The sequence below is a fragment of the Paroedura picta genome, chromosome 5 (assembly GCF_049243985.1).
Source record: "Paroedura picta isolate Pp20150507F chromosome 5, Ppicta_v3.0, whole genome shotgun sequence".
Taxonomy (NCBI): Eukaryota; Metazoa; Chordata; class Lepidosauria; order Squamata; family Gekkonidae; genus Paroedura; species Paroedura picta.
This window is the reverse complement of record NC_135373.1, coordinates 123,536,973-123,661,987: the sequence shown is the minus strand read 5'-3', so window position 1 is coordinate 123,661,987 and position 125,015 is coordinate 123,536,973. Positions and strand designations below refer to the sequence as shown.

Here is a 125,015-nt window from a genome sequence, read left to right as displayed (position 1 = left end):
TTAATAACGCGGCATCTTTGTGTTGGTCTTGTATATAATTTAAGAATCTCCTGTGCTCCGGCTTGGATCCATGGGGCTTAGAATGAATGGCAACGGCTAGAGAGGACACTGGGACAGCCGTCAAGAACGATCATGGAATGCAACAAAACCAAGTAAAGGGGGAAGGAAAACAGGTTCAGGTCAGAAATTCAACCACCAAATACTCTGCACCCTCCTTGTCTGACTTTTCCCAGTTTTTCCTCAAAGGTGGTCAGGTTCTCTTCCTCCGGGGTGGCCACACGACAATCCTGCGAGGTAGGTTAGGCTGAGAGAACGTAGGGATCTCAAACAGCGGTGGATCTTGTGGGTCAGTGACTCACAAACACTGGAATTGTTGCAGCTCTTGATTGGTGCCAGAGCAAGTTACAAGTAGTACCAAGACAGAACTGAACCCACCCACCCCCTAAAAAACCCAACATATATACAGAACAAAGACAAAGGATCGCCCCGTGGCTACCCTGCATGATTGGTTGAAAACAATTGGATCCCTCAGCAGGGATCCTTGAAGCGCATTGGTGCAAACTCTGCTCACTTCAATCCTCCCTTGGACCCCAAGCTCGGTTCTCCGTAGGATCGTTAGGAGACCCGCATACAGAACATTGTTAACAAGTTGGACAACTTTGAATTGGCCCCCAGGGATCCGTTCTGCTAGCAGACGGACAGAACCTTCCTCCTGACGCAAAAGGGCTCTTCCAAAGGGATGGATCCAAGCGTATGATTCTTGCGGGGGAGAGGAACCTATGGTGGTTACAGGGGTATGGCTTTTTCGTGTGGACATGGCACTGAGTTTGCCAACGTGGTTGATCAGGGATCAGATTCCTACTTTTTGGATCAGGAGCAATAGATCACTGGCAGTCTTCAAGCAAAGGCTGGATACACACTTTTCTTGGATGCTTTAGGGTGTTTTGGGCTGATCCTGCGTTGACCAAGGGGTTGGACTAGATGGCCTGTATGGCCCCTTCCAACTCTATGATTCTATGATCAAACCCCCCCCATACCCCGCCTTTTCCCCAGTGGGGGCTCAACGTGACTTGTACAATTGCCCTGTTTTATCCCCATAATAACCCTGTGAGGTAGGTTAGATTGAGGGAGCATTGAATATCCCAAGGTCAGCCAGTGAGCATCTGTGGCCCAAGTGGGGATTTGAACCTGGGCCTACTCTGATGCTAGTCTGACGTTCTTTAACCACCGTGCCACACCGGCTCAACAGAGAGAATGAGGAGACTCTGAAGTGTTTAGATTACGTGGAAAAGAACAAACAGTTCCCATGGGGTATTTTGCAGATTGTCTGGGGCAATGGAAATTCACCCATTGAAAATGCGTTTGATTGACCTCCACCCGCTGTTCAGAACAGGACAATGTACCAGATGCCTGTCTTTTACCTGCCCTTTGATGGGGTGTTGCTGGGGGGGAACTATCTCTGGTGCTTCATTTAGCATGTAGGAACAAAGAGCAGGAGGGCCCTCCAAAGACCATCTAGCCCAACCCCCTGCTTTTTACTCTTGTGTGCTTCTTGAGGGACTCCTGAACCCGTATCTAGCACATGTCAGTTCAGTCCTGGCTCAAGAATCATTTTTTCCTATTTCGCAATACCGTTCTTCATGGGCAGGCACATCCTGTCCACCACAGCTATGCAATGTGGTGCTTTTTAGTGTCGTCGTCCCGACCCCCCTCCACCCCCCGCCTATTTGTTATGCACCGTTTTCCCTTTGGGGTTCTTCCAGCCAGTCGCTTTAACACCAGCGTTCAAGAGTTTCCCTCCGGGGAGCTTGTTTGGGGCTGCAGCCGTAAGCGGCCGCTCTTCGCCGTCTCCCTTCCTTCTAAATCCCGACGCCCAACGAGAACAGAAGTACCTCCCCAGGACTAAAACAGCATTCCGGGCGAAGGACATTCTGTTCCCGTCAAACTGACGGCTGTTACATCACGCTATGTGTTTGTTTTCCCTTTTCTCGTTCCCAGCCAGCGGAGCACACACAAAGAGGGTGGGTGGGTGGGTGGGTGGGTGGGTGGGAGGAGCGAGCGAACATGCGCAGCTCCCGAAGATGCTGTCCTTGTTTCAGAAGCCCGTGTCCTTTCCGCAAGGCGGCTGTGACTCCCGTCACCTCTCGCCTTTCGAAACTTTGCCAGCCTGGAAAAATTCACAGGAAGCGTCCTTTAAAAAGGTTGAACCCTTTAAAGGCCGTTGAATTTCCAAATCCCGAATAGACAGGGGTGTTCAGTTGAAAGGGCTCCCCAAGGAATTTCAGGAGCTGGTGTTGTAGTTAAGAACGGTGGTTTCTAACCTGGCGAGCCGCGTTTGATTCCCTGCTCCTCCAACTTGCAGCCAGCTAGGCTTGTCCCAGCACCCCAGGGTTTCACAACACGCTGGTTGGAAAGTCTGCTGTAAGTTTGCAACGCAAGAGACAATCAGAGGACGATTGCATGGTAGCCCTGGTATTCCTTGGAGGCTGAGAGAGCCCTGATATCACTGCCTGGTCAGAACAGTTTTATCAGTGCCGTGGCGAGCCCAAGGTCACCCAGCTGGCTGCATGTGGGGGAGCGAGGAATCGAACCTGGCATGCCAGATTAGAAGTCCGCACTCCTAACCAGTATAGCAAGCTGGCTGTCTTGGTCAGGGCTCATATTATATACATTCTACCCCAAAAGAGGACTTAACAACCCTCTCTTTTTATGGCATTTTAAACCTTGCATGTTCCTAAATACAAGTCCTTCACTGAGTCAGCAGATACCAAGGCGATAATAGCCAGAGCGCATCTGTTCCTTATTGCAGCCTTTCATTTGCTGGAATTAATTTCCCGGCTTTATTTATCTTACCCGTCATAACTTCCCTGCAAGGAATTCCATCAAGGGGACCTGAAATGGACTGTAATGAAAGTTAAACACGAGGAACGTGTCGGGAAGTCTGGGAGAGTAATTGCAATTTCATAACCAATCTCCCCGATGCTTACAGTAATTCCCGCCAGCATCTTTATAATTCCATCAAACATGCATAATGCCTGCTCTTTTTCTGTTTCTTCTCCCTGGGATGCTTTTGAGTGTGTGTGTGTGTTGGGGGGGGGGGGGGAGGTCTTTCAAGGACAAAACAGGGGATTTTCATTTTAAAACACACTGGCGCAAACAGAACGTGCCTGAATACTTTGAGATTACCTCCGAATGCTTTCTGCCTCTGAGCAACTCAGAAAAGAGGGGTGGCAGGCGGCAGGAGAGGATGTATTTCCCAGTTTATTACTTTAAATAACAAGAGATCAACAAGATTCCAGGAGGGGGATTAATTGCTATGCACGAACATGTACAGAGAGAGCAGGTTCAGATTTTCACTGTTCATGTTAATGCTAGAGAACTTGGTGGCTACGAGGTTTGGGGAGTTTTTCTGTATTGTCCACATAAGGATGTGGACAAAATGGAGAGGGTGCTGAGGAAAGCGAAGAGGATGATCTGGGGCCAGGGGACCAAGCCCTAGGAGGAAAGCCTGAGGGACTCGGGAATGTTCAGTCTGGAGAAGAGGAGGTTGAGTGGGGACAGGATGGCTCTCTTGAAGGATTTGGAAGGTTGTCACCTGGAGGAGGGCTGGTTGCCAGCAGAGGAGAGGACAGCAGTGGGTTTAAACCACATGTATAACTATGTCAGCTAGATATCATTTTAACCATCCGAGTAGTTCAGCAGAGAATGGGCTGCCCAAGAAGGTGGGGAGCTCCCCCTCACTGGCGGTCTTCAAGCAGCAGCTGGACAGATCCTTCTGGATGCTTTAGGCTGATCCTGCATTGAACAGGACTAGATGGCCTGCATGGCCCCTTCCCACTCTAGGATTCTAGGACTCTAGTTCAGCCGTGGAATGGGCTGCCTCAGGAGGTGGGGAGCCCCCCCTCACTGGCCGTCTTCAAGCAGCGGCTGGACAGATCCTTCTCCTGGGTGCTTGAGGCTGATCCTGCACTGAGCAGGGGGTGGGACTGGATGGCCTTTGTGGCCCCTTCCCACTCTAGGATTCCTAGAGTAGTTCAGCAGTGGGATGGGCTGCCTAAGGAGGTGGGGAGCTCCCCCTCACTGGCTGTCTTCAAGGAGCAGCTGGACAGATCCTTCTCCTGGATGCTTGAGGCCGATCCTGCATTGACCAGGGGTGGGACTGGATGGCCTTTTTGCTGCCTGAAATACGGGGTCAGTGTTAGCCCGACCCACTGTTAAGGTTTGTTCCAACAGGCACAAAGCATATTTGAGCTTCTGTTCCATTTGTAGCTTATTGTGCTAATTGGCAGCAGGTCTCCTCTTCCTATAGAAATTGCTGCAAATTGCTTAGAAGAAGAAGAAGAAGACTTGGTTCTTATATGCCGCTTTTCCCTACCCGAAGGAGGCTCAAAGCGGCTCACAGTCGCCTTCCCATTCCTCTCCCCACAACAGACACCCTGTGGGGTGGGTGAGGCTGAGAGAGCCCTGATATCACTACTCAGTCAGAACAGTTTTATCAGTGCCGTGGCGAGCCCAAGGTCACCCAGCTGGCTGCATGTGGGGGAGCGCAGAATCGAACCCCGCATGCCAGGTTAGAAGTCCGCACTCCTAACCACTACACCAAACTGGCTCTCAGACTTAGGACACAAACAGGCAGCATGGCCTAATGGAAAGCAAATTTAGGTCTCTGGTTCAGGTATTCCCTCCAGCAGGAAATTCACCGATCAGCTGGTCGATGGCCTAAGCTGAATTGTCTTTTGCTCAGTTGCCATCCTAATTTAATTTGCTAGGTGCCGTATATGGGCTTGGCATGAAGAATCTGGGTTGTTTCTAATGTTCTGTTTCTGAGGTGCAGGGGATTTTAGGTTGGAGGGGGGGGGTACTGGAAAGGGCTGCAGGATCTCACTCCCAGAATTCGTGGTTTTGTCTTTGCAAGGTTTTGCTGGAGGGAAGGGTCGAGGGGAGAAAGAATTTCTTTCAGATTGCTCTTCAGCGCCCCCACAATAAGTGGCCACAGGTGGTACTGCAGCTAACAATTTAACAGGAAACACACATGGGGAGGGGAGGGGTACAGTCAGATTATGCCTGGCTCTGTGAATCTTTCCAGAGAGCAACGCCTTGCCAAGGGACAATGTGAGCTGCTTTCTAACCGCATGGCCTGTTTCACTTGCTCACAGCCCTGGTAGGCTCCCTGCTTTCCCTCTGGATTAGCTACTTGGCCACCCTGCACCTAGCCGATTAGCTTCCTGGCCATCTTGCATTTCGTGGGTCAGCAACCTGGCCACCCCGAACCAGGAAGCGATCACCCCAAGTGTGTGAGGATAACAGGCAGTTCCTTTTTCAGGAGCTACAGCTGCTTCGGCCTTCCCGCTCTTTATGTATCTTTCCCTCAATGGGCTGGAACTTCTGAGCAGAACGTATGTTGTTATTCAGTGCTCTTTTTCAGGGGGCTTTCCCAAGAATGGCATTGCAGGCCCCCAGGGACAACCCCCCCCACACACACACACACTGTGTTGTGAGGTGTCAAATACCACTTGCAGGCTAAGTCCTTTCCCCCTTCCGAGCCAAAGTGCAGCATTCACCTGTTGCTTTCATAAGTTCCTTGCGTTCCCTCTCCTGCCTCCTCACTTGCATCGAGGACGGAGGCCAAGGAATGGTTCTCGTAAGCGTGGTGGGCAGGAACGTCACTGGCATCATTCGGAGTAAACGATCTTCCCTTTTAAATTGTTTTCAGGTGCAGATGTTCCCCTGGCGAGGATACCCAGTGCCAAAAGAAGCTGCAACTAAGCAGAGAGGTGTCATTTTCTCATGGAGGGAGTTTTCTTCAGTGGTTGGAGCGAAGGACAGAGCTGGGGATTCTGCGAGGAGAATGTAAAGACGAGGTGTGCAGATTACGAGTCTTCTACGAGAAACGCAACCGAGATCAGTTTGGAACGGGTGGCAAATCTCAGCATTTAGTGGTAAGTAAGCCCCAGGATTGTTGGCTTCGACACTGGGGTGTAGATTCTGCCACCGCAGCTTGCTGGAGTGCTGAAGGGGGATGAATTTGGGAACCATCTGCTGGAGAATTAGCTCTTCTCCCTTTGGCCGCGTGAGCCTTTGGCAAGAGCCGAAGAGCTACATCTGGAAGTGTAGCACCAAGTCAGCCGCAGGCTCAAGGCAGGGTCAGCGTCGGCATGTGCTGAGGGGGGCCCATGGCCACCAACCGCACATCTGCGCCACTTGCTTAAAGCACAGCAGTGCCCCTGCTCCCAGTTAAACGCCCAACATTGTCAGGGAAAAGCACGCAGGCAGTGCATGGCAGCCATGCTCCTGGCAGCTGTGGTGGCAGCATCTCCATTGACACATGCTGGCTGTTGCTATCAGGCAAATGGAGGGCAGGGGGTGTGACGGCTCTGAAGCAGGGGAGGGACACACCGGCAGATGTGGGGGCAGGGTGGGAAAGGGAGGTGCAACTGGGGGAGGGTTCAGGTGCCCCCAAAATCCCACTGGTGCTGGTACAATTGAATCATAGAATCACAGAATCATAGAGTTGGAAGGGGCCATACAGGCCATCTAGTCCAACCCCCTGCTCAACGCAGGATCAGCCCTAAGCATCCTAAAGCATCCAAGAAAAGTGTGTATCCAACCTTTGCTTGAAGACTGCCAGTGAGGGGGAGCTCACCACCTCCTTAGGCAGCCTATTCCACTGCTGAACTACTCTGACTGTGAAAACTTTTCCCCTGATATCTAGCCTATATTGTTGTACTTGTAGTTTAAACCCATTACAATTGTCTGCTTTCAGGATCTTTTCTGTGAGCCAGAATGAAGCTAACGCCCCATAAGGTCCACCCTGCAGTTCTCAAGTCCCACCAACCCCCGTGCCAGCCGGAAGAGGAAGGGATCGCGCTCATCCTGTTGGAATGCTTCAGGGATCCCGTCCAAGCAGCCGGTGGTTCAAATCCACTGTGATTAATCTCAGAGTCACCCCGTCAGAATGCGGTCAGTCACCAGCCTCATGAGACAAAAGGGCACGACAGATGACTTCTCCCTGAGGACCTCCAACCACAGGAATGTCCCTACCGGGAAGGGGCGGGAAATGCCCAGCTGTGAAGCGGAGACCTTGGCATTCCTCTCCCTCTTTGCAGGTTGGGGAGCTAGGAGGGAGATGAAGAAACAACGCTCTTTGCAACAAGAAGGAAAGCCAGGCGCTGCCCGGGGCTTCTTTCTCTGAAGAGACAGGCGAATCCAAGTGACAGAGGCACGCAGCTGATCGGTGGGCGTCCAGCTGAGGCTGAAGATCGAGGCTGTCTCCTCGGAGCGCAGAACCGAAAGGCAGAGCTGAACTATCTGCAGCGGAATTGATTAGAAATCGTAGAGACGGGAGACTGTGATCTAGAAAACTCAGGATACTGACATCCGGTGGAGTCCCCGCAGCTTCATGGGAGCTTTCGGGAGAGTCAGTGCTCCCTTCCGGCAGATGCAGATCAGAATGGAAACCTCACCGTACTCTTAGCTCAGTCGGAGAGCGAGAGGACGTTGCAGCGAAGAGCTCAGGTGCCCTCCGCCGTGTCAACTTTGACCTATACAAAGTTTTTCCCCCCATAAGGTTGATGGACTTCCACTGTTGAGAACGTCGTGGGCAAGGCGGAAGACCTCTGCCTGAGACCCTGGGAGGCCACTGTCTGTCGGAGAAGGCCACCTTTATGGTACTTCTACTCTGCAGAAGTGCTCCCTGTGTATTCCAGCCCTGTTGGGAAACAACAGGAAACGGATATTCCCATCATGCACGGCATGCAGATGTCTGCCTGGGAACCGGAAGAATGCCGAGCTGGAGAGACCAGCAAAGTGCTGATAGGCCTCATCTTCCTCCCAGCCTTTATGCCCCTCCCTCCCCTTCTCGACTCTCCGCGCAAAGAGTCCATGCGCTGCGGGCTTCTCAACCAGCAAGCAGAACCAGTGGATCATCCCTAACGTTTCACTTCTGGTCTCAGGTCTTTCGTCACTGGCGTCACGAGGGCAATGCTTTTTACAGGGATCTTACTTCCCCGTTCTTGAGGATCACAGCCGTGAGCAGAGTGCTAGACCTCTCTCTCTTTCTCTCCCCAGGTCAAGCCAAGGGCTTCTCCGCAGCCAGAGGAAGCCTGTCCAGAGCTCTCTCAGGAAGCTGGTTTCATGTGGTGGTTTAGATTTAAGTACCTGATGTCTAGCACCATTTGAAATCAGTGTTCTTGGGGGGAGAATGGCAGCTTTTCCCATCAGCACAGGAAACCAGAAGGAAGGAAGGGTTTTTCTGGGACATGGATGTTTTTTTATGACCATCACGTTAAAAACGGAGTCCGTGCAAAGCTGAATCACCATTCACCAGAAGCTGGTTGGGTCTGCTCATTTATGTAAGACAATTCCGTGTTGACCATGCGAGTTTGTGCTGAAGTGTGTTTTTATGAAGAGTCCTGAAAAGCTGAATTTCTTACTGCGGGGTGCTTTTCCCTGCTAAGTTTAATTTCTTACGTGACAACTTTCTTTGGTGCTAGAGCTGTTGGAAAACAGCATGTGGGGCCACATTTTTAGCCCATTTTAACCTGTTTAGCCTGAGCATTTTGGGTCTAAATAAATCTGAATAGATAGTTGCATCCTGGGACATACATCTGGAAGCATCTACATTATCCACATGAGTAAAATCTCCTCCTCCAGTGGCAAGTCAAAGGCCTGGTCAAAAGGGCAAGAGAGAGGCCATTCCCAGAATAATTCCAGAGGGTGGTCCATGGTGGGCCATTGTCACAAAGCACAAAAGAATTACTGTAGCGCTTTAAATACGAGCACAGCTTATTCCAGCGTGAAACTTTTGCAAGTCGAGTCTGACTTCCTCTCAACAAAACAGAATACTCCGCAGTGCTTCAAAGTGCGTGCAAAGGCAAGCGTGTGAAGGAGTTCTGCTACGGCTTTGTCAGTCTCATCAGCCCGTTAAGATGCAAAAGGTTTTGTTAGATGAGTATTTCGGAATGTTTGCCAGTCTGGTACCTAAGAGGAAGCCCTGTTATATCAGCCTCCAGGTCCAAATGGGTAGCCATGTTGGTCTGAAGTAGCACAATAAAATCTGAATCCAGTAGCACCTTTAAGACCAACAAAGATTTATTCAAGGCGGGAGCTTTCGAGTGCAAGCACTTGAAAGCTCACGCCTTGAATAAATCTTTGTTGGTCTTAAAAGTGCCCCTGGACTCTGATTTCATTTTGGCAGGTGTTCCTCCAACCGCCTTTATGGCATTTCAAACATACTATGGTCATCTCTCTCATTCAACATTCTGGAAATTCAAAGTATTATACGGAGCCAAACTGACCTGTCTCTTGTTTCACCATAACGCCACTCCGAAAACCCCACCCTCCTTTTCTTAATTGTGTTTACAAGTACAAAAGTACGTTCCTTTCCACAACGCTTCATCGGCAACTCCAAGGTCGTCTTGCAGAATGCAGGAAACTCACAGCTTCCTTGGCCCTGTTACATCCAGGGGTTTTGGCTTTTGCTATCAGGTCACTCCTGACTTGAGGCGCCCCCTGGTGGGCTTTTCCAGGCAAGAGACTTAATAGAGACGGTCTTAGCCCTGATGGTCTCCCATTCAGTCCTACTTTGCTTCTGGACTCTAAGATTGGGCTAAGCTGGACGGTCCTGGTGAGCGCAAAAGTGCTTCACCATATTCCAAATCGGTCCCTTCCTGCAAGGAGCACGGTGTCTGATTTGCAAGCCCGTCTCCTTTTAGCTCAGCTGAAAAACGAAGACTAGCAAATGCCGTCCTCACACAGTCTGCAGCGGAGCATCCCACACAGAACCCGGCCATCTCGGCGAGGTGCTAACCCAGAACTGTGGCCAGAACACCTCATAGAGAAGCACAACAGTGACAAAATACAAGGAGATTCTCCATTGGATGTCGCAAACTCGTCATCTCTCCACAACCCCCTTTAGAGGATGACTGATTTCTTCTGGTGTTCAGAGTCCATTCCTCTTTCTAGCACCATTTGAAATCGGTTATAGTGATGGGGGAAGATCGCCGGGCCAAAGTCTATGGAGCATCGTTACCAGGAAACAGCAAAAAAAAAGGGGGGGGGAAGGTCAAGGAGAATCCTCATTGGACAAAGGAACATCATGCTTCAAGCTGACAGTGTCTCTGATCTCACGCAGGCAAGGTAATAAATCAAACGTCGCATTCAGGCTGGTGCCTGATGGATTTACTCTGCCCGGGAGTTTCTGGGAAGCCCAGAGGCAATTACAAGTGGTAAAGTAATACAGCAGAATTAACTGATTGGTCCACAGCGGGTCTGGGAGTCAGGTGTTCTGTCCAAGGAAGCAGGAGAGGACTAGAGTTCAGGGTCCACAAGCAAGGCAGGTATCAGGAAAGACCCCTCTTTGCAAAATATACACAATTAAAGCAAAAAGGCACAGACAATATTCTGCTTTACTCGGAGCCATGGAGCAGGGGTAGTCAACCTGTGGTCCTCCAGATGTTCATGGACTACAATTCCCATGAGCCCCCTGCCAGCAATGCTGGCAGGGGGCTCATGGGAATTGTAGTCCATGAACATCTGGAGGACCACAGGTTGACTACCCCTGCCTTGGAGGGCAGAGGGGTGGTTTGCAAAACCTTGCTCCCACAAATGGCTCAGCCGCCTTTCCTGCTTTTAGTGCAATTACCGCATCCCAGGTGTTGTTCATTCCTTGAGTCAAGGTCAAACGGTGCTGTGCTATTAGCCTTGTGCTCTGCTATTAGCCTTGTGCCCCAGCACCTTCCTGAGCTGTAAACCTGTGACGCTCTGCTAGCTCATGAAATCCCGGCGATGAGAGACAAACTGATTCTGTCCTTTTTCCTGCCAGAAAGAACAACCTTCATCTCCTGAGGCTTCTTTTGCCAGTTCTCACTCTAAACCCAGCTGCTCAGACAGGCCTTCTCCTGGTGCAGCTGGTGAGTCCCCTGTTTCCCCAGAGGAAGAGGCAGCTGGCTGACTCTGGACGATCTATCGTAATAAAGGATAGGTGGGTGGTTAGAAGGCTGGAGAGGCCAACCCTGCTTTTCTCTGTTAGACAAAGGATGGACTGAAGCCATGCCATTCAGGAGTGGGTGACAGTCTACAGAGTTGTGACACCAAGGCAACAAAAAGTTACATAAATCAGCAGCATGTTTGCAATCACAGCATCCAGGAAGCTCTAAAGCAGGGTCACAAAACTTTGATAACCTAGTGGTAGTTTGCTTCTGAACGTGGAGGTTCCATTTAGTCCTCACAGGATTCTTCACTCATGAATGTCTCCTTTCAAAGCATTCCAGGGCAGTGGCATTGCCTCCTCTGGGTCTGTCTGGAGAGGAACTGAGCCAACGAGCCTTCCTTCTCCAAAGAATGTGCTTGTAAAATAGCCAGACTTGCCTGTAACCTTTCAGAAGGAGACCTTTATCTTTAAAGAGAATGCAGGCAGTAGGAGAGCCATTTTGGTGTAGTGCAGGGGTAGTCAAACTGCGGCCCTCCAGATGTCCATGGACTACAATTCCCAGAAGCCCCTGCCAGCGTTCGCTGGCAGGGGCTTCTGGGAATTGTGGTCCATGGACATCTGGAGGGCCGCAGTTTGACTACCCCTGGTGTAGTGGTTAGGAGTGTGGACTTCTAATCTGGCATGCTGGGTTCGATTGTGCACTTCCCCACATGCAGCCAGCTGGGTGACCTTGGGCTCGCCACGGCACTGATAAAACTGTTCTGACCGGGCAGTGATATCAGGGCTCTCTCAGACTCACCTACCCCACAGGGTGTCTGTTGTGGGGAGAGGAAAGGGAAAGTAATTGTAAGCCGCTTTGAGCCTCCTTCAGGTAGGGAAAAGCGGCATATAAGAACCAACTCTTCTTCTTCTGTGTTGGTGCTTGACTCTTGTGGCCATTTCTTGTGTGACCAGGTGTCAGAATCCCCAGGTATTTCTGCCATGATTTTATTCTATTTCATATTCTGATGCTTGTATGCCTCCTCACCGTCCTTTCACATTCCTTCTCTTTTCTTGTTCTAGAACCCTGTAGTTCCCAGACCTTCCTGTCCCTGATGGCCAAACGGTTCTCCCTCTGTTTTGACTTCTTTGAACTGTGCCTGGTTCGAGATCCCAAGGGAGGGGGATGAACCCCTATGTTGTAAGCCCTGTGCTTTGTACCTCAGTCCTGATTATGCCTTCAATGTAGATGCTTTCATTTTCTTAAAGAAACTATTTCCATGAGTTTACTTATTTAGAAATCAAGGTTTCTCACACCAGGGAAATGCCGATCATCACTTTTGGGTTCAGAGGCAAATTTCTTCCAGGCCTGAATGGACAGGGATTGTTTTTGTTTTTTTTTGGGGGGGGGAGCATCATTCTGGGCACGAAATAGGGGTCACTGTGGGCAGGTAGTTGTGGTTTTCCTGCATTCCGCAGGAGGCTGGACTAGATGACCCTGGATGTCTCTTCCGACTCTGACTCTAACTGCAATCCATTACATTGTGCAGTCCCAGGAGCCAGTAATGCACAATCATGAAAGACCTCCCCCAAACCTCTTAGCAGGGGTCACTCACCCCCACGAAAGGCAACGTTCTGCAATGCACACTTGCAGGGGAATGTCCCCAGAGCTTCTAACCAATGCATGTTTTAGAAGCCGGTTTGTAAAAATGGTGCTCCTGGCTGCCTTTTACTGAGGCTTGGAAGTAACAGAACCTTGCATGTCTCCTTCGGGCAGCCTCTCCTAGAGAGAAGAGGCTGTTTAAAAGTTCACTGATGTGCTCCAGTTTACCCAAACTCCCATGCCCAACCTGCCTGTAATACGTAAAGGTCCAGTCATATAGGTGTGTGATGTGCCATCAAGTCTCCTCTGACTTGTGGCCACCCTAGATAGGTTTTCAAGACGAGAGACATTCAGGGGTGGTTTGCCACTCACTACCTTCCTCTCTAGTTTTCCTTGGATCAACCCCATTCAGCGTTTGAGCTAAGATTGGGTTATACCTTGTCACTTTCCCTCCTGGTAGAACAGTGTAGGATATTGAATCCTTTGAGGATTTGCTGCCCTCTTGTGGTTATAGGCAAAATCTGCACAATGAGTTTCCCATTTACCTGTATTGTTTCATGTAAATTGCCCTGAGCCTTTGGGGAGGGCGGTATATAAATACAATAAAAAATTTATTTATTGCATTTTTACACCACCCTCACTTGTGGCTGTTCACAGCACAGTACATACTCCAGTATAATATGGGATACAATGCACTCCAAAAATTAAGCTCAGTAAATTGCATCAACATTACAGAACATTTAAATTTGCAACCATTGAATATATAGCCGTTACTTGACAAATTGGCTGGACTTAAGATCGCCTTGCGATTTAACCAGTGGGCATATCAGATGGAACGGGGTTCGGGGGGGGGAGGAATGCTAGTAGATGTCATCAGGCTAAGATGACAAAGAAATATACATGGGAAGATATGTGCAAGCAGGGGGGGGGGGAGTGTAACTCAATAAAGCCTGTATGTTTCTGGAAAATGTTTTTCAACTGGAGGTCAAAATTAAGCCGAGCGAGAAGAAAAGTCTCTTATAATCAAGCCCAACGAAGACTAGTATCCTAGGTATGAACTAGTTTCATTGGACTTCCTCAGTTGTGTGATAATTTTTGTAAATTACAAAGAACAATACATCATCCTGCTCCCTCTGGCGCAGAGGACATCTGACAAGCGGGCTTCCTCAGAGACTTCTCAGGAGGCAGGAGCTGATAGAAAACCCTGGTTGATTCCCTGTGGGGACTAGTTCAGAGGAAGCTCAATCTGTCTCCGTAGAGCCTCCTCTATGCAGGGAAGTAATCCCTTTAACGCAGACATCTGAGATGGGTTTTTTCAACCCCGCCTCTGGGAGGGAGGCGCTCAAAGAAAGGCACCGCCCCTTCTCTTCCTGACATGCACTGCAATCCTCCCCATCTTTCTCCTGCCTCTAGCCAGGTAAGGTAGCAGAGCAAGAGCTCTACTAAGTCTTTGTTGGCTCAATGAGAAGGTCCAATAGGTTTCAACCGGGTTCATCTTCCACTTTTAGAACCCGGATACCGCCAGGAAGGCAAAAGGCCTTATTGACAGTACAACCGGCAGTCCTTTCGAGGTTACAACAACAGGAAACCCAGTGAAGGAGACAAGCAAGATAAGAGAGCAGAAACAGCCAAAACAATGACTGCATGGCAGCACCAGAGAGAGGCAGATGAACCTTGTTCAAAGATTGGTGGACAGATAATCACAGGAGATTATCCCACAAAGGCTATATAATAGAATTTCAGTGTCTCCCACCAGACAAATTGGTGAAGTCTCCAACTTCAAAAGAGAAAGAGGGATACATCTGTAGGCCTATTTAGACAATTTTTAATCAGTGCCCCCTGTAGAAAGAGCACAGAAAGACACAACTCACAAAGAAAATATATCAGGAATTCAGTTTTGTGATGAAAGTAGAAGAGTACATTAGCGCCATGGCACAAGATGGATCATTTAGGTGTGTTGATAGCAATGAGGGATGAGAGGAGGTACTTATTAAATTTTCAGACAATACTAAACTGGGAGGGGTAGCAAACACAACCGAAGACCGAATCAGGATACAGGATGATCTTGATAGGCTCAAGAAGTGGGCTAAACTTAATAAAACGAAATTCAATAGGGACAAATATAAAGTCCTGCATTTCGGTAGGAAAAACCATATATGCCACTGGTTCCGACATTTTGCTCCCGGTTCAAGTGGCCCCTTTCATCATCTTATGGTTCCCCAAACTATTCTGAATGCCCTCCTTTGGTCAACTCTGGAAACAAGCACCTTACAGGGTGTACCGCTTGGTTCATCGTTTCACGATGTGCTCGTAACTACAGATGCTTCCCTCATGGGCTGGGGTGCTCACTGTATGGAAAGGACAATCTGAGCAGATACTCCATATTAACTTTTTGGAATTACATACAGTTTGCTTGGCCCTAACACATTTTTCAGATATGCTGAAGAAGCAAGAACCTTCAGACATGCAAGAACCTTTTAATACAGACCAAAAACACATCTTCTATGTTCTACCTCAACAAGCAAGGGGGAGTTTCTTCTTGGCCCGTCGGGAGGCACTGAGATTCTGGGACCTTGCAGTCAGTCTGAGGATAGATCTCAGGGCGATGCATATTGCAGGGGAGCCGAACCTACAAGCTGATGCTCTGAGCAGATCCTTCATTCCCGTCTCACAATTGGTCCCCGGGATACGAGTACCTGCTTCCAGTTTTCAACCTGTGGAGATTCCCCTTGGTGGATCTCTTTGCCACCCCTTCCTCAGCAAAAACCCATCACTGCTACTCCATGGTGGACATGGGTCTAGGCTTCCATGGGGGATGATGCTTTTCAGTTTACGAGCCCCTCTTCCCCAGAAGATACATGTAGAACACACTACTGGAATTTTAGTCGTCCCGGAACGACCTTGCCAGTGCTGATACCCAGCTCTCCTCGGCTTATCCCAAGGCAGGCGGATCCCTTTTCCAGAAAACCCCAATTTGATCTCCTTCCTCCGAAGACTGCACTTTATGGATTGGCTGATCAATTAAGACCTGATACAGGTTCTTGACACCTGTCGCCCCCACGCCCCCATTTGTCACCATGCCACCACAACCTCCCACGCAACACACACATTCAACCCCATGCCCTTACAGACTGGACAACCCCTCCCCTTCTTCCCATCACCAAGCTCCAGTGCCCGTTGTATTCCATGCGAAACTTGATTTTTCTTCCTTTGGTTTGAAAATGAAATAAATGCAATATGGACAGTCAAATTTAATCCCGCCCTTTCTTGTTCACCCCCTTGCCAGCAATGGACAAGCCATACAGTGGGAGCAGAATGGGGTTTATAGATGATAACCTCTTGTGTGGTTTGCTTACTTCGTTACTTGTCATGGAGTACAAGTTTCCACAAGTGGTGAAAAAAAAAAAGCACAATGTTTAATAAAAGCTGTAGTTCAAATAAAAACAGCTGTACGTATCATCAGATATGAACATTATCGGCTGGGAGCATAAATTGTACAGGCTTTCTTGAGGCTAAATACATTTGTTTGCTGGATATAAATCTGCTCTCTTCAGCACTTTATTCTAATTGGTATTCTTCAGCTGCAGAACTGTGCATGCTTTCAATGAGTTTTCTTCTGTTCCAAAAGTTCCTAAGAATCTGAAATGGCTAACAAAGCCGTGTGTTTCCCCGTAAGAGGATCCAGTGATGCTGTGCAAACAGCTCAGACGCCACTTTTGCTCAGAATGTTTAAAAACAAAAGTTCAATTTTTACAAACACCGTGTTACGAGGAGCCTAAAACTGTAAGCTGCAAACCGAATACAAAAATACCGTTTTTGTTAGAAATCACATTAAAAGAAGTACATAAGAAACCAATATCATATGTTCACATATCTATCCAGGCGCTGCCCGAGACCTTCAGCGTAGCCACACAGTGTTTAGCTGTGTCTGGTTTTTTATGCTTGTGTCCATTTTCAGAACTTCTCGAATGGCCATGGTGGCGTACGTCGATGGCGGGAGGGAGAACTCCATCTTCAGAGCAGTGTATTTTCCTTCTGTCACAAGGAAGCCAAAGATCCATTAGGAAACCATACAACTTTCTATATCTCTATAGATCTCTGTAGTCCTGTACTAATTGCCTTCCAAAAAATAGCACCAAGAACAACCAAGTTTTATCCGCTGTTTGCTGAGATGATGTTGATCTTCCTATTCATTTCCACGTGCCCCGCCTATTCATTTTCATGTCATCTCTCAGCTAGTTGGAAGGTTAGGAGGAGAAATCTCCAAAAATGCCTACAAGCTATTAAACAGAAGAGGCTGCAGAAAATACCCTCCTTTTGGTGTCCATTAAGTGAAGACGAACTCCTCCCCTCCAGCTAGGAGGATTTTGAGAGAGAGGTGCATAAGCCACACCACCCACTGGAATGCTGCAGGCCTGTGGTACAGGCTTTCCCCCAGGATGTGATTCGGATGACAATGCGCATCCCAGAACTGGGCTGTCTTATTGAAAAGGAAATGTGCAATTAAAAATGGTCTACCAACAAAGAAGCTTTCTCAATACACTCACACTGGCTCCCCCCCCCCCCCGCCCCTTATCCAAATCTACGTGTTAAACCCATCAATAGAAGATGCTTGCAGGAATAGTAAGAGTGAAGAGAGTGCATCTCAGTCTCACAGGTTCTCACCGCATTGCAGAATTTCGCTTCTGGAAAAGGCTTATTTTGAAAGATTTCAAACCCTCCCCCCCCCATCAGAACAGCTGCTTAAAGTGGAACTTCTAAACCATCAATCAATCCATTTACCAATGCTACCCATCATAATATGCCACATAAAGACTAGGAAACATTTTTATTCTCACCTGTTAGAAGGACTGCAGGTGGTTTTCCTTCCAGTTTATCTAAGTCCGTATTGAATAATGGGATTTTAGGGTCATCATAGGCAACCGTCTCCCTTTATTAAAATAGAAAGTCAGACTTAAGATAAGCTTGGGTATGGCAAGAAATTCTGTATGTGTATTCTACCCTATCAGATGTAATCAAGCAGAGCAGTAAACGGAAGATCCTCCAAAGCACTCGATCTTCAAAGATAACACACACATATAGAGCACTTTCCAAATTCTCAAACTCTTCAGAATTAAAGATCCCTCCACCCTGTACAATTTTTACATACCGATTCTAGTGGACATCTCTTAACTAATATCCCAACATGCTTTGCACACCCTTTCTACTCCAAGACGTGCCTAAAAAGCAGATGGACTGATGAGATTCCTTTCCATTAAAGTAGCCAGTCTAGGCTTGTGTGGTTCAGCCGCTTCGCTGGCCATTCACGCCCAAAGCCATGAACGGCCCCCAAAGCGGGCGAAGCACACAAGCCTAGTAGCCACCCGATGAGGCTGTAGGGGCAACCAAAATAGCGCCTGACTACTAGTGTGAGAAACACGAACAAGGATTTATATGCCACCTAAATATATGTAATATAGCCAAGAGAGCCAAAGACTGTCCAGCTGTCAGGCAAGAGACGTTCAGAGGTGGATTGCCACTGCCTTCCCCCCCCCCCCCCGTCAATAGCAGAGTCCCCCAATATTCTGCCATGATGTTTGTGATTGATCCATTAATTGCCCTGCCTCTGTCAGTCTGTGATACCTCCCAGTTCCTGAGCTGCAAGGACAAACATGGTTTCAGTTCCCACAGGTTCGCTCATCCTCCCCAGCCTCCCTATCCTGGCCACGCCTCTGTAGTTTTAGATTGCACCAAATGTTTGCGCTCCTTTGAAATGCAGGCCGTCACCTTCCCAAGGGAGGGGGGAACGAGGTGGGCTTGGGTTTATCAGGGGAGTCATTTCCAAGATCCGCCATTCCTGTCTTTGTAACGATGTCTACGTCTCTGAATAAAGGAGTTTGCTTTTAAAGAAGTTTTCCTGTTCAAGTTAACGAGCACTCTTAAAGCTAGACAGGAATTCCATGGAGGACTGGTATTACAGAGGTTGCCCTCCCAAGGGCTACCCAGGGCTGACCCTGGAGGAACCAGAGAAGTAATGGGTTTAAACTACAAGTACAACGATATAGGCTAGATATCAGGGGGGAAAATTCACAGTCAGAGTAGTTCAGCAGTGGAATAGGCTGCCTAAGGAGGTGGTGAGCTCCCCCTCATTGGCAGTCGTCAAGCAAAGGTTGGATACACACATTTCTTGGATGCTTGAGGATGCTTAGGGCTGATCCTGCGTTGAGCAGGGGGTTGGACTAGATGGCCTGTGTGGCCCCTTCCAACTCTATGATTCTATGGTTCTAGGATGGATTTCTGCCAACCCACTTCCCTCTCCATCTGAGGCCACTGGAAGGAGCAGACACAGAGCCAAATAGTCGAAGTTAGGTTGGGGCTATAGCATCCTTCAGAGGGGGATGTCATTGTTCTGCCTCTTAGCTGCTCTTAGCTCATCACGTTTGACCTGGGTGCAGAAATCATGTCTTTTGATGTTTGTCAAGTGCTGCTTTACTGATCTCCAGCACAGGCTTTGGTGGGGCCTGGCGTTTCCTAGATTAGGCGCACCAGAGGGCTTCATGCGGCCCTTGCTGGCAGCAATCCCATCCGTTTTAAAAAACAATCGGTACACGATTTGCCACTCCCAAGTCCTCCTCGGCACCCGCCCGAAGCCACTTGGCTCTCGGGATCCTGGTCGCTCTTGTGAACTTACCAGCTGACATTCTGAGGCCGAATGATAATCTTCCGGTATGCGCCAGACAACGAGTAGTCTCTAATTTTATGATTCATGTTGTTGATATCGAGATTGTCAGCGGCCAGTATTTCCCTGTAAGCTTCTCCAACTGCAATAAAGCATACGTATTGACACAGAGGGTAGAATTCAGCACAACCAGTTCCCCAGATCAGCCTTCGGTCTCTCCCTGCCCCCCCCCCCCCGAAGGGCTTCCGCCGGGCCTCAGCATCCCGCTTCCAGACTCTGCCCTCCTCCCACACATGGCAGCCATGGAGTGCAGTGGCGTTCACAGGCACACCCAGGCCGGTGGTTGGCCAGAGCCAGACCCCCAGTGCCTGGCCCACCACCTGTCGCTGCTGTGCCCCAACTGGGGCGTAGCCCCAATGGCTGTTTTGGGGCAGTGCCTGTTTGGGCATTGTGCTGTCCTGCTCAGGAGAAACAATGGCCTTCTGTAGTGCCCTAACCCCCTCTAATTGGCATTAAAACTAAGATTGATAGTATCAAAGCTGTATATGGACTCCAACTCAGCAGCTTCTCACTACCCCCCACTGGGAATCTTTAGTTTAAGTACTCTAACTTCTATGTTATCATGGAACATCCAGGGTGGAGAAAATGTCCCCTTGGGTTTCTAAGCTCCTTTTTATTTTTATTTTTTTGCTTTAATTTGATATGATAAGACTGCTGCCTTGCAACAAAGGAATATGCGTCATCCTCAGCAGTAAGTCTCCCTGTGTTACACTGCAAACCGATATAGACTTATTCAGTCTAACCTCATGGCTTAGACTGCAACTATTATGTACAGGATTGCATTGCAAGTCACTTTTCAGTTTTGCACTGTGATTTACCCTTTAATTTTGTATTTAAATTGGGTTAAAATGAGGTTTACCGTGACAGCGTCTTGTAACTTAACTCCAGGCTTTTATCACCAACTGTTTTAGGTTATTCATGTGCTTTGCCAGATGACCCAGCCACCAAAACATCTATTATTATTATTATTATTATTATTATTATTATTATTATTATTATTATTTATTACCCGCCATTCCCAAACAGCTTGTGGCGGGTAATAACAGCACACAACAGCTTGTGGCGGGTTACAGTTGTCCAATATAAAACCCAATAAAACCCCCCCGGACATAAAACATAACACAACCAGTCATAAAACAAAAAGATACGGCAGAAAAACTCTAACTCCACCCTTAACCCTCGTTCCCCCCAATATAAACTCCTGGAGGGGTGGGAAGAGGGCGCAGATGGAACCAGCAAACTGCCACTCCCTCTGCTCTATCCTGGAAGGGGCCCATATAGATCTTCCTCGCCACGCTGGCCTCAACCAGAACCAAGCCAAACCTGCCACATCAGCAAGGGACGGAAAAATGCTTACTTTTATGCTTTGGATAGACGACATCAAACCCAGGCAAGGGCATCACCACGTCATGGATGCTGTAACCGTCCACATCTGCTTCTTCAATATAAACAGCGGTACCTCCAAAATATATTTTTAAAAAGTCATTTTCTAGTAACATGGTTTTCCCTAAACAGTTATTCTTCCCCCCCTTAAACACTGCAGAAGCAACAGGATTCAACGGTATAAGCAACTATTCAAGAAGAGTTTTCACCATTAAATTTTGACTCCATTATCATTTAATTAAAATTTCAGACACAAATTCTTACGGCTTGTCTGAACAACAGCAGGATTCTAGGGCAGGGGTAGTCAACCTGTGGTCCTCCAGATGTCCATGGACTACAATTCCCATGAGCCCCTGCCAGCATTTGCTGGCAGGGGCTCATGGGAATTGTAGTCCATGGACATCTGGAGGACCACAGGTTGACTACCCCTGTTCTAGGAGATCTGTTCAAAAGGACTGGTCGGGATCCAAATGCTGCCTGGTGCTGCATTTTATTTTTAAATGCTCCTTGTCTTGCTGATTAATCTCATCATTGTCATCCAGGCTAATTAGAAGTCACACAAACTGAAAAACAATTAATATTCTGAAGGTTTTTTTTTTTAATTGGATTGAACCCGAACAACTATGAGCCAATTTGCAGAAGAGATTTGTGCTGCCTTCCCTTTCTTCCAACAGCCTCCTGCACGCCCCTTCCCTGCACATACATTTTTGAGGGCAGGGGGGCCTTGAGACTGGAGGGAAGCTGCCGTGGGAAAGGGGAAACACCTTTCCCCAAGGCTTGTGTGAATAAAGCACAGAAGGCAGGAATCAAGGGGATTTCTACCAATTTGCCTCCCCCCCTTCCATTTTCAAGGGTCCCACAACCTTTAAGAGAAGTTGGGGCAGCCACTTTCACAAGCAGCGCTCTGCTCTCGGAGGTAGCTCCCGGGACTTTTAAAATACGAGCCTATTTTGAAACTTCTGAACTTATTTTGGATTCATTTCCATTTTTCAATCAACTCTGCAATGAGAGTTTGCTCTTAGGAGTTTTAACCTGGCCTGTGTTCAGCGGGCTGTACCCAAATGCCTTACAGAGGGAGTGTCTGATGCATGTTGCTGACTGGAAACCGTGCTGAGACTTTACCTCCTTTCAGTACAAGATCCCCTGACACTGCTCGGAGTCCGTATTCTTCTATTCTCTTGCTCACCATATTATTCCACACATAACTCTGATAACTATGAATGTACATCAGACGGTTATTTCTTGGGATCTGTGCACAGGGGAAAAGAAAAGTGATTTAACCGTGGACAAGTGGGAGTTATATATTTGTAACTCAGGTAACAAGAAAGGAAGCGTCTGTATTCCAACCAGATGATTCTGAGTATCTGAAAAAACGCCTCTCCACCTACGCCCCCCCCCCAGAGCTTTTGTTGTTGTTATGTGCGAAGTCGTGTCCGACCCATCGCGACCCCATGGACAATGATCCTCCAGGCTTTCCTGTCCTCTACCATTCCCCGGAGTCCATTTAAGTTTGCACCCCAGAGCTTTACGCTCTTCTAACACCAATAAACTGACGGTCCTGGCCCCACAGGCAGGAGGTGATGGGAAAGACCTCTGCCTGAGACCCTGGAGAGCTGCAGGAAGGGCCTGTGGCTCAATGGGAGAGCCTCTGTTTGGCATGCAGAAGGTCCCTGGCTCAGTCCCCAACACCTCCAGGCAGAAGGCCCAGGCAGTAGGTGATGGGAAAGACCTCCGAGAGCGGAGCCCCTGGAGAGCTGCTGCCAGTCTAAGTAGACAGTCCTGCCCTTGATGGACCAAGGAGGATCTGAGCCAGTAGAAGACAGCTGTATGTTAGAGTCTCATTCTTGGCTCATTGGAAGAGCCTCTGCTTGACATGCAGAAAGCCCAGGTTCCATCCCCGGCATTTCCAGTTGATGGCTTCGCCTACAAAGCTACTCAGTCCCCCACTGAAGATCTTTTCTGCAAGTCATTTGCTGCTTGTTACTTTTATTCTGATTCAACATCACGAGGCCGCTGAGGAAAGCTGTGAAAATGTGTCTTTTCGCTGGTCCACAGTTTGGCTTTATGTACTGATCTGAATCTCAATTAAAGACTACTCTTCTACTTCGTTCTTCGTCGTGGCCAGTCGGCCAGCTTCTTCGCTTATCTGCTCTTACCAGTTTAAGGAATTACCTGTTCCAAAGGAATTCCTGGCGGTCCAACAAAGTCAAAAAGAAGAACAGGGTCCGACAAATTGCCGCACAATAAAGTCTGTTAAGAAAAGTCTATGTCTGTTTATTAGGCTTGATTAGCAGGGACAAACATCAAAACGAATTTCTGGATTAACCATTAAGTACATTTGTGTTTAGGTAACGCCACTGAGGAAGTGTTCGAAAATGAGCGGTTTGTTAATCCGGAAACTCGTTTTGGCATTTGTCCCTGCTTACCTGGAGTCTGGCAACTCCCATCTTGGGAAGTCCACAGGTGAATTATAAATGCAGTCATGCTGACTGACAAAAACACCTAAAGAAGCCCAGCTGGCCTCAACCAGGGCCAGAGCCTTCTCAGTCTTGGCCCCCACCTGGTGGAATGAGCTCCCAGAGGACATCAGGGCCCTGCCGGACCTAAAACAATTCCACAGGGCCTGCAAAAAGGAGCTCTTCCGCCAGGCAAACCTTTTAAAAAGATTTCTTAAAGTGTGTGTGTCGTGGGGGAGGAATTGATATCTGGCAAGACATCCCAGCAGGTTGCTTTCTGCTGCATCTAAGCTTGACTCCACCCGCTGAGTTGTTTTCCAGAGACTGTGAGGGCTCAGAGGGGATTCTCAAATAATCACCGCAAACCACACTTACTATGCCAAAAGCGGATATGATATTCTTCAGCCCGTACTTGGATAGTCCCCTGAGCAACTGGCCTTCCACACATCTCTTCACGGGCAGCTTTTTGAGGGCAGCCGCTGGGTCTTTGGTCTTGGCCCACTCCTCTCGACATTTAACCAGGTACCCCTTTTCAGCTGCAATGACAATTTGAAGTTTTAGCACATTTGCCTCGCACAAATGTTTGCAGTCTTAAAATAGTGCATCAGGAACGTCCAGACATAAGAGAATGGTAACGGATATATAATAATGTATATATAATATTATGTAATACATAATGTTGAAACTTAATTTCAGAACTTTGCACATTTAAATTAATCATCTGAAATACGGCAAATACGTTGTAAATGTACAAAAATATTTAGGCTAGTTTTGTTTAATTAAAACCAGTGTCTGTCTCTTATGAACCAACTGTTCTTTTGATTTACGTCTTTGCACAATACATTCAGGTATCTGATTTATTGCAAAGAAGATTGCCTGTCTTAGGCTTCTAACCCCTGGTATAAACCATAAATCTATGGGTTTATCCCTCCCCCCACACACAATTTCTTCCTGAGCTGACCTGGACAGGCAAAAATCTAGAATGGGACAGGAATCTTGACGGAGGGCAGAAATCTACTGAACAATGTGAATTATCTCTCTTTCCCAGGAACCCCCCACACACACACACACTCACCACACACACTATTTGTAATCATACCTTTAGCATAGGGCTGAACTTAATTTTAATAAGAATTGCATCCAATGACATTATTTTATTTAACTTTACGGCAGGGGTTTCCAACCCCCGGTCCGCGGCCCAGTACCAGGCCGCTAAGGCCATGGTACCGGGCTGCCAGTGGCTGCGCCTGCCTCCCCCCCCATAGCGAGGGGGGAAGACGCAGGCGGGCCGTTGGCACGCCAGCGATGCAAACACGCACGCGCGGAGCCGCCACGTGCGCGTGTTTGCGCCCCCTGCTGGCGAAAACGCGCACGTGCGGCTATTCTACGCATTAGCGCCACCTAGTGGAGAAAACGTGCATGTGCGGCAACTGCGCATGCGCGTTTACATGCAGCTGCTGTGGCCGGGCCGCCGGCTCTCTCCCACCCTCAGAGGCTGTCCCCGACTACAAGAAGGTTGGGGACCGCTACTTTAGGAGACGAAATTCTTTTATTTATGGATAACATTCTGAAATCAGTTAAGAATCACAGACAGATTTCAAAGACTAAAAGCCAGCATGCAGCTATGGCACACGTGTTATCACTCGTTTTCCTATGCAGGACTCAATGAAATCTGTGTAGGATTTAATGCTCACCTCCAGGACGTGGCTTTAGTATGAGATCCATTACTTCGTTCCAGTTATTCTGTAGAATAGCTCTGAAATTTAAAAGCCAACCAACCATTATTAATGTTCTGAAGTCAAAAGAAAAATATCTGCAGGAATTTCATAAATGTTTTGAATAAAGTCTCGGCAGAGAGCACACAGGTATGTAAAATGAAATTTTAATCTTTATAGACCAGCCTTGGCATATCAAGCTTGTGTTTCGTTTTTCTTATACAATCTCTTCCATAATTATATCCTAGCTGCTATTTCTAGATGAGCCTCTTGTGGCGCAGAGTGGTAAGGCAGCCGTCTGAAAGCTCCGCCCATGAGGCTGGGAGTTCAATCCCAGCAGCCGGCTCAAGGTTGACTCAGCCTTCCATCCTTCCGAGGTGGGTAAAATGAGTACCCAGCTTGCTGGGGGGTAAACGGTAAGGACTGGCGAAGGCACTGGCAAACTACCCCGTATTGAGTCTGCCATGAAAACGCTGGAGGGCGTCACCCCAAGGGTCAGACATGACCCGGTGCTTGCACAGGGGATACCTTTACCTTTTTAGCTGCTATTTCTAGTACAGACAAGGATTTAAGGCAGAGAAATAAGTTCACAGATTTGGCCAGACTTATGCAGCAAGGCAATTCTTTCCAATTCACCCTTCCCAGTTATACCTCAAGGGGGAGCATCCTCCAAAAGCAGTGTTGGGGGTGTTTAGTATTGCCAGTAAAAAAAAAAGGGAGAGGAGGTGAAAAATGCTTTCCCTTGTGCCCATGAAAATCTAGGGGGGTGTCTAACCCAGGGACTTGTTCAAGGTCATCTAGCAAGATAATTATGTCTCTGGACTGGATCTACAGAAACACATACAGAGTTCCTTTTTCCTCTTTCCTACATCACCCCTTAGTATCTCCTGAAAAGACACTCAGTGCAAGACGCCCATGGAAATGGCAGCAGAAACAGCACAACGGTTTGCAGATGGGAAAGGGAAATTAATTAATCAAAGGTTGAGTGAGCTTGGTCTGTTTAGCCTAGAAAGGAGATGACTGATAACCATCTTAGAGTATTTAAAAGGCCGCCATGTAGAGGATGGAGCAGAGTTGTTCTCTCTTGCCCCGGAGGGACGGACCAGAACCAATGGGATGAAATGAATGCAAACGAAATTCCGTCTAAACCTCCAGAAGAAGTTCCTGACAGAGCGGTTTCTCAGTGGAACAGGCTTCCTCGGGAGGTGGTGGGTTCTCCATCTTTGGAAATCATTAAACAGAGGCTGGAACGCCATCTAATGGAGAGGCTGATTCTGTGAAGGTTCAAGGGGGTGGCAGGGATGAGCGAGTGTCCTGCATAGTGCAGGGGGTTGGACTAGATGACCCAGGAGATCTCTTCCACCTTTATTATTGTTATGACTGTATGTATGATTTGTATGATTGTAAAGGCTCCTCTCTGCTCATGCAAAGGAGTTTGGATCCACCCACATCTTGCCCAAGTTCAAAATGCTCATCCATTGGCTTCCAAGTGCTCACATGTCTCACAGAGAAAATAAAGGCAACACACCTGCCAACCTGGTAGGTAGGGACAGCCGTTGTTCCAAACCTTTGCATCCCATAGTAGTTGATGAATCCAATTTCCCGGAGAGAGAGCATGGCTTGTTGAATTTGATCTTCTGTTCCAGTTATATTTCTGGCAAGGCAACATTTTAGGGGAAGGTAAACACACATATCTTAGGAGGGCCAAAAGCTGTCAATAATTACAACATGGATACCGAAAAGAAGACAGACGATCAAGGCCTGAGCATTTTTCTGCCTTCCCCAATCCCATTCCACACTTTGTATAAAATCTAGCCTGATGAAAGAAAAAGCTTGCCTGCTCTTGCATTGTTTTTCTGGGTCCAAATAATTTATTACATGGATTTGTTACTCAGGTTTTATATCCAAGTTGCAGTCCTTGCACACTTGGTGTAATCTATGTTCCAGATCAACGGGGCTTAGTTCATGATGAGGGGAAAACTCAATAAGGCATATGGAGCCAGAGAAAGGGGTTGAAAAGACCCCCCCCACACACACACACACATAAACCCACGCTGCAGCCCTTTCACTGGCAACAGCAGGGGGGGAGGAAAACTCAAATCTCTCCTGTTGTAGCACCAAGCAAACAACCTTTGTGGGTTTTTTGAAGGCATGTTCCCCTGATGGGTATCTGACTATGAATCTGATTGCAAGTCTGCCACAAGTTGTGTGTTTTTTTTCTATTTGCCCCTTAATGCGGCTGCCGTCAACTCCAGGAAGCAAAGTGCCAATTTACGGGCCCCCGTCAGCATTTTGGTAAGTGGGAAGGAAGGATGACGCACACAGTGCTCACACATGACCAAACCATCCCACAGAGTATATTCACGTCAGGAATACTGCGAACCGTAAGGATCACTTGAGAAATGTGATTCATGCTGCCAGACCGACGTGGCAACTTGGCTAATAAACTTGAATGTTGATTTTGTTGATCATTCATTGTAATAGTTTGGCCCCCCTCTTAAATGAACCCGCTTCTTTTTACTGTATTAAAAACACACATGGAACCCCAGTTCACGCTGGATTAGATTTTCTTTTACAGCCATACGTCTCTTACAAGAAGTACCGGCCCATCTGGATACAGCATGCTCACCTAAGAACCACTGTGAAATGGTTGCCTTGAAGTTCTCCCAGCTTCAGTGGATGGTTTTTGTAACTGAAATTTCCAAGCTTGAAATTCATCAGGCATTTGTTTAAATGAGCCAGTCTTTGTGCTGTGATTCTGCATGGGGGACGGGGGGAAGGGGAGAGAGGAGATCCGGAAGAAACAGAGACATTGGAAGATACTGAACCATTCGGATGTTAACTCTTATTTCGGGACTGTGATAAAGGGAGACTTGTGGGATGCTTTGAGTAAATGAATGTGCAGGACTTACTGAATTCCACATTGGCTTTCAGTGTGAAATTGGGCTTTCCCCAAATAAACCTACACAATGTAAAACAAAGACTGCACCCTGCAAGGGCACAGATAATTAGATTCAGTATTCAATTACCCAAACAACTTCCTGTTTTTACTTACCTAAGAACAGCAATTTCTTGAACAGTAATAGCCCTTTTGTCTTTGGTCCCCATGTAGGAAAATATATTTGGTTTAACTCTATAAAAAGAAAAAGAAAGACTTAGCACGGTCCTTTCTTTTAAAATAGGCAGGATACACATTTTCAGTAGACAGAGAGGGAGAGGCGAGTGGACTAAATCTATATGTTAAATAAAATCCAGTCAAATGGTACAGTGCAGAAGAGCCTACATTCAGGGCCTGGATTTTTTGTAGTGTAATCTGGGCCTTCTTCCAAAGATCCAATGGAATTTTAGTTCAGGGTGCTGCATCCTATGGACGTATAGCCAAAGTTTAAGGTATATGGGAAGGATGTGAGAATAACTAGGATGTGAAGATAGATTCAAGTGGGTAGCCGGTCTGAAGCAGCACAACAAAACAAAATCAGAGTCCAGTGGGATCTTTTCTTAAAAGGGCCACTAGACTCTGATTTAGGATGTGAAGGGAATGGCTGCAAAGTTTTCAGCGGGACTGAAGGACATCTTAGAGATATTTTACTGAAAAAAGACTGAGAAGTGAACAGCTGTCATGAGCCAACCATGGACAGATTCATCTATTACAATCCATGATCAGCTAATTAGGGGGGGAAAGCTTGCATGATACACATAAGATGCATAAAAGTAGCATTCTTTGCAATTCATACCCTTGACAATAATCAAAATACTAGAACAGTAGCCAGGCTACAATGTGATCTAATGTGATCAGTGCCACCTTATACACACGACTACAGCCTTCAAAATTGACTGCTTTTCTCTACCTGAAGGAGTCTCAAAGCGGCTTCCATTCGCCTTCCCTTTCCTCTCCGCACAACAGACACCCTGTGAGGTGGGTGAGGCTGAGAGAGCCCTGAGATTACTGCTTGGTCAGAACAGCTTTCTTAGTGCCGTGGGGAGCCCAAGGTCACCCAGCTGGCTGCACGTGGGGGAACACGGAATCAAACGCGGCTCGCCAGATTAGAAGTCCAAACTCCTAACCACTACGCCAAGCTGGTATCACTATGCTTAGGTTTGCAGTACCTTAAAAACTTTGAAAGCACGTTGATGGCATCCATAGTATCCTTGTTTTCTTTGTATAAAACGAAGTGGCAGTAGCTTCCCCTGGATTTTGGCCAAGAATGTTTTCTTGGATCTTTAAAGATAAAACATTAAAACATTCAACGTGTTAAAAGTGGGAACAAGATCACGGTTTTCCATTTAAGCATTTGTTGCAAACCACAGTTCGTACACTTTGCCACTGCATTCTCCACTCTGGGGCGGAAAAGATCTCAAAAGTCACACGGGAATGCCAGAAACTTGCCAGAAAGTCCTTCAAAGTCCAGCACTACCACAACACACAACTCATTCGCTTTCAACAATGGCTAGTGGGCCAAAAAAGCACAAAAAAATTAAAAAACAAAACCGTCATTATCGGAAAATTATAAAAATCAAAAACGTTTTTCCAGCCACGACAACACCATGAAGAAACATATTTCTAATTTAAAAGGATAATTTTATTCATTTACTTCATTTGCATGCCACCTTCCTCCCCAAAAGGGATCCTCCTGTCCTCCATTTTATCTTCACAATAACCCTGTCAGGTAGGCTAGGCTGAGAGAATGGCCCAAGGTCACCCAGCAATCATTCAGTATTCAGCAGATATTTGAACCCGGGACCCCCAAGTTCCAATCTGATTCTCTAACTCAGGGATTCCCAAACAGGTGTCCCTGTGAGTTCCAGAGAGGGGTCCACAGGCTTTCCCTTTCTGCCTTAATGGATTCGGCCACAAGCTAAGAAACTACCTGCTTCTCTTGGGATTTCTGCACCTGAGAAGAGATGGAGCCTGTACACCTACTCCTGCCTTAAGCTGCATCCTATCCTTCTCATGCCTCCCTGTTAATGTGGGTGGTGCTGTCCCTGGCGTGTGACATATCACTTTTGGGGGCATGGCAGGGAGATGTGGCCAGCTGAAACCACTTCTGGGGCTCCTCAAAGTCTGACAAGTTATTGCAAGGATTCCTCCATGGTCAAAAAGTTGAAGGCGGCTGCTCTAACCATCATGCCACACTGGCTCCTGAGCATCTTAAGAGTAAGTCCATACATTGTAATTCCCTTAACAACTGCATTTCCCAGGCTAGATTTCCCAGATCAATTTTGCCATTGGAGATGCTTCCCCCCTCCCAGCAGATGGAGTTTTCCCCTTCCAGATGAAAGCATCTCTCTCTGGCATCCCATCCACTGCTATTTACTGCATTTCGTGCTAGCTTGGTGCAGGGACTAAAGTGTCGGACAAGAGGAAAACCATGCCCAAAACCCGACTGACGCTCACTGGCGCTGCAGTCCTAGGCACACTTACTCCTGGGTTAAACCACTGGTTCAAATTAGTTTCGACTGGACTAAATGGGCATAGGATTGTGCTGGGGGTGACTTGGAACAGCCTCCTCCCAGCCAAAGGTGAACGTCCCAAGCCAGGAGTCCAGCTCCAGTGAAGATAAGGTAGCAACAGTTATGCTTCATGCTTTCCTTACCTGCTTGGCTTCATCAGGTTATTTAAGCCACAGGTCAAGGTTGGTCACAAGAGTGCACAAAACCCAAGGTGTGAAAGGTTTGTAAGCCAAGGTTTCACGTTAACAGAGCAATCCTACGCACAGGTAAAGTTTTCCCCAGTGCAAGCACCGGGTCATGTCTGACCCTTGGGGTGACGCCCTCTAGCGTTTTCTTGGCAGACTCAATACGGGGTGGTTTGCCAGTGCCTTCCCCAGTCATTACCGTTTACCCCCCAGCAAGCTGGGTGCTTATTTTACCGACCTCGGAAGGATGGAAGGCTGAGTTGACCTTGAGCCGGCTGCTTCGATCGAACTCCCAGCCTCATGGTCAGAGCTTTCAGACTGCATGTCTGCTGCCTTACTACTCTGCGTCACAAGAGGCTCATGCACAAGTACATACTGATAAATCAGTGGGTTAAGAAGAGCGCAACTCTGCTCATGGTGGAACTGTTTCATCTACTCTCAGTCATTTCATTCAGAACACATGAAATGACCTTTGCCTGGCTTTGGACGCGGTCTTCAGTTCCTCTAGTTGCACATTTTGTACAGAGGGGGCTTACAGAGGGGGTTTGTGATAATCCACAACTGTCAGAGCTGGAGAATTTGGATTAATTCCCAAGGAGCTTGGCCGTTTCATGAAAGCAGCTCTAAAAATTTCACACCATCACAAATCTCGGGAGTTTATCAGTTTTTACTGCTAAGTGATCATAATTAGACATTAATGTGAAGCTGGATTCTGTATTAGCTTATGTTATACCTGCAGTCCCATGCACTCACTTACAAGTATGCTCCACTGAGTATATTAGAATTTACATTGGAATAAACAGAGGACAGGGCCACGCAAGTGTGCATTTCCTATTAATTCCTCCAGGTTCTTCACAATTTCGTAGGCCTGAATTATCGTCCACTGGATAGGCATTTCATTTTCTCCCACGCATGAAATGCCAGCATCGCTTACCTGTTGAAGTTCTGGCCTCTGATCAAATGCATAGGGTAAAGAGCATAAGAGAGCAAGGTTTATTCCTTTTGTTCTTGAGCCACCAAAGTGCTTCAGGTGGAAGCATGCACGTTGATCGGCTAGGCTAGATGACGCTTTATGCCGGGACATATCTAGAGCATTCCACAGTTAATGGAGTGGGGCTGGCGTCTCTCTCAGGAAGCCATGTGATGGAATCATGCAGAGGACGATGTGAACAAATGGCAGGTTTCAGCTACAGATGGAACAAACTACATTGGGATGCAGAGACCCAAGAAAAAACCACGGGTAGAATGGCTCAGGTGTTCATAACAGAACCGAGTTATAAGTCCAGTTCAAACCTGCAAGCTTAACTAACTGGGATCCCAGGGCTGTGGCAGACTGCCAGCTGTGTACCTTTCCCCCTCCAGGCCTCAGCCACAGAACGGAACAAAACCATCCTGCAAATACTTACACATTATGAGGAATGCGGATCCTGGTCACTGAACGCGCAAACATATTTTTGATACATCTCTGGAAAATGCAGGCGTCCTGAAAGACCCTTGGCCGTGAAGTTTGATACCGTCCTATGAAACTGTTCATATGCCAACCTCAGCAATTTAGAAAATTCATCTGACGCATGCATTTTTCTAGAACAGCCGAGCAGGAAAAGATGGGAGCGCATGGGTTCTCTGAAGATTTCTTTCTGACCTGCTAAACATGCACGCTCCATGCACAATGCATGCAAATGTCGATCACCTTTATATATTCAGTAAAATCACTAACACAGTTGTATTTTTCAGTAAATACCAATAACATTGTTTTTACATAAAATCATAGAATAATGGAAGGGACCTCCTGGGTCATCTAGTCCAACCCCCTGCACTATGCAGGACACCCACAACCCTCTCGCTCCTCCACTGTCACCTGCCACCCCCTTGAGCCTTCACAGAATCAGCCTCTCCGTCAAATGGCTCTCCAGCCTCTGCTTTAAAATCTCCAAAGATGGAGAACGCACCACCTCCCGAGGAAGCCTGTTCCACTGAGAAACCGCTCTGTCAGGAACTTCTTCCAAAGTTTAGATGGAATTTCTTTTGAATTAATTTCATCCCATTGGTTCTGGTCCGTCCCTCTGGGGCAAGAAAGAACAACTCTGCTCCATCCTCTACATCGATGGTCCCCAACCACCCTCCCCCCCCCACAGTAAGCCACTTCCCAGGCCTGCAAAAGTGGACGATTATCTGCGGCCCGGCAAGCTTCGTTTTGTGGGAGGGGGGGGAGAGGGAAGCAGGTCCGCGCATGCGCGATTGCCCTCCCCTTAGAAAGGTTGCAGACCACTGCTCTACATGGCCGCCTTTTAAATACTTGAAGATGGTTATCAGATCCCCTCTCAGTCGTCTCCTCATAGTACCATGAATAAACAATAAACTGCAGTTCAAAACAGGTTTCCAGGTTGTCTGACGACTGTAAGCTTTTGCAAGGAAGCCAAATCTTGCTGCTCTGGGCAACCTTTCAAGGCCATTAGAACACATGAGGACTCCCCACCCTTTCTACCCCACAAGTAAGTCTGCAGGTATTCGTAGGCCATGATAACTGCTTTCCTGCTGGCAAAAGCACCACAGGAGAAGTAAGGATTTGTCTTCTGGTTAGTGGTAACTTGGGCATAAGCTAAGGAGCTCAAGCCCAATTCTCTTGTGCCACGAACTCAGCTACGTGGAAAGAGGCCAGCTCTGTAAGGAGCAATGAAAAGGCTGTGGAGTGAATAAAATTCAAGGCCATTTACAGATAATGTGCAGCAACAGGGAGGGCGGAAGGAAACTCTCTCCTCACTAGCAAGGTACCAGAGCGATTTACACGTGAAAATGCAGTCACTAGAGCATGCAGCCCAGAGGTGGAAACCGCTATCAACTCATAGCTGTTTTATGGTGACCCGGTTGGATTCTCAAGAGACAAACAGAGGTGGTTTGCCAGTGGCGTTCTTGGTGGACCCCCCCTCCCCCAAGCAAAGTACTAACCAAGGCTGACCCTGCGTAGATCCTGAGTTCTGCCAAGCCCACACCATATAGGTGAGCATTAAAGAAAAGTTATTTGCGTGGACTGATCCTATAATCTCTGTAATTCATTTAATACATGATAAATTACTATATTTTAATTTCTAAAAATACCCCCAGAAAGCTACAAGTTGAAGAATATACAGACAGATCTCTAATGAAATCTTTCTGTTCTAGGACTACCAATGTCTCCATTTTAGCATCTTCATATGCGAACATAAACTAAAGTGTCATTTTTCCATCATGCACAAAAGGTTTTTAACAAGTTTGACTACAAACGCCAATTACTTGCTTCACAATCTCTCTATGTTAGGAGTAGTCAAACTGCGGCCCTCCAGATGTCCATGGACTACAATTCCCATGAGCCCCTGCCAGTGAATGCTGGCAGGGGCTCATGGGCATCTGGAGGGCCGCAGTTTGACTACCCCTGCTCTATGTTAATAAAAACAGTGTTCAATTAGAACTCTTGGGACTCTATGATTCTTTGCACGATGCAAGGTACAGCAAAAAGGGATGTTAAAGCTTTTCCAAGACTCCCTCGTGCTCAACACTATCCAAAATTCAATAGAGTCAACCTTCATCCAATTCTGATTTTCAGTTCTGAATTAAAAGCGATCACTCAACTCACTTGCAAGTGCCTTTTTCCCGGCAGCGTGGTAAGCAACGATGTACTTTTTCCCATCCCGATCTTCTGTTTTAGTCTCTAATCCCGGAAACAGGGATTTCACAGCCTGATGAATCACGGTCCTTTTTTCCTTACTGTCTTCGATGACCTACAAAGCAGCATCATTTAAAAAAAATTAAAATAATGCAGGCAAAACTTTGATATTTGTCACAATTTACCTTCATCATAATAAAGCACTCGATGACTTCTATTCTAGATGAAGAAAATTTTAAACCAATCCAACCAGGCACCCAATCAGCAAGCCCAGATGAAACACCAATGCTTCTTAGCTGCTACAGCTGAAGGGAGAAAAATATTTCTAACTCCAAGCAATTCATTAGAAATTGCTGGAGATGTCTTTTAAACTAGTCCCCCTTGCCTGTCCCTTAAATTTCAGTTTCAGCTGTAGCAATGATCAGATGATCAGGGTTAAGGTTTTGGTTCTTACCTTCAAGGCCATACACCATCTGGGCCCAGTGTACCTTCCTATGCCCCCAAAAGAGCTTTACGCTCCGCCGCCATCCCTGGCCCAAAACAAGCACGTTGGACATCAACAAGGGCCAGAGCCTTCTCTGTACTGACCCCCTGTGTCCTCACCTCAAGCACGAACTTGTGCAGTCCTTCCAAAAATGTACTGATTTATTTTATACACTAGGGACAAAGCTCGTTGCCTTCAGGCCCTAGACAATGAGCGCTAGATTTGGGGGGCGGGGGGGAGAACTCTGCGTGCAACCTCCCCCGCCCCCTCGGACCTGGAAAGGCTGCAGGCTGGAGATCCCCGGGAAGAGAACTCACCAGCAGGGGCAGCTCTCACACGGCAGGGATCTGCAGCCTCCGAGCCTCGGAGGGAAGTAGGAGGGTGTGGTCATGGGTGGGGGACAGAAGGTGATTGGCTGGCAGCCGGACAGACAGGCAAGCTAGTTGGAAGAGGCACTCAGGGGTGGGACAGCTGCCCTGAGTGGGTGTTAAGCATTGAGTGGCACTTAAGCCATGAGACCAGCTCCTCCTCCAAGGCCTTACACCAGAAATATATTATGTGGAAGAGATGTGTGTGGAAGATCTTTGTGCCCAGCAGTCAGTCGAGACAACGCACAAGCACAGCAAGTGATGGGATCATGTTTACTCTGCGTATCGTTCAGACAGTTTACCTCGATGGCAATGCTGCCTTCTTTATTCTTAAAAAGCTGAAGGTCCTCTAGCTGCTGCTTCTCTTCAGCTGACAACACATCAAAGGTCTCTTCCGGTGGATCCTAAAAAGCGTGACACGTGACAGCATGAAAAGAGCATTCAGCACGTATGCACTGATTTTAATTTAAAAACTTTAATGAGTTATGGAGGCTATGCGAGGGGGGGAAGTTACCTCATCAACCACTGGCACAGAGAAGTCATCTAAATGAATGACACGCCCATCTTTTCCTATCTCATGAACAACAAAATCGGAATATCTAATAAACAAGACAAATAGGTTAACAGATCTCTACAACCATTTCTGAGATGACATCCCTGTTCCTGAATGCTCACGTGATCAGAACTGAGATCTATCGGACCTGTTTTCTCACGGAATAAACCTGCTTTTCTGATTGTTCATTTCCTATCATGTTGCTTAAGGAACATTAAAAAAAGACACACACCCCTCCCCCATTTGGGTTTTTTTTAACCCTTCTGAATTAATTTATTTGAAACATTTATTCCCCATCACATGGGCTCAGACTCAAGGTGGCTAGTAATTCAGTGCCTTGATAAAAGGGCACAATTAAGATTTTTTTTAAAGCCTCCATATTAAAGCACCTTTGAATAAAAAAAAGCACAGATTACAGATTAAAAAGCACACCAGAGTAAAAATCACATCATCTGAAAAAGATGAAGCCTGGATGTTATTCAGTCGATTTTGCAATTGGTATAAAATCTCTAAAATGATGTACAGGAGCGCTCATTAAACTAACAGAAGCAATGCTGTTAGACCCGAGGCTAACTACGAGCCACAGCCTGCAAACTGGGATTCAGCCCTGGAAATACCTTGGCATATTTCCCCCCTCAGTGCCTGCTCTTAGTAATTACACAGACACCAAGAAAGACATGACATTTCCAGAAATTTAAAAGCCATGGAAAAACTTGTCTGAAACATTTCATTTCATTCATTCTAGTGGAGAAAATATCTCACTGGAGTTTTTTTCAGAGCTCCTCAGAATTTCCACTGGAAAAGTGGGGGAAGGGGTAATCTTTGGGGAGAATGTTCTTTTCCTCTCTCAAAAATGTCCAGGTTTTTCCCTGGGCCTTCATACAGTTTACAAGTAAGTTTCTAGCTCAGTTCTATGGGAACCAAGCCTGCAATCCTAAACACACTTCCTCAATCCCATTTAACTAAATAGGATTCACTTTTGAGGGCACATGCTCGGGATGGCCCTGTAACTCAATCTGCAAGGTTTCCCAGTGGAGATGGACCATGTTTTCTGCCTAGGTTGTTTTTTGTTTAAAGAACCCATCTTGCTAATTTGGACTCCTTTGAAATCTGAAAACAAACCAGCAAGATTTCCTGGTTTTTTCAGACATGTAAATATCAACCAGTTGGGAAGGAATCATCATCGATGCAAATCAATTTCCGAGGTTCTCAAGACTGGTAGATAAACGGTTCGAGACAGTTCCTTGCACTGTACAATTCTGAGAACTGTACTAGGATTTTGCTGAGTCCAAGAACAAGAAAGAATACGGGTTTCTAACATACAGAACAAGGACGAACTAATTGGCGGGGGCAGCAGTTTCTCGGGGCCTCCCGGACTGAGCTTCACGACCAAATAAGAAGCAAGAGGAAGGTAAGCAGGGACAGAGCTAGCTAGTTCAGCATTTTTTCAGTACCGTGTCTTGCTCCAACTGAAGCAGCACAGTTCTCTGTATCTGAAGCCAATCCATGGGGTTAGTTCCTAAAGCATTGACAGTTACCTCTCTTTCAAGATGCCAGAAAAGCCCTCGTGAGAACTGACAAACTTGGTGATACCGACATCGAGTTCAGTCAGGCCGTGCTTCATCATGTCTGCAAAGCTCTCTGGATCTCCGTCATCATTCCCTTCCAGCTCTTCCTCTTCGCCTTGCTCTGCGCTTTCCTCTGTGGGGATGGTTTCATCTTTTGTGCTCTGAAGGGCAGGTTTCCCAGGTGGGCCCAGTTCCGCCTCCACAGTGATAGGGTCAGGATCCTCCCTTCCTTTCAGAGACTCTTCTGAGAACCTTTGCCTTTTAGTTTCATCCGCATTTGCCTGACCATCCTCAGGAAGAGGACGCTTCAGAGAGATGGTGTCCATTTCCCCAGCTTCCATTTGTAAAGAAGAGTAAAACGCAGTTCTAAAAAGGGAGAAAGACAACAAAATAACTTTTATGCTGTTGTATGTCATAGGAAATAGCTTAATGAAATAGCTTTTCACGGGGGGGGGGGATATTGGGACTGTCCAAGTGATGTAGACAAATTTTTATTAGTTAATATTATTGTTTTTATTTTGATTTATTACCCACCACTCCCAAATGGCTCATGGCGGGTTACAAAGTCTGAATAAAATCCCCAATAAAGCTCCCATTAAAACCCCAGACAAAAAGACACACGGGTCCAAAAACACAGATCAAGGAAAGATACAGCAGAAAAAAAAATTCAAATCACAATCCTTACCCTCCACTAGAAACCACATAGAGGAAGCAGGGGAGAGGGGGGCAGAAGGAAACCATAGCTGCCATTCACATCGCTCTATCCTGGAAGGGGGGCCCTACAGATCTTCTTTGCCGGCCAGGCCTCAACCATAGACCAGGTGGAGGAGCTCCATTTTGCAGAACGCTGGAAGCTCCCACAACTGGATTTTAAAATTATTGGGAAATGAATTCTTCCTTCTGAAAGGTTCCATCACAACAGAAACCAGGTGGATACATTAATACGCCCTGATATTACTTAAGAAGAGTCGGTTTTTATATGCCGCTTTTCTCTACCCGGTAGAGTCTCAAAGCGCCTTCCAATCTTTTTCCCTTTCCTCTCCCCACAACAGACACCCTGTGAGGTGGGAGAGGCTGAGAGAGCTCTGAGATTCATGCTTGGTCAGAACAGGTTTCTCAGTGTTGTGGTGAGCCCAAGGTCACCCAGCTGGCTGCATGTGGAGGAGAAGCAGGGAATCAAACCAAGCTCACCAGATTAGAAGTCTGCATTTCTAACCACCACACTAAACTGGCTCCAGCACTATTATGTTACTATATTCTATGTACTTAAATAAGTAGGGGTGGGGTGTAGGACAACAGCCCCCAGACTGTGCACATCTGTAACCCTGAAGGACAGCCCACTGTGCCATAGTCATAAGGAACATTCACACCATGCCATGCAAAACAGTGGCTTTCTAAAACCAAGTCAGAGTCCAGGGACACCTTTAAGACCAACAAAGATTTCTGTGTTACAGGGGAAACGTGGAAAAGATGTTTTCAGCAATATTTCCAAACTATAACACAGGAATCGACTTGAGTATCGCACAGCAACTTTACCTTGTCCCCTGTGCTGGTGAGCACAACATAACCCCCCCCCCCCCTTCTGAAAAACCAGAGAAAATGAATACGTTTGGCACCTTTTTAATATGGAGCTGGCCATTTCCTCCACAGCACACAGCTGCGGGCTGGCAACGCACTACCCAAGAGCGCAAATTGTGGGAGACGGCATCATTCTGCAAACGTGCCCAGAGCAGAGATGCCCGGGATTGAGCCTGGGTTCTTGTGCACGTAAAAGTAAATGCTCTACCTACTGAGCCACGGCTGCCCCACACAGCGTAGTGAGGGGCGGGGAAGGATCTTGAATGACAGTCGGCTTCAAGCAGCCTCAGAGCGAGAAGGGCAGGAAGCGCATTTGCAGGGGAGGAACAGCGCGGGGTTCTGCAGCATCAGTTCCTCCTCTCTCCAGGGTGGCGTTAGCAAGGGCGCTTACTTACCCGCAGCTGGCTTAGCAAGCGATGGGAAGAGAGAAATGCGGAAAAGGGGAGCGAGTGAGATGCGTGGAGCTGTCCCTGGACATGTGCTCAGCCCCTCCAGCGGGGAGCAGAGACGCCACAAGGGGCGGACTCAGCGCCTGGATGCAAAGCACTCCGGCTGGTTCCGGGGCATGGCGAGCGCATGACGTCCTCCGTGCGCGCTGGGTGAGCCGCTAGCGCTGCCCGCTTCTCGGAGCTGTGGGGGTGCGTGGATGTGTCGGAAGAAGATGCTCTTTGGGGCGCACGGCCATGCACGCTTCCTGCGACAGAATTACAGAGGGGAGCCGGGATAGTGAAAGGATTGCAATGCCACAGTAATAGTAATCGGGTCTCTCCGGTGGCAGGCTTTATTCCAGCAGCAGAAGTTGGCGGGGAATCTGCTTCTTCAGACGCAAAGCCAGAATAGTTGAAAGCTCCCTACTTATTCAGTGGGCATCAGCAGTACTACTCGTAAATCACCACTTTGCCCATAGAAGCTTGCGACAGAAAGGGGAAATAATGCATTGATTTAGCAATGTCAGTTGTAGGGTGAGGACAGGGGTGTGGACTTCCAGCCCCTTCCTTAGTTATGTGTATTAAATTATCTCAGCATGAAATTATAGTTCCAAAACATAGGCCATCAACTGACATGTGGTTTGGAAAATGTGAGGTTTTTTTCACTCATACTAGATGACTGTCAGTCAGAGGAATCTATAAGAGAAGGAAAATGTCATTTTCTCCTTCACGGAAAAATTTCATGCATGTATGAAAATACTTCCTTCCCCTCTCTCTTTTCTGAACAATTACCCTGTCAAGTAAGATTCAACTGGGTCGCCGTGTTGGTCTGAAGCAACACAAAAAAGCAAAATCACGAGTCCAGTGGCACCTTTAAGACCAAGAAAGATTTATTCAAGGCCTGAGCTAGCCAGAGAAAGAGTGCTTGCACTCGAAAGCTCAGGCCTTGAATAAATCTTTCTTGGTCTTAAAGGTGCCACTGGACTCTGATTTTATTTTCCTGTGAAGTAAGTTAGGCTCGGAGTGTGTGACTTGTTAGAACAAGAATATTGCCTTGGGTGGATTCCTTGTTCTTCTGTTGGTATATAATTGACGAACCAGCTTTATTTCTGCCCTCCATGTACAGATAGAATCATAGAATCATAGAGTTGGAAGGAGCCATACAGGCCATCTAGTCCAACCCCCTGCTCAACACAGGATCAGCCTCAAGCATCCAGGAGAAGGATCTGTCCATAGAATCATAGAGTTGGAAGGGGCCATACAGGCCATCTAGTCCAACCCCCTGCTCAACACAGGATCAGCCTCAAGCATCCAGGAGAAGGATCTGTCCATAGAATCATAGAGTTGGAAGGGGCCATACAGGCCATCTAGTCCAACCCCCTGCTCAACACAGGATCAGCCTCAAGCATCCAGGAGAAGGATCTGTCCATAGAATCATAGAGTTGGAAGGGGCCATACAGGCCATCTAGTCCAACCCCCTGCTCAACGCAGGATCAGCCTCAAGCATCCAGGAGAAGGATCTGTCCATAGAATCATAGAGTTGGAAGGGGCCATACAGGCCATCTAGTCCAACCCCCTGCTCAACGCAGGATCAGCCTCAAGCATCCAGGAGAAGGATCTGTCCATAGAATCACAGAATCATAGAGTTGGAAGGGGTCACACAGGCCATCTAGTCCAACCCCCTGCTCAACGCAGGATCAGCCCAGAACATCCTAAAGCATCCAAGATGCAGAGCCCCCCCCCCAAAAAAAAACCCCAGAAATATTCCCCTCTCAATTCCTTTTGTTCTAAAGCAAATCCTGGAATACCAACATCAATTTAACTTTCACCATTGGAGCCAGAGGCCTCTTCTCAACAGCCCCCCCCCCCACCATGCATATCACTAAATACGGAAAAATCTCTACCATGCTTTTTCTCTAAAGCTGCAAAACCCAGGCTACCAGTATCACCTTCCATGATGTCGTTTCCAGGTTGAGAGCTAGGGGTTTTAGGCAGAACTTCTAAAGATCCCAAGGGAAAATAATAAGATAAGGCAGTGAAAGGTTTGCTAGCAAGGTAAGAAAGTGTTCCAAATTCTGGGAGAAAGAAAAGCAGTTGGCTACCCCCTTGCAAGGCTGAATGGCCATCTGAAGGAGAGGCTGATTCTGTGAAGGTTCAAGGAACTTCTTTTGAAGGTTTAGAGTGAACTTCTTCTTGATGTTTCCACGGAATTAGCTTGATTGATTCGTGGTGACCCTACCTTTCTCCTCGCAATATCCTGGAGTGGATATAACCCTCAATATGTCAAAAATGGCCAGCTCCATGCTTCCCCCCCCCCCCAAACCTCCAATGCTGTAGCAAAGCAGTCTTCCCTGATTGGCCAGGGCGTCAGTTCAAAGACTTCCTGGTTCCCAGTTGCAAGGCTTCCCTTAAAGTGACTGCGCTCCAGAAGCCCTGACTTCTCTCAGCAGAGATATGCCTTTTGGATTTATTTGCCCCTCCTCTGCTGTCTCCAATCCTCTCCCCTCCCCCTTTCAAGAAAAGATAGAGGCTCCTGCTGTGCTTGGCTTCCCCCACCCCCTTCTGAACTTCCCCAATCAAGTGCAGAACACTTTTGGTTTCAATTGGGGGTAGGGAATAGAGGAAGACCTGAGTTCAAATCCATCTGAATTCAGCAGGATCCACAACAGAATAAACAAAGTAAGTGCAGAATCAGTCCTGACAGGACACACAGAAATTTTCCCTGTTAGACAGCTTTATCATTCCTTTATGCTCTTTCTCATTTCTTCACAGAGAGCATTACCCCCTGAAGGTTCCCTCTCCCTGTTATCTTTACAAAACCAAACAAAACCAATCCTGGACCTCCTAGGAACATTGCTAAAAGGACAGGCCAGACTGGGAGAGCCGACAGCCCTTCGCGTGCCAAATGCCACCTCCCGAGAAGCCCCACCACCGGGAGCGGAGCTTTCCCTCCCCCCTTCGCCTCCGCCGCCCTTCCCACGCCCATTTTTCTAAATGGTCTTTCCTGCAAGTAACTGATAATACAGTTTGATTAATAATCCATAAAACTTCTGCAGTCCAAACACTGGTTATTTTGAGTCCTTTCTTAAGAACTGACATACGTGAGGTCTTTCTGTAATAAATGCACACTGGGCAGGAACCCCCAGCCAAGCTGGGCTAGTGGCCTGCATTAGTGAATCTGTGCAAGATTCACACTTGGATCACTGGCAACTGGAAATAATCTCCAAGAAGAATTTTAGTCCCATCAGAATAGTTCCCTGCCATTCCTCACACATACGGATCATTCTAGCATCTAATACGCCTCTACAAGATCTAGTTTTCTTTTCAAAGATCCCCTTGCTGGTGTCCCTCTATACACACAAACACTCCCCTACATGGAGAGAATACCGAGCCAGAGGGCACAGGACACTATTCAAACGCTCTCCAGAGACCACCCTCACAATAACTAGGCTCAGAAACCCACCCTCCCACTTTATACAGGGGAGCTGTTGGCTCTGATTTTAACCCTGGCTGAAGCAAAACATCCAGAGGTGTAGGGCTATTAACATGATCCTCTGTATCCCAACATCCCTTTAAAAACGAACAGCAATCTTAGTGACACCCATCTCCATTCTGCAAAGAAATTAGCGGTATAGAAATCTAAATAAAATTCCTTTGAAGTTAATGCACTCAGAAAGAGGTAGTTCTGATTTTGGACTGGTATAAAGATACATGGTAAGTGGCCCTCGTTACTAAAGCAGGAACGAGCTCACTGGGGAGCTGTGACAAGCAATGAAATAGGCTGGAGGGGGCAGGAAATCATGAGAAACAAGCCACAGTGGGGACAGCAGGGGGGGGCATGTCAGTGTGGGGGTGGCTAGAGTGGGGCCTGGAGTTATCCTGCAACTAGCATTAAAGCCTGTTGCAGGGGTACGTACAATGGGTGCTAATATAGTTGGAGAGCAGAGTGCCCAGCATGGAAGCATTGATGCATGGGACTTGCAAGAAGGAAGCCAGAAAGAGGGAGTTTAAGAAAAAGAGCTAGAAAGAAGAAGAGACAGAGAAATATAAAGTGAAAGAGAGGGTGAGGGAGAGAATGAAAGAGACAGAAAGGAGGGAGAAAAATAAACAGAGAAAGAAAGACAGAAAGAAGAGTGAAAGAAATCCGGAGGATGAAAGAAAGAGAGCGAGGGGGATGGAAAAGAGAGAAAGATGAAAGTTAGGAAGAGATAGAAAGGAGAGAAGAGAGTGGAAAAGTAACACAGAGAGGGAAGGAAAAAGAGAGAGAGGAAGGAGAGGAGAGGAGAGAAAAAGGAAGAGGCAGATGGAGGTGGAAATCCTCTCTCATCTCTCCTTTTCCCCTCTTTTTTGCTCTAAGTTTTTCCACCCACCACAAAGGTAACAGCGTTCTCACTTAAAAAAGGAAAAGAGGCAGAAAGAAACCAACCAGACAGAAGTTCAGAGTGACTCGGCAAGTGCAGCAGGCTGCAAGTCACAGAGGAGGATAATGAATCAGCAAGCCTCCACCAACAATTAGGAAGGGTAGAAGACTGATAAAAGCATTGAAGTATCTCCTTAATCGTCTGAGTCGTCCAAACCCACCTTTCCCTCTCCTCCTCTCATGCCGTATATTTTATAAAACACTGTCTCGGCCCTTATTGCACTCTGCGGCTCCTTTAATTCCTAATCCTTCGTTTGCCAAGAAGACCGGAGGCAGCTTCAGCGTGGGAATAGGAAGTGAACAGAGGAAAAGAGGGAGCTGAGCATGCCATAGAGCCACAGACTACTTCCTAGAGAGGCAGGAAGAGCAGAAGAGCCTCAGAAGGAAAGCCAAACACAAACTGAAAGTAGCAAGAGCAACAAAAACTACCATATTACATCTAAAAGAAAGCTAGGCAGAATAACAGGAGGCTCGTGAAGGAAAGAAAGCCTAAGTATTTTAATCTTTTCTTTCCTTTTCTTAGAACAAAAATCATAGCTAAATAGGTGGACGGCTCCGGTGGTGGCACTCAAAAGTAAATAAATCCGTAACAAGTTCGCTGTTAAAATAACTCGCTAAGGGCTAAGTTGGCAGGGAGTGGGCTCCGGGCCTCGGAGAACTCGGCTGGGTTTGGGCGGGAGAATTTGTGTGTAAAAGTGGATGCATTTCAACTAGATTCGACTTTGAGACGTCTAAGATCCTGAACTGCTATGTAATAAAGCTTTCTTTTATTCAGAAGTATTGTTGCTAGACTGTCAGTTCCTGACAGAAACCAACCTGGGTGTAAACTGCACGGAGCTTTTATTCCAACCCCAGGTCGATTCAGTCTACACAGAATGCAATTTCCTTTTGGATTTGGGGAGATTTAAAATTTCCTTCTGCAGCAAGGATTGATCCGGAGTGACCCAACCTTTATTGTGCGATATCTTAAGAGTGCTTTTAATCCTGAATATACAGGTGGTCATGTGACAAGCCTGCCTTAAAGGAGAAGCCCCTAATTTCTCTCAACTTCTGTCAGCCTTGGATTTTTTTTTTTTGCCTTCTTCGTTCCCCACCCCCCACCTTCAAGAAAAGAAAGGATTTTTTCCTCCCTCCTCTGACTTCTTTGATCCTCTCCCCCCCTTCAAGAAAACAAAGAGTCTCCATTTGCCTCCCTCCCCTCTTCTGAGCCTCCCTAACCACGTGCAGAAGACTTTCCTGTTTCAATGGGGAGGGGGGAGAAGAAGACCAGAGTTCAAAGCGATCTGAATTCAACAGGATTGAGAATGGAATAAAGAAAGTAAGTGCAGACTCTGCCCAGGTCTTTTCAGTTTGGAGGATCTGTTTTTCCCACTTGTATTTTTCAGCTGAGAATTGTCAAGATTGGTAAAGAAACTTAGGCCCCCAATGGAGCATCATCATGCTCTTGGCTCCTCCAGGAGGGCATCATGGCGAACAGGAAAAGGTGATATGCGCTTTCCAAGGTCCAGTTCCCCAAGCAGATGTGGACCACTGACTGGTGGGACAATTTTGTGCTTGGCTACTAGAGTGATGAGCAGTGGATCTTAAACTTCAGGATGTCCCGGGGAACATTCTTTGAGATTGTGGACAGGCTTCGAGAGAGGATGAATCGCCAGCACACTTGTATGAGGCAACCCATCCCAGCAGAGAAGTGTGTTGATGTTGCACTATGGTACCTTGCCAGCCCCAGTTACTACAGGCTTGTATCGCAGCAGTTTGGCATAGGGGTCCCCACCATGGGGGAGATGGTTCTGGAATTCGGGGAGGGGGGGGGCACACGTGTTAGAAGCTCTCACATCAATATTTTCTAACACCAATGTTATTTGTGGCTCGCTGAACTTGCCACCCATCATAAAACAAAACTGATCTGGGACTGGCACTTCTGCGTTGCTCAAACGTCCAGCCTTCCCTACACACACACCTTCTGCTTGGCTCGCTAGTAGTGGTACCGGCCAGCCCTCACAAAATTAAAACGAAGACGGAATGAGTGATTCTGCGTTGCTCAAACCTCAGGCCGTTCTCACCACCGGCTTCTCCGCTGCTCGCGGCGCTTGCCAGCCATAAAAGAAAAAAGCAAAGAGGGAGGGGTGGTTATACGTTGCCAAAATGCCTAACAAATTTCACCTCCATTTTTTTTACTGGACAGGTGAGATAAAGCCGAGCAACCCCCGTCGTGGCGCGCATTAAAACTTCATAGGCTGTTCCTGAGTGGCCTGCATGTGTGCGTCAACCTGCGCTTGTGCCGACGACTCCCCAACACACACCACGCAGCGCTGGCTGCTTTGGGTGGGTACGGCCGCTTGGGCTGCTGAATTGCACAGCCCTAGGCCAGATAGTTTGATACTATTTTTGAAATTGGGGGGAGCCTATGCGTCAAAACCTCATTTGCCAAAATGCCTGCAACTAGAAAGAAAGCTTTTTGGCAGCAAGCTGAAGTTGAGGCCCTCCTGGAATTGGTACACGCCTCCAACTCCCTGCCCAAGTTATGTATGTCAAGCACACACATCATGGCACGTTGTACGTGGTGCTGGCCAAGATGATGGAGGCCAAGGGATTCCACCACACCTGGGAGCAAGGGCGGACGAAGTTTAAACGGGTCAAGCTGGAATTCCTAAATAGCCTAGAGCTGTGGGGGGGGGGAACCAAGGGAGGCTGTGCACACCCCCTTCCATGCTCAGATACTGGCTATTTCGGAGGCCTCAGAGATAGCATCGCTAGGCACATGTGCATGTGCTGTCATCTTAAATCCCTTAATTTCCCTAATTGTTCTGCCAGAAGCCCAAAAATCATGATTACGAGTAGTATGAAAGGCATACAATTCAACATCAAATTTTGACAGGTTCCGGAAATGCCTGTGTGCAGATGTTTGTGTAGATAACAATTGCCTTGCTGTAGCCTGCGTGTTTAACCGACAAGTGTGTTTTGATGTGATGGGGAGTTGAGTAATATTTTTTATTGTTAGGGGTATCAGCAGAGTTGTGGAATAGAATTTCTGACTGCCCCTCTTAAAGGTAAAGGTATCCCCTGTGCAAGCACCGAGTCATGTCTGACCCTTGGGGTGACGCCCTCTAGCGTTTTCATGGCAGACTCAATACGGGGTGGTTTGCCAGTGCCTTCCCCAGTCATTACCGTTTACCCCCCAGCAAGCAAGCTGGGTCCTCATTTTACCGACCTCGGAAGGATGGAAGGCTGAGTCAACCTCGAGCCGGCTGCTGTGGCGCAGAGTGGTAAGGCAGCAGACATGCAGTGAAAGCTTTGCCCATGAGGCTGGGAGTTCAATCCCAGCAGCCCCTCTTAAAATTGATCAATTAAAAACAGGCAAACAAAACAGTGGAGGGAGTCTTCCATCAAAATCACTTAGATCAAGAAGCAAACAGAATGTCCATGGTTGGTGTTTAAGCAATGGCTGCATTTTTTATCCTTGTTGATTTCAAAGTTATCAGATATTTGTACAGATAGTTGAGGCGGCACGTTGCCCCGGGGAAGCGCGACTGCTGTGACTATTGTAACCAGATATCATATCATCAAAAGCACAGCTTGTTGAGGGGTGCTGGAGCTTTGTTATGATAAGCAAAGGATGACACCACTTACAGAGAGTAAAAGAATCTCCAAATTTAAAATGTAAGGTTACAAATTTAAAATTTAATAATAAAACTTCTCTAAATCAGCACTGATAGCTTCAGTTGTCTTCCCCTTAAGCTATATATGGGTGCACAATATTTGTCTACCTGCTTGAGTATGGGGGCCTTCCCACTCTATAGTGGAAATTAGAATTTTCCTCTGCCTGCATTCTCAGGGGCATCTATGAGTAGTGGGAGAATAAAACATGGTTGCTGCAGTTGTAAAAGAAAGGCGCCTAAGAAGAACAGGTTCAATGCATCCTACCCCTCCACTTGGGACTTGAAATTGTTTCATAGGATTGAGGGTAGTAGCTCAGCAGATGCCCAATTGGGCTTTAATCAGAGCGAGGTGGATCCAAAAGCAATTTTGGATTTAAATTTTGGGACATCTGTCTCTAAGTTATATCTATGACTAGAGACACCATTGGAACCTGTAATACAGCTCTGAGAAACTGAAGAAATATGGGAATGATGGCAGACTGGGATTACTATGTAAAAATCTATAGATTACAAAAAGATGTGAATCTTTTCTATTTGTCTGAAGAACTAAGTGAACATGAGTTCCAAATAACAAGGAGATACTAAGGTATCTGCATAGGTAATTTTTCCCCATGTGCTCGAATTGTTCTTTCTATAAAGATAACATTCTAAAGTAAATCAATTTGATTTATATTTTAATTAGATGTGTAACAAACTGTACAGCAGTAAAGGGGCTACATTTTTAATAAGTAGCACATACACTGTTTTGTTTTGAGCCAGATTTGAAGTTTTTCACTTTTTGAAAGGAGAGGAAACTCACCTACATAGATCAACCTGTAAGAACTAGTGGGTTTGAATCTGGCTATCTTATGGTTCAGAGAAAGAAAAATGTATTCTTATTTTAGTATTTTTAGTTTGCTAAAAAATTAATATCCAGTTTGCTGATTCAGTGGAATATTATGGTTATTTGAACACTTACATTTATTTAGTTATTGTCTAGGCCACCTTTCACATTATTAAAACCAGAGCAATTAAATCAGTATGAGCATTTAAAACTCTAGGTAAAACAAAATCAGATGTTTGCAATAAATGTGTTATAAACTGTAAACATATTGGTTGTGGAAGATCTATGCCACGTTGCAGAATCGAGCACTGGGGAACTCCCCGAGTAAGTACAAAAGATTAGATTTCCCTCACAAGTTATAAATGCTGTTAGAATTAGGTAAAGGGAAATTGTTCTCCCTCACTCATAGGATACATTTTCTGATCTCAGCCTGATAAATTTGGTTCCTAACACCTAGTACAATTTAAATGAAGATTAAATATTACAAGAGGAAGATTGCTGGGAACTGTAAATAATTAAGCCTGTTCTCTGAAATTAATTTAAACCAAGGTATTTGAGAATGGATTCGGATGTGAGGAAAGCCTTGCTGGGATGAGTTGTGCAAAGGGGAGGAGGGTGTGTGAGGGCGTGTGTAGCCTGTGTGTTTGTCCGGCAAGTGTGTTTTGATGTGATGGGGAGTCGAGTAATATTTTTTATTGTTAGGGATATCAGAAGAGTCGTGGAACAGAATATAGGAATTTCTGACTGCCCCTCTTAAAATTGATCAATTAAAAACAAACAAAACAGTGGAGGGAGTCTCCCATCAGAATCACTTAGGTCAAGAAGCAAACAGAATGTCCATGGTTGGTACTTAAGCAATGGCTGCATTTTTTATCCTTGTTAATTTCAAAGTATCATAGCCCGATTAAAATAAGAATATTAACTTTGGAGCTTTGATGCTAAAAAACAATCCTGTGCTCCTGATACACAGATCCTGAGAGCTGCTGGCTGTATACAGCCACTGGTGTGAGAGCCTCTGAGATGCCTGGTTTATTTTTTGCTGCTTCAAACAAGGTTTACAGGAATCCTTTGCACATTCCCCCAGCCTGGCCCTCAGCTAACATCCTCCCACCCAATACATATTAAATGATGGTGTGCGGCTGAATTTGGGATGGTCCGAAATGCCTTTGCGCAGATGTTTGTGTATTTCTCTACACAAACATCTGCGCACAGGCATTTCCGGAACCTGTCAAAATTTGATGTTGAACTATATGTCCTTCATACTACTATTGCGTTAAGAAGAGTTGGTTCTTAGATGCCACTTTTCTCTACCCGAAGGAGTCTCAAAGTGGCTTCCAAACACCTTCCCTTTCCTCTCCCCACAACAGACACCCTGTGAGGAAGGGGAGGCTAAGAGACCCCTGATATTCCTGCTCGGTCAGAACAGTTTTATCAGTGCCGTGGTGAGCCCAAGGTCACCCAGCTGGCTGCATGTGGGGGAGTGCAGATTCAAACCCGGCATGCCAGATTAGAAGTCCGCACTCCTAACCACTACACCAAACTGGCTCTCAAGATTCCCTCCTAAACAAGATGCACTCTCAAGCATGGGTGTCAAGTTGATATTCCCGCTGTTTGATTGCCTGCTTTAGACACTGTGACAATTTTTGCTAGATCAAGCCATCAAAATCCCAGGATGTAATTTATTTTGTTGAGAAAGAGGACTTTCAAGCTCACACTCAGGAGCAGGTCTTTCTGGGCATCTTGAGAGCATTTGTGACGCAGCCCTTGGCCATCGCCCATAACCAAGTATTAATATTGGAATGGAAAGTAAGCAGGCATTAATGCTTTCCCCCCTCTTTGTCACTCTGCCCAGCTACATTATTTCCAGCTGCCATGGCTGCACCTGCAATCCCCCCCCCCTCAGCCAACCAGTTCTCTGCAGCCAGAGGTGTGTTTTCAGTGTCTCAAATTGCCTTGAGACAACAGAAGACCTGCATGTGCAACCAACTTATTGTTAAAACCAATGTTGACCTTCATCTTTCCCATTTTTCAAGCAGGAGAAACCAGAGAGGCAATTCTGGAGCAGCAAGTCTCTGACCTGGAGAAAAATGTCTCCAGCTGAATCAAAGTTTATGGCAAAATGAGGCCTGTGGATGGGTGCTTTAAAATGGCTGCCCCAGGCATGCATGTTAAAATGGCTGCTAGGGGGTATAGAATCATAGAATAGAGTTGGAAGGGACCTCATGGGTCATCTAGTCCAACCCCCTGCACTATCCAGGACACTCACATCCCAATTGCTCACCTACTGTCACCTGCCACCCCATTACCTTCACAGAATCAGTCTATCCTCTGTTTAAAATTTTCCAAAGATGGAGAACCCACCACCTCCCGAGGAAGCCTGTTCCACTGAGAAACCGCTCTGTCAGGAACTTCTTCCGGATGTTTAGATGGAATTTCTTTTGAATTAATTTCATCCCATTCGTTCTGGTCCGACCCTCTGGGGCAAGAGAACAACTCTGCTCCATCCTCTACATGGCAGCCTTTTAAATACTTGAAGATGGTTATCAGATCCCCTCTCAGTCGTCTCCTCTCCAGGCTAAACAGACCAAGCTCCCCCAACCTTTCTTCATACGTCTTGGTCTCCAAACCCCTCACCATCTTTGTTGCCCTCCTCTGGACACGCTCCAGTTTGTCTACCCCCCTCTTCAACTGGGGTGCCCAAAACTGAACACAGGACTCCAAGTGAGGCCGAACCAGAGCAGAGTAAAGCAGTAGAGAGGCTGTAATTGCCTACACTTCCCAGGAGACTCAGGGAAGGGAGAGGGTCATGTGCCCCAAGAGGAATGGAGGACCAGGCTCCATCAGGGGGAGGAGCTTGTAAGTATTTAGCCTCCAGACCTCCTGGGAGGGGGCAGTCTCTCCAAGGGAGACGGGGGCAGATCTGCTCCGCAGAGAGTGAAGGCCTGGCCTGACCACAGGAGAAGCAGACATCAAGCAGGTGGGGAGTCAGCCTGGCAGGCAAGTGTCCACAGGGGCCTCTCCCCCTCTTCAGTAGGGAGTGTAGGGAAAGAGGACTGAGCTTAATCATCCATTTAAGTTCTTGCCTGGAGGGTGTATAAGTGCTATGGCTTGATTCCATGTGGTGTGCTAGAGGGAATGTAAATTTATCTGATTGTAAATAGTTCAATAAACTTGAGTTTTCCATATAACCCAGTGGCTGGTGCTCCCCCACTCGGGTACTACTTGGAGGTGCTCAGTTTGCACCTTGTATCTTACTTTGGCGTTATTTTTTTGTTCAAATTCACATGGAAGTGTCTCCTAACTGTCATTCTTGAGTAAAGGTGACCCCTGTGAAAACCAACCTGGTCTTTTCAGTTTGGAGAAGGTGCCCCCAGGTGTCCGTGCCAGCCGCCACCCACACATGCAAGGAGCCGCCGCCAGCCATGTCCACAGCCCCAGATGGCCCAGCAGCCCCTGGGGGGCAGCACCACCCCCAGGGCACACACGCCTTCTGCCACCATGAGCCACCTGCTGCAGACCTGCCCTGGCCTTGTCGGCTGTGCCCCTCAACCCCCAATAATGAGGGCGCAAGTCCGCCACCAGCCCGCCCAACTCCTGCCCAACCCAGGACCCCAGGGCCTCTGCCAGCACCCCACACCGATTCTGGAAGGAGAGGTAAGCGAGGGTGTGGGACTGCTTCATTGTTAGCACTTCCTGTTGGGGGATTTTTCACAGAAGTTATTTTATTTACTGAGTTTTGTTTTGTCGAAGTGGAACACATCTTCTGGGGCGTCCCCTTAAACAGATGTGACTTCAGACATGACATCCGTGGTCCCACTCCAGGGAGTGTGCCAGAAGAGACAGGGAGCGGCTAGCAAAAGTGGGGGAGGAGTACGAGCCAGCTGAATCTGAGGCTGCACCACTGCTGCAGGCCCAAACCAGCACCCACGCCACCCGAGGGACCAGCCAGAGGCAGAAGCAGCACTGCGCCACTGCCAGAGCCCCACCAGTGGCTGCTTCACAGCTGGAGGCCAAAGCATTGCTGAGCTACCACCGCGGGCCCAGCCAGTGGCCGCACAACCAGCACGTGTGCTTTTTTCTAACCTCTGGCACGGAGGCTGAAGGAGAGCCACTGGCCAGTCAGTGCAGACACTGCTGCTGTTTACTGGGTAGTGTGCTGACCACCTGGTACAACTCAGAAGATTGAACTAAAGGAAGGAAAAGCAGAAGAGTTAGTGTGAAACGGGCAGTGTGGATCTTCCTCCACTTGACCTTACAGGATCTTCCTTCAGTATGAAAGAGGAATAGTTCCTATTGAGCTTTTCCCCGGACAATATTGCACCACAAATGAAATCCTTGCTTTTTCATGCAACAACAGCAGCAAGAATGGTGGTAGCTAAAAAATGGAAACTAAAAGAAATCCCCACTGTAGAAATGTGGATGGAGAAACTCACTGAATTGGCAAAAATGGCTAAATTAACGACCTTAATAAATTTCCAAGAAGAAATTTACAGAACAATGGAAATGGTTTTTAAATTATCAATCTAAATAGTTAAGAAAAACGTAAAGATAAACACGATCATGAGAACGACTATATGCAGGTATTGATAATGTAAAATACTAGTATTATCAGATATTGATATTAGCGTCTGAGGCAGCTCATTTAGGAAGACTAAAGTGTTAGAACAATATAAAGAAACACCATGAAACAAAGAGTAAGACTTTAAGAAGTCATATTTTAGGCTTATGTAATAATTTTAATAGAACTGTAGTCACACTGGGGAAAAGGTGGGAATATATTTAAGTAAAAGCGTCTTCGAATATGGTATAAACAAGTTATATGATTACAGTAACCTGACTTATTAAAATGTTATTGTATGTATCTATACGTTGATATATGTATTAATAATAAATATGCAGGGGGGGGGAAGGGGGCTGAAGTCATCCAGGCTGGTTAGGTCATCCCTCTGCTCGGTCAGGTAGGGCTTTCAAAACCGCCCAGAGCTGCAAAGAAATGGGCGGTATAGAAATCTAAAGGAATAAATAAATAAATGTAAATGACTTTCAGAGTGGCCTTCCTGAGTGACCCGAGCCGGACTAGCCAGTCTGGATTGCCCTACTGCTTAGATAGGAGGCATTCGAGCCCTGCTCTTCAGACTTCCAAACCTAAGGCGTCTAAGGGCAGTTTGGGGGGGGGGGATTTTAACCCCTCTCACGGCCACAGCGAACGGGATCGGAGACAGAGGGAGCAATCCGGTCCAGCATTTGGATTTTACCTTGCTCAAGCTTCATGGCTGAATCAGCGGCTACATAGAAGCCAGCTGGGGAGGTTCCTGGAGGCTCCAAAGATGTTCTTTAGAGATGAGGATTTTTTTGAGTTACAGCTCTCCTCCAGATTACTGAGATAAATTTCCCGAAAGAAAATTGATGCGTCAGAAGGTGGGCACCAGGAAGTACAACAGCAGATGCTGCGCCAATGGGTATTATACTGGCTTTTACTGTCTCTGATGCATTTTCCTACACATGCCAGAGGTCTACATGGCATTCATAAGGGGCTTGCTTTTGTGGGGGGGGGGGGGGAGGCAATAAGGTTGCTGGGAGATTGGGCGAAAACATGGCGTCCTGATTAGTTCACAAGGCTGTGGACTCCCGTTCCGAGCAGAGGGACTGGGTTTTATCCATAGTTCAGGATGGATACAGATTGGAGTTCTCCTCTTCCCCTACATGCCTTATTCTGGAACGCCATTAGCTAAGAGCTGTGATTAATACGACCTTACATATTATCCAAGAGACAAGTTTTTTGCATATAAGTAGTGTTTTTGAAGCACTTATATTTTTGTCCCTTGATAAAGCCAACAGGTGAAACGCATTGGGACTTGTATGAAGGATTTAAAAAAACAACTGAAATTGAAGAGAGACGACTTTTCCTAGATTTATTATTGCCATTGTTGTCCCAGTGCATCTGTACTGTTTCACAATTCGTGTTTTTCACAGGAACCTACCCCTCTCAGTTCATTTATCTTATTCGTTCCAAGGCAGATGTTAATACTTTCCATAAATTAGATATACAAGTTATGGAATTGTTTTAAAAAAGGGAGCTATTGAGGAAGTCCCCAATTGCTTGGGTTACTCGTGGAAGACAGGAACGTCGCTACACGACTAGAGGCCTCATGAACCCACCACCAGGCTGTCCTGCTTCAGGGGGAGAGACAGGCTGGCCCTGGGGTCCCTGCACAGGTGCAACCAACCAGCATAAGGTGGCATAGTCTCCCTGGGACCTCCACCTCCAGAGCTCTCCCAGACTTCATCTCAGGGGGTGGGTGGAGTTAGAGTGAGGCAAGCTACCATGGTGGAAATGCCAAAAGGGTGTGTTGAAGCAGGGTTTAGGGCCATGAATCATGACCTAGCTACGCTCATGGCCATGGGAAGGTACCGGTTTCATCTGGTTGACAACTTTTACTTCCACCGGATCTGCCGTTGCGTATCTACCTGGTACATGCCTCCTAGTCGTACCATAATTAGCAGGACAGTGTTGCCCTCTCTTTATAGGGCAGCCAGGCGCTGTGTGGAGGTTGAGATGTCCCGAGCTTCAGGGACCATACACTTCACGTCAGATATATGGATGTCATGTCATGCGCAGGATGTGTACATCTCATTGACTGGCACATTTCTTTCACAGCTCGTATAACGTCTCAAGGCTGGGGAGAAAAAACAGGTCCTGATGGGCGTGCCACAGCCCTGCCTGATCGGAGACATCAGCACACGCTGCAACTCCACACGTGCCATGCTTGAGTGCTTGGCGGAGCAAAGGAGAGCCTTAGATGACCTTGTCCGGGAGACGAGGATGTTTATGCCTGGGGAATGGCTGACCCACCAAGAGTGGGAGACCATTTCCCAGACCATGAAAGTTCTTGGGCCCTTCAAGACTGACACGGCAAGTTTGGGTCTGGTCTTGCCCATGGTCCACAAGGCCCATGTGGTAACGTCCCCCTTCGTGGACCCGGCTCAATAACATACAGACATCATTCCGGCTGTGTGCACGTTGGCCAGGAGGCTCCAGAGACATTTTGGGCCCCTGTGCCAGTCAGTGACATACAGGGTTGCGACCCTGTGTGATCCGCGCGTTATATTTCTGGAGTGTGGGAAAGCCCCAATAGGACTACATCTTAAAAAGACTTCTATCTTACTTTCTTCAGTGTTCTGTTCATACCATAAATAAAAAACATCCTGTTTTGTTTTTGAAAATATATTGTAGTTCCTGTGCTGGCAACCAGTTGGGATCCAAGATCCTGCGGTCCCTTCCAACCCAGAAATTAAATCATTAAAAAACCTTGTGTCTCCTTCAGCTGATAAGACGAGAAACCACTGTCCCATAGCCATGACACAACCCCTTTAATCTTAACCACAGTTACCCGCAATCGTTATGAACGATTACCCTCTCTCCCTCTCCACCAGGCTTACCAAATCCTGTCACACTGCATGGAATATCTGAAGAGCCCACATAAGGGCCTAGTAAGTTACATGCCAATCAAGCCAACTGGCCTGAGCATTCATAAGGTTTCTCCCCTGTATGGAATGTCTCCTCTCAAGATTTTTTTCCTATTCCTAGATTGCATTAACAAAGCTCAGGAGCTGTTTGTCAGACTAGAACAGCTGGATGATGAAAACTCATGTAAATGTAGCAAGTAAGAAAAACACACATCTTTCTTCAACTTCTTTCCTTCAAGTTCCTTGGATCTAATGATCTTCAGAAGCAAATAAAGAGCCTTTACTTCTCTAAGGAAAAAATGCCCAAGTAATTCTGGGGTATCTACGTACAAAAATGAGGCTATACTATATTTTGTGGTCCAAGGTAAGGGCAATCGCAAAGTCATGATGAAGGTTATACTGAGGGCATTCCAATATGATGAGGCAGGGAGTCTAGCCTTTTTCAAAAAGTGTCGCAAGACCTTACCATGAACATGGAAATCGCACGAAAACGGCCAATTTGGCATTCACAATCTGGCGTTCATGCAGCCACACACACCATGATTTCACGAGCCTATACGGGTCCTTTCTCCTTTTGCAGGCTCAGCAGTTGGTGGGGGTTGGAAATCATTTCCAGTTCCAGTGTTGGACTCTCATTCCTAATAACAATCAATGCTGTATTGAGCAGAAATACTCAAATGGCTTTAAATCAGAAGGCAAGGAAGTATTCAACCCCAAGAGATTCTAGGGACAAAAAATCCTGGCCCAGAGCTGATCTATAGACCAGATGGAAAATGGGTGGTAGGGGTTGGGTTGGAATTTTAATTGTAGGATGCTTTACATTATGCTTGTTCTTTGTCATAAACTGCCCTGAGCCCACATGGAGAGGGACAGTCTAATAATTCAACACCATCAACTCTCCAGGTCACAGAGGTAGTTTCCTTGGCTTTGGAGAAGACCACAGTTACTTTTGAGTAACTGTAACTTGTAAGTTGTTTTTGATTAATCTTGAGTTCTTCAGATCTGTAGTATTTTGAAAAGTGGCTTACTAGTCTGCTGAGTTCAACCTGTGTACAGGATTTAGGAATCACAACACCTACGTAAAAGGAGTTACACCTTCAAGAAGCACCAATCAAGCCAACAGGCCTGAGCATTCAAAAGGTTTCTCCCCTGTACGGAATATCTCCTCTCAAGATCCCTACTCCCTCTACCAGCTATTACCTGCAATCATTGCAGAATGTTGCTTAACCCTCCTCCAGTAAGAAAGGGAAGGAAAGCCCCCTGGGGATAAAATATTTTGGAGGTAAAATATTTTTTAATAAATTATCTCCATTCTAAAGGTAAAGGTATCCCCTGTGCAAGCACCGAGTCATGTTTGACCCTTGGGGTGACGCCCTCCAGCATTTTCTTGGCAGACTCAATACGGGGTTGGTTTGCCAGTACCTTCCCCAGTCATTACTGTTTACCCCCCAGCAAGCAAGCTGGGTACTCGTTTTACCGACCTCGGAAGGATGGAAGGCTGAGTCGACCTTGAGCCGGCTGATGGGATTGAACTCCCAGCCTCATGGGCAGAGCTTCAGACTGCATGTCTGCTGCCTTACCACTCTGCTCCACAAGAGGCTCAATTCAACATTAGCAACTCCAAAACTCATAAATGTCGATTCAAAGTTACACCAAGTACAAAACAACACTCCAACAGGTGATTTTTTCCCCCAAGAGTAGTTTATAGATACTGTCCCCCACCTCCTTACGTGACCGGCATTTCACAACCCTCCAGCCACAGCCACCATCTGCACCAAACTTGTACCGGTTTCCGTTCTTTGTCACAGGCAGACATGCTTTTTAATCAGTGTATTATGTTCTCCACTGTCCTGTCTACCGTCTCTATTTTGTTGCCTTTCATTCGTTAAAAACTAAGAAGCGTAAGGTGTAACACTACCACCAGGTTTATGATCCGTGCGGTGGTCCATGGCAGTCTCCTAGCCCTTTGCCTAGTCTGTAGGCCTACTCTAACTTGCTGTGCCCTTTTCTCATGTTCCCTCAGAAGAACGGATTTTAGCAAGGTGCTGTTCTTTTTCTTTGGCACAACAGGCCTTGTTTTCCCTTGGTCTAGGTTTCCGTGGTTCTATTCCAGAAATGACTGTCTCCCAGTCTTGATGTTCCATTTCTGGCCAGCAAGGGATCCTTCCCACTTCCATACTTCCTTGGAAGTGTCGCATTTAAAGAGAAAATGCTGGGTAGTCTCTTCCTCACTCCCTTTATCACTAAGAAGCGTCACATCCCGGCCTTTTGCAGCCTGTTCCATTCCGCTAGCCACTTGTTTGTACAGCCCAAATTCAATACCTGATGGTAGGCAAGCCATTGAGTCTCCCATAGATTATAAGGGACTCTTTTCTCTTTGAACCACTGTTTCTTTTCCTCCTGAGCCGCTGGGTCTTCTTTCTTCTTTAGGTGTTCTTCGAACGGAGCCACATGGTTCTGGAGTAGCAGCAACTGATACAGGTGAACCAAGCCCTCTCCTTTTAATGCTCCTGTTCCCATAACAGCGCTCACCGGTACCTTTAGGTCCTTCATTTCTTTTGCCGCCTCCCTCCATCAGCATATCGAAGATCACAGATCTTAGATTTGTCTTCACTTTAGCTCCCATGGAACTTTCGTGGACCTTCAGATGGATTCTTATTTTCTCCAAGTCTCTCTCTGCTCGTCGTACAACGTACAAGTCATCTGCATGGGCCACCGCTTTCAGTACATGCATACCGACCTTGACTCCTTGAATTTGTGTCCCTGTGTAATCTTTGAGATATTGTAAATATTGTCCCCACTGTCTGGACATTGATGCGGTTTCTCTCCTGTATGGAATCTCCAATGTTGCGATTGATGCCCCCCATTGTCTGAACACTGCCTCACGCCTCTGACTTGGAAATACGGTTCCCGCTAGCTAAACATTGATATTGTACCGTTATAGGATTAGTGTTCTTTGTAAACCGCTTTGAGCCGCAAGGGAAGGTGGTATATAGATACATAAATAAATAAATGTTGAGGTGGTAATACTGAGTCATGGACTTCTCCATTCATGCCCAAAACAGCCCTCGGTCAGCCATTGTCTCCCATTCGATGATGTTCCTTGTGCCTTAAAATTTATCTGCACAAGACTGTGAAACACGCAAAAAGTGCAAGCTTCACAGGTGGGCAACTAAGTCTCTCTTTTTACGAGATATACTGACATGTGAAGCTTCTCTTTCAAGGTGCTGAACTGCGGAGCCAGTAAAGTAACCAACTACTGCTTTCAAGCTCCCTCCCGTCATTTGACAAGCGTAACAGAATGCCACATTGCACTGGAGTATACAGAGATATTTTCTTCAGTTCCACATGGATGAAAGGCCAAGTGATCCTCCACATCATCCAGATAAATTCTGGGAAGTCTGTCAGTTGAAGTTGGGGTATCTGTGAAACAATTGATCTTTCAATCACGATCTGTACCGCTAACATAGTACCTACTGACATGGGAGACAGCCTCTATGGAGTGCATCTGCACATATTTCGTACGCCTGTGCAGAGATCAAGAGTGCGTTTGGCAAGCGGTGTGTCCTCCAAGTACTGACGGAGGGCATCTTTGCTTAGTCCACATAATCTCTCATCGCTGGTGGGTCTCATCGCTGGTGGGTCAAACAGCGTGGCAAGGATGGGTGGAATAATACTGTGATGGGCGGATGGAGTGAGGAAGACTAGAGGGGATATTTCCAGGATTCTTGGGCCACTTCCTTTGAGACTGTGGATACCCTAAGGCAGGAGTGGACAAATTGAGGCCCACCACAGAGATTTTTGTGGCCCACCAAGACAATCAGAAAAATCTTTCCTGTGTGCAACCAAAGATTCCTCTCGTATTTTCCACTAGGCCAGCTACATCAATAGACATGCGTAGTGTAGATGCGCGCTTTTCTGGTTGATCTGGTTAATGTCAATTTTGTCTTTGCAACAGTAAATCTATAAATTTCCAAGTTTAGAGAAACCATGAACCCTCTGAAAAAACGTAAAATCGTGATGAATGCCGTGAGTTTAATGAAGAATGAACTAATATTTCTTTGGTAATACAGGAAATAGTGTGTTTACTGTGTCATGAAACAATAGCCATATTTACCACAAAACAAAACAGCGAATTTGGCTGCAAACTTTCCAAGGAAGGATGCAAAATAAAAGCTGCAGTGTGAAAAAGCTGAAGCAACAACAAACATTATTCACAAAACAATCAACACTTCAAAATAGCACTACAGAAGCAAGTTTCATGGTAGCCTACAACCTTGCTAAAATATTTTGTTTGGTTTTCTTTGGCATGGGATAAGAGCAACTGCACAATTACTCATCTTTATCTGCGGAATTAATAAAAATTTCATTATCAGAGGAATTCCTTGGCCTAGAATCAGTGGAAGAAAGAACCACTGGTCAGGACCTGCTTGAGTGTGCTGTGAATTGTGTGGAGAAAAGTAGCTTGTCGTGGAACAAAACGTCAAGCATTACAATAGATGGGGCCAGAGCTTTCAGTGGAAAAAATGTAGGTATGGTTAAGTTTTTTAAAAACAAGTTACAAGCACAAGACACAAATATCATGTATTTTCATTGCATTTTGCATCAAGAGAGGCTTTGTAAAGCTACACTGTGGTAGATCCTGTTGTTAGTGTGGTGAACACAAACAGAGCAAGGGCAACAGTTCAAATCTTTGCTTGAGGATGTGGAGGAAGGGTATGAAGAAGTGATTTACCACAACAGTGTGAAGTGGTTGAGCCTGCGCAAAGTGTGGGCATTGCAGAATGAAATCTTATTTCTGGACATGAAGGAGATATCTCATGATTTTGTTACAAAATGAGATGTGAGGGGTGGAGATAAAATGATGTTTGCAGCTGATGTATTTGAGAAATGGAATGAACTGAATGTGACATTGCAGGGAAAGGGGTTGTTTGCACATGAAATGTGGAGGCTTGTAAAAGCATTCAAAGCAAAACTAGGTCTATCTGCAATGCAAGCAGGTGGAGGCAATTTTTGTCATTTACCTTTATTAGGGAAACATAAAGTGCCTGAAAGTGTTTCTGCTAAGATTAGGGATCATCTGCAGAGTTTGGAAGACAGGTCTCAAGATTTCAGGACTTCAATTTGCTCTCTTGTCCCATCACTATTCATACAGCACCTGAGGAGCTGCAGCTTGAAGTTGCTGACATGCACTCAGATCACAGCGAAAGAAATGTTTAATGCTGTGACATTAGTTGACTTTTACAAATCTTTTGTCTGCTGAAAAATTTCCATGAAGAAATTTGCCAGGAAAATATTCTCTATATTTAGGTCTACATGTATTTGTGAGCAAAGTTTTTCTTGTATGAAGATCAACAAGAGTAAATATGGATACTCTTTGACAGACATTAACTTGCAGGCTGCAATGAGAATCTCAACAAGCAATCCCATTCGTGATTTCAAAAAAATTGTAGAAAAGTGTGATAGGGTACATTTGTCTCATTAAACCGATTCTAAAATTAAATGTGCTTGCAGTTATAGATTATATGAAATTAGCACAATAAATAAGCTCAATAAAACAAACCAATATTTAAGCAACATCCATCTCTCTCTTTTCTGTTGTCTTTAGCAGACCTCAAAGGGCCAAGACGAGATTCTGGGGGAAAGGGAGGCAAGAAGAGAAGAAATCAAATAGGGAAAAGCTTGAGCTGTGGAGCTGTGTCCACACCAGGATCCCCTGGATTGGAAGGGACCTCCTGGGTCATCGAGTTCAACCCCCTGCACCATGCAGGACACTCACAACCCTATCACTCATCCACTGTCACCTGCCATCCCCTTGAACCTTCACAGAATCAGCCTCTCCGTCAGATGGCTCTCCAGCCTCTGTTTAAAAATCTCCAAAGATGGAGAACCTACCACCTCCCGAGGAAGCCTGTTCCGATCAGATGGTCCCAGGTCTGCTGGCTGATGGAAGGTAAAAGCGGAAGAATCATCCCAGCTAGCAGAAGGGCAGATCTGGTGAGGGGCTGGGGTCAGCGGCAGAGCATGTAAAATCCAACAGTCTTGGTCACCTGCACCAAACTATAAATTTCTACGAAGAAACAGAAACACGCCCAAGAAGGCGGGGCCATGGCACTTGGATAGCTCGAATACTTCGAGCTCCTGTTCCACTGAGGGTCAATCGCTGCTGTGATTGACAGAATCGGGTTTTGGGTACGATAACCCACCCTTAAATCTTCTCAGGAATTCCTTGTGAATCTCTGGGGCCTCTCTGTTCCGCAGGGAAATTAATCTCCCACTGGAACGTAAGCTCAGTGTGCACAGGGTCCAGCAAGCGCCGTCCGCCATCTTAAAATCTTTTTTCCTTTTCTTCCTTTTTCAACTCTGCAATCTACAAAGCTTATTTTAATCTACAAAGCTAATTGGATACCTCCCAGCAAGACCTTCGACTCACCACAACTCTGGAGTGAAAACATCTGGCAGACATCAGATCGAGCCTGCAAACAGTGAGTGGGGTTTCCCTCGGCACCTTCTTCCCTGGAATGAACTCTCGGCGTGGAGAGTTGCTCTCGCTAATCCAAACAAGCCAGACTGACAGGACTGTCTGATAATACTGAGGGGGGGAAGCTGCCAGATTCCAAGATACTGAATCATTAATCAACGCAGAGATGCAAGTGCTTTTCCGCTTCTCCGTCTTTACTTTTCCCCCGTTTCTGGCTCTGCTTGATGCCACCTCATTCTGAGGCAGGCTAATTTTCTTTTCTAATCAGGAGAAGGACTTAAATCAACTCAATCTAATAAGTAACAGCTCTTATTATCTGTTTTATTATATCTGTTTTTCGTCTTCGAAGATAAGAGAGATTAGAGCCATGGAATCTCGCGAGAACTAAGCCTTAGAGACATTCCTTTAATTAAAAACACTGTTGCTTTCGTTAGGACTCTGTAGGACCTCTACTGGCTACTTGCAAAATTGCAAATATTAAGTCTAACAAAATTCCAAACCTGGAACATGTTTTCGTTTAAAAAATTTGCATATCTTCTAGACAAACAAACACAAGACTTGAAAGAATCTTTAAATGGTTCACTTAAAAATATGCTCATGGAGTTTAAAGGCATTAAGGAAGAAGTCTTTAACAGGAATGATGAACCAATAGTAGTGGCTGATGATAGCTCTAAACAAGATGGAAAATTACCAGCAGAAGAGGAATCTGAAATTATGGAGATAGAAAAGGGGATGTCAGAGTCTTGCAGCTCAGATAAGGACACCCTGCCTGAGAAGATATACAGCCACTCCAAAGCAACAATACTCAAGAAAGACATATGGATCTGCGGTGAAAGCAATCGATTGAAAGGAGCATCATGGAAAAACATCTGTACTGATATTGGAGTCCAGGAGGTACAACTGCTTCAAGATTTATCGATGTATACTCCGAGGGAAAGACTACAACTATACTTTCCCAGCCAAAGACCAATGGGACAGAACATCAGTCAACGGGAGTCACAAGACGTAATAAGCCTCGAAATGAGACCTCCCTAAGAAGCTTGGGGAATGGAAATGCAACACAGTGGTCGAAATTCCTTTCCTCCTTTACCTCCTTTATGTAGCCATATAGGCAATATAACTAGTTAAGAAGTTAATCTGGGGTCTAAGATCTTTTAAGTAAGCTGAATTTGTATTATTAAACCTAATTTCGCAGCGGCTACCAGCCCAAAATCAAAGCATAACTAAAAGGAGACACCTAATGGAATGGGCTTACATTATAGTGTGGGGTTTGAGATTTCCTATGATAGCTGAATTTGAATTATCTAGCATATCTATGTAGTGACTTCCAGCCTAAATTTAAAGCATAACTAAAAAAAGGTTTCTAGCTGAGGAGGTGTATATATAACTAACGAAAAATACTTTCTATTAATTAATGAAGACTCCATTTTATTATTTCTGGTATCAACAATGTATACTTATATATATTTGTTTCCCTTCTTTCCGTACAACTAAGTATTTTTTTTCTCTTTTTTCCCTTTTTCTAGTGAAAATGTGGAGGGCTCTAGGACTATGTTAAGTATAAACTGTTTATGATTGTTAAAACTATCAGAAACTATGCAAACAAATGTTGAAATGATGGTAACAAAGTAGACTTCTCTTTTTAAATGTGGTGCAAACGTGAAAAAGTCTATAAAAAGTCTATAAGCTTTGGGTAAAAGTCCATAATATTGTAGCCAGTCTATAATCTTAAATGGAGAGAAGAGGGTTTGTAAGATTGAAACAGGGAACCAAAATGTTTTTCCACAGCGCTTCCTAACCCACATACAGAGCTTCTTCTACTATGCGACGACGGCAACAAAACTAGAATTGGCCAAGAAATGGAAAACGTAAGAACTACCCTCGACAGAAGACTGGGTGAATAAACTAGCTGATCTTACCAAGATAGCCAAACTGACACTAAGAGGCCTTTCAAGAATAATGGGGCCCTTACCTGAACTATTTACAAAAGGGATTAAAAATGGGGAACCAAGTGTATCAAATGAAGAGTATAGCTCTCCTTTTCTGTACTAACAATGTAGATTGCATGTATCTCACTGTTTTCAACTCTGGAAAATAAAATAAAAACTTTCTATAAAAAAAAAAAAAAAAAGAAACAGAAACACGCCCAATCATAAAAATGAACGTTTATTTCTCTTTCCCCAGGAAACCGATAATATGTATACATTGCGAAGTTCTTTCCCTAAAAACATACACCATGGAAATCAGTAGTTCACATCCCTTAGTATGCTTCCCCAAATCAACTCTTGAATCACTGATGAATTAAGACTCTACTTTGTGCACGCTTCCAAATATTTCCAAAACCTGTAAACAATGTATTTTGCTTTTAGATCTTAAGTAGCATTAAGAACACAATGCGTCAAGGAAGCTGCCACTGCAAATGCTTAATATAAAAATATTTTTTAACAAAAAAGTTATTTATTGTCCCTTTATAAAATTAGTTTAACACTTTGATTGGGAAACTGAAGTTTTCACCACCACCACCAGCTTCCGTTCCCTCCCCCCCTCCAAAAAAGGCCTCCTCACTAATTCCCATCCACAGGTTTCTGCTTAAATTAGAGGGGTTTTAAGACATGTCATGTAACTAATTCCCCATAAGAAGTACAACCATTTCTTGACTTCCTTAAGAAATAAGGCACACAAACATAGCATAGGCTGCCCTCTTTGCAAGTGAAGCAGCACACAGTAGAGAGCTGAGCATGAATCCAGCAGGCAAAGGTATGTTAAAGTCACATGCAGCTACCCCAAGTACTTTCCTTCCATTGAACCAATCCACATCATTAAGACTGAATATCAAAAATAGTATTGGAATTTTTAAGGCACCCTCATTCCAGTTAAATGTGCATAGAAAACCACTTCCCATTCCCAAAATGCTTCAAGGCAATTCTATCTCCAGGACAGTCAGGTCTGATTTGTGCATGTCACATCACAAAACTGGATTCAAGTGATTATTTTGTGACACAGACTGACAGGTGTTAAAGCAATAGGTTCATCACGGAACTAGATAATCCGACAGTGGCCAGTGCAATTCTGAACCTCTTTGGATTTTGCATACCATTGTACCCTACACAATACCTACATACCATACAAAGTCACCTGAACTGGTGACTAGTTACCAATTTGATATCTGGTACCATCTGTTCTGGACCTCAAGCACAACACCTGTAAAGCAAAATTAGTAATGTAATTTTCACTCTACAGCTACTTGCATAAGCAGTATCAGGCAGTGCATCTGCACTAGCCCAGTTCTTCCCAGCAAAATTATCCCCCCCAGACACCACAAATGGGCACAGCATAGAAATCCCAATTCTCCCTCACAGAAATGTGTGTTCAGGTTAGATAACTACAGCCCTATCTTCAGCTTTCATTTACTTTCCCCCCGATTATGCAACTACTAGAATACATTTTGAAGGTGTTTTTTTTTTCTTCAGGGGTGCAATCTTATGTTTACTTAAGGTGTGTATGGGACGGGGTGGTGAAGAATTGACCAGGAATAACCATTAAAAACACAGAATCAGAAAATAAAGTCTACAAGTGAGAAAGAAGCAGGAAACAAGCAAGAAAATTATTTGTTGCCAACCCCTTCCTTTGAGAATCGAAAACTCCACCCATTTCTGATTTTCCAAATCCAGAGACAGGCAATAGCTTTTTATAAAATTGATAATCCACATTGGACTACTTCTAGGAACTGAGGGAGGGAGTTGAGACAAAAGCATATGATAAGACATTTATGGACTTTAAGTGAGGCGTGCTACAACACTCCCCCTCAACTAGGCCTTGCATGAACCTCAATATGGGTTAAATAGTTTTTAAAAGGGTTGGATGTAAGTTTAGGACCTATCCAACAGAGATCAGACATGTTAGCTAAATGGAACCTCCATGTTCAGAGACAATATACCTCTGCACAACAACAGTTATGCACCTTCCCCAAAGCTATCTGGAGGGACCGCCGTGGGAAACGAAAGGCTGGACTAGATGGACCAGTTACTGATAATCCCATCTCTTTTTAGCGTTCTTGCAACATTAAGGTGAAATGAATATACCAAAGGCAATTCTGCTTCCCACCATAATGACTCCAAAGACATGAGGTGACATTCCATCTCCCACCAACTCCTTAAGAGTACATTCCATAGTAACTTTCCATTTTAAGTACTGAGACTACAAAATGCCCTTTTTTCATTTTTGGGGAATAAACTGGGGGGGGGGGGGGAGTTAACACTAGAAGTTAACACTAACAAAAGCCTCTTGTTCCCCAGGAACAGCAACACCATGTTCCTTGAGGCTTGCTCACAATCTCAGCAAGCTCATTCCAGCTTTTGCTAACTTTCAAAATACTGTGCTGAAATCTAAGCCTTCTGCCAGGATACACACACACACACACACACACACACACACCCCTTGAAAAATAATTGTGTGTTCATTTCAAGCCTTAGTGCGAAATGGGAATGCAGTAATCAGGTCGTGAAGTTACACACCGAGACTACTTGTGACACAACCCACAATTCTGTTGGATACAAGGATGCTCCTACGCTAACAAACAATGTGATAGCCTTGTTCATAAACCAAGCCTTAAAAAAAACACTACTGGTTGTCAATAATCTATTTCCTCTGAACCAGATATTCTACCTTTTTGTATCTATTACATATACCCTTTTGCTAAATTTTGTGTAAATTCCTACTGCCCGTGTCTTATGATTGTCCACTGGATTATTTCTTAAGAATCTGGTCTTCTACTACTGTTTCATGAATTCTTACTGCAATTGTATTTTAGGCAGTGCTACTTAAAACGTTTCATGAAGCCCATCAGGGTGGGAACAATCATTTAACGTTTGGCTTTCATTTTCACTCATAACTCATGGATGGGCAAGCATCCAATGGACATAAATCCTCACCTTGATTTGGTTCTGTTCCCACCCCCCGCCCCCAGACAAGGAACACCAATGTTAAAAAGGAGATCCCAAAAAATTCATTTATGTAGAGTCTAGTTCAACAATTTAACCATGTATGGCAATTTACAAGGCTTTGGCAGCAGCAAGAATTTTGAAGGGCAAGGGTTTGGGGGGATTCTCTCCACTTGCAATGGCTTATAACCAGCAGAGAAGGCCCATCCCTTCCATGAGAACAGAATTTCATAGGAACCTGCCTGCATGAAGTCAGGGAAGAGAGCTTTGAATGGATGCTCCAAGATCCTTGTCTGCATCCTCCATATTCCTATCTAACCAATGGTCTATGACCAAAGGCTATTTTGGTATCTTTTGGCCGGAAGTGCAGCAGTCAATGCGCCTTTGGTGGGCAGTCAGGCATCACCAGGCTTAAAACCCCTAGACAGGTTAATACCTCCCAACACCCCTTGAGCGATCCTCCTTGGGCATCTCAGCTGCAGCTGGGCTATATAAGGCACTCAGAATTCAAAGACTCACAGACCTGGCCTGCACAGCTTTGCTATGACAGCTTAATCCCTTTTCTTAAAATTATTTTCTGCTGCTACTTAACCGCAGCTGTGCTACCTGTCAGGCCAAAGTGCACATTTGGACCGTCACAGTTAAATGCCACGTACAAGAAACCCAAGCTTCACAGGCACTTGATTGGTTTAAGTTCGGCAACACCTTTGGTAAGGCAAGATTACTCTTTTCAAATAGTTGTTTAGGCAGCGGGGGGGGGGGGGATCTGAATTCTACCCAAATAAGGCACACTGAGTTTGGATCACTGTCAAGCCACTGCCTTCATCCCTCAAGACAGGTTTTTAAAACTACACCTTTGCCAGGGCTCACACAAACAGTGCCATTACAAGAGAGTATCTGCCTACACCTTTTAAAGAAAAAAACCTGAAGATATGTTTTCGGTGTTAAGAATCCCTTTTTTTAACATTATTGCTTGTAGTTAGTACACCTCTGGTACAAATGAAGTTTACAACTGGTTTACTCAGTCCTCTCACCCTGCATTGTGTAGGGGGTTGGACTAGATGACCCAGGAGGTCCCTTCCAACTTTATTATTCTATGATTCACTCAGGCTCTTCCCACTGGGCATGCCAACAAAAACGCTGAATGTCTCGAACACGGTGTCACAAAAACCAGAGGCGAGCTAAGTAAAGTAAACCCAATTTGTAAGCCAGTTTAAAAAAAATAAATCCTTTCCCCAGTCATTGGCTTTTTTAAGCTTACATTGTTAAAACAGTGCTTCAATGTCATATACTAGAATATTAAAAATACGAAAGAGATACTATGGCTCTGTAACCCCCATAACCTTTGAATTTCTTCCCCCCTTGGTATTAATTCTTGCATTTTAATAAATTTGCATTTTAACCAAGACTTTTTAGCTTCCAATCATACTGTAAGGCAGTTTAAATGAACACTTTAGTTTAGAATAAAAGGCACTTAAGATGCATGTTACCAAAAAACAAATCCTTAGAAAATACTCCATTCATGGAAGTTCTCAAATTTACAATTTATAAAATTGTTTTTAGGCTTGATTAGGCCTAAAAGTTCTGTCTGTAGGAATGCATATTCATATTCCTCGTGAGGGTGAATTCCTGGATCACAAGTCTTTCTATTTCTCAAACCTCCAGATTTGGTTTTTATCTGCCGAATTACAGGTCCTCATTTGTACGTCAGGTTTTCCTTCTGGAGTGCGGTAACTACTAAGGCACATCCTCGAGTGAGGATGATAGATGGTCCCATCCTCTTTAAAATGCCATATAATGCTTTCGGGGATCATAGAGCCATCTTTGGGACAATTTCTCATGCCCACAAAATCTTTAGAGTCCGGAACTTCCGCGCAGAGTTCCGTCACAGAGTTAAACCTGATTTCGTTCTCAGAAGTGTATTCGAAGAACTGATTGCCTCCTTGGCCGTGACATCCAAAGAGGGAAAGGTGGGCCCCAGTAGGGTTGTGTTCAGGCGAGTTGTAATCTAGGCATTCCGAAGAGATGCCCATGCTATGGATGGCACCGTGCCAGCCAGGCCGATCCTCCGGCACGTGCAGGTTCGGAAATATCATTTTCAAATACCAGTCGAAGTTTTGGCACTTCAGGCGCTCCCTCAAGAGCTTCCTTTCAGAAAGATCCCCGTAGTTTTCTTTCCGTGCAGGAGGATTCCTGTTGTAGAAATGTTCTTTATAGCCATCCATCCACACTTCGGCGGCACGGGCAGTGTTCTGGAGGAAATTTGGCCTGGCGTACGGTGCCCGCTTAGGAAACACGTGCCCCACGTGGGAACAAGGATGAATCTCCAAGATGCCGCCACACTGCCACACCCGGAAGGAGAGTTCTAGATTCTCCCCTCCCCAAACATCCATCCCCATGTCGTACGTTCCAAGGTACTCAAAATACTTCTTGCTGACGGCAAACAACCCCCCAGCCATTGTTGGGGACCTGATCGGATCCACTCTGGATTTCCGCCTTTGCCGCTCATAGTCCGGAACGGAGTGCCACTGAAACGTCAACCGCCAATCGAAGCCCCCAATCATCGGCTCTGCCGACTGCATATAGAACTCAAAGGTATTCCAATCAATGGTATCAATCACCGGGCAAATGACCACGCTCTCGTTCTCAGAAATCCTTTGCAGGAGGGGCTCCAGCCATCCAGGAACGCATTCACAGTGGCAATCGAGGAAGGTGAGCACATCCCCAGTGGCGTAGGTCGCCCCAATCAAGCGGGCGCGAACCAGTCCTTCCCGTTTGTTGGTTCTTATCAAACGGACCCTTTCCAGATCGCTGATGTACCGCTCAAGCTCCGCCTTCAGATAGGCCTTGTCGCTCAAGTCATCCACTAGAATTATTTCTTTCAGCAAAACGGCAGGTGAGGTCTCCAGGACGCTGTGGATGGTGCGCAGCAGCGTTGACCAGGCCTCGTTGTAGAAGGCAATCACGACCGACGTGGTGGGCAGCCTCCGATAGTCGTACACCTTGGACTTGCATTCGGACATCCTGCCGTCTTGGATGTGGCGGTGCAGAGAGATCTTGTCGCTCAGGTAGATGTTGATGGCATACTTTTCTATCAGCTCTTCTTCCAGCTTCTTCTCCTCGGGATTCAGCTGCAGGTGAGCTGCCTTGCCCCACTCCCCTAGACCGTAGGAATCTGGGGGAGATTTTTCATACAGGGGCCGAGCCAGTTCCTCGGGGTTTTCTGCCCTGTCCGAGAAGCGTCTCTCCCATCGCCTGCTGGTGGCACTGCTACCAGAAAAAGCCTCCTGGAAACTGGAGATGGACAGCTCCAGTAAGAAAGCGGCAGCCATCAGGAGCCCAAGGAAAAAACACACTCTGCCAAACCAAGGCCAGCGTCTGGCTAGCCGCACCCTCATGGCTGGCTTGGCCGAGAGAGTTCAGCTTACTGCGGCGAAGCTGTTGCTTCTTGGAAACCTCGGCGGAGAGTATAGATTCCTGGGCTTTCCCTCCTTCCTGGACTGGAGAGGGGCAGCAGCCCCGACCAAGGAAGCACACACCCTCTCTTATGCCCTCCCTCCTGGCCTCCGTCCCTTCCTCCTCCACTCTTCGGCTGGGACAAAGCCCTCCCACAGGCACTTCCTCATCAGCAGCGGTTTGCTCAAAAAGTTGTCGCTTAAGGAAGGAGGCTGCAACTCCTGGCAAGAGCAAGCTCACTTCCTCGCCGCCCTGTCTGGGCCAGTCCCACCTCCAGCTGCTTGCACAAACAAATCGAGCCAGGCTGGCTTTCCCACGCCAGCAGGGAAGCGGTGACCCTCCACAGTCCACACCAGAATCTGTAGTTCGGATCAGCTGTTAAAGGGAGACCCGCAGACGCTCCCAGCTGCTGCAGGAGGAATTTCCATTGAAGCTAATAGAGTGGAGAGAAGGGGGGGGGGTGTGAAAGCATTCGAGAAGGAGGCAATCCCAGGCATGCTTTCCTAGGAATATGCTCTGCTGAACTCTGCAAGACCTTCTGCTTCGCAGGGCAGCACATGTTCAAACGTCCTGTAAATAAAGACTAATCCAGTAGGCAAAAGCCAGCTGCTAACTCTAACCCGCCCATGAACTTTCTTCAACTTTTAACTTCTAGTGAATTAGAGTTTTCAATACAATGTTAAGCCACTTACAACCCAAACTACCTCTTTCTCTCCCATAAGCCTACTTTCCGCCCTCAAAAAGCAACCCAAAGCCTGCATAAAACATGCTACAGGTGATGCAAAACCTCAGTAAAGGAAGGGGTGGGTGGGAAATGTTCAGACATCTTATCCCTGAATCCCATCTATTTAGAGTTGCTTGGCTAGGATCTGGGTTCAAATCCCGGCTCAGCCATTTCACTGGAGAATCTTGGGGCCAAATCAATCCCTCTTGTGCCAATCTACTTCACAGGGTTGTTGTGAAGATAAAATGATTAAATGGAAGTCATAGCATTCTGAGCTCTTGGGAGAAAGTGGGCAATAAAACAAACTGAAGACCACCACTTCCATTTGTGTGGTTGTGAGGGAACCGCTATCTAGCAACTGAAGGTTCTCCAAGAAGTGCATCCTGAAGCTGCACATTCCATTACGCCATCTCATTCCTACCCTTTTCAGTATGTCTACACACAGCCTAACCAGCCAAGAATTGGGACGTGCTCCCAATTAAGTGTGCAAAGTGATGTTCCACTTGAAATGCAGACGCTAGTGAAATCTCTTTTCAGACTTGAGACCCACCTAAGGATTCTTCCAAAGTATGGAAAAAAGAAAACATGTGACTTTGAACAGCAGCACTTAAAACACTACAATTGAGATGGCTGGACAACAAAAACATCAATGTGTAACCCTGCACAGGAGTACCTCTAAAGTCTCTCCTCAATGAATATATTAGTAACGATGGCCTAGCTTTGCAAGACCACCTTGCTTGAACCAACAAGGAGTGGACATCCTGACATGCAACCAACACCACGGTCAGCAAAGATTGTGAAGACATGGAATATGTGGGTATAAAACCAGCAATACAAATGGGGTCAAAAGCCTGAGGATGACAGCATAGCCATGATGTGTATCAATGCTACGCAGTGACAGTTGATCACAATACCGCTTGACAAAGCTACTGATAAGTTCAGCTATTTTTTTCTGTAGTGTTGGTTGTGGTTCTGCTGAAGACTGAGCTTAAAGTCCGAGGCAGGATCGGAGCAGGCAATGTAGTTGGCCAATGCACGACTAGGTCCCGCCTGCACGATCCAGTCAATTTAAACTAAAACTGACCAATAGCACACACTGGCCAAACACGGGGACCATTTCAGTCACTCCAACTATGGTTCGGCAGGCAAGTCTCTAGACAATCTGCATCATCAGTACCTTTAATTCAGCATACACAGTCTCCATTCCCACCCCCCTCGGTTCCCAGTCAAGAAGCTCCACTCCTAAGCTTGGAGCGCCAACCAACCATGTGGCATTCTGCCTCCCGGCCTCATACGAACCCTCCCTGGCTTAAGTTGAGTGATCACCCATTTTCCAATGTGAGGTAGGGGACAATGCCTCTAAACTGCATAGAAGACATCCATCTTGGCACATCCAATGATCACGCTATTCACTTGGGAGACCTTGTTCTTGCCTCCCGGCCACAGGGACGAAACAAGACACACCTTGTCAACATTGGCCACAGCACTGAATAGCAGTCATTGGTTGCACATCACTGTTCTCCAATTGCTTGAGATGACTTCATGCTGCCTGGGTAGCAGCCTTTCAGCTAGGGATCTGAGGCCATCTATGACCATGAGCAGCACATCAATTTTTTCCCCATATTGCATCCTGAAATGCCTGCTTTTCCAGCCTCCACCATCTGTTCAAGCCTGCAATTCTCTCCTGCCATCAGTTCTTCATGCCATCTTCTGCCCTCCACAAACTCTCCATGGTGCCTATTGGCATTGTCTAGCGCATAAAAGGACCCATCCCCACGCAAACTTGGCCTGATCTGTCTAGAAATATAACAGCATTTACATCAGAATTAGAGAATTGTTTGTTTCATTTTGGGGATTTGACCCTGCAAGATTAGTCAGAATTTTTGGAGGTTCTGACATTGCTTCAACTACAGAAAGAAAAAAGAATTCTTTTTCCATTTATGGAAAGCTCAAAATATTGGACTTCAGCAGTTTGAGGTACCAAAAGGTCCTGCTGAAACAGGGGACTAGGATTATGCCAGTAAACTGTAAAAGTAATCTTAAACTGGGACGTTAATCTAGAGCCATCGTATCAGGGATCACTTTCCTCAAAATTGATTCCCCAGAATTAAATAATATGTGCTTTACCCCCCAAAACAATGGAACTGAGGAAATCTTAAGTATATTTTAAGCCTACCACTAAAATATGCCAAACCAGACCAGGCCAAACAAACTACCGGCCAAGCCAGATAATGGTAGTCTTGTTGATCCACAGCTAGGTTGTGTATACTTTCTTTTAGGTCTGGACTACAGAATTTAAGGTTGTGAGAACAATCTGTCAGGCTGTGTGGCTGCAAACTAGGCGTTTTCTAGTTAAGTAACTGGGGGGGGGGAATTAGTAAACGTCTGGAAAGGTTGACATATCTTCTTGGGATGCAGGTCTAAAGGCATGTACTTCTTTCCTTCATAAAACTTTCTGAGATTTTCCTTCTGGATCTGGCTACTGATCATCAGCACTCTGGCAACAGATTGGAGAATTTGGAGCAGAGGGCCATTCTGCAACCAGAAAATGAAGTGAAAGGGTTACTTCTTGCAGACGCTATTAAAAATATATATTTTAAACAACATCATCAGCATCCAGTGTTCCAGCAGCAAACCGGCAGCTTACATGCTCCATTTTAAAGCAGTAGTTGGGGAATCCACAAAACTGGATTCCCCCAACTATGTTGCGCAAGCAGGAGGAGAACAACCAGCAACCACTAGCAAAATAGCTGTGCATAACCAAAGTAGCCAGAAGTAGTTTGATCCATCTCCAGCGCCCACCCTTGTGCCCACCTCCCTTTCCCATCTCCCTGGAATGGGGGCTTATTTTGTAGCAGCTGCCTGGAGCAACCAATATGTGTTGCTTCATCCAGGCAGAGAGAAAAAATTCAACCCACCACCTCCCTTTCCCTGGAATGGGCCTTTTTTCTGTAGCAGCTGCCTGGAGCAACAAATATGTGTTGCTTCATCCAGGCAGAGAAAAAAAATTTCAACCCACCAGTTGGTGCACAAAGCATGCCTCTCAACACCCCCCCCCAAAAAAAAATCAGGAAAATAATTACTTTTGTTGATCTTAAAGTCTAATTTCAAAACAGGGTGGCATTAAAATATTAAGACGGATATAGCAACAGAGAATTTTTAATTTAAAAAAGAGATCGCTTGCATTGGTTTACCTTTAAAACTGGGAGAAAGGTGATTCGCTGCTGACTGCCGTAACTGACAGGCAGGGGGAGACTTGCAGGTATAGCGTCTTCTCTGCCATTTTAATCAGCCGTGCCGAGTGACAGGAAGTGTGAGAAAGCAGAAGTAGTAAGCAAGAGCGCGAGGTGGTGAGAAATGGCAGGGGGCGTAATTTTTAATAGTGTTAAGCAATTGCGCTGGCTTAATGTTCCAAGATGTGCGGAATGACCCAGAGATTAACTGGGCTCCACAGAGCCTACATACTCTGTGAGCCCTCATCACTAAGGGCTTCCTGGTGCACAGGAAGGGGCAGAGCCTCTTCCTTCCCACTTCCCCTTGGCATACATCCTGGAATGGACATCTACTCCTGCCTCAAACCACCTTTCTTTTCCACACCAAGCCCTCACACCACTAAACCAGGCTCTCTCAACCAGGGTTTTAGGAACCCCTGGGATTTATTGAGGGCCCTGGGACAATTTTCTGAATGGAAGGTAGTTAATTTTGTAAATATTCTTAAAATTTGTTCAACATTTATTGGGTGTTATGACCGCATATGGTTATGTCGATCTCTCCCTCCCCACCAAAATGGTCAATGATGGGCCCACAAAAGGCATGTACATGGCTACACTTCTCAACCACTTTTTGCATGATCCACTTCTGGGGTTCCTCCAAGTCTGAAGAACATTTCAGGGGGTTCTCAATGGCAAAAACGTTGAGTAAGGCTGTGGTAAACACTAGTTCTCCTTGGGAGAAGGCTTGGATGTTCCTTGCCTGCATTAGGTATTAGTAAGTTTCACGCAGGCGGGAAGGGGCTGGCCTCTCCCCTCTTTCCTTCCCAATTCCAGCTCCTGCCTTAGAAGCCAGTGATATTTCTGCAGGTTGGAAGGGGAACTAAGCTTGGAAGGTAGGCTGGTGGGGGGGGGGGTTAACTCCTTTTCTTCTCCCCTCACTCCTGCCTTAAAAACTGGTCATAGCCCATTCGCAGTCCCTCGTCCACCAAGTTGAGGCCAATGTGCCCTTTGCCCCGCACTGCCCCACCCACCATTGCTACTGCAACATTACAGAAGCAGTGAACACAAAACTTGGACCCATATTACTAACTTTACAACTATAAATGTTTGGGAGCAAAAGTGATTGTGCACATCACAGTGGGGAATTGTGGGAGATTTTTGTTTTATATTGGGGGGAAGAGTTCCATTGGAGCTCTGCGTGAACACAGAAGGTCACACCACAATCCCTTTAATAAAATCTCCTGGAATGCAAATGTAACAATAAAACCCAGTATGTTGTTTACAGTCTCCACTCTGATTTTGTAGCCGCGCTTCAATATGTTCCCCCTCCCAAACGGTCATTCCCTCAGTCTCGTTCAAATCCACCTGTGGTTTTTACTTATAGTTGAAAGTGTCACAATTGGTTTTCTGTCGTGGTTCGGTCCTTGGTGGCTTGGGAACCGGACCGAACCCCGCCATCAGAGGCGCCCGCGATCACGGAGGTAGGGCATGGTGATCATAGGCAAGCCGGCAGCTGGGCGCCCCACCCGATCGTTGAGGTGGCAATGGCCGCTAAAGAACCTCAATGTCCCCCTCCACCTTTTGACAAGGGCCCGGAGATGGCCCTTTGTTCCAGGAAAATGGGCCATCAGGAACCCCGGAAAACCTCGCATATGTGCATGAGTCATGATTGTATCAGCATGTTCCCTCCGCAAGTACTGGGTGGGGCAATACAGCCTAAGGAGGTGGGTTTTGTATAAAAGGGAGCTTCCACCTGGAGTTCAGTGGAAGCTCTTACTCCATACCAGCGGACTCCACGTTGCTGAAAATAAAGCTTGTTCCTGTTGTATCGTTCACCAGGCCTGGCGTGACGTTTTCTTCAAAGGGGCACCCTGTTTTTTCAGTTAGCAAGCGGGTCCCCGACATCGTAAGAGCTTACGATGGAGGCGCTCCGGCAACCGCGATCCCTGAACGCCAAGCAGATGAGGTGGGCGGAGTTCTTTTCGCGGTACAATTTCAAGCTTGGTCACATCCCCGGCAAAGAGAATTTCCTCGCGGACGCCCTCTCCCGTCTGCCGCATTATGGGGAGGGGTACGCTCCCTGCACCAGGTCCGTGTTTGGTGAGGAGCAGCTGGGACGGGGGGTCGTCACTAGGCGTCGGGCCAGGGAGGAATGGGAGCCCGACCCGGCGACCGCCCCGCTCCGAGACCGCCTAGTGGCAGCCTACGGGACAGACGAGGAGCTGGCTGAGCTCCGGGACTCTTTGATTTTGGACTCCGGTCTCTGGCGGAGGGGGGAGGCTGTCTACGTCCCGGAAGGGCTACGACGGGAAGCCCTCAGCCTCTGCCACGATGCTAAGACCGCCGGGCACTTCGGTTTCGTAAAATCCTGGAAGTTGGCCCGGCGGCGGTTTTGGTGGCCCAGTCTGCGGCGGGACACAAAAGCTTACGTCAGTGGTTGTCCTGTCTGCCTGACCTGCAAGCCGGGGGTTGGCAAGCCGAAAGGTCTGCTGCACCCGCTCGAGGTCCCGACCCGGCCGTGGTCAGTGATCTCCATGGACTTTATAACAGACTTGCCTCCCAGCAAGGGGAAAACGGTGATCTGGGTGGTGGTAGATCTATTTTCCAAACAGGCCCATTTCATTCCTTGCGCCAGTGTCCCCAATGCTTCACAATTGGCTCGGATGTTCCTGGATCACGTGTTCCGACTGCACGGGCTGCCGGACAAGGTGATTTCCGATCGGGGCTCACAATTCGTGTCCCGGTTTTGGCAAGCTTTCCTGCGCCTGTTAGACATCGAGCAAGGGCTGAGCTCCGCTTACCACCCCCAGACGGACGGGCAGACCGAGCGGGTTAATCAAGTACTGGAGCAGTACTTGCGGTGTTTCGGTTCCTATCATCAAGACACCTGGGTGCCCCTGCTCCCCCTGGCCGAGTTCGCGTACAACAACGCAGACCACAGCAGCACGGAGATGTCGCCTTTTGCCGTCGTCTACGGGACAGACCTGAGACACTTCCCGGAGCTTGGAGAGGTCCCCGCCCGGGAATCGGCCGACCTTCGCGAGTGGGGGAAGCGTGCCGGGAGCTGCTGGAAGTCGCTGCAGGAGCAGCTCCACAAAGTCAAGGCAGCGCAGAAAGAGGACGCCGACCGGAAGAGACGACCAGCTGAAGAGATCCGACCGGGGGATCGAGTTTACCTTTCCACCCGGAACCTACGGTTGAATTTGCCCAGCAAGAAGCTAGGCCCTCGGTTTTTGGGGCCTTTCGAGGTCTTGGCCCCGATCAACGAAGTTTCGGTCAAGCTCAAGCTCCCCAAGAACCTCCGGCACATCCATCCCGTCTTTCACGTGAGCCTTCTAAAAAAAACTCCGGACGGTGACGTTTGGCACCCCGTGGTTTCCCCGCCAGCGCCCGAGGTCCTGCCGGGGGGGGAGCACCACGAGGTGGCGGATATCCTGGACTCTAGACTCCACAGGGGGAAGTTGCAGTACCTCGTGGAATGGAAGGACTTCGCTTTGGGGGACCGGGAATGGGTCTGGGCAGCGGACGTCCTTGCGCCCCGACTCACTGAACGTTTCCACAAGCGGTATCCTGGCCGTCCCGGGGGGTTGGAGAACGGACCTTTGGGGGGGCAGAATGTCGTGGTTCGGTCCTTGGTGGCTTGGGAACCGGACCGAACCCCGCCATCAGAGGCGCCCGCGATCACGGAGGTAGGGCATGGTGATCATAGGCAAGCCGGCAGCTGGGCGCCCCACCCGATCGTTGAGGTGGCAATGGCCGCTAAAGAACCTCAATGTCCCCCTCCACCTTTTGACAAGGGCCCGGAGATGGCCCTTTGTTCCAGGAAAATGGGCCATCAGGAACCCCGGAAAACCTCGCATATGTGCATGAGTCATGATTGTATCAGCATGTTCCCTCCGCAAGTACTGGGTGGGGCAATACAGCCTAAGGAGGTGGGTTTTGTATAAAAGGGAGCTTCCACCTGGAGTTCAGTGGAAGCTCTTACTCCATACCAGCGGACTCCACGTTGCTGAAAATAAAGCTTGTTCCTGTTGTATCGTTCACCAGGCCTGGCGTGACGTTTTCTTCAAAGGGGCACCCTGTTTTTTCAGTTAGCAAGCGGGTCCCCGACATTTTCCCAATGCACTACTTGCTCAAGCATCACGTACAAATTCCTCTCCAGAGGGGCCTATCCGGCAGCAGTCATGCCAGCTGCTCACAGGGGAACAGGTGGCACGTTAGGGAGAACTGCATCCAGGGTGCTGCAGCATTCAAATCCTTTGCACGTAGCTACTATTAAAGTCCTTTTTCAACTTAAGGATTATACTTTTTACACATAAACCTATCATTCACCATTTTACGGCCACAAATTCCCTTTTCAATTGTTGAGCAAGTGCCAAAAACACTTTTGCCACATTTCACCATAGGTATACTGACCAACACTGTAGGGGCGTTATGCGGACAAAACGGCAAAGACAACAACACTGCACACAAGGCACGCTGCTGCACACTTAGTGAAGTACTTTGTACATGATGGGGCAGGATTTTGGGGCAGGCTTGTCAATTGTGGGCTGCTGAAAAGCATTCTCCTGTAGGCCACTAATATGCACCCCATCATTTAAATGGAAAAAAACCAAGCACATCCAAACAATCGCAGGTATGCAACTTCCCCAGAGACATTTTAATCCTCTCAAAAAGTCACATTATAATCTGTATTCAATTATAAATTTTAATAATTGTTAATATGAGTTTTTCTGAGCAGATATAATCAGCCTAGCTGCCAGGCAATGTTGGGAGGCTTAAATTGACCCCAGCTGGCAACTGCTGACTGAAGTCAGAGTCTACCAAGAATGTCAACAGTGAAGCGGAGCCAAAGAGCTCAAGGTGAGAACTGGCGATTGAGAGTGATGAAGATTGCTGATCAGAGGAAAGCACTGAGGTTGACCAAGAATCCATAATGTACAAGTATTACCAGCTCAATATCTATAATCTGACTGGCCAAAATCCAAGTGCAACCAGTTTTGTCATTGAATACAACAGAATATTCAGACGAAATTTGTTATGGATGTCCTAAGGTTGAAGAAAAAAATGTTTGTACCATCCTGGGCCAGACTGTACTTTTAAAAAAATTAGAGGCACTGTGTAACCAGATTAAGGACTAGTGAGTTCTCCTTCTTGTGAGGTTTTTTAGCAGACTAGATAGTCATCTAACAGAAATGATTTTATTAACTTAGGGAGATTGTGGATGGGTGGGCAGGAAGGAATGTGCCAGTGTTTGTCTCACGTGGCCCTTCCATACCCAGAGAATTGCTGATTGCCTCTGCAGGATGGTAGGTGAATTCCCTCCAAGGCCAGGGTGGGCAGCTAGTTGGGAGTTCCTGCATTGTGCAGGGGGTTGGATTAGAAGACCCTCAAAGTCCCTTCCTACTCTGATTTTGTGACTACAAATTGTTAATTCTTCAGAGTCAGAAAGCTTTGAATGACAGGCTGCTCCAAGAGATCTGATTGGTTATCAACTGAACAGAGACTTTAGAACTGAATGCTGAGGATTCAGTCCAGTAGCAGCCCTAGCTAAGAAGTAGCAAAGACTGTTCCAGAATTCAGTCCTTATTGAGAGCAGTTTGTAACAGACAGAACTGGGGAAAGTTGTTAAGGACAAGTGGGTAGTTAGATTGAGACCTTCACATGGGACAAAGGAGATAGATTTCAAGAGAATTTCCATACCCAGTCAAACAGACTTGGCTACAAGGAGCAGACCTCCTGAGTCTGTTAAAAACTCAAGACAAGTACTGGTGCTTCAACAGAATGGGTTCAGTTACTAGAAAAGTTCATCAGCCCTTTAGAAACCAAAGGAGTTAAAATACTCCAAGGTACTATACTAGAGTTGAGGGACAACACTGGAACAAAAGCCTCTTGATATATTTAAGTCACTATGAAAAGCTTAAGAACTAAAGTCTGTGCTTGTATTCGTTTTATTTCAGAAATTTCAGCCCCTGATTACACCTGACCTTTCCCCTCTAAATATTATTTTTTGAATTTCAAAATGCTTTAAGTGCCACTTGAGTTGTTTAAGGCTGTCTTGAGGTCTTTACTCTTCCCTCAAGTTCCTAGGCTGAGCCAACAGCCAAATATTGTACCATGACAGATTGTGACAGCCAGAGCTTTTCAGAAAAGAAATTTCAAGTGTGACTTATTCACAGAAGTATAAAAATGGAGGGAAAATATTGCCTCTGAGAAAGGGACTTGGACGGCCATGGATGTCTTATTTTGGCTTCTAGATATTCACTTTGAACAAGTTTTCTTTTGGAGGTAGAAGGGTGTTGCAATTCCATTGTACATTCCCCATTCTCCGGCCTCCATATACATTGCTGGGAAATATGGACATTCTGCTTTTAAAAGCTATAAACATGCTTCTTCTTTAAGCCTTTAGGACATATACTCAACAATACAGTCTTTATCAACTAACATTTTGTAGGAAATCACTTGTAAGTAAGCCACACAGTTCTGGGTGTTGGATACGCATGGAATGCCAACATGAAATCTTGAAGCAACTTTATCCACACTTCTTCAGACAGCCTGATTTTATGATCCTCTTTTCCTTTGGAAAATACTGCAAAAAAGCAAATGAGGGCTTTCTACCATTTTGAAGCAGTAAAAGGTAAAGGTGCAAGCACAGAGTCATGTCTGACCCTTGGGGTGACGCCCTCTAGCGTTTTCATGGCAGACTCAATACGGGGTGGTTTGCCAGTGCCGTCCCCAGTCATTACCGTTTACCCTCCAGAAAGCTGGGTACTCATTTTACCGAACTCGGAAGGATGGAAGGCTGTCAACCTTGAGCCGGCTGCTGGGATCGAACTCCCAGCTTCATGGGCAGAGCTTTCAGACTGCATGACTGCTGCCTTACCACTCTGCGCCACAAGAGGCTCTTTTGAAGCAGTAGAAAAGAACAAAAGCCCAGTAGCACTTAGACTCACAGAATCTGATTTCATGTGTCCCTGCTCACTGTAAGATGTAACTAGAATGTGGATTGATCTCCGACATTAGCAGGTGAATAACAGCAGGCATGAGTGGGTTAAATATGATATACAGAGGGATAGTATGCATGAAAAAAATCAACATTGATGAGGCAGGAAACTTAAGTCTAGATTGAGTCCAGGAAGATGTACTGAGTTGCAATTCAGCACTTTTAGCAGACTTAACATAGCTACACATCTTGATCTACCTCCAACTTAGGACCTTGCAGAATTTCCACAGAAAGATTTCTTACATAGTTCCAATTTTAAAGAAACCCTTTATAAAGTTATGTTATAGTGATATATACCATTAGTATTGTCCTCCAGATTTATTAGCTAAAACATGACACTTCCAATAAGTGCTGGAAATGTAGTCAACATGAAGGGACATTTTATCCTACCTAATGGAATTTATAAGAAAGCCAACAAAAAAAATTATAGATGATTTTAAAAATTAATCTATAAATGATACCAGAGGTTTTTCCTTTGGGATTTAGGCACAAACAGCTTGAAAAGAGAGATTGAACTTTGCTTTTAAATATGACAACTGCAACAAGATTATCAGCACAGAAGGAGAAACTTTAAAGATTGGTTGTTGGAATTTGCTGAGTTGGCTAAACTCAGGTCTTTAATTGAATTTATTAAGTATATAAGTATATATTAATTGCCAAGACCGTTGACTTTTTTACATGAAAAGAGAAAAAATGAACTAACGATTTGCAGGTTTGAGGATTCAGAGAATGATTTCGAGGATTGTTTTAGATATGAAAAGTGTTTTGTGGTATAAAGTAATGTTATAAATTTGAATCATATTAAGTTGGTAAATATATGTCTCTGTCAAGAAATTTAGACATTGCGCTGTTGTTTTCTTTATTCCTATTTGTTTTTCATCTGCATTCTTATTTATTTTTAATTTCTAATAAAAATACTTCACAAAAAGGAAGCTTTCATAGCAGCAGCTAAGCAAGCATAGTTCCAAGAATGGGTAAAACTCCTACACCAACTCCCTAAGAACATTAAAGGTTTGCTGTCTCCTTTACTATCCTTTGAAAAATAAAAGTTAATCCCCATCTTTCCGATACCCTTGTTTGACTACTCTCTGCTCTGAAACGTATAAGCAAACAAAGTCAGCGCCTTTCCTGTTTCCTTCACTGTCCTATATCAAAGTTCAATTCTTTCAGCCCTAACAAATAAACACCTTCGTTTCAATACCCTTATTAAGCTGTCTAAATTCTTATTATTATTAAAACAAATAAAATGAAGGAGAGAAAAAAAAGAAAATAAAGGATGACTCTCGTCCCAGTTTCCCTCACGGACTTTTAAAAAGAAATAAATTTTTAAAAATCACCCCTAAAGTTCAGTTTAATATTCCCCTAGTTGTCCTTTTGCCTTAACTCAGGCTATAAAGTAAAAGAAAATAAAGAAAACCTTTAATAAATTTAGCTAAAATTCCATGCTCTCCCACCCCCTCGAGACGCCCAAGCAACTGAACGAAAACGCCTCAGAACGGAGAACAAAAGCACAACGGGGCGTACCATTTCCGAAAGGGGGGGAGATAAAAAAAGAGCGCTCCTCAAAACCCTTCAAGAAACTTCCCAGCTCCCGCCAACAAACCACGGCCCGATAATTTCCCGTGTTCCCCTTTACATAAACTCTTCATCCCGCGATCGTTTTTGCAATCCTACCGCTGCCGTTTTCGCCCGACCTCACCGTCCTCCCCCGTATTGAGCTTGGCTTGGAACAACTCGCCTCCTGGAGAAAGGCGAGGTTGCGAGTTGCGGGCGCCGAGGTCCTACGGGGTTTCAGAGCCTTCAAGCAGGGGCGGAGGGAGGCTATTAACCTTTGCTGTTCCGGACGGGCTGCAATAATTGCGCGCGCCGTTTGGGGGGGCTGTTAATGGTCAATGAAATGGAGCGGAGGGCATGCAGCGCTATGCACAATTATTGGAGCCTGAAATCTTAGTTGCTGTTTTGCAGAATGCACGCCAAGGAAATAAATGAGCAAGGCATCCGGGAAGTGTTTGCAGCAAATGTGCACGGAGTTTTCTTCCTCTGATTCGTTGCAATGGTTTTTTTGCACGTAGCGAGCCTGAGGAGGTCCCGATCCCGCGACCCACTTTGATGCCTGTTCGCATCAGGGAACTTAAGCGTGCGGGCCCCTCCTTGAGATGGCTTTCCGGACAGATCCAGTAGAACAGGGGTGGTCAAACTGTAGTTTTCCAGATGTCCGTGGACTACGATTCTCATGAGCCCCTCCAAGACATGTTAGCAGGGGCTCATGGGAATTGCAGTCCATAGACATCTGAAGAGGCCCAGTTTGGCCACCTTGCAATAGAACAAAATTTGAGTCCAAGGGCACTTTTAAGATGGGCAAAACGTGTGCATGCGCTCTTCTTCAGTTACAAGAGAGCCTTACTTCTGAGGTGATGTGCAGAAAATGCACCAGTTTGCACTACACAAATGCACTACACAAACCATGAAAAGCTCCAGATGCACGTACCCACAAATTAAGCGTCTAAGGAGAGGACTTTTTTTCCTTTATAGCTTTGGCACCCATATATTGGCAGCCAGCGGAGAGTCAGGTTAGAATCACTATATACTGCTGTTTAGTGGATGAGCTAGGGCTAGTTGCCTAGCCTACCTCACAGGGCTGTTGGAGAGAAAGGCGGGATAGAAATGAAGTGTTCTATTTAAGGTGACCTAACGGCCAAGTTAAGAGCCTCTTGTGGCGCAGAGTGGTAAGGCAGCCGTCTGAAAGCTCTGCCCATGAGGCTGGGAGTTCGATCCCAGCAGCCGGCTCAACGTTGACTCAGCCTTCCATCCTTCCGAGGTCGGTAAAATGAGTACCCAGCTTGCTTGCTGGGGGGTAAATGGTAATGACTGGGGAAGGCACTGGCAAACCACCCCGTATTGAGTCTGCCACGAAAACGCTAGAGGGCGTCACCCCAAGGGTCAGACATGACCTGGTGCTTGCACAGGGGATATCTTTACCTTTACCTTTAACAGCCAAGTTACTTCAAATAGAAGTTATTACATGTTGCTTATAAGAACCTGCGCTTGAGGTCTGAGGCAGTATCGGAATCCCGTTCCACTGACTGGCTTGTGGGTGACTGGCCTCCCCACGGGAGCTAGTGGATTCAAAGGTAGTTGCCACTCCCCGATTTGACAGCACGCAGCTAAATCCTCTAGAGCAGGGGTAGTCAACCTGTGGTCCTCCAGATGTCCATGGACTACAATTCCCATGAGCCCCTGCCGGCATTTGCAACATAAGCCGTAGCAATTGCACACCCAGAACTGGGGAGTTAACATGTAGATACTATTAATTTTTTAAAATTAAATTCTAACAGAAGGTTTCTTTTGTTTTTGTACTAACAATTTAATTTTTTCCTTTTGTTGGATTTTTAGAAAGCATCTCCTGGTCTGGATTTATACATAAGCTTCTGAGTGCGTGTGTGTGTGTTTGTGTTGTACTATATATTACTGAGGAAGGCATTGCAGCTAAAACTTGTGGGTCTTATTGGTCATGGGGTATAGTCATCAGTTGTGTATGTGATATCATCAATTCTGACATTATGGAAAGCTCAATTTGATGACCTGTGAAGGTTGATATTCAGACCTTGTTTTTTAACGTTAGCCATTACGCCACTTAATAAATATATATTTTATTTGCTGTGACTTGGCCCTTACCACACTGTACGTACAGTTTGGATGGAGTTTCCCCTCCCTTTCCCTTTCCCTTTCTTTGTATTCTGTTTAAGGGACAGGACATTGTGCCACAGGCCAGTCGGCATCCTTAATTACGAGAATTAGTCTGCTTATGGCGGACTTACAAGGACCAGAGAGACTCGAGTTCAAATCCTCACTCTGTAATAGAGTTCACTGGGTGCCTTGGGGCCGGTATATTCTGTCTAGGCCTAGCCTACTGGCATTCATTTCTTTAAAAATGGAACAACTTTGCATAACAGCTGCTTGGAAGAAAGACGAGATAAGGATGCAGCATATAGATCAGTGATAAACAGTTCTTTTGTGGGTTTTCTCATGACAGCATGAACTGGAACTTGAAAAGATGACTTCAGAGATTGTTTAGAAATTGTTGTTTTTCTGGAAGTCTGCTCTTGCTGAATGTTTTTCCCCCACCCACCTCGGATGCCAGATATTGGCAGAGTTATTACAGTAATATGAATCACTAAATGCCCTGATTCCAGTGGAATGAGCAATCCTAAAATTATTTACAAGGGATAGATTTCTGTAGGCAGCCATATTGCTCTGCAGCAGTTGAACAAAGTTTGAGCTTGATTTTAAAATAAATATTAAAGGTGACGTTGGACCCAAACTTTGCTCTGCTGTTTTACTCCTAAATGGCTACCCACATGAACCTATTTGTGTGGAAATAGGCAGGTGAAACTTTCCCACCTGGCGTTTGGTCGAGGCCAATACCAGCACAAGTGGACATCAGAATGGGACCCCTCCCCTCTCGTCTAACCCTGGAGATAAAATCCAATCGAGGACTATTCTGAATCACAAGGACAGTGCCAGAGCATTTTAAGTAGGGTACTGAGTTTCTAAATTTTAATAGTTACTTGTAAATGGTTTTATATTTATTATATGTACTGGTTTTTACTGCTGCTAGCCACCCCAAGAGGGTGATGGCCGATGGATGGATGGATGGATGGATGGATGGATGGATGGATGGATGGGTGGATGGATGGATGGATGGATGGGTGGGTGGGTGGATTTTAAAATAAATATTAAAGGTGGTGTTGGATGGATGGATGCACGGATGGGTGGGTGGGTGGATAAATAGAAAAACAAATAAAATAAACATTAGCTGGTAAATCATGTCCTATTAAGTAGTTCATTAAGGGCCAGGATTTTTCCCCTCCAAGCACCTGGCCATCTAGACCTGTCCTGTTATTTTGTTTTCTGTGGGACACATCGATCTGACGCCCTCTTGCTCATAAAAAAAGAGAAGCTGAGCATCACCAGATACCAGCATCAGCTCTGCATCTAAAATCAAAACGCAACGTAGATTCCCTCAGGACTTTACATCAAGTCCAAAAATCCTTCTTTTCCTTCTTAATTTTCTTTATTAACAATCACATCCAGCCTGAAGAAGAAGAAGAAGAAGAAGAAGAAGAAGAAGAAGAAGAAGAAGAAGAAGAAGAAGAAGAGTTGGTTCTTATATGCCACTTTTCTCTACCCAAAGGAGTCTCAAAGCGGCTTCCCTTTCCTCTCCCCACAACAGACCCCCTGTGAGGGAGGTGAGTCTGAGAGAGCCCTGATATTCATGCTTGGTCAGAACAGGTTTCTCAGTGCTGTGGTGAGCCTAAGGTCACCTAGCTGGCTACATGTGGGGAAGGAGCAGGAATCAAACCCGGATTACCAGATTAGAAGTCTGCACTCCTAACCACTACACCAAGCTGGAGAACTAGAAAGCATGGACACTTATGTATCATTTCCCTCGTCCTAATAAAAGACAACCACCTTACGCCCCCCCCACACACACACACACTTCTGGTGGTCAAGGTGTACTGGCAGCCCTATTGCCCAACTTTGTGAAACATTGGGTTGCCAGGTGACCCCTAGCCATCATTGGGGGAGGCTGGGGGGGGGGTAGGATAGCCAGATCCAGGCTGGGAAATCCCTAAAGATCTGGGGAGGGTGCCTCTGTAAGGGAGGGGTTCAGTGGGGCACAATGTGACACAATCCACCCTCACGAGCATCCATTTTCTCCAGGGGAACCGATCTCTGTAGTCCGGAAAAGAGCTGTAATCCAGGGGGATCCCCAGGCCCCACCTGGAGGCTGGCATCCCTACTGAAACCGCTTTTAACTTGTTGCAGCAGGTAATTCCCTTTCTTAAGACATACCTGGGCTGTCTTGCTGACCTACGAAAACATACACCCAGAAGAGAAGGGGCGTTCCCTTCAAACAGTGCAAGAACCAGCTGAGCTGTCCCTTGTCTTCCCTTCTGACCTGCTTTCACCGTGATATTTCGATAGGGCGACTCCTGGACATGCAATCTGGAGACGTGGTTGAGAGAGATAAAAACCCAACATGTCTTGTTACTGCTGATTAAAGTATTTAACTGAAATACGCTATTTATAGTCTGGCAGGAACATGATAAACACAGATCTGAAGATCATGTTTGTGCAACGCTAGAATACTCTCCACACAAAACCCCAAACACTCCCTAGAAGCTGAAAGGATTAAACTGGACCTGTCATGCTGTGGTCACATCATAAGACAAGAGTCATCGGAAAAGACAATAATGCTAGGAAAAGTTGGGGGGAGCAGGAAAGGAAGCAGACCCAACCAGAGATGGAGTGAAATTTGATTGCGAGACATGAGGGAGGCAGGTTAACAGTAGGACGTTGTGGGGGTCGCCATAGGTCAGAGGTGCCTTGATGGCATTCTGGGGGTCGCCATAGGTCAGAGGTGACTTGATGGCATTTAACACAGATAGCTTGGTGGAGTGATTAGGACCACTTCTAATCTGGTGAGCCGAGTTTGATTCCCTGCTCCTCCCCCACATGCAGCCAGCTGGGTGACTTTGGGACAATCACAGTTCTCTTAGGGCTCTCTCAGCCTCACCTCCCTCACAGGGTGTCTGTTGTGGGGAGAGGAAAGGGAAGGCGATTGGAAGCCCCTTTTAGATGGCTTCTGGCAGAGAAAAGGGGCATATCAGAACTAATTCTTCTTCTTCTTCAGTAATATCAGGGCTCTCTCAGCCCCACCTCCCTTACAGGGTGTCTGTTGTGGGGAGAGGAAAGGGAAGGTGACTGTAAGCTAGAGACTGCTTCAGGTAGAGAAAAGCGACATATTTCAGCTTTTCTCAACTTTGTTACCATCAAGAAACCCCTGGAATATTCTTCAGGCTTCGAGAAATCCAGAAGTGGCATGATTGTTTAGAATACGGTTGGGAAGCAGAGCTGTGGACACGCCCACCTGGGGTCCCTCCCCTGCCCACCCCTCCAGGCCCATCACTGGCCATTTGGGGGGAGGGTGGCAGGTGAACGTGACCATACACGGTCATATCACCTAACAAATGTTTAACAATATATCTGACTAAATCGGGCTTCTTTCTGCCTTCCAGGTCAGAGCTTCAAACTCCTTGAGATCTGGAAGTATGGACTGCAGTGTGGTACACCATAGACTCCATCTTCCAAAACGTCCTTCAGGTAAAGTAAGATGGATAGCCATGATAGCCTGTCGGTAACAGCAGAAAGGAGCAAGAGTTTCATGGAGTGAGAACCGCAATTCAAATATTGTGGACTCTTAATGGTTTTGGCCAGGATCCATCCTGCTACTGGATCATTTAAGTGGTCCAATCAGTTGGAACTTGGAGAACTCACACTGGGCCCATCACAGGTAACCCTACAGGGTGTATACGTTCAGGTGATGGCCTGTTGAGTTAGTTCAGTTGGTGCAATATAATAAAGAGCTGTTGTTTTGCCACATGAGCGACTTTGCACCTTATTGAACCCATTACTCAATAAGGACCTTAAACTTTGTGGCAGGGGGTGACCTTTCATGAGTCACTGCTTGGTTCTTCAGATAACAGATTTATGAAGATCTGAGCAGTTGCTCATGAAAGCTGGTACAGAGTCACAAATTCTGTGTGTTTACGGTGGTACTGGAGTTTAGCTCTTTTCTACGTTTTCTGCAGGGAAGCTGATCTCTGTAGTGTGGAGAAGAGCTGTAATGCTGGGGGATCCCCAAACCCCACCTAAGATGCTGGATTAGATGGACCCCTGGGCTAAATAAGCAGGGCTCTTCTAATGTTCTTAGGACGCTGGACTAGATGGACCACTGGTCTGATCCAGCAAGGCTCTTCTGATGTTCTTAGGATGCTGGACTAGATGGACCCCTGGTCTGATCCAGCAGGGCTCTTCTGATGTTCTTAGGATGCTGAGCTAGATGGACCACTGGTCTGATCCAGCAAGGCTCTTCTGATGTTCTTAGGATGCTGGACTAGATGGACCCCTGGTCTGATCCAGCAGGGCTCTTCTGATGTTCTTAGGATGCTGGACTAGATGGACCCCTGGTCTGATCCAGCAGGGCTCTTCTGATGTTCTTAGGATGCTGGACTAGATGGACCCCTGGTCTGATCCAGCAGTGCTCTTCTGATGTTCTTAGGATGCTGGACTAGATGGACCCCCGGGTCTGATCCAGCAGGGCTCTTCTGATGTTCTTAGGATGCTGGACTAGATGGGCCCCTGGTCTGATCCAGCAGGGCTCTTCTAATGTTCTTAGGATGCTGGACTAGATGGACCCCTGGTCTGATCCAGCAGGGCTCTTCTGATGTTCTTAGGATGCTGGACTAGATGGACTTCTAGCTGATTCAGAAGGGCTTTTCGTATGTTCTTAAGATGCTGGACTAGAGCCTGATCCAGGAGGGCTGTTCTTATATCCTTAAAAATATTGATCTGGATGAACCCCTGGGCTGATCCAGGAAAGCTCCTCTTATGTTTTTCAAATACTCGATTAGGTGGAGAGTTCAGGCTTGATTTAACGTAGAACCCCCCGACTCATCTTTCTGGGCAGCCCACGGTATCTGTAAAGCCATCCTCCCATGCCACATTCCAAAGGAATCAGCTTTCATCCTATCTATCTAAAAGTAATAAAAGGGAATATTGGGACATGAATCTACTTAATCAGGGTCGCCGCTTCTTTGTCTGTTTAGCAGTCCAAGAACTAGCAGAAATGTCCACTCGGGGCTAAGCTTACTCACAAGGTGCTCACCGCAGGTTGATGCCACTTCCTGCAAATTACTGTTAATAACTCTTGGGCAGGAACAGGACTTCCTGGAGGGAGTGCAGTTAACACCTGAGGAGAATCGTTTCAGCCCTCTGCAGACTCGAAAGGCCGGGGGCGGGTGGGATGTCAGATAGTCTGACTGAAGTGGTGACAGTTCCCAGATGGTTATCGAAACCTTCTCGTCTCTTCTGCCATTAGTCAGACCGAGGGCTTTCTGAGAAGGAGAGAAAACTCTTTTCCTCTCAGTTTGGTGTAGTGGTTAGGATCGGCGGCCTCTAATCCGGAGAGCCGGGTTTGATTCCGCACTGTTCCCCACGCAGCCAGCTGGGTGACCTTGAGCTCATCACAGTCCCGTTAGAGCTGTTTTCACAGAGCAGTTCTCTTAGAGCTCTCTCAGCCTCACTTACCTCACAAGCGTGTCTGTTGAGGGGAGAGAAAGGGAAGGTGATCGCATGCCACTTGAAGACTCCTTTGGGGAGTGAAAAGCGGGGTATAAAAACCAACTCTTCTTCTTCACTGGGGAGGGGTTTTGAAAAGACATGACCTGCTTTTGGTTGGGATTGCTCATTCTGACGTGGAGAACTTTCCAGCCTACTGAAGGGGCCAAAGGTAAGATTTGATTGTTGTTGGCGTCTAGTAGTTAAAATATGTGCAATGTACTCTAGATCAGTGGTCCCCAACCTTTTTATCAACGTGGAGGAGTCTTGACAATTTTAGTGAGACCTTGGGGGGGGGGTAGTCTTTTGCCAAGGGACGTTGCCACCGCTGCCGCCTGAGCCCCTGCTCCACTTGCTTTCCCGCTGGTGCCCCTGACTTCCCACCGCCCACTGGAGGGCGCTGCCAGCAGCAGCTGCACAGTGCCACACCGGGGGGGGGGGAGCCCCAGCCATGGTGGCCACTGGAGAGCACCAAAGGTGAGCCGGCAGCAGAGTGGCAGGGCAGCCCCTGAGGCAGCAACTGGAGAGGAGGAGGAGCCTCGGCCCAGTACCAACTGATCTACGGACCAGTACCATCTCCGGACCGGGGGTTGGGGTCAGCTGCTCTAGATGATTTGGATTCAGACATTGCTCCAGTGTCCTTTGCAGCGTCTCAATCGTGCTTCCAGTCTGGGTTTCAAATTCTACCCGGAAGCTCTCTGAGTGACCTTGGGCCAGTCATTCTCTCTGAGCCTGTCCCACCTCACAAGGTTGTTGCAAAGATAGAATAGGAAGGGGAGTACGGTGTGTGCTGCTCCAGGCTCAAAGGGGGCAGGGTAAAAAAATGGACTGACTCTTAAGGGAAAAGCCGTCCATGAATCTGGCACATTTATCAAAGGGATTGGCCACTGAATTGCAGAAGGCTTTTAGAACGGAGTCCACTGGCTGTTGTGGGTTTTCTGGCCTGTGTGGCCACGGCCTGGGGATTTTAGCCCCTGACAGTGGAACACAGAGAAGTGTGTCTTTCCGTGTCCTCCCTCAGTTATTGGTGAAACATCAGGGGCTAAAACTACCAGACGGAGGCCACACAGGCCAGAAAACCCACAACAGCCAGGCTGGGAATTCTTGGCGGAAATGCCATCTTTGAGTAAGTCAGGAGGGCTACCAGCCGCCACGTTTGGAAATGAATAGTCCTTTTATCATTTCATCCTTCTTCTGAGCCTTTCAGTTTTTAACTGTCTCTGCTTTCTGTTAGTTCTTGGGCGTTTTATGATGTTCATTTATCTCTGTAGTATCAACTGGACTGGAGACTCTCTGCCGGGGGAAATATGGGAGGTATTGAAATGTACACAATCAAAGTCAGGAGTTCTGCCTGGATACTGGCCTCAGGCCCCGCAACATAAACATTCAGGGGCCGTCTTCATCTAATGGGGATGGGGGTCTTGGGGGCAAGGTAGGGTGGAAAGCCAGCTTGGTGTAGTGGTTAGGAGTGCAGACATCTGGTGAGCCGGGTTTGATTCCCCGCTCCTCCCTTACATGCAACCAGCTGGGTGACCTTGGGCTCGCCACAGCACCGACAAAGCTGTTCTGATCGAGCAGGAATATCAGAGCTCTCTCACCTGCCTCGCAGGGTGTCTGTTGTGGGGAGAGGAAAGGGAAGGCGAATGGAAGCCGCTTTGAGCCTCCTTCAGGTAGAGAAAAGCGGCATAGAAGAACCAACTCTTCTTCTTCTTCAGTAATATCAGGGCTCTCTCAGCCTCACCTGCCTCACAGGGTGTCTGTTGTGGGGAGAGGAAAGGGAAGGGGATTGTAAGCCGCTTTGAGACTCCTTCTGGTAGAGAAAAGCGGCATATAAGAACCAACTCTTCTCTTCTAAAAGGATTTATTTTCAGCTTGGGTGAATTGCAAGCTGCACCCTGCAAGAGGCATCCTGCTTTATCTGCACCCCCCACTCCCAATGTATGCACAAGATCCTTAAGGGAGACAGGTACCCTCTTCACCCCAAAAAGCTTTGGAGAAGATGAGCCCCCCCCCCAAAAAAAGGTGTCCTTTTAGACCCAACCTCCCAGCTTTCTCCTGTGAAATCCCCGCAGCTCTGAGTTAGTGGATCTGCAATTCAACCATTTCCTGATAGGTTGTCCCTGCTTTTCCACGTTATGCTTGGGAAAGCTGAAATACCAGGCTCCTCAGTAGGCTAGGAAACTGAAGCACGACATATTTTCAGACTCAAAAGCATCTGGATTTTTAATTCTGGGGATGAGCTCTGAAAAACCTAACCTTCTCTCTGACTGGTTGTCCATGTTCTGCCAAGTTAGAAACAGGAAAGCTGAACTGCCAGTTTGATGGAGTGGTTAGGAGTGCGGACTTCTAACCTGGCATACCGGGTTCGATTCTGCGCTCCCCCACATGCATCCAGCTGGGTGACCTTGGGCTAGTCATAGCACTGATAAAGCTGTTCTGACCGAGCAGTGATATCAGGGCTCTCTCATTCTCACCCACCCCACAGGGTGTCTGTTGTGGGGAGAGGAAAGGGAAGGCAACTATAAGCTGCTTTGAGACTCCTTCGGGTAGAGAAAAGTGGCATATAAGAACCAACTCTTCTTCTAATAGACTAGATTAGGAAACAAAAACATGGCATATACCAATTCCAAAAGTACGACTCTGAAGAATGTGTATTTTTAAATCTGCCGCATGATGGGACGTGTACACACCCAAGTATTGGTCAGCGTATGCATACAAGATTTCATGCTCCCTTGTGGTTAAATGTTTAAGAGCAGCTGATGTGAATCTAAAGAACCAGGTTTGACTCCCCTTTCCTCCCCATGCAGCCAGTGGGGTGACCTTGTGCTAGTCACAGTTCTCTTAGAGCTGTTCTTGCAGATAAGTTCTCTCAGAGCTGTCTGTCGTGGGGAGAGGAAGGGAAAGGAGTTCATAAGCCGCTGTGGGACTTGAAAAGTGGGTTTTAAAAACCAGTTCTTCTGATCAAATCTTAACCAGTTCTACCTGCCCCGAATAGCCTAACAAGAAAAGGCTGGCCAGGTGACTACAGCACCTGAATGGTATGGTTTTTCCCCCCCATCTCCTTTCTGCAGCCCATCAGCAATTTGTGGCCTCGGCAGGGACACTTTATTCGAAAGAATTAACCACACGCTTTAACCGCAGAGATGAAAATGAAAGTATTGCAGAATGTAAAAGTGCTCAGCAAGCAATGCCCTCAGCCACCCAGAGGTGTGTCCGTTCAGACTTCAAACGTTTCTTTCGGGCAGGGGGGAGATGGGAATCTCCTTTTCTCCGGCTCTCGAAACTCACAACCTTTTAAAACTCCCAGCTTTCCCCGCCCCTTGGCTCCCTGAAACCACAACCAACCATGAAGGGAAACTGAATTGAATGACTCAGAAGAGTTTCTCAGAACAAAGCAAGAAAAAAAAAGGAAATAATTCCCCCCCCCCCTCTGGACCTTGAGAACCGGTGAGGGGCATTTAATGATTAAGAACATCAGGAGAGCCCTGCTGAGTCAGACCAGGGGTCCATCTAGTCCAGCCTCCTGTCTCACACAGTGGCCAGCCAGTTCCTCTGGAGGGCCAACAACAGAGCAGAGAGTACAGTGCGTGCAGTAAAAGGACTCTTCTTACATTACAATGGCATGTGAGCATAGATTTTATGAAAGAGCAGGGTTTGTCAAGCGCATGGGGGGAGCCATGTGGGCATACATCTGTAAGCAAATGAGCTTTATGCATTGGCACAGCCTTTCCCAACTTTTTTACCATTGAGAAACCCCTGAAACAATCTTCTGGCTCTGAGAAGCCCCAGAAGTGGCACCATCGTGCAGAATATGGCTGGGAAGCAGAGCTGTGGACACGCCCACCCAGGGCCCCTCCCCTTCTCACCCCCCTCCAGGCCCACCTTGGCCATTTTGGGAGGGAGGGCGAGTTGACTTGACCATATATGGTCATCAATGTTTAACAAATATATTGAAAAATTAACTCCCTCCCAATCAGGAAACCCTTCCAGGGCTGCCAAGAAATCCTGGGGTCTCACAAAACCCTGGTTGAGAAAGCCTGCCTGAGCAACAGTTAGGGTTGCTAAACCTTGGGAAGTTCTGGGACACTTTGGGGATGGGACCTGGGGGAGGTGTTAGGATCCCAGTGGGGCATTATGCCCAAGAGTCCACCTCCCAAATCTGCCATTTTCTCCAAAGCTGGTCTCCATCATCTGGAGATCCGTTCTAATACTGGAGAATCTCCAGATGCCACCTGGAGGTTGGAAACCCTGGCTCCCGTGGGGTCTGCTGGCCAGCATGCCCCTTTCCCACACTGATGCTCCAAAGTGCATTGACTGGGTACGCTGAAAAGGCCCCTCCAGGTCCGGTTTCGAATGCTCGCTGCTGTGTTTCCGCTGGCACACCTTTTTCTTCCTTTGCAGACAAATGTCCCCCTCCTCTCGCCGTTGAGCTTGCTGAATTCTTTGCAGAGTCGTATAAGGTTGGCACAGAGGTGAAGTACGAATGTGAGAAAGGCTACAAGAGGAAAAGCGGGCAGGCGCGGTTCATTAAGTGCAGCTCTGAGCAGGACGGGTTCGGCCGGTGGACCACTGTGGAGTGCATAGGTGAGGAGCTGCAGTTCCAAGTGCGTTTTGGTGCTCCATCCCCCTCTTTGGTTTGTGGGGACTTTAGGATTTGGCTCAGTGCTCAGGCCCTCCAGAGGAACAGAGCTGCAGAGTCACAGAGCATTTTGAAAGTATTCCGTTATTTGTGGACTAGGGACAAAGCCCGTTGCAGCCAGGAATACAATGGGTGCTAGAGCGTCAGGGCAGGAGCAGGCCTGGGCCTCGAGCAGATGGAGGGCCAGGCAGCAGCGAGGCATTGGGTGGAGGTGCTCTCCCCCCCACCCCCGGGCTTCCTCCACGTCTCCTCACAGTGGCTGCCCTCCCCTCCAGCGCTGAGGATAGGGCTCCCCCCACCCAATTACTATGCACTGGCTGCCTGCCTTCCTGGTGGCAGGCATGGGCCTAGCTGGCCTGCACAGCTGCCCGAGCGGGAAGCTCGGAGGTGGGCACAGATGAGGCCAGGGCTGTGCCTCCCCCCAAGTCCCAGCACAGCCACCCAAGCTGGATGCTCAGAGGTGGGAGAGGCTGGGGCTGTGCCCACCCCAACTCCCAACTGCTGGCTCAGCTGCCTGAGGAGAGTCCAGCGAGATCCCGCCTCTACAGGGGCTCTCTCTGCCCCACTTCACTCCACTAGACTACAAAACCTAACCTATCCCCCTCTGCAGGATCTTATAGAGCAGGGGTAGTCAACCTGTGGTCCTCCAGATGTCCATGGACTACAATTCCCATGAGCCCCTGCCAGCATTTGCTGGCAGGGGCTCATGGGAATTGTAGTCCATGGACATCTGGAGGACCACAGGTTGACTACCCCTGTTATAGAGCAATCGCCTCACCACCTCCCCTCAGTCCCAACAGGTCCAGCAAGTGGGTGTTTTCAGATGGACCAGACTAGTCCAGTTATTCTCTTCACCACTAGGTGGCGGTGGAGAGAGGTCTCCAGGTCCTGGAGCTACTAGTGCCTCTGGGTTTTGGTTTTCAGTTTTTAATTAGTATCTTAGTTCAGTGGTCCCCAAGCTTTTTATTACCGGGGGCCACTCAACGCCGGGGACCACTCTCCGGGGACCACTCAATGCCTTTTACTGATGCCCAGTGGGGGGGTAGTTTACTCCTCTACTCTCAGCCACTGCCCTAACGCTCTCTGATCGCTATGGTAATGTTTAAACATCCCTTCAAAATAAGATACAGACACGCCACAACAATGAACCTAAGGAACATTTTATTTTCATGGAAATTTTAACTCATGACAATGGCAAATCCATGGGAACCCTGAGCTTGTTTCTCTGCAACGAGATAGTCCCGTCTGGGAGTGATGGGAGACAAGGACACCCAAAGTGTGTTGTAAAGGGCTGGGGGGGGATGAAGTAAAGGGCCGGGGGGGGGGGGAGAAGGTGTCCTTCGTGGCCCACCTCCAATTAGTCGAAGGACCACATGTGGTCCGCAGCCCACAGGTTGGGGATCGCTATCTTAGCTGGTAGGTTAGATTCAAGTGGGGAGCACAACAAAATCAGAGTCCTGTGGCACCTCTAAGACCAACAAAGGTTTATTCCAGCCGTGAGCTTTCGAGTGCAAGCACTCTTCCTCAGAGATTTCATGTCATGTAATAAAATAAATACTCAGCAAAGAGATTGGTGCCTCTGTGTTAATTTGGGGGGTGGGGGGAGGTTGGGTAGGGCGATTGTTTTTGGAGGGTGGGCAAGGTTTGGGAGGTTTAGGGTGGGATATTAGTGCAGCTGGGGAGAGAGAGCTAATTTGGTAGGTTAGTGGGATTTAGTCCCTCTCCGCGAGAGCATGGAGACAGGGGGACTGTTATCTGGGTGGGGGGGCTTGGTGGGGCCAGCATACCAACAGTGATGGGCCAGGGCCGATATGGCAGGGGGACGAGGCTGGACAATAGAAGAATTGGGAGCGCTGTAGTTCGCACTCAATCCTCTCCTAACCTACATCCCATCCCCAAATATGTGAAGGTGGAGGCTGGGGGGGGGTTCCGACCTTGATCCCATGCAATGCAAGGTCAATTAACAATAAGGCCTCGACTTCCTCTTTTCCTTTAGCCCTGCTTCCCCAAGCTTCAACTAAAAAAAAAGTCCAGGTATTTCCCAATCCAGAGCTGGAAACCCTACCTCCTAATGCCCTTTGCTTCCAACAATCCTTTCTTACCTGCAGTGGAATCACGGACAGCCCAACCCAGGCATTCATCAGGCTAGAATGCCTACCTTGTTTACAGAAATGCTTTCCTTTCTTTTTCCTGCCCAGTGGATCCCAACCTGCCTCTTCCCCCCTTGACACAGCCTACGACACAAACTGAGGAAGGGAATGAAAAGGCGGACGGCCTCCCAACCACTGGCCAGCCTCTGATGAAAGGTGAAATCGTGTCTTTGTCTTTTGCTTTTGCTGTGCTAACTGTGGAAGAAGATCGACATATCTGGGGGACCTTCCTGCTAGTGCCATAGCAATCCCTACCTAACCATTACACATTCTGAGGTTCTTCAAAGTATTACCACAGGACGGCCCTGCGAGAACACACTTTTCTCTCTCTGGTTCGTATTTGATCAGTTTGCTTTGGTTGTAGTCTGCCTATCTTAGGACTATAAGAGCCCCGCTGGATCAAACCAATGGTCCTTCTAGTCCATTGCTCTGGACAGCTAACAACAGGGCAAGGAGGCCGAGGCCTTCTTAAGAAATCAGAAGAGCCCTGCTGGGTCAGACCAGTGGCCAATTTATAGTGTCGAAATCCTGTCTCACACAGAGGTTAACCAGCCTTTTTTCAACCAGGGCTTCATGAAACCATGGCGTTTCTTGACGGCCCTGCAAGGGTTTCCCAAATGGGTGGGAGTTAATTATTAATATATTTTTAAAAATTTGTTAAACTTTTACTGGGCAACGTGACCATATATCAGTGGTTCTCAACATTCCTAATGCCGTGACCCTTTAATCCAGTTCCTCATGTTGTGGTCACCCCCAACCATGAAATTATGCAAGGGTTCTTTCGCAGAAATTAAACCAAATCTGACCAATGGCGTGAGGATCCATGGTTCATGATTGTATATAAATTGCTTTTCCCCTGGGGTTTCTCAGTTCAGCTCTGCCTCTTGACCCACCATGCCGATCTTGTTCTTTTCTGCTGCTCCAGACAGACTAATGCTCTATCTCGATCTACCCCGCAAGGCTGCTGTGTGGATGGCGCCCCCCCCCCTCCCCGGCCAAGCTGCTTGCCCTGCCACAACCCCTGTGAAAGGGTCGTTCAACCCCCACTGCCATATATGGTCATATTGACCCACCCTCCCCTCCCAAAGTGGCCAATGATCAGCCTGGAGGGGGTGGGAAGGCGTGTCCACAGCTCTGCTTCCCAACCACATTCTGCACGATTGCATGACTTCTGGGGTTTTGTGAAACCTCAAGAATGTTTCAGGGGTTTCTCAATTGTAAAAAAGTTGAGGAAGGCTTCTCTAGATGGCCAGCAACGGCATAGAGGCCAAGGTCTTGTGCTTACAGTGCCCCCTGGCTCTGGGATTCAGGGGATTAGTGCCCCTGAAGGTGGAGGTTCTGCTGAGTCACTCTGGCCAGGAGCCACTGACAGCCTTGTCCTCCATGAATCTGCCCTTCTACTCCCTCTCTGATTCCTCCCTATTCCAACATCTGGTGGAGCCGTGTGGTTATAAATCACTATCAGTAATAGTGGGCGTGATAGTGATTAATTGCAGAGGTTTCTTTTTTAATCGCAACTTTAACTTGTTATTTATAGCTGTTCATTTTATTGGTTTTATTGAGTTTTTAGATGGTATAAATCGCCCCGAGACGGTATTCCGAGAGGGGCGGTATGTAAATCCCTAAGTAAATAAATAATAAGGACAAGCGAATGCAACATTCAGGAGTTAGCAAGACACTTCAGCTCCTAACTGAAAGGAACATCATGCTTCATTTCCCCTTCCACCCTGTTCACCGGTAGGTTTCTGTGGAGTCCTCAACCCCCCAAAGCAGGTGAAGGCTGTGTCGACGACCTACACGGTGGGCCAGGAACTGCAGTACCGGTGCAGGGACGGATACCAAGCCAGGAGTCCTATCTTTGGAAGGAGCACATGTCAGAATGTCAACAAACAAATAGTTTGGAGCAAGTTGCGGCTGCGTTGCACCAATGACACCACGTCCTTTGGAGAGGACATCCGCTCAGAAATGGGTAAAGTGATGACTATTTATTTATTCATTTATTGTTAAATTTATATATTGTTAAATTTCTTTCCCGCCACCAATTGGTGGCCAGGTTACAACATGAACTGTAATTGACTCATCTGATTACAATGAAGTGTAATTGACTCATCGGACTACAATGAACTGTAATTGACTCAGACTACAATGAACGGTAAATGACTCATCCAAGACCTTATGGGTTGTCCGAGATCCTGAAGAGCAGTGGATGGCCCAGGATTCAAAGGGAAATTGTTCTTTATCCAAGAGATTAAAATGTGGAATTCTCTGCCAGGGGATGTAGTGATGGCCACAGGCACAAAGGGCTTTAAATGGGGAATAGCCAGATTTGTGGGGGAGAGGTGTAACAGCAGCTCCTAGCCATGGGGACTGAAGGGCAACTTCACACTCTGAAGCGCAATGCCTCTGAATCCCAGGGCCAGGAGGCAACATCAAGGGAAGGCCTTGGCCTCTCTGCCCCATTGTTGGGCCTTCAAAGAAACTGGCTGGCCATTGTGTGAGACAGAATGCTAGATTAAATGAATCAATGATCTGATCCAGCAGGGCCAATGTTCTTATGAAGGCCTTGGCCCCTGTGCCCTGCGGTTGGCCCTCCAGAGGAACTGTGAGACAGGATGCTGGCCTAACAGGACCACTGGACTGATTCCCAGTCTGCCCCCTCAACATCTCTAAACATGGGTAGTAGAGCTGGGGTCAACCTCCTCTAGAGCAAGGGTAGTCAACCGGTGGTCCTCCAGATGTTCATGGACTCCAATTCCCATGAGCCCCTGCCAGCAAACGCTGGCAGGGGCTCATGGGAATTGTAGTCCATGAACATCTGGAGGACCACCGGTTGACTACCCCTTCTCTAGAGAGCTGCTGAAAACCATTGACCAGTTGGTCTGGTCTTGTATACCGACAATGCCTTTGCCGTTTGGTAGTGCTTGTCCACACAAACACAGCCCTAACCCATCCGTCTGGTTCCTGATGTGCCGTGTTTCAAGAGGTTTTATCCCTTGAGGTTTTGCCCAGCATTTGGAAGCATGCTACAAACACAGCCCGTCTTTCTTTCTCTCTTTAGGCACTCCCCATGTCCCCATTCATGAAGTTGTCACAGCTACTGAAACTGGGACAGGAGGACACCCAAGACTCACCAGTTCTGCAGCTCTGATTTACACTGCCTCAGGTACCCACGATGCAGTTCGGGGCGGTTCCCCCATTTTCACTCCTTCTCAATATTGGTTCTCTCTGGGGGTTTGCCTTCTTTTACTCCACAAGATTAAGTGGGGTGGAATTTTGAAAAGTCCAACCCATGTGTGGGTAGAGGAATTAAGCCCCCCTCTCTTGGGTAAATCTGAGTTAGGGCTGTGGAAGCCTGAAATCTGTTGGAATAGGCAAGATCTGTAGTATGCATGATTCAAAAAGATTTTGGAAGAGATGTGCAGTCTATTTAGATCAGGAACTTCCTGGTATTTTCCAAATAATCTCCCACATTCTGATTGGCTCGATTGGTGACTTCCTGTTCTCTTGAGATCACTTCTTTCCTATTTGCCTTCAGATGAGGAACAATTAGTCGGTTAGACTGCTAAGTCTCTCTCTCTCTCTCTCTCTCTAAAGTTGTTTCAATTCTCAAAAAACTTATTTATTCCCTAAGCAGGTGGTGCTATACCCCTTTGCATATTTAAACTCTGCCTACAACATTTACCCTTTCAAAACACTGATTCAATCATGGATCTCCCGACATCTTCTGTCCTGACCTGATGTAAGATGTTATTTTTTTAATTGACTTCATTTATTCCTTGCTTTCCTCCTCACTGGGGACCCCAAGAACATCCTTTCATACATTTTACATTTACAACAAACCTGTCAGGTAGATCAGGCTGAGAATATGCAATTGATTCGGAAAGAAGAAGGAAAAGGAGGAGTCCCCAGTGTTCTCCAAAGCCTTCCTTGGTTTCCACAAATTGTTTTGAGATTGTGAGTCTTCTGAGTGGCTGCCAGGGAACTGCTTAAAATAACACTGTTGCAGGCAGTAGCCATACTATCATGTTGGGTTTCTTCTCCCTTATTCTATTCTCCAAATGTACTTTTAAAATCACTCCTCCTTGGTACTTGGGCATTCTGTGTGTGTGTGTGTGTAGTTCCACCCCCTGCAGCAGCCATTTTGTGGCTGGTTCCATGTCCTGTGGCAGCCATTTTGTGGTTGTGTCTGTGGTGTTTGGCTCCTCTGTACAGTGGAGGTGGAAGTGGGTCCGTGGTCTGCCTGAAGGCCACAGAAATACAGCAGGCAGGAAGTCTCCCACACCTCCTTTAAGGGGTAGAAACAGCCAGGCAGGGAAAAACTTCAACTTATCAACGGCTGAGAGTCCTGACTACCAACAGCCCAGATTCAGGAGGACAGCCATGATGGTCTGAAGCCACAGAACAATGTTTGAGTCTGAACAGCCTGGCACAGTAGTTAAGAGCAACAGACTCTAATCTGGGTTTGATTTCCCCACTCCTCTTCCACATACAGCCTGCTGGGTGACCTTGGGCCAGTCACAGTTCTCTCAGAGCTCTCTCAGCCTCAACTGCTTCACGGGGTACCTGCTGTAGCTAGGAGAATGGGAGGGTGATAGCAAGCTGCTTTGGTATCTATGTGACCCATGTGACCTGGAAGTCTAATATTTGAGCAAAATATGATACAAGCCATATTTACCATAGAGGTAAATGGTATGACATCTACCATAGAGGTAAGATGGTATGACATCTAAGTCATATGGGCAGTAAGGTAAGCACTCGGGAGAACTGCATAGAATCCTAGAGTGGGAAGGGGCCATCCAGCCCAACCCCTTAATCAAGGCAGGATCAGCCTGAAACATCCAGGAGAAGGATCTGTCCAGCCGCTGCTTGAAGACAGCCAGTGAGGGGGAGCTCCCCACCTCCTTAGGCAGCCCATTCCCCTGCTGAACTAGACTCCTAGAATCCTAGAGTGGGAAAGGGGTCACAAAGGCCATCTAGTCTCACCCCCTGCTCAAGGCAGAGTCAACCTAAAGCATCCAGGATAAGGATCTGTCTAGCTGCTGCTTGAAGATGGCCAGTGATGGCCAGACCTCTCTCCCCGGCTGGTTTGTGAGCTATAATCCAATGCTCTGACCACGTCTAATCTGGAAAATATTTAAATTGTTTTATGTCTTGGCAGTTGTTTTTGCAATCTCTGTGATGCCTGCCCTATGATGAAGAGCGGCCTCAAGAAATCTGGGGTAAGTGTCTAACAATGGCGCCTTTTGTGGTTAAAAGAATCCCGTCATGTATGTAGAGATCCATAAGCTATTGCTGCCGAAAGCAAGATAGGCCGGGTTAACGCATGCAGGGGAATTAGATGGTGGAGCCCTGACGTGGTAGAACAGACTGTACCACAGGGAAGGGTTTCCAGTACAATCAAAGAAGCTCTTTTGGTGGATATGGGAGAGAGGGCCTTTTCAGTGGCAGCCCCGTGGCTATGGAACAAGTTTCCCCAGGGAGTTCCACCTGGCCCCCCTTCCCTGATGATCTTCAAGAGGCATTTTTATTTAGGGCCAACGTTTGGTTAAGTTTACTAACAGTCCCAAGGAGTGGTTTTAAACTTGTATGTTTTAAAATCTATTTTATTTGCCATTTTTTCCTCTATGTTCTTAAGCCTTCTTGAGCTCTGTTAAGGGAGAGAGGTGGCTAACAAATGATTAAATTAAATGAATGGTCCACCACCTGCAGCCTGAAGGGCATGAACATATTGGAATCATGACCTCAGTCATCTTGTTTACCCTCACTGACCTTAATTTTGGCTGGAGTTCTGCTGTGCTCGGATCCTTGCTCAGTCTTTATTTTTTTTTGCTGAAGAGTTCTTTTGCGCTCAGAAGCTTGCACAGTTTTATGTCACTTTGGGTTGGTCCTGCTGCAGAGTTTTCAGCGGCGGATGCTTATAATCAATAAGGTGGGGAGGGAATCGTTGCCGTGTCTTTTCCACCCCCCCACCTCCTAATAATTTTGTGTCTTGCTATAGAGTACAGAAGAGACCCAGGACTGAGGAAAAGCTACATGATTCATCACAGTGATTTCACATCTGCAAAACGTAACCTATCTAACAAAACAAAATTTGGAAGCCTGCATCCTGATATAGAAAGAAAGGATATCATTTTTTAAAAATATATCATAGGGGTTGATTCTGCAGTATTGGGATGGGGAGTGACTTCTACAGCGGATATTGCCCTAGAGCAGGGGTGGCCAAAACTGTGGCTCTCCAGAGGTCCACGGACTACAATTACCATGAGCCCCTGCATGCAGAGGCTCATGGTAACTGTAGTCCATGGACCTCTGGAAAGCCACAGTTTGGCCACCCCTGCCATAGAGTCTACAATGCAAAGCAACCATTTTGTCCAGGGGAATGGAAATCTCTGGTCTGGAGATGTGTTCTTATTTTGGGAGATCTGTAGGCCCACCTGGAAATCGACAAACCTACAGAATTTGGGGAGGCCTCCAAGCCTGTATTATAGCTTTCAGCGGCTATCAAGGTGCCAGGGAGTTTATTAGATATAGCAATGGTTTGAGTTTCTGAGCTCTGTGATCAAAAGAATCTCTGGCTTTTGTAGGAACGTGGCTGCAAGCTCTCTTGCTGTTGGCCCCTTGACTCCGGAACACCCTACGGCTGTTTCCCTGCTGCCTAGCAAAAGTACTGAACGCAGGAGAAAATATTTATCCTCTTCCAGGTTTTTTTTTAATCATTGTTAATTTTGTTCTTTCTTATCTTCCTGTTCTTTTGATTCAAAGGCCAACTTTGTAGCTCTTGTAATGTGGGTTTATGGATGTTTTTCCGTATTACTGGCTAACTTCCTAAAGAACAGAATCTATCATTTTTCTTCTCTGTTGCTAATTCTTGGTGCATTTCTTACACTGCTAATTCTGTTCTTGCTCTTAACAAGTCATCCAAGGGAGCGTTGCCAGACCTCCCCTCCCTCCACCCAGTGGTGGCGAGGGTCCCCTACTGCCAGTAGGGAGATTTATCCTGAAAAATAGGGATATCCATCCAATAGGAAGCAACGTGACTAGATTACTGCCTATGTGACCTGGCAGTAAGAACACATCCAGGATGTTGGGAGGATGGGGGGAAAAACTCTGGTATTTGGGCCAAAACTCTATGGTAGAAGCCAAATTTACCATTGAGGTTTTGCCCAAATACCAGAGCATCAACTGACATCTTGAACCTGATGACATCACTTCCAGGTTATGTGGGTGGAGATATGGACATCTTACTGTATGGAAAATGGACCTCCCTGCTTCTCCCAGTAAGTGCCCATCCCCTCTGCTTTGTCAGGAGGGACTTGCAACCCTATTCCAAGGGGGCAGAGTGTCTGGGAATGTGACAAAAACGGCTGACTTCATTTTGCTTAAACTATGTTGTACCTTTATTGCTGTGTGACCCGTAATTGGGCAGGGGGGTGGAACTAGGTGGCTTGTATGGCCCCTTCCAACTCTATGATTCTATAATCTGTTCCAAAGAACATTCGATTTTTGCTTTGTACTTATCGACAGCTGCAAGGCTGGTTTTTCCCAAAGTCTTGAAATGGAAGTTTAGCCTGCTAAAGAAAGAAGACTGCCTAAATAAAGTTAAAGAAATGTATAAGTCATTAAACTGAGTTGCACGAACCCCAAGATCCAGAGAAGTTTATGAGAATTTGGGATCCTGTGACATTGAAAATCGGAAATGTATAAACTAGTAAATACTTTCCTTTCTTAGTATCAAACTCTGGTTGAAATTTTCTTTTTTTGTCAACTTGTGTAATATTGGGTATCTTTCTTCTTGCATGATTTATAACCTTATTCATTTCTGTACATGCATCTGGATGCTAGCTTTATCCATTGGTTTTTGCGGTAAAATATTTAAAAAATAACAAAACTGCGTGCCATTCTGAAGGCTGTGATTCTTTTAAATAAAGAACTGAATTTCATATTTTGTTGTCTTTGTTGAAACCCTTTAGGGGTCATACCGTCTAAGCCCTCCAACTATTTCTTTTGAGAATACCGATGACCAGGGCAGAGTCTGCACTTACTTTCTTTATTCCATTGTCAATCCTGTTGAATTCAGATCGCTTTGAACTCGGGTCTTCCTCTTTCCCCCCCTCCCCATTGAAACAGGAAAATCTTCTGCACGTGGTTAAGATAGTTCAGAAGGTGGGAGGGAGCCAAGCCTCTTTCTTTCTTTTCTTGAAGGGGGGGGGGGAGAGGAGCCAAGCAGGGAGCCTCTTTCTTTTCTTGGAGGGGTGGGGGAGAGGATCGAAAAAGGCAGAGGAGGGAGGAAAAATCCAGGACCGACAGAAGTTGAGAGAAATTAAGGGCTTCTCCTTTAAGGCAAGTGTGTCACATGACCAGGTGTAGCCTATCAGAGGTTCTCTACCACTGAGCTTTCTTTCCCAATCTGGATATTGAGGATTAAAAGTACTCTGAGATACCGCACAATAAAGGTAGGGTCACTCCGGATCAATCCTTCTTGCTGCAGAAGGAAAATTTAAATCGCCCAAAATCCAAACGGAAATCGCATTCTGTGTAGAGAGCAGGGACTGAATCGACCTGGGGTTGGAATAAAAGCTCTGTGCAGTTTACACCCAGGTTAAAAAGATCAGGAGAGACAGACCTACAGTTAGTCAGTTAGGCTGCTAGGACTATCCATCTCCCCTCTTTACAAATTCGTTTGTCTTTAAGCAACTGGTGCTCTCGCCCTCATCTGCATAATTAAACTCTGCCAAGCCATGCGCCCCTGCCCATCCCAATGGACTGACACTTTGGGAGCTCCTCATGTTCTCTCTCTGGCTGTTCCAGCCTGTGTCCAGTCATATAATTGCAGCCAGAAAGACCAGCTGGCGGTTTGCGGGGTCGGAGCGGGGGAGGAAAACATTATATAAATGACATCAAAAGACTAGTAATTTTCCTTGGTGGTAACTACAGACAGATCAGATAGACCCGGCAAGCATTTGGGTGGGTGCAACAATCTCACTGTTCCAGTTATTACATGAACTGGCGGATCTTGCAGTTCCTTGGAATGACCCCTTTGATGCTAAAAGACAGACAGGTATTTATTCTTTTTCAAGTCGAGAGCAAGGAAAACCTTGCAAATCAAACTTTGATTTGATTCACATGCTCTTGTCTGATGAAAGAGGGAAGGCCGAAGGACTTAGAATCATAGAATCATGTTGGAAGGGACATCCTGGGTCATCTAGTCCAACCCCCTGCTCTCACAACCCTATTGCTCATCCACTGTCACCTGCCACCCCCTTGAACCTTCACAGAATCAGCCTCTCTGTCAGATGGCTATCCAGCCTTTGTTTAAAAATCTCCAAAGATGGAGAACCCACCACCTCCCGAGGAAGCCTGTTCCACTGAGAAAACACTCTGACTGTCAGGAACGTCTTCTGGATGTTTAGATGGAATTTCTTTTGAATTAATTTCATCCCATTGGTTCTGGTCCATTCGTCCAGGGCAAGAGAGAAGAACTCTGTTCCACCGTCTATATGGCAGCCTTTTAAATACTTGAAGATGTTTATCAGATCCCTTGGGTTTGTCTAGTTTGGAGAAGAGGAATTGGAGGAGGGGACCTCTTAGAGGAAGGAAGAGAAGGCGCTGGCCAGATAGGACCATTGGTCTGATCCAGCAGGGCTCTTCTTAGGCGCTTAGGAAAGCCTCTTTGCCCTGCTGTTGACAGCCAGAGGAACTACAGCCTAGAGATCTCCAGGGTAACAACTAATCACCAGACAACAGTAGTCTGAGGATGCACTGCAGTTCCAGGGGATCCCCAGGTCCCTCCTGGAGGCTGGCATCCCTAGGCTACAGACATCAGTTCCCCTGGCAGAAAATAGCAACTATGGTATTGTATCCCTCAAGGGTCCCTTCCCTCCCAACCTTTGCCCATCCCAGGCTCCACCTCCAAAATCTCCAGGAATATCTCAACCATAGATCCAGAGCAGGGAAATTAGCCAGCCCCATCCCTCCATTTAGATCTCGGGCTTCAGCTTGAGATATTTGACACCAAACAGCTTGGAGAAGAGGTGACCTACAAATTGGGTTAATGTAAGCTCTGGGATGGAGCTCTGCGTTGGGAGATACCTGGAGGTTTTTGAGTGGAGAGCAGACTATGGGGAAAGGCTGGAACTCAACAGAGAATGACCCCATAGAATCGACCCATCAAAGCGGCCATTTTCTCCGGGGGAACTGATCATGGTCTACTGAAGATGGTGTGTACCAGCGGGAAATTTCCGGGTGGCCCTGGGAGGTTGGCAACCCTGCTTGTTACCACTTGAAGGACGTGGCCAGTGTCTTATTCCCGGGGGCAATCACTGTGAAAGAGCAAGACAGATTTCAGCTGATACAGCTCAGCCAGCTCCTCCTCCAGCTCACCCAGATTGAGCTCTTCTACCCTGTTCTCATTGTTTGCGGCAATGGCGGCCCAGGACCTCAGGTGGTTGTTGTCTATGTAACAGCAGGCCGCAGACCAGACGTGGCTGGGTTTGTTCACCCTCCCGCCGGCTATGTAGTTGTTCCCCGGCACCGCCCCCACCACGGCAAAGGTTTTCTTGCACCCTTGGGTGTACCTCCGCGTAGTCCTATGCTCATACTTGTTCCAGGAGCCACTGTTGAGCTTGATAAATTGAGGCACGATGTTGGTCAAGGTGAAGGTGGATTGTTTGGCATCCAGGTTGGGCTGGTGACCGTTGGGATTCAGGTGGCCCCGGTTGTAACCGATCAGGTGCTTGTAATCTTGGTGGATGGCCTGGCTGTACTGAAGCTGTGCCTTTGTAGCCCAGGATTTTCGGAGGAGGGCCCCTTCAGAAGTCATTTCAGGTTGCAACCATAAATCGACAAGCTAAGAAGAAGAAGAAGAAGAAGAAGAAGAAGAAGAAGAGTTGGTTCTTATCTGCTGCTTTTCTCTACCTGAAGGAGTCTCAAAGCGGCTTACAGTCACCTTCCCTTTCCTCTCCCCACAACAGACACCCTGTGAGGGAGGGGAGGCTGAGAGAGCCCTGAGATTACTGAAGAAGAAGAGTTGGTTCTTATTTGCTGCTTTTCTCTACCTGAAGGAGTCTCAAAGCAGCTTACAGTCACCTTCCCTTTCCTCTCCCCACAACAGACACCCTGTGAGGGAGGGGAGGCTGAGAGAGCCCTGAGATTACTGAAGAAGAAGAAGAGTTGGTTCTTATATGCTGCTTTTCTCTACTCGAAGGAGTCTCAGAGCGGATTAAAGTCACCTTCCCTTTCCTCTCCCCACCACAGACACCCTGTGAGGAAGGGGAGGCTGAGAGAACCCTGACATTCCTGCTCAGTCAGAACAACTGTATCAGTGTTGTGGTGAGCCCAAGGTCACCCAGCTGGCTACATGTGGGGAAGCAGGGAATCAAATCCGACTTGCCAGTTTAGAAGTCTGCACTCCTAACCAAGCTGGAAGACAGGAGAGACACAGGGAGCTGGAGTTAAAATAACAATAGAGTGTTTTCTGCATTCTAATTTTCCTTGCCTGTCAGTTCCTGCGACATCATCATCATAATTTATTTGGTTTATATCCCATCCCTTACTAAGCATCTCGGGGCGGGTAAAAGCACTGCTAAAATCATCATCATCATTCGTTCCTCTTAAATAAAACAGTAAAGCCACTTGGAGGCCATCCCTGTCTGGAATCGGGGCCAACAGCGATTGGCCCCTCACCCAGACTGACAACCACTCCAGCCAGCCAGCCAGTCAAGTGAGGGACCAATCAGCAGGCGCAAACCCTCACGACTGCTTGGAGCTCCAGCCTGACCTGCCCCCCCCCCACTCACCACTTGCCTCGCTGGAGCTCCCACCCCGACCTCCCCTCCACATGCAACCAGCTGGGTGACCATGGGCTAGTCACAGCCCTGATAGTGCTGTTCTCACAGAGCAGTAATATCAGCGCTCTCTCAGGCCCAACTACCCCACAGGGTGTCTGTTGTAGGGAGAGGAAAGGGAAGGCGACTGTAAGCCACTTTGAGACTCCTTCAGGTAGGGAAAAGCAGCATTTAAGAACCAACTCTTCTTCTTCCACCCGTCTTCTAAAGTTGCCAGCTCCAGGTTCAGAAATACTTGGCTATTTTGGGGGCGGAGCCTAAGGAGGGCAGAGTTTGGGAGGGGCTTCAGCTGCATATAGTGCCAATAAAGTCCACCTTCCAAAGCAGCCATTCTCTTCAGGGGAGACTGATCTTGATCATTTGGAGATCAATTGTAATAGCTGAAAATCTCCAGGTACCTCCTGGAGGTTGGCAACCCTAGCTGAGGGCAGGGACCAGCCAGAGGTGTGCCAAGGCTTCAAGGCACTCCTTCCCCCATCTTACCTGAGGTTCCACCAACCATTTACTGGGTCTCTTTGCCCGCCCAGGTATGTAGATGTAGGCCGAATAGACAGGAATGCGGTTTTCTTGGTCGTACAGCGTTGCGTAACGGTACTGGTTTTTGTAACGCTGGCAGATTGGAACCATGTAGGAGGCCATGAGTCCAATTCGTGGAGGGGTTTCCTGGAAGAAAAACTGGGGGCAGGTATCTTCGAACGATTCCACCACCTCTGCCTCCCCTGGAGTGGTGTGCCAGCCCACACAGACGAAAAGAAGCAGCAGCAACATGGTGGACACTGACCACTAAGAGAGGCAAAACAAAACACAAATTCAAGAAAATGTGGCTTCCGGAGGTGGGAGGGTGTGTGTTTTGGGCAGGCGGTTGTCCTGGCTGGATTATTTTTGTCCTTCTCTTTTCCAAGGGCCAATTTAGATGTGACACTTTCTCTGTGGCGGCTACAAGGACAATGCTGCCATTTTGAAATGTTCTGAGGGCCTGCAGCATGGTTAGGCTGAGGGGGTTCTTGTACCTTCAGATTCAGTTTATTATGGTTATCTAAAGGTAAAGTTAAAGGTATCCCCTGTGCAAGCACCGAGTCATGTCTGACCCTTGGGGTGACGCCCTCCAGCGTTTTCATGGCAGACTCAATACGGGGTGGTTTGCCAGTGCCTTCCCCAGTCATTACCGTTTACCCCCAGCAAGCAAGCTGGGTCCTCATTTTACCGACCTCGAAAGGATGGAAGGCTGAGTCAACCCTGAGCCGGCTGCTGGGACTGAACTCCCAGACTCATGGGCAGAGCTTTCAGACGGCTGCCTTACCACTCTGCGCCACAAGAGGCTCTTTTTCTAGAAACAGCTAAAGGTAAAGGTATCCCCTGTGCAAGCACCGAGTCATGTCTGACCCTTAGGGTGATGCCCTCTAGCGTTTTCATGGCAGACTCAATACGGGGTGGTTTGCCAGTGCCTTCCCCAGTCATTACCGTTTACCCCCCAGCAAGCTGGGTACTCATTTTACCGACCTCGGAAGGATGGAAGGCTGAGTCGACCTTGAGCCGGCTGCTGGGACTGAACTCCCAGACTCATGGGCAGAGCTTTCAGACGGCTGCCTTACCACTCTGCACCACAAGAGGCTCTTATGGTTATCTAGCCAGGTAATAATACTATAAAACGTTTTTATAGCGATCTAATAAAGACTACAGGTAGTTTTGCGGAATGATAATCCAATAACCACTAGTAGAGAGAAAAACTCTACAAATATCTGAAAATTCGACAAAGCCTTTGAACAGATTAAGAAAGCGAATGATATAAAATGACTAAGAGGAAAACTATTTTTGAATTACCTGATTAGACAATAATATTTAATCAAAATAAATAAAAATTAAATAAAAATTGATAAAATGCATACAAATAGATGCTTAAAATCATTGAATGTTTTGTATTCATTTGACGTAGCTTAATTGTTCTTACACAGAATTTTGCAACTGTTCTAGTGAGTTGAGGATTAATCCCGGAGAGAAATTTCCTCAGCTGCTTTTAAACTGCTGGAATAGCTCAGGGGCAAACATTTCAGCACTTGATTGTGGGAGGGGGGGGGGTTGTGCCTTATTCAACCATGATCTGGGCCCTCATAGAATTAGTAATGTTTTATTGTATTTATTTAATTAATTTGTTCCCCACCTTTCTTCCCCGCAGGGACCCAAAGTAGATTTTTTTCCTCCTCCATTTTATTCTCACAACAACCCAGTGAGGTAGGCTACACTGAGAGATTGTACGATTAGAACCCCTGTCTCCCAGCTACTAGACAGACACTCTTAACAGCAATGCTACACTGGCTCTCATAATCCCATTTTTCACTGCGTTTGTCATCCTTGTGGCCACCATGAGGACCCGGTCACTTCTAAATTGGCGCCCAAAAAACGGTCCTGTGTTGCCAGATAAATTCAGCCTCTCATGAGCAGTAATCGTATTTAATTCGGGTGCTGACTGCAAAGAATTCTTAACTTTCCTCTGAGCTGCAAAGCGAAGATAAGATAAGCATTGATTAATACCAGAAAAGTCACCAGCTGCTCCACTGGGCCTCCAGCGATCTCTGGGGGAGGTTAGAAGATCTCTCTTGCCACTGGCTGCTTTATGTGCAGACAGGGAAGGTACAAAGTTCAGTGGTTGAGGATCTGCTTGGCTCGCAAAGGGTCCCAGGCTCAAACCCCAGAATCTCCAGTTGAAAAGGTCCAGGTGGCAGTGATGGAAAAGACTTCAGCCTGAGACCCTGGAGAACTGTGGGAAGGGGCGTAGCTCAAGTGGGAAAGCCTCTGCTTGGCATGCAGAAGTCCCGGGTTCAATCCCTGGCATCTGCAAGTGGTAGAAACCTGCTAACACTCCAAGTACACAATGCCAACCTCGATACACTCTAAGGCAGCTTCATACGTCATGTCTGGTAGACAGAATTTCGGCCCGCCAAAGGGAGCATTTTCTGCTCAGAGTGGCAGCTCCTGCCCAGGGTCTCCGTCTTTCCCATCCCCTGCTGCCTGGCCTTTTCTAACTGGAGATGCCGGGGATTGAACCTGCGACCTTCTGCAGGCAAAGCAGATGCTCTCCCACTGATCCACAGCCCCTGTTCTCCGTTTTCTGTTTTGGTTACCTACCACAGAATCATGCAGCCAATCCCGCTGAAGTTCAATCCTGCTGGCCAGAGATCTTAACAGCTTTCCAGATTTACCAGAAGGAAACAATCTCCTGTAAACAGCATCTGTCTTAATGACAGCCATTGTGAGTCCTGCTAAAACAGTTCCCTTTCTCCTCCCGCAACCGCTGACTTCTTACGAATGTCACTCACTGCTTTGACCCGCTACCGCCTCTCTTTTTCAGGAGAGGCTCGAACGAGGGTTTTTAAATAGAGAAGGAAACTGTTTTACCTCTTGGAAAGCGTATGCTGGGTGGGTTGATTTTTGCCTTCAGGGAGAACCTGAAAGTGCAAGGTTTCGACTTGGGCATTCTGCTTAAATAGCATTCTGGCAAAAGAGGAGGCTATTGTAGGGGATGGACTTCCCCTGCTGGTTGTTTGAAGGATGTCCTCATAGGGGTGGGACCAGGGTCCAAATGGGAATGTGGCTTTTTCAGAACAGGGATTTCTCAAGGTGCGAATCCTTTCCCTGGCAAAGGCCCTGTTTTACGGGGGAAAGGTACGTATTTAACATCTGTGGCTACCTTGTTGAGAAACGGCACAGATAAGTGAGTAACCAAACACAGAACAATTTATTCTTTTCAGCCTCCTTTTTCTCACAACCCTGGCCTGGAAATTTGTCAGAAGTTATATATGTATAACCTGCTGTAATGTCGTAATGCCGTTCCCCCCCACCAGCATGTTGCCTCCTGGTGTAACCCTGGGGGAGACAGATATTTGGGGTATACCTTATCAGGAAGAAAAGGCGCAATTTCCCCAGAAAGACTGGAGGCCTAAAGCTGTAAGGAGAAGCCCTCTCCCCTCAGAAGCACTCCTTTGTATAAAAAATATCTTAACCATAGGCCCTCAAATAATATTGAAAGGGCCATGTAGGCGGCCCTGTCCGGTCCCGGACAGCCACCCCGCCCGGGTGATGTCCAGATCAGCGGGCCAATCTGGATGTGCCCAGTAAAGCTGAGTGTCTTCAGATTGGGCCAGCCCCTGGAGTGCCCGCCTCCAGGAGCCGAGCACATGGTCCAATCCGGATTGGATGGCTGTGCCACCCAGACACCACGTGGACCACGGGCCCTCCAGTGAGGAGGCCACGCACCTGGGGAAGCCCCCCTCGTTGGGGGAAAGGGGGCCGGGGATGGTTTCCCCACGGCCCACCAAGCACACCTGGCTACAGGGAAGCCGTGGGCTCACTGGGGGGGCAGGGGGCTGAGGGTCGCTTCAGGCACACTTGGTGTGCCACAGGGAAACAGCCACAGCAGAGCGGGCCCTTTCAAAGCCCGTTCTTATGAACGGGCTTTGAAGCTAGTCTATTAATATTTTAGGTAGGAAAGGTTATTATACTAATTACTGGAAGGTGGGATTGTGTTTATATCAATTGTCTGTTGTTCTGGATTTTGACTGCTGCTGGGATTATTGGAAATGAAGGTTATATGCTATTAGCCAGAAGCTGTAAGGAGAAGCCCTCTCCCCTCAGAATCACTCCTTTGTTTGAAAACTATCTATTAACATTCGAGGGATTCTGCTGCTGTTTGTCTCCTGATGCCTTCCATGTGAATGCAAAGATAGCAGAGACTTCTGTGAGGGACAGAAGATCTTCCAAGACAGCCCAGCTGCAAGTTGGTGCTTCTTCAAGGGACTGCCTTAACAGAGGTCAGAAGGTCTGCCCGAATACAACAGGCCTAAATTGTTAACTCTTGGTTGCTGTGAGATGTGTTGAATATTGTTCCAAAGATGGTTGTTGTTAGATGTGTTGAATATTGTTCCAAAGATGATATCTCTTGAAGTTGGGTTATAGTTATTTTCATAAATGCAAGAGTCACAAGATGGGATCACACGGTCATAGATTTCTTTTTGAAATACAAAGAAATTATTTTTGATATTGTTGTTTAAACTGAATAGGTTACACTGGCACTGGGATTCAGAGGTTGACTGCCTCTGAATGTGGAGGCTCCTTCTAATCCCCATGATGAGCAGCCTCTGATTATGTTTAGTGACTTTTTAAACCTGGCTGTGGCTGCCACCATCACTGCCTCTTCCCCTGGGCCAGTCACACCCTCTCCACTTAACCTGCCTTGTTGTGAAGACAGAATAGGAGGAGGGAGAATCAGATACAATAGTTATTATCTTTATATTTCTCCCTTCTCCAAAACCTGAGGGTGGATTACGTCAATTAGAGACATTAGCTTAAGTTCCCCGGAAGGGGAAAGTGGAGAAAAAGAAAAGAAACAGGACATTTCACAGTGAGATGCGTCCTCCTCATACTCTTGGAGGGTGGGATGCAGCCCCCAGACGGGGAATTCCCTGCAGTCCTCTAAAATGGGAGTAATCTGGCCCCATATCCATGGGAAGAACCTATGAGCCGGGGGGGGGGGTGGTTTCTAGGCTGGCCTCCTCTTATCTGCATTCAGCCATCAGCCTGCCATTAATCATGTGCGAGACATACACAGGCCTGCAAAATGCTTTACAGTCTTTATTGTGTGTGAGCTCCCAACAGCCCTGTGAGGTAGGCTGGTAAGCGGTTCAATTTGACAGATAACAAAATAAAAGCGGAGAAATAGTAGAGCTTCCCCCCCCACTCCAATCCCATGCCCTGCTCTGATCCAGAGAGCTTTCTGAGTGCTCCAGTGGGAGGGTTACCAACCCCCAGGTGTTGCCTGGAGATCTGGAATGGCAACTGGCTTCCAGATAACAGAGATCAGTTCTCCTGGAGAAAATGGCTGCTTTGGGGGGTGAACTCTATGACATTGTTCTCCAGCAATGTCCCTCCTCTTCCCAAATACCACCTTACCTCCACAGTTTTCAAAAATTTCCCAACCCAGAGCTGGCAACGTTATCCAGTGTGCTGTTTAAAGTCAGATTGCCAGCTCTGGATTTGGGGATGGACCTTTGGGGCAAAGTGATGTTTGGGGAGGGGAGGGTCTTCAGTCAGGCTGTCCTGCCGTAGAGCCCACCCTTCAAATCAGGGGTAGTCAAACTGCGGCCCTCCAGATGTCCTTGGACTACAATTCCCACGAGCCCCTGCCAGCATTTGCTGGCAGCGGCTTGTGGGAATTGTAGTCCATGGACATCTGGAGGGCCGCAGTTTGACTACCCCTGCTCCAAATCATCTATTTCCTCCAGGGGGACTGATTTTGGTCATCTGGAGATCAGCTGAAATACTCGGAGATCTCCAGGCCCCACCTGGAAGTTGGCACCCCTGCATCTAAGCTCCCTCACATACATGCCTCCTTATTCAGGTCACACCCCTGTGCGCAAGGAAGCCTGAAGAGCATGGGAACTCTCTCTAGGCACCGGAATACTTCTGCCTACAAGGAATTGTGGGAGGAATGCTGGGGGGAAATGCTAATATCTTGGTTTATTGGCCATAAAAATATTGCAAAGGAACCTGGATATGGTTGCTAACTTCCCCATGCAAAAGTGAAGAGGACTTGTCAGACTTGTAGGAAGCAAACAAACAAACCAACAAGTGGGCTATGCAAGTAAAGTCAACAAAAAAAAGCCCCCTTTAATTCAAAAAATAAAGTATGCCAGAATGCGGACCAGATATTAAGCACTTTCGAACGTATTTTCTTCAGTGGCAACTCAACTAGAAATATTACAAATATTTTTTTCAACGTTCATACAGGACCGAGATTCGTAGCAATCTTCACAGCGCAGTTCAAGAGAAAATTCTTCAGAAAATATATAGAATAGAATCTTATTCCAATTTGTTTCAGGGGGCAAGCAAGGGGGCGGATATGCGCAGTTTCTAGGCTGCTGCCACGGTTGCTTGTCCCCCAACCTAATACTGGTCCTGCATGAAAATTAAAAAGATCTTTGTCCTATTTCCAGTTGATTTGCCACTGAAGAACGTACGTCTGAAAACGTGTAATAACCGAGCTCTATTCTGGCATACTTCATTTTTTGAAGAAAAGAGGATGTGATTTATTGACTTTACTTGTGGAGCTTGTTTGTTAACGTCCATATGCAGCCTGGGGACCTCCAGGGTTACAGCTCATCAACAGAGGGCAGTAGTCTGAAGATGCACTGCAATTCCAGGGGATCCCCAGGTCCCTCCTGGAGGCTGGCATCCCTAGACTACAGACATCAGTTCCCCAGGCAAAAATGGCAACTTTGAAGGGTGGTGTCTATGGTATTGTAGCCAGCAAAGGTCCCTTTCCCTCCCCAACCTTTGCCCATCCCAGGCTCCACCTCCAAATTCTCCAGGAATATCCCAACCCTGAGTTGGTAACCATAGATCCAGAGCAGGGACATTAGCCAGCCCCATCCCTCCATTTGGATCTCAGGCTTCAGCTTGAGATATTTGACACCAACAGCTTTGAGAAGAGGAGACCTACAAATTGGGTTAATGTAAGCTCTGGGACAAAGCTCTGTGTTGGGAGATACCTGGAGGTTTCTTGAGTGGAGAGCAGAGTATGGGGAGAGGCGGAAACTTAACAGAGCATAACCCCACAGAGTCAATCTGCCAAGGCAGCCATTTTGATGTGGAACATCTACTGTCGCGGTCCCCCAAACGGATGTCTATGGACATGACATCCGTAGAATCCTGCCCACAGGGACCGTGCCAGTAAATGGACAGCGGAGCAAAAGCACTAAGGCATGCTCAATGCTCTGGCATCATAGCCACCACCAGTCTTCCAAGGCTGCTCCCTCCGGAGGGTGGGGGCAGCCTCAGGAGACTGGCAGGGCGGGGACAGCACAGCCAGCAGTTAAGGAGAGGGGATGGGGAGTGGGGGGAGGAGGGAGGGGGCAGGGAACAAGGATTCTCACCCCTTACGTGGATGTTCCACATAAGGGGCCAGAATCTTGGTTGGTAGATTTTTTTCTCCAAGGGAACTGATCTTGGTCATCTGAAGATGTTCTGTAAGAACGGGAGCTTTCCGGGTAGCCCCTGGAAGTTGGCAACCCCGTACGGAGCTTGTTAGCTCTTGAAGGTCACGGCCAGTGTCTTATTGACGGGGGCAGTCACTGTGAAAGAGCGAGATGCTGTTCCGCTGATACAGCTCAGCCAGTTTCTCCTCCAGCTGACCCAAGGTGAGCTCTTCTACCTGGTCCTTATCATTCGTGGCGATGATACCCCAGGACCTCAGGTGGTTGTTGTCTATGTAACAGCAGGCCGCAGACCAGACGTGGCTGGGTTTGTTCACCCTCCCGCCGGCTATGTAGTTGTTCCCCGGCACCGCCCCCACCACGGCAAAGGTTTCCTTGCACCCTTGGGTGTTCCTCTGCATCGTCTGCTGCTCATAGTTGTTCCAGGTGCCGCCGTTGAGCTTGATAAACTGAGGCACGATGTTGGTCAAGGTGAAGGTGGACTTTTTGGCTTCTGGGTCAGGCTGGTGACTGTTGGGATTCAGGTGGCCCCGGTTGTAATCGATCAGGTTCTTGTAATCTTGCAGGACAGCCTGGCTTTCCTCAAGCGCAGCCTTCGTGGTACGGGATTTTTGGAGGAGGGCCCCTTCAGAAGTCATTTCTGGTTGCAACCATAAATCGACAAGCTTTGAAAAAGAAGACGAAGAAGAAGAGTTGGTTCTTATATGCCGCTTTTGTCTACCGGAAGGACTCTCAAAGTGACTTCCAATTGCCTTCCCTTTCCTCCCCCCACAACAGACATCCTGTGAGGGAGGTGAGGCTGAGAGAGCCCTGATAGTACTGAAGAAGAAGAAGAGTTGGTTCTTATATGCCACTTTTCTGTACCCGAAGGAGTCTCAAAGCGGCTTACAGTCGCCTTCCCTTTCCTCTCCCCACAACAGACACCCTGTGAGGGAGGTGAGGCTGAGAGAGCCCTGATAGTACTGAAGAAGAAGAAGAGTTGGTTCTTATATGCCACTTTTCTGTACCCGAAGGAGTCTCAAAGCGGCTTACAGTCGCCTTCCCTTCCTCTCCCCACAACAGACACCCTGTGAGGGAGGTGAGGCTGAGAGAGCCCTGATAGTACTGAAGAAGAAGAAGAGTTGGTTCTTATATGCCACTTTTCTCTACCCGAAGGAGTCTCAAAGCGGCTTACAGTCGCCTTCCCTTTCCTCTCCCCACCACAGACACCCTGTGAAGGCTGAGAGAGCTGAGAATACTGAAAAAGAAGAGTTGGTTCTTCTGTGCTTCTTTTCTCTTCCCAAAGGTCCTGGTATTACTGCTTGATCAGAACAGCTTTATCAGTGCTGTGAGAAGCCCAAGGTCACCCAGCTGGCTGCATGTGGAGGAGTGCAGAATCAAATGTACCTCCACACTCTTAACCACTACACCAAGCTGGACAACAGGAGAGTCACAGAGAACCAGAGTTAAAATAACAGTGGAGTGTAAGAGCTTTTCTGCTTTCTTATGTTCCTTGCCTTTCACTTCCTGGGGCTTTCTTCTTCGTATTATTATTTATTTGATTTATATTCTGCCCCTCCCTTAGCATCTTGTGGTGGGCAGCAGCACAGTTAAAATGCATCCTAATTACAGCAAAAACATTATAAATCCATAATTAGTCTAAAACCTTTATAAGACTAGGATTATTGACCTCTAGTTACCAAAATGGTGCTTTTAGGAGCGACAGGTAACAACAGGTGTATATTAGTTCTGAACATGTCTGGCTCCCTCTACTGGCCCATTCAATATTACAACATTGTATTGACTGGGGTTTTAATGGATATTTTATGGGGTTTGTTGTCTGGATTGATTTTTGTACCCCGCCGCAAGCCAGTCTCCAAGAGCGGCGAGATATAAATCCAATTAATAATAACAACAAAAACAACAACACTAATTCTGCAAGAATATTTGCTAATGAGACGGAACCCAGAAAAAGAGAAGTGAAGAATAATAAATGCAAGGTTTAATTCTTTCCATGAAGATCCCAGCCTATAAAGGCTTAATGCCCGGCATAGTCAGCGTACTTTACTGTCTAGTCTAGTCAGGTGGGAGCTAGTTTGAAAGAGCCAGTCAGTCAGCTGAGAGACACTCAAGCCGGAGAGATTGAAGGAGAATCTGGATTCAGTGGAGAACAGTTGTGACAACGCAGGAGAACAAAACAGGGACAGTCTGAGGAGTTTGGGGGGCAGAAATCCAAACTCTGGCTCGTAGTAGGGGAGAGTCTTCTGGGGGTTGGGAGGGGAGGGACTTCAGCTGCATAAAGGTAAAGGTAAAGGTATCCCCTGTGCAAGCACCGAGTCATGTCTGACCCTTGGGGTGACGCCCTCCAGCGTTTTCATGGCAGACTCAATTTGGGGTGGTTTGCCAGTGCCTTCCCCAGCCATTCAGCTGCATATAATGCCATAAAGTCCACCTTTCAAAGTAGCCATTCTCTTCAGGGGGGGGGGGCTGATCTTAATCATCTGGAATTGTAATAGCAGAAGGTCTCCAGATACCTCCTGGAGGTTGGGAAGTCTATCCGGGCAGGGACCAGCCAGAGGTGTGCCAAGGCTTAAGGCACACCTTCCCCGTCTTACCTGAGGTTCCACCATCCAGTTACTTGGTCTCTTTCCCTGCCCAGGGTTGTAGATGTAGGCCGAATAGACGGGAATGCGGTTTTCTTGGTCGTACAGCGTTGCGTAACGGTACTGGTTTTTGTAACGCTGGCAGATTGGAACCATGTAGGAGGCCGTGAGTCCGATTCGTGGAGGGGTCTCTCTGAAGAAAAACTGGGGGCAGGTATCTTCGAACGATTCCACCACCTCTGCCTCCCCTGGAGTGGTGTGCCAGCCCACACAGACGAAAAGAAGCAGCAACAACATGGTGGACACCGACCCTTAAGAGAGGCAAAAAGCACAAATTCAACAACATGTGGCTTCCGGAGGTGGGAGGGTGTGTATTTGGGGCAGGCGGTTGTCCTGGCTGGATTATTTTTGTCCTTCTCTTTTCCAAGGGCCAATCTAGATGTGACACTTTCTCTGTGGCGGCTACAAGGACAGTACCGCCAATTTGAAGACTTTTTAAAATCTTAGAGGGCCCACGGCATGGTTAGACTGAGGGGTTCTTGTACTGTCAGTTTCAGATTCAAAATAATTATAAATGAAAAAATAGCCCAGGGGCAAAGATTTCAGCACTTTATAAGTCAGGTGGTGCCTCATTCAACCATAGAATCATAGAATCATAGAATCATAGAGTTGGAAGGGGCCACACAGGCCATCTAGTCCAACCCCCTGCTCAACGCAGGATCAGCCCAGAGCATCCTAAAGCATCCAAGAAAAGTGTGTATCCAACCTTTGCTTGAAGACCGCCAGTGAAGGGGAGCTCACCACCTCCTTAGGCAGCCCATTCCACTGCTGAACTACTCTGACTGTGAAAAACTTTTTCCTGATATCTAGCCATGCTGTGGGCTCCCATAGCATTTTTTATATTTTATTATATTTTTAAATATTCATTTGTACCCCCCCCCCCTTTTCTCCCCTATGGGAACCAAAGTAGCTTTGTTTTCTTCTCCTCTTTAATCTCACAACAACCTGATGAAGCTGCACTGAGAGACTGTGAGATCTGAACCCGCATCTCCCAAATACTAGGCCAACACTCTCAACAGCTATTAAAAGATAATAGTGAGGGAGAATGAGGCACTGGAAGCTTTGAGTTAAAAATTAGTAGTTGTACAGTTTTTAGTTCTATTGATAGTTATCAAAGCATATAAAGGTAAAGGTAAAGGTATCCCCTGTGCAAGCACCGGGTCATGTCTGACCCTTGGGGTGACGCCCTCCAGCATTTTCATGGCAGACTCAATACGGGGTGGTTTGCCAGTGCCTTCCCCAGTCATTACCGTTTACCCCCCAGCAAGCAAGCTGGGTACTCATTTTACCGACCTCGGAAGGATGGAAGGCTGAGTCAACCTTGAGCCGGCTGCTGGGATCGAACTCCCAGCCTCATGGGCAGAGCTTCAGACAGCAAGCCTGCTGCTTTACCACTCTGCGCCACAAGAGGCTCAAAGCATATATTAGTATATAAATTCTAAACTTATGACATTAATTTCTTGAAAGGTCCAGGTTTTGATGACCTTTGGATGTTGGCATTCCTGGCAGACAAATGCTGTGAATACCATGGTCAGCCAAAGTTACCAACGAGATAGTTTTAGAGAGGAACAAGCGCAAACCAACTATGTCATTAGAAGGGAAAATAATGTGAAAAATATTAGAAGGGAAAATAGAAGGGAAAATAAAGCTCACATACTTTGGACACATCGTGTAATCAAACTCGTTGGAGAAATCATTAATGCTCGGCATGGTCAGCAGCAAAAGGAAACGTGATCGCCAAAGAATCCGCTGGCTCAACACGATCAAAGCCGATAAGGGATGACCATGAACCAACTAAAAGAAGCAGTTAGAGACAGGGGCGCATGGCGAAGACTTTCCTACAGAATTGCCAAGGGTCGGACACGACTGAACGGATAAAATCAACATCAACATCATTCCTGGCAGGGAAAACTAGAGGGGGGTGGGGGTCATACCCACTGGGCAGCTGTTCTCTGTCTCTTCCCCTACCCCCATGATTTATTCTCAGGGGGCTTAATTGTTCAGAGTGAGCCGGCTGAGCAGAAGGGGAAGATATAGCATAACAAGCTGCAAAGTGAAGATAAGCATTGATAAATACCAGAAAAGTCACCAGCTGCCCAACCCAGGAGTGGTTTGAGGATCTGCAGGGCCTGTAACACCAGAACCAGTTTAAGGATTCACGGGGCCCTGGCAGAATACAATTGCTGCATGAACAGCCAGCCCAGGGGCAGAGGAAAGGGGTGTCACTCCGGGGATCCTTAAAGAGGGAAAGGAGGGGAGGAGACACAGACCTGAACCATGGGGGGGAAGATACTATGCGGGGCCTTGGAAGCGCGATGCCCGTAGCACGTGCTACATCCTGGCTCACCCTCGCTTCCAGCAGTCTCAGGGGAAGATTTAAAGATCTCTTGCCACTGGCTGCTTTGTGTGCGGAGAGGGAAGGGCTGTAGCTCCTTGGAAGAAGTTCCTGACCGTTAGAGCGGTTCCTCAGTGGAACAGGCTTCCTCGGGAGGTGGTGGGTTCTCCATCCTTGGAGATTTTAAAGCAGACGCTGGAGAGCCATCTAACAGAAATGCTGATCCTATGAACTTAGGCAGATTGTCAGTGGGTGGGCAGAAGAGCATATTCTGGGCATGGAATTGGGGTCACTGTGTTGGACAGGTAGTTTTGAATTCCCTGCATTCTGCAGGGGGTTGGACTAGATGGCCCTGGAGGTCCCTTCCCACTCTATGATTCTATAAAGCTCTGCTTGGCCTGCAGAAGGTCCCAGGTTCAGTCCCCAGCTTCTTCACTTTAAACGGCCCAGGTGATGGGAAAGACCTCAGCCTGAGACCTGGGGAGGGGCCATGAAGTGCCTCTGCTAGGCATGCAGAGGTCAGGCCCTGGCATCTGCAGGTGGTCGATGGCTGGAAACATCTCTGTCTTAGACCCTGGAAAGCTGCTGACAATCTAAGTAGACAATACCAGCCTTGATTTATTGGCAGCCTCATGTGTCATGTCCGGTAGGTAGACAGTCAGAATTTCAGCCCGCCAAAGGCAGTGCTGCCTGCTCAGAGTGGCAGCTGCCGTCCAGTGTCTCCGTCTTTCCCATCCCCTGCTGCCTGACCTTTTTTAACTGGAGATGCCTGGGATTGAACCTGCGACCTTCTGCAGGCAAAGCAGATGTTTTCCCATTGAGCCACACAGCCTGTTCCCCAGTTTCTGTTTTGGTTTCCTACCACAGAATCATGCAGCCAATCCAACCAGTGATCTTAACAGCTTTCCAGATTTATCAGAAGGAAACAATCTCCTGGAAACAGCATCCGTCTTAATGACAGCCATTGTGGGTCCTGCTAAAACAGTTCCCTTTCTCCTCCCCCAACCGCTGACTTCTTATGAATGTCACTCCCTTCTTTGACCCGCTACCGCCTCTCTTTTTCAGGAGAGGCTCAAACGAGGGTTTTTAAAAAGAGAAGGAAACTGTTTTACCTCTTGGAAAGCGTATGCCGGGTGGGTTGATTTTTGTCTTCAGGGAGAACCTGAAAGTGCAAGGTTTCGACCGCTTAAATAGCGTTCCTGCAAAAGAGGAGGTTATCGAAGGAGATGAACTTCCCCAGCTGGTTGTTTGGAGGACGTTCTCACGGGGGGTGGGACCGGGGTCCAAATGACAATGCGGCTTTTTTGCAAGAGGGATTTCTCAAGGTCCGAATCCTTTTCCTGGCAAAGGGCCTGTTTTTACAGGGGAAAGATGTATATTTAACATCTGTGGCCACCTTGCTGAGAAACGGCACAGATGAGCTGGTAAGCAAGCATACAACAATTGATTCTTTTCAGCCTCCTTTTTCTCGCAACCCTTGCCTGGAAATGTGTCAAAAGTTATAGATGTACTATAACGTGCTGTAATGTTGTCATCGCCCCCCCCCCCCACACACCAGCATGGTTCCTCCTGGCATTGGCATTCAGAGGTTGACTGCCTCTGAATGTGGAGGCTCCTTCTAATCCCCATGATGAGCAGCCTCTGATATACCTCCGTGATTCTGTTTAGTGACTTTTTAAATCTGGCTGTGGCTGCCACCATCACTGCCTCTTCCCCTGGGCCAGTCACACCCTCTCCACTTAACCTGCCTTGTTGTGCAGACAGAATAGGAGGAGGGAGAATCAGATACAATAGTTATTATCTTTATATGTCTCCCTTCCCCAAAGGCCGAGGGTGGATTACGTCAATTAGAGACATTAGCTTAAGTTCCCCGGAAGGGGAAAGTGGAGAAAAAGAAAAGAAACAGGACATAACACAGTGAGATGCGTCCTCCTCATACTCTTGGAGAGTGGGATGCAGCCCCCAGACGGGGAATTCCCTGCAGTCCTCTAAAATGGGAGTAATCTGGCCCCATATCCATGGGAAGAACCTATGAGCGGGGGGGGGGGGGGGGGGGTTCTTAGTCTGGCCTCCTCTTAAAAGGTGACCAGATTTTAACATTGGTAAAGAGGGACACCATTGACCGGGGGGGAGGGGGGGTATTGATTAAAAGTTTGGTCTATATGGAGCAACAAAAATTTTCATAGAAAGCAAAAATGGTATTGTAATATATATATTTTAATTTCAACATAAGTACAATTTGCCAGGTGCCCCCAGATGTCCCTCCAAAAGTGGGACAATCTGGTCATCTTATCCTTTGACCTCCATTCAGCCATCAGCCTGCCTTTCATCATGTGCAAGATATACGCAGGCTTGCAAGGGTGCTTTACGCTCTTCACTGTGCGTGCGCTAACAACAACCCTGTGAGGTAGGCTGGTAACCAGTTCCATTTGACAGACAACAAAATAAGAGTGGAGAAATAGTAGAGCCCCCCCCCCGCACCCAAATCTCATGTACTTCTCTGATGCTGAGAGCTCTGTGAGTGCTCCAGTGGGAGGGTTACCAACCTCCAGGTGGAGCCTGGAGATCTGGAATGGCAACTGGCTTCCAGATAACAGAGATCAGTTCTCCTGGAAAAAATAGCTGCTTGGGGGGGGGGGTGAACTCTATGACACTGTTCCCCAGCAATGTCCCTCCTCTTCCCAAATGCCACCTTATTATTATTATTATTATTATTATTATTATTATTATTATTATTATTATTATTATTATTATTATTATTATTATTATCATCATCTTTCGGTTTATTGCCCGCCACTCCCTTACGGCTCGTGGCGGGTTACAACATTTTAAAACCCTCAATAAAATCCATTAAAAACCCTCAGCAACAATTACAATATAACATTATCGGTTAGCAAGCTAACCTGGCAAGGTAGGCTAATCAACCTCCCCCTCCTACTACAAGCAGGTGGAGAGGGGATACTGATGGTACTAATCCCCAATCTCAATCCCAGGTCCCAGGTCCCCAGGGGGGC

General features: G+C 47.0%; 5 protein-coding genes and 1 long non-coding RNA gene across 12 annotated transcripts; 2 read left to right on the top strand and 4 right to left on the bottom strand.

Annotated features, from left to right (window-relative positions):
• Positions 1-15,906: 15,906 nt before the first annotated feature.
• Positions 15,907-83,014, bottom strand: PUS7 (pseudouridine synthase 7). 6 transcript variants are annotated; one of them, XM_077340343.1, is made up of 17 exons: positions 82,899-83,010; positions 61,304-61,478; positions 37,004-37,399; positions 35,427-35,511; positions 35,215-35,316; positions 34,031-34,175; positions 28,892-29,003; positions 27,840-27,917; positions 27,414-27,542; positions 26,313-26,438; positions 24,764-24,825; positions 23,445-23,605; positions 21,736-21,862; positions 20,588-20,689; positions 19,183-19,312; positions 17,351-17,442; positions 15,907-16,547 (listed from the first exon to the last, which is right to left on the bottom strand). In XM_077340343.1, the coding sequence occupies exons 3-17, from the start codon at positions 37,372-37,374 to the stop codon at positions 16,411-16,413; spliced, it is 1,959 nt and encodes a 652-aa protein (XP_077196458.1). In that variant the 5' UTR covers positions 37,375-37,399; positions 61,304-61,478; positions 82,899-83,010; the 3' UTR covers positions 15,907-16,410. The 6 variants fall into 6 exon arrangements, with proteins under 6 accessions (XP_077196458.1, XP_077196459.1, XP_077196457.1 ...); XM_077340344.1 differs by lacking the exon at positions 61,304-61,478 and having other exon boundaries at positions 82,899-83,014; XM_077340342.1 differs by lacking the exons at positions 61,304-61,478; positions 82,899-83,010 and adding an exon at positions 43,621-43,771.
• LOC143838645 (uncharacterized) lies at positions 44,007-52,839 on the top strand. Its single transcript, XR_013231440.1, has 3 exons — positions 44,007-44,777; positions 45,645-45,784; positions 51,296-52,839. It is a non-coding gene; the product is annotated as an uncharacterized LOC143838645 (long non-coding RNA).
• Positions 64,040-70,662, bottom strand: GALNT4 (polypeptide N-acetylgalactosaminyltransferase 4). Its single transcript, XM_077340346.1, has one exon. The coding sequence runs from the start codon at positions 70,225-70,227 to the stop codon at positions 68,476-68,478; it is 1,752 nt and encodes a 583-aa protein (XP_077196461.1). The 5' UTR covers positions 70,228-70,662; the 3' UTR covers positions 64,040-68,475.
• Positions 83,015-88,311: 5,297 nt separating the features above from the next.
• Positions 88,312-105,138, top strand: LOC143838641 (interleukin-2 receptor subunit alpha-like). Of its 2 annotated transcripts, none has more exons than XM_077340339.1 (7): positions 88,312-88,391; positions 94,809-94,991; positions 97,245-97,352; positions 98,938-99,165; positions 100,255-100,359; positions 102,355-102,415; positions 103,195-105,138. In XM_077340339.1, exons 1-6 carry the CDS (start codon positions 88,340-88,342, stop codon positions 102,387-102,389), a joined length of 711 nt encoding a protein of 236 aa, XP_077196454.1. In that variant the 5' UTR covers positions 88,312-88,339; the 3' UTR covers positions 102,390-102,415; positions 103,195-105,138. The 2 variants fall into 2 exon arrangements, with proteins under 2 accessions (XP_077196454.1, XP_077196453.1); XM_077340338.1 differs by lacking the exon at positions 88,312-88,391 and adding an exon at positions 90,145-90,579.
• Positions 105,139-105,226: 88 nt separating this feature from the next.
• Positions 105,227-112,512, bottom strand: LOC143838639 (endonuclease domain-containing 1 protein-like). Its single transcript, XM_077340336.1, has 3 exons — positions 112,433-112,512; positions 109,523-109,822; positions 105,227-108,042 (listed from the first exon to the last, which is right to left on the bottom strand). Exons 2-3 carry the CDS (start codon positions 109,805-109,807, stop codon positions 107,497-107,499), a joined length of 831 nt encoding a protein of 276 aa, XP_077196451.1. The 5' UTR covers positions 109,808-109,822; positions 112,433-112,512; the 3' UTR covers positions 105,227-107,496.
• Positions 112,513-115,289: 2,777 nt separating this feature from the next.
• Positions 115,290-123,208, bottom strand: LOC143838640 (endonuclease domain-containing 1 protein-like). Its single transcript, XM_077340337.1, has 3 exons — positions 123,114-123,208; positions 119,619-119,917; positions 115,290-117,689 (listed from the first exon to the last, which is right to left on the bottom strand). Exons 2-3 carry the CDS (start codon positions 119,901-119,903, stop codon positions 117,144-117,146), a joined length of 831 nt encoding a protein of 276 aa, XP_077196452.1. The 5' UTR covers positions 119,904-119,917; positions 123,114-123,208; the 3' UTR covers positions 115,290-117,143.
• Positions 123,209-125,015: the final 1,807 nt, after the last annotated feature.

Coding starts and splice junctions, on each gene's coding strand:
- PUS7 (XM_077340340.1), bottom strand. CDS start 38,672: ATGGCCAGCTCCATATTAAAAAG. Junction 34,176..35,214: donor AAGGCAGCATTGCCATCGAG/GTAAACTGTCTG, acceptor GCTGCTTTGTAG/GTCATCGAAGACAGTAAGGA. Junction 27,543..27,839: donor CAAGAAATTGCTGTTCTTAG/GTAAGTAAAAAC, acceptor TCCCCCATGCAG/AATCACAGCACAAAGACTGG.
- GALNT4 (XM_077340346.1), bottom strand. CDS start 70,227: ATGAGGGTGCGGCTAGCCAGACGCTGGCCTTGGTTTGGCAGAGTGTGT.
- LOC143838640 (XM_077340337.1), bottom strand. CDS start 119,903: ATGTTGTTGCTGCTTCTTTTCGTCTGTGTGGGCTGGCACACCACTCCA. Junction 117,690..119,618: donor ACTGGATGGTGGAACCTCAG/GTAAGACGGGGA, acceptor TCTTTTTCAAAG/CTTGTCGATTTATGGTTGCA.
- LOC143838641 (XM_077340338.1), top strand. CDS start 90,510: ATGACCTGCTTTTGGTTGGGATTGCTCATTCTGACGTGGAGAACTTTC. Junction 99,166..100,254: donor GGACATCCGCTCAGAAATGG/GTAAAGTGATGA, acceptor TTCTCTCTTTAG/GCACTCCCCATGTCCCCATT. Junction 100,360..102,354: donor TCTGATTTACACTGCCTCAG/GTACCCACGATG, acceptor ATGTCTTGGCAG/TTGTTTTTGCAATCTCTGTG.
- LOC143838639 (XM_077340336.1), bottom strand. CDS start 109,807: ATGTTGCTGCTGCTTCTTTTCGTCTGTGTGGGCTGGCACACCACTCCA. Junction 108,043..109,522: donor AATGGTTGGTGGAACCTCAG/GTAAGATGGGGG, acceptor TCTTCTTCTTAG/CTTGTCGATTTATGGTTGCA.